Here is a 144,179-nt window from a genome sequence, read left to right on the forward strand (position 1 = left end):
GTCCGATCTAATGGTCTAGAGAAGCGTTATTTATAAACTCGCGTACAATCACTGCAAAATGTAGACCACCGTCATGTATGAGCCACATGCACTTTGTAATAATAAGATATATATCCTCCAAAAGAACTGGAAGTTTATTTTCTTGAAAATGACATGTCTGACTGGTCAACCTTGCAGAAGGAAAAGATTTTCCTATATAAGTTTCGATGATTCTAAGCCAAACATTGACAGAAAAGTAGTGTAGGAACCGTGCTACAACTGTTGCATGTCGATTTACATCTGCCCATATGTGGTCAATATGAAAATTCATAATAACATATCTTTAAAAGTTGGCTTCATATGTAAACAGAATAAAAATTAGAATTGTTTGAAATTTTATTCAAATTATTCCATTGGCAATATTGTTTACGGAGCGGATAGAGAGTAGGTCAATTGAGTTGAACGCGATATGGATGCAATAAATTATCTCTTAGAATATTCCATATAATTATGTTACCAACATTAGCTTCATCAGAAATTTTTCGGATATTCGTTTCTGAATGCGGGTCAATAATTTGAAAAATCTGGTTAGTCATTTGTGGAATTCTCACATGACTAGGTCATCTAATAATATTCTTCGATTTAGCATGATAAAGATTTATTGTTTTTACGTTAGTTCTTAGGTTTGAAACCGCATATGACAACATTATTTCAAATGCCACTTGGTGTATAGAATAACCATATCATTTCGTATTACTTCTAGTACCGTCACCTGGATAAATAAATTTCACTTACAGTCAGAGCTCATTTATTATAAACAATTCAGCACCCTTTATCGCATTAATGACAAAACTTATCTCATATATTTATAGTAAATTCTCGTCCTAAATTGAAGTGACGTTGCGCCTAGTACAATATTTTATATTACTTACGAAACACCCTGTATAGCTCAAAGTTTAAATAGCAACTGTTGAAAAAAAGTGTAAATAAGTTATTCAATTCAATATTTTGCTTAATCTGAAATTTATTTCTTCTTAGTCTAATTGATATGATAACGTGCGATTACAAATAAAATATAATAAAACATATCTTTGGTGTATCTTAGTCGCTAAAATATGATAAAATAAAATATACTATAGACAATAAAAACACATTAAAAATTATAGTGTAAATAAATAACATAGATTCTTCGTAGTATTCTGAGACCAATGTATATTTTACAATAAGTATTTTCATGATTTCAATTTATCTAAACACAAGTAATTTTACAAAAACAAATACTACAAATATCTTATCTACACGCGTTCATTATTCTTCCGTACCGATTCCACATTTATACTCATTCTTTCTTTTCTGATTATAGGACGTCATTTTATTTTTGATTAGATGTTGTTTCAGAAGAGCATCAGTATCGAAAGGTCATGTCAAGCATACAAATTGGAAACAGTAGTAAAATAAAAGTTGGAAAAATACCAAAAACTGCTAAATTTTTTAGATTCAAGTTGGTTTTTATCATTAAAATTTACTATGGTCAATTCTCAAACTAATAAGCAAGTTTATAACCATATCGTACTTTGTTCATACGGATTTTGTCGATTTTAGACTTGGAAACATTCTATTGGTATTATTATCATAAGTATAGATTCGATCATTTATCATGTGTTGGATCTATTTATTTTGAACATATAAAATCAGTGACCATTTTTATGTGACACTTAGGTAAAAGCAATCCTTAAATGATACTGTACTATTCATATAAAATATGTACATAAACTTTTTCGCAATCGACAGTCATGAATCTTATCAAATTGAAACCCTTGTATTTTTATATTCAATCCAACCGAAATAAAATAGACATCCCATTCTACATTCTAGTAACAGCTAGCGGCGAATAACCTAAGCTAAGTTTACATTGTGGTTAAAAATGTTCTCTGTTTTCAAACAGGCGCTTCCACTTTCAGTAGGAGAGTTTGCTGAAGCCAAAGAATTAGCTCTAGTCGCCGCTAGAGGACTCCGACTGCTTTGGTCTGTATTTGTATTTGAGTTTATGAAACCGAGCTGTGTTGGTTCATTATTGTTGATTCCGTTGGGGGTAATATCGTTGTTATAATAGTACGCGCTATCTGAAACAAAATGGATATCAGTATAATATAGATAAGTTATTCTGCTTTTATAAATAATTGATAAGTAATTGTAAATTATTGCTAAAGAAGTTAACAGAGTGGATTAGATTCAATTAGATTTTGTCTTAACATGAATGTATTTACTTTCAAATTAAGGTACAGTATAAAGCACAATCTAATTCTCAAATGTATAAGGTTCGTTCCAACCCATCAAAAAACCGTCCTGTGACAATTTTGCGCATTTAGAGATTACGTTTTCCAATCGGGCAGTTACCATTACACGAACGATTCTGTTTTGTGTTCCAACCGAGTTAGGTATCGTTTGTGAACAGTTTCTGGGACGGTCTTTCCATTACTTGGTTGATAGCAATTTAAAAGCTTGCAATATTCGTTCTAAGAACCGACCAGACTAGCAGGTTGGAGAAACCTATTAATTTCAAATTCCTGTGTGGCAGAATAAAATAGTGTAAGAACGGTCTCGATCACTGTCCTGCATGTTCTAAGTTAAATGCTTCGCATAATCGCATGTAATTGCGATATATAATAAATATAAATAAACAGAGGTCAGTTAAAACTGAAAAATTTGGCAGCCAATCCAAAGGTATTGTAAAATTGTCAAAACTGTGAGCTCACAAAGCTCTGAACGTCTTTCACTTTTCTACCCGTAATACTTACTATTCATATTATTGACTTGGTTTAATCGTTATCAAAACTATCTAGCCGTTGTAGTTGATAATAAACATGATGCCAAACTTTCAGATGAAGATGAAAATTCGCCTCCATGTTAGTGGAAGAATAGGGTTTATAGTCCATTTAGGAACAATCAGTATAAGAAATGATATGAGGATTGAATATATTGGGTTTATTAATTTAGAGTTCAATTAGATACTGATACAAAAAATTGTTGATGTGCTGTATTTATTCATCCTATTTTCAATGTATTAATGTATTTGCAGTAAAATGAATTATCACAGTTTTATCCGACCATAAACTTTCTTTTTTATGTACCTTAAATACCTAATTAATTGAATATAGATATTAGAAACTTTACAAGTTTTTCCAAAATGACTACAATACTCACTATTTACTTACTGAGTAACCCGCTAGACGCACTACCATATCCGTAAGTGCCGTATGCCGCGCCATACTGGCTGTAGGCTGTGCTGTAAGCGTAATCAGTTCCTGGTACCATCGTAGTCCCTGCTGAAACAAAATGTAAATTCAAAACTATTGAACTTTGATGAAAACGATGAAACTTCTTTGTTGTTTGAAGCTTTAATAAGAAACAGTAACACTCAATTAATAGAGAATTAAAATAATTAAAACCCTTATAAACAGTAAATATCATATTAATTTAAAAGTTTTTTACGTACGTTGATGAATGTGAAGTATATTTAGGAAACCATAAGTTGTAGAGATTTTGTATAAAAACATGTAGTAAAGTAAAGAAGACCGTGGATTTACATTTTAAAGTAATTTTGCACAGGTAAAGATAGTAAAAATAGATATAAGTTTTTTATTTTTTTTATTGTTCCATCAAACCTATCTTAGTGTGATATGTATAATTCTTGGTGTTAAAAAATTTAAAGAAAATACTTTGATATGAATTTCTTCATACTAATGTCGAGAAATTATGCCTTAATATGATAAGCGAAAACAAATTTAGTTATCTTGATCGCAACCTGAAATATCGAATAAGATAATTTAATTATCAGTTTTTAGAAAGACGCCATTGTAACTATTATTAATTTCCAAAAAATAGAACCAGTTCCAAGTACACTGGCCGAATAATCAATGTAATATGTAATATAACTAATAATCAATAATAATAAGATACATTGATTAAATAGTTCTGGAAGCAGTGGAAAGAATTTTTTGGTCCTCAGAGAGCATGAGTGTCATTCGAGAATTTGCTGATAAAATAAACCAAAGTTTGTATAATATTTTCAAATGTTATCATGTATGATACTATTAAAAAGCGAACAAGAAGAACAAAGGGCATAGTTTTAGTAATAACCAAAATTATCTCTAAGAGATTGTTTCTTATCGACGCTGCCAATGGCAACTAAGTGGTTAGTAGCATTTGGAAGAATATTTGAAATGTGAAGATTTGAACTTCTACCATAGTAACCTCAATTGGAGTTACTTCTAACTAACATTGAAAGGTAGGCTTGAGTAGTACCAAAAACGACTAGCGTCAAATCAGGAATGTCTATTATCTTCAGTGATGAAACCCAGGTCTGTATATGAATCAGTGATGGTTGAGTGAGAATGAGTACTTTGATGTTTTCTCTTTCAATTTGAAAATCATGTCAGTCGATTGTATTTTTTTGGAATTGTATTTGAAATTATTAGTAGAACATACAAAACATTGTATAGAATCGTTCGAATAATAGATATATAAATACAAGTTAATACATCCAAGAACTATTGAAACCTCATCACGGAACACTTCAGAATCCAGATTTTTAGCAAGAGAGATAGAGGTGGCATAGATTCATATGTCCCAGGAGAATATTGACCAACTAATTATGAGTAGGTCAATGATGCGTTAGAGAATGTAAACCTTTTATTGAAGTTGATGAAAAGAAACTTGGATAACGGATACGATTGGAGTGAATTTTGATTAATTTCGATATTACTAAATTCCTGTCAATACACATGGTAGAAGAGGATGCGGATAAGTAAGTACTGAATCCCAGAATTTTTTCAAATATTACTAAATGTTTAATATTTTATACCATACATATTATAACTTATAACTTTTGTTTCCGGTGTAATCAATAATTCATTCATCATCTGGATAGGAATTTTCTCAAATTTTTAAGATAATAATTTGTGAATATTTTTCGAGATGTAAATAAGTGAGGCGATTAATAAAATGAATAGTGGATTCCTTGAAGGAATGTTGATCATCTAATAATTTACTTAAACTACTTGTCTAGCAAAATAGATGCAAACCTAAGCATGGGCAGCAATTGGTTTGCTGTAATGGAAACTATGTAGCGATAAATACACAGCCACGACGCCGAGTATAATGTTATGTCGTGGAAGCTATGAAAGATGGCGGATGGCTCCATCGATTACTGGATAAACAAGAGCTATGGTGTAGATATTTCCGGAAAGAGAAGTTAACTGTAACTGAACACAAATTTCTAGTCCGAAGTTGTCTATTACTAGACATAAAGTTTGGGCAACGTTCTAGAATTACTGCAAGATTCTATATACAAGGCAGTAGCTCAGAGTTGAGCAGTTAATTTAATATTGAAGATACCCGGCGGACGATCCAAGCAATATGGGCATCGAAGAAATGATATCTCAAGTGAAGTATTAGTTAAAAAATGTTTGTTGTGATGAGTGTAAAAATGGTGTGATAAAGTGTAAAGTTAACTGGTGGAAATAAGACACGGGCTTACGTTTTGATATTATTACAGATATTACTCCAATATCTATATTGAACAAGGGAAGCAAAGTAAAGCCCTATAAAATGTATCAAGAATTTTCGGGTATTGTCTGTATGGTTAACATATTAATTAATATTAACATTTGGTAACATAGCATGAGTGAGTGTTATCTCTGATTAACGTTTACGTTCATGATAAAAATCTTGGATACATATTCAGGTATTCCAGATTGTTATTTAGAATTATTACTGGAGCAGGAACAATATTGATAGTTGAAGGCTGTGGACCCGTTGGGAAAGTTCGATGCAAAATACGGGTATCACGTGAATTAATCCAATTATTTTTTGATCGTCAGTAAATTAAATTTACCTGTGGTCGAGTAACCAAAATTGGGCAACATCGTCGTATAATGTTGAGATGCTCCATTGGAAGGCTGGAGCACTGTTAAAGCCGCTGGATCAGGTGATCCTGTATGAGACGCGGGTTGACTTCCTGGTTCTGCGGGTAACGCGAGCGGTAATCCAGGTGATGAACCATCCACAGCAGCACCCAGACCGACAACGCCACTGTATGGAGAACTAGTTTCAGCTACAGCATGCAATAACAAAAACCAAATTAGCAAAAAAAACAAAATTATAAATTAAATAAATAAAACAAAATCATGCTCAAAATTAAAATGTGAACTTGATAAATTGGATGTGAATAGATGCTAACAAACTTAACATAGCTTCAATGTGTACCTACAACCTATTTTTGTAGATGTAAATCGAGTTTAATTCTGTTCCAAGGTTCTAAAATTGTTTTGTTTTTCAAACTTAAAGCTCAATCAAATTGTAAAAGCTTTTAATTTCAAGCTTAATTGGCAGCTGCTTCGCTGTAAGAATATTTTGTTCTTTCCTTTTGTTATTTGAAAATCCTCTACTTTTTCTCCAGGTACATTGAGAATGGTTTCACTATCTCTTGATTGTATTTCTAGCTGATGAAAAAATTTTTTATTCAAGCACAGGATATCTAATAGCATTTCATTTCGTTTTTGTTGTTCAATTCAACAAACCGTTAATGTGAATAAGTTAATCATCTACTAGCATTTTAAACCAATAAACCCATTCTAGATAAATATAGGCAGACAGAAATCTAGCAGATGCCTGTCTTTTGAAAATAAACTCTTCAACTTCAAGGTAAACGCTTGAAAGACAATATGACAAATGAGGAATATAGAAAAATTATTTTTATCATGTGTTGTCTGAAAAATGTAATAATAATTACACCGCAACCAATCTATTGCTTGAATCAAATTTTAGTATATACTAACTGAGCTTACACACAACTAAAATTATTTTACATACCGATTTTAGAAAAATAAAATTCAGGAAATGTGTGAGAAAATTTGTGGTAGTATCTGAAATAATCTGACATGTTTGAATATACGTCCAAACAAAGAATAGATGTAGCAGTTACTTATAGCAAAAATGGTGAATTATAAACCATTTTGACTGAATATGAGGCTGAAATAATTATGTCGGCATTTGAATACCAATAACAAATTGGTACAATAATTCTGATTATATTAATCAAATGGATACAATTCAATCTAAGAACAAATATCCAAAAGCATTATATTATTAGTAGATATTTTTGCCATGGTAATATGAACAATGTAAGTAGATGTGTTAACTAGCAAATGAATTTAGTGGGCAATTGTTAATTACAATTACTAATAAGTTAGCATCTCGTTTGATTAGGGTGCCCAATGATAGATGATGTAAGCACAGTAAACAACATAATCACTACTCTAAATAAACGTAAATACATGCAAGTATAACATAAAAGACATGCAAATAGCAGGAGCGTGTCTAGTCCAGGTGCTGGCAGAAGTTCAATAATTGACAATTTCATTGTTTATTTCATGATGCAGCAATAATATAATTACACAAAAAGTAGAATTGTGACGCTGGTTAGATATGTAATCAATTCAGTAACAGTACAACAACAACAAATACAAAAGAAAATAACTTTAAAAATTGTTCACATACGAGAAAACGTTATTAAATGAAGAGAATGACGATACTACCAAAGAAGCGCGAATACGGCAGATCGCTGTTACAGTAAATATTTCTGGAATAAATGCGGTGCTTTTCGCTAATTGAAACAAATCAGTATAGCCGTAGCCTTAATTAACATCAAAACAAAAATATTATATATAACAGTAGAGACACGAATGTTAGCAGTAAGAGTTTTAAAGATAGTCGAGATGTTTTCAATTACCCGGGCGCTCGTCAAAAATGAATAACAAAAATAGTTGGTATTTATGTGATTGCCAAAACTGTAGACATTGATAAAGATGCGTATGCCAAAATCACATAAAGAATTTAACGAACAATAATTTTTATGCTCAATATTTTCTCCAAAATTATTTCAATTCAGTAACAACAAGCTTGCAAAAATATTTATAGTGATACTTGATGCCATTAAAAAAGACCCAAACTTATTGGAACGAAAGATATCACGTTACATATCGGATGTAATATTAAAAAACAAGATTTAGTTTGTTGAAGCTGCAGAAAAGGGAGTGGTACGCCTCTTGAAGAAGCTGCTGGAAGAAAACCTCCAACAATGTTTTAAATAATAAAAGATTTTCTTGGAGCGTTGATGGAATATAGGAAGAATGTGAATTTAGAATAAAACATTGTTATTTATTAGCTGTACCTTGTATAGAGGAATGGAAAAATCCATAATTTTAATGAAAAATGTGTATTGATGATTCACTTCTATTCTTATACTAAAATTCTCACAATTAAAGATAAAAAATGTTAGGTTGAAATACATTGTATTTTTTACTCGCAGTTTACCCACTTCTTGGATAAATTCTCGACGTACGTACAAAATAAATAATAGTTTAATAAACGAAAAAGTTGAAATAGCAAAGAATAAGGACTTTGGTGGTAAATTAGCATTAAATAAAATTATTATTGAAAAAATTGTTGCCTCTATCATAGTATTGTCCGATATTGACTAACGTAATATATGAATATTCTGAATATTCAAGACATGAATAATAATTTCTTGTTATTATTATTGGAATTTAAGAATCAATGAAGAATATTAAATAATTTGAATTTCTTTTATGAAGTCTCTAAATTGAAAATATAAATTTTATACAAGTTCTTGAGTTCTTTTATCATTTTTCTTCCGTCAACAAAACAATTGTGGGAATGCTCTTTTATTCGTATTTGATTTTGTTCCAAAAATTTGCTTACATTCTTAATGAAATGTAAAATTCCAACCTTAGTCATAAAGTACTATTAAATATGATCATCTTTATTATAATTTTTACGTTTACAAATAACACATAACACAATATTTATTTATAAAATACAAGAACGTTAATAAACAATGACAGAAAAAAACATAGTTTCAGTTATTATAATAATATAATAAAATACAAAAATAAATCAATTCTCACACTAGTGAAATCGTTAATTGAGTCTATTGTTAATGATTAATAACTACTGTTGACGTTATAGATGATAAATAGAATGTTTTAATCAATATTCTGCTTTTATTTATTATCTGATTCTCAGATGTAACTGGAATTGTATATAGTTCTTCTTATATATCGTGCAAGAATAAGTTTTCCACATTTAAATAGGATAGATATTGAGCATATTTTAGGTCGTACACATTTTGTTGTGGTACGAGGTTTACTACTCATGTTTTGAGAGAGACAAATATAAACAAATATTGAATATGCTTTTGTTGTTTTTCAATATAATCTCCATTAAAATCAATAAACTTTTCCATATGTTCGAACCTTATGTTGAAGCATTTTATGAGTTACCTCATAAACAGTGATTTCAACGCGTCTATCGCTTTTTCAGGTGTAGAAAAACGTTGACCTCGCAATTTATTTCTGATCTGCGGGAATAAAATTGAAATCATTTGGTGGCAAACAAGGACTGTAGAACGGATTACCCATAAATTATATGTATTGACTGCTCAAAAACCTTTCTGTATGAAATGATGTGTGAGACCAATACAGAATTGACTGGAATGGTGACGACATGTCCACTTATTCTGAAAAAACATGGCGACCATTTGCTCCGAAATGCTTTGTACGCGAACAATTTTTTTTGGATTTGGTTCTTCTTGAAAGACACATATAGTGGATTGTTGTTTAGTTTAGGGTTCGTATACATAGATCCATGATTGAACTGTAACGAAGTGCGACCTCCATTGACTTCAGGACACCAGAGGAACACACGGTGGCTAGAGATATGCGTCATCACCTAGTCGAAGTCGAAGCGAGTTGAACGGCACACTGCTGTTGGCCTAATCCACGTCGAAATTATTAGAAAGTCATTTCATGAAAACATTGAATAGAATATGAAAATAGAATTTTTTTACCAATATGAATGTTTCAAGTATTTATAAAGATCTTAATTTTCACTCGTATGATAACACGTTCTGATTACGTTCACCATTAAAATGTCATACTTCATGATGGCAATCTCAGATTTGACATGGTCACATCAGTGTTGCAATATCTCAAAACTAGAGTAACAGTCCTCTTATGTATCTTAGAGGTATGTAACCGGTGAGTTTGGAGTATCTGCTGGCTTAGCACGTGGAAAAATTGTTGAAATTATTAGTTACCCGCTTCCACATTTTGTTTGGAAAGTTCACAATTACTTAATTACTTGAAATATTAAAAAAATACGATGAAATGTTTTGTTAGTCGAGAAATGATCTATATTTTTTAGCTTTTATCTCATTCGGTGGTATTTGAATGGGTGGATTTGGGTTGGCAAAACGATGTTTGCTTTCTAAGTTTCTATAAAAAGTGAAACAGAAACAAACAAGTTCGAAGCTGAGTGTTTCATTGCTTTTCGAAATATTCGTCCTTTAGCTGTATACATTTTTGCATACGCTAACACTTATTTTGGAAACAGTTCTTCTACTCTGAAGCTGATATCATAGAATCGTGTTTTTGAAAGTCTTCTTGAGGTAATGATAATCGCTGTCCGCGCCTCTTCCGTTTGACAGTGAGGGACAAGGAAAAGTCATTAGACGATAATAATAAAATTAATTCGACGATTTTCTCCGTCAAATATTCAGTTGTTCGACGTACTTTATGGGAGCTGGTGAGCGGATTGCATCTTTTTCATACCTTAAAGTTCATGTTAAATCACTTGTATTGCATTCTGCGATATCCTAAGAGACGCATCTATCTGTCTGTATGTCACTAGCCGATCTTCTTTAATCGCGTTGTGTACAGCGTCGATGTTCTTCGGAATGACAATCGTTTTTGTCTGACCTTTTTGACATTCATCACTAACGAAGACTATGACGCCGTTCTGCAAACCAATTATAAACAGTCTTCTTCTGATAGTGCTTCATTACCAAAAGATGACAAATGTAATTCTATGTATTGTTGTTGACTAAGACCTTTTTTAAAATCAAGAAAAATCATCCAACGTAAGCCTTCACGTGTGATTTCCATTTTTGCATAAACTTGCTTCCTTTAAACCTTCACCATCAACAACTAACTCAGTCAATTTCTAAATTGCCACCGGCTTCTAATAACAAACTTCTATGTTCACAAATTTGAAATTTGAAAATAGTTTGGGCGTTCAGTTCAGAGCAAATGCTTCACGCTGTTCAGGTAAACAGAGAGTAACTTCATTAAGTTACACATTATTTTTGTTTAACTAAGATGGATTCTAAATTTTTTTATATTCGCCATATTAGTTGAATCAGTCCTGACGAAAACCATGTATTAGTCATCAAGCTGAACTCAATTGAATAATTAATGTGATAGTAGTAAACATAATATGAATTAGATAAATCGCTCTTACATAACCCAATTTTTATTGGTCTCTAAATTGAATGGACATGCATTTATGCTGACAATTGAGAGAGAATGAGAAATAACTAATAGAGAATTGGATATGAAACTGCAAATAGATAGAGGGCAGACCAAGAAAGAGATGGTATGCACTATTATGACTCAAAAAATAATAACACTCAAAAGTGGAAAAAAAACTGCGTACAGGAAAGAATTAAGTAACGAGGTCAGTTCATGGGTGATACTTGATCAACAGAATCGAATGAACTTATCTTTGTTGGTTAATGACCAACTTTTTTAATATATTTAAACTCAACTAAAATAAACTGGAAAGGTCTATGAAGTATTTTATTGTTGTTTCAACTTTTGAGTTGTATCATGTTCTCAAGATATGAGATGAATTTTCTTCACATTCAGCAAATTTCACAAACTGGAAATACTTGAAATAAAAAGTCGAATAATAATTGTTTTGTTTAAGCTATTGTATCCTTAGTATTAATTGGAATGATATTCAGAAAGTTGATTCAAATACTTGATATGTACTATTTCAGTTAATGAAAAAATCATTCAAGCTTTGTATTTGATTTACGGATAATTCAGTTTTCAAAGTGTTTTTGTCATCTGGACAAAAAAGGACTTGAAAGAGGTAACAAGAATTTAACCACCAAAAGAAAGTAAAACTTCATAATTAGAAAGCAATGATAAGTTATAGCTCATTATTTACCCTCAAGTACAAATTCTCTTACAACAAAGAATACTAGAAAGAACTACATATTTTCGATGTTATTAACACGAGACGAGATTAGGCAAAGTCTCCAAATCGTTAAATTGAAAACATATGTCTCTTCTCGAGTGTGAAGACGAAACTATATAAATTAAACAGTTCTGGAAGCTTTACTTTTAAAGACTCAGAAAATGAGACTGGATGGATCTCGCCGTATTTGGTCTCGGTACTGTTTTTAAAAATGCTTTGTTTTGTATCAACGTGAAGATATGACATATGAGCTTTTGTGAAGACCTAAATATGGGTTCTACCTACTTAGTTAATTACAGTCGGAAATATGTGTCACCAAACTGAAGAAATAAAACCTCAACCAAAGGAATAGTTCTAACACCAGGGAATAGTGTACCTGATGTCCTTATCAGTACTTACCGGAATGATAAGGAGACATTGATGGATCCAGTATCCTCGAGGTTTCTATTTTCATTTCGTGCATTGTTATTGGAGCCAGAGGTGTTAATGAATTGGAACCTAATATCATATTGCATTAATTACAACAAATAAAAGATACGATATTATACCACCACCAGTGAATATAGTATTTTTTGTGAAAGTTTCATTTCGGATTCTATAAAGGAAATATATTTTCAATAAACTTATAATTTTCGATTGGAAATCGAAATTTTTATGGCATATAACGATCATTCGTAAAAATGCTACTTTTTGAAAGTATGCGTAGTTTGACATTTTTATCTCTATATTCTATTTAGTTTTTGTATATTTGGTTCAGTGAGTTGTTAAAAATCTAGATATTCTGATTAAATTATATTTAGTTTAGATGTTAGAATCTAATGTCTGTCTTCACCAAGATTACATAAAATGTATGACATATAACAAAAATAAAAGCTCTTTCTAGAAAATTTGATTGTAAATTCGAATATGCTTTTAATACGGCTGTAGCTCAGTAATTTTTAGAAAAATCTACTATACGGCTTCATAGAACTTGATGGCTATTGATTCTCAAGTAATTTGGAATTATTAGCTAACGTTTTTCTTATATTTCTACAGAATATGTAGTTTCTTGTGAATGTTTTAATGAGAATTTATTTAGAAGAGAAGTGCAATAGACAAATTACCATATTTATATGTATGTTACTGTTAAACTATAACATATCATAGTTGTTAATAGTTGGTGTTCAATAAAAATTTTTCTTTCCCCAGCTAACTACTTTATAATTAAATATATGGTGAAACTAACCTACACTATAGTTATGTTAAAAGAGTTCTTACCCAATGAACCAGCCAAAGGAGGCGTATACAGATTCTGCGACGACGCTTGGCTCATTGTGTTTATGGTCTCGTAGATATCTGACGCAGAACTTACGTTATTAACACCGCCAAAACCTCCATGGGTATCGTAGTATCCTGTTTGTCCTGTAGTGGTGCCCGCTCCTCCTAATTCAGACAGTAATTTGTGCTCGTCTTTTATGTTCCATTTTCCCGGTGTCCACAGCTATAAAATGTTCAGAGTTGAACTTTATTTTTGCTTTAGATTAGAAGAGATAATGTAATTTGCATTTGGAGTTGCAAAAAAGCGATTTAATTAATTTTTCTTGCTCGCTAAACCAACAATATAAAGATTCAGAGAAATTAACGTTTGTGGTTTGGTCTCTCAAGTAGAAAAAGTGAACATATTAATTCAGTAGTGACCGTAGTGGATGATATAAAATGAAATCTGATAGTTGAATGTATAGGTTAACAAACTCAGGCTTGAGACAAACAATAAGACTCATACTTAGGTAGGCGCAATTATATCAACGAGGGCTTAAATTAAAAAAAGTAATCCTATGTCGATTTCTGTTCTGTTCTGTAAAATTTTGAGTATTGAAGTTTTGACAAAAATTTTATGGTTCGACCGATACCTGGAAGCATAGTGGATAGGCAAGGAAGACTTATCCAAACTAAGACCGACTGATATTCTAAAATGTATTAAATTATCTCAAATGAAAGAACTACCAGTTGCTGGCAGAAGCTGACTCAATAGTCTTTTCAGGTTTCAATAAATTGTACTTCTATAAAACAAACATACGAGGTGTGGCTATCAAGTTCCAGGGATATATCAACAAAAAAGAACCAAATTAATTTCCATGACAAATTGTATTATTGACCTCATATTTGTTTCTATACAATTCTACCCAACGATTCCAACGTTGTAGCTATGATCAAAACATCTTCTTCTTCTTAATCGTCAGAATTAAACTAGTTCAACATTGCCATCGGACCTGTCTCGGACACTTTAGCCTCTGTTAGACATTTCCTATCTATTTTCACTGTTGAGTCAGTTTACGTATCCCGGGGTCATACTCTAGGTCTCATTTCCAGTGATTACCTGGCTCAACCAGATTCCTTGCAGAGCGCTTATTAAGTTTTTTTTTATGAGTAAAAACGTTTGAAACTGTTTGAAACTAATAATTTGCAAATATTTTGCATTTATAATTCCTGATGTTATATCTTGCAGACAATTTGTTAACTGTCAACGCATTAGGCAGCGCACGAATGGTTATACACCGGCACCGATCAAATGTGATCTGCGTGCGCAAATGTTCGACATTTGGTCAGTACGAGTTCCTTCAACTGATTCATGCCTCTCTTAAAACGATTCGACCATTCAGACACGTGTATTTTTCAGATACATTTTTTAGCGTCCACCAAATTCAATTTGCGAAGGATTCCAGAGAGTTCCTTATCAAATTTATCTAAAATTGAATCATTCTACTTATTATGTGAGTCACTCATTTTCCCGATCCCACTAGAGCAGTTTCTTTAGAAAAATATGCACAAGTACGACTACAACGTGCTATAGATTTCAGATTTTGAGTGAAAGTGAAAGGGTGAGAGAAAAATAAAAAAAAAGTATATCCATTTGAAAGACGTTCAACGAATCTCATCTACCTATATATTATGATACCAGATTGGATTTTAGGTTTCTCTCATGAAAGTTTTCATTAGTCACCAAGTCTTAATAAACCAAAGTTCTGAAATCTAATTGTTCGCAAACCACATCTCATGTTTGTTGGAACTTTGATTATAAACGTTCTATTTACTTATATTATGGTTGAATTACCCTCTATTCAGTTTCATTAACATTGTAAATCATTAATCTACATACGATTTTGAATACTTTTGTCTCTTCTTTGAGTCACATCTCTTTTAATCAATTGCCGCATGTGTCCTACATGAAATTTAATTAAACATGTATAGTAAGTACAAAGTATCTCTTTCTTATTCACTATCAAACTAAAATTTATTGGAAGAACACAAACATACTACCAGTAAATTAGATTTCATCAAAGATACATCGAAGTAATCAACTGAAATTTATGAAAGTTGGTGTAATTGTGAAACCCACATCGTTAACATCGGATAGTAAATAAACTCTTTCCGTAAACAGAATATTCGATTAAATGTTACAACTAGAGTAATTAACTTACATTTGAATAAAGTTGGTCGCCATTATACTGTGATCTCTGCCTCTTGAAGTCATCTTCCGGGTGTCCATTTAAGTCCTTGTTTTCATCTGTGAAATATACAAATTGAAATACAAAACCATATGGTTGGATTATAAAGAATAACTATTTTAATATTTCTTTAAATATTATTTTGGAAAATATCTGATAAAAGTAGTCTGATTCAGTGAATAGAACTAAATAAAATAAAATTTAATTTTATGTATCACGAATCTTGAAAAGTTTTTTTACGACTATCATTTGGAACAAATTAGTTATTTTCAAAACTTGAGGTATGTATTTTATAAAATTAACGGAACGTATGATCAACTTTGCAACTGTTTGTTTTCATTTTTTGTAGCAAATTTTGATTGTTTTACTTTTGATCTTGATACTTGTTTAAAATGTGTATTGAGGCTCCGAGATTTTATTGAGAGTGGAGATTATTATTGAGAGATTTACTGTCTCTTGGCGAGGTTCCTAACACTAGCATCGCCGTGAAAGATATAAGATTCATTTCCGAAACTCATTTCGCCTCAGATTCGTGAAAATCAATTAACTTGGACTCTCACTCATTGGTAGATTTATCAAGCTTTCTCGCAAAAAAATACAGCGGCCTAATTCGCCTTGAAAAACAAATCGCTATACTAATGCGCATGTGTTTTGGGCGTCACTACAGCAACCTTCTCGATAATAAACTTTACAAGATTACAGTCAATTCTCGATCTGAATTTGAATGAAATATATTAATATATTATCAACATTACTCAACGATTCTAGCATAGGTAATAAAAAAATTGATCAATACTCCACTTTTCTATTTTTGTATCTGTACTAATCAAATATGTATTTCCAATTTCCAGTTATCTATAAATAAATATCACGGAATCATTATAATTTTTGTATTTCCGCATTTCTGCAAATATTAAAATGATAAATAAAAGGTAAACCCTCCACAGATCAAGTATCCCAGTGGAAAACATATTCACCTAGGAATACGAACAACTTTATAAAAGATTTAACTAGAGTGGACAGCGCTCTTTTCATTATCTCAACACAACCTATTTAATTGTGTTCAACATTTTCTCTTGTTCACTTCACTTTAGCAAAATGGACATCGAAATGGTAAAGGGTCGAGAGCATTGGCGTAACGGAAATATTATTCAACAAGTATTTTATATCTTCATGGATATAATTTTTATTGTCGAAATGATATTCTTTATTAGTGAGTGCACACGATAAAAATTAAAAATGAAGAAATGGTTCTAGGAATTAACATGTTTTATGGTTGGTTTAAGAACCACAATTTAATTTAATAAAGTTTGTATGCGGAAATGTTACATGTGTATATGAAAATTAGAACATGAACAGTTCCAATTTATTGGAAAGGGATCGGATCCTGGTAAAATTTGTTTTTTGTGGAAATGATACCATTTTTTAGCGATTATCGTTGTTTTTTGCACTCTGTAGAAAGATGACATATTTGTGGAGAGACTTGAATTTAACGACTAACACTATATATCGAGATCACTATTGTCAACCATTTTCTATCAAAAGTTCAACAAAATGAACCAACATTTACTTAATATTTGGTTTTGTAACACATTTTCCATTTCAAACACTGGAAATTTTTATCCAATCATACAGTTTCATTTGATCCAAAACGGAATTCGTGGCCAGAAAGTAAGTTGAATTGTTCCAGTAAAATGAATTACCAAGAAGTGAAACTTCGATCTTAGATTCCATTGGAAAGAACCATATATGCAGATATTTAGTTAAAATAGAGATATGTGTATGTCATTATTATGTTGTAAGAAGACAGTAGAGATTATGAGGTACCAAATGAACAAGAGGTATAATATATGTTGAGTAGTACTATGACAACTAGACAGAATACAATCGACGACTATAACTTCAAGAGTCGGAGAGCTTAGATTCCTTGGAATTCCAATAAGTGCATGAAATAATGAATAACCATAAACCATAAACTGTAGTAAACGGTGGAAACAAATATCTAGACGCCAGGAAGATGTTAGGTATAAATTTGAAACTGGATGAATAAATAATATAAGACAGTAAAACAAAAGCCGAACCTCAACAACAACGATGGCAACCTAGATGGAAAATTATACTAGTTTGTTATTATAAAATAAGACTTACTCGGGTATGTAAATATAGTAAAAAATATGAGGTCCATGTATATATATTGTGTGTGTGGAGAAGACGACAAGACAACAGTACTCGTATGGAGAGACACACCTGTAAAACACTTCTACGACCTCGACTTTGGAAGAAAGGCAATATAGTAGAAGATCTGGAAGCTATGGGCATCAAAGGATGTAGATCACGAGAGATAGAAAAATAATAAATGAAAACATGAATTCAAATATCCAAATACAGTATTGAAGTATACTAACTGCATTAACATACAAACTCGCCATGGGAATGGAAGTATGATACTGGACAATAATGTTCAGTAAAAGTTTAAACAAATTATTAGTACAACCTTTACACGATAAACATCTTATGATTCTATACTTCTTAACACCTATACAACTGTTGAACCTCAGTTCTACTTGTTTCCTCTTTCACTTCTGCTAAAGTTTTTTTCATTATAATTCTGATTTCCCATAATTTTTTATTTGTTTTTTTTATATCTCTGTATACTCCTCTGTTCGACTCTTATATGACAAAGTAAAAACTTCATCATTTTCTCTAATTATAATGGATAAATCTCATAATACATATTTCATCAAACTGCCGTTGATTAAATTCTTCCAATCCTGTTATAATTCTCTAACTGCGCCATTGGAATGATGGGGAGAGAGATAGAGAGAAAAGGAGAGAGAAGAGAACAACGTGGGTGAATTAAAATTGTATCGTGGCTGAAATGTTATTTACTTGGTATTTTAGATTCAAGCCACAATGCGTATTGTTTCAATAACAAGAATTTGAATGGCCTGGCCTAGCTAAAATTAATAGAGAATTCTCTATTAATTTTGTTGCACGACAAAAGTGTTTATTGGAGTTGTAAATTGAATATTCAATTATATTTTTAATTTATTTGGACTTTATAATCATGTCATTGTTTCACTTACAATCTAATTTAATTAGCTCAATATTCGATTTATGATTGAGTCCGGAGAAATATGGTGTTATTCGTGAATTGTCCATTGAAGCGATCATGAATAGCTTTGTTTAATCTTTATGGATATAAATAGATCAATATTATTTTTATGTTCATTGTATTTTAACTTGACTAACTCTGTCGTAAAGTTGCTTATTCATATTGAAAATAAATTAAAATGATCGAAGAGTCTGATTTCAACACTTCAGCTCCTATTCATACATTATTTACTATTTAGTATATTTAAGTAAAAACAAGATTACATCATGATCAAATAATAAATATTGTGTGTATATTTCTTGATATTGTTTTTCATATTTTTTGTTGACTAGACGACATAAAATAGTACAAATAGAAAGCATGTTAATTTATTTTGTTGTAATTATAACTATAATATTAATAGTTGAGATAATACAAAAGATATTATTGATAAAGAGTACAAAAACATGGCTCCATCCAAAGAGAAAGTTTTCATCATTATTCACAACTTTTGCGCTAGAAACCTTACGATAAGATCAATACAGAGAATAAAAATCTGTTTGAATTGAAAAATATCTCAAAAATCAAATAAATAAAAATAATTGTTGCCAATTTATGGGCTCAGCGACATAGTGACTTTCTTTTTATTTTCAGAGAATATGGCATGATATATCAGTGGTCAAGATTTTTAACAAAGAAACAAATTGTTACAAGGAATTCAATTATTGCCTTATAAGTAAAGCTATTAGAAAATTGTATCTTATTCATCATGGATTGTCTCATTCACCTCATTTTTTTATCTATAGCTGGTACCTCACGTATTTTTCGCAAGGAGCTTTGTTTTGGGCCAGTATATTATTTACCACAAAGTAAGTAAGTATTTGAGATAGCGCAAAATACTATTAGTTGATATTGAGTTTTTGAATAGAAAGACTATATTGTTCCTAGTGAAGCACTTGGATGAATTGGCTTCAATGTTTTCTAGTAGTCACCTACCCCATTGTTTGGGAGCGCAAATTTGTTTTGTTAATATGGAGACATTTCAAACATATTCAGATTTAGTTTTCTTTTAGATGGAATTCCTCGAACGATACTAAAGTTAATAGAAAAATTGTGACTATGGTAACAGATAATTCTATCAAATTAAGTACATACTGAATATAAGAAGTAATCAAAAAATAATGTTTTTCTCGTTCCCATTTTGTGAAAAACGCATTTTGACACTGTTTTGAAGCACGTGAGTTACTAAAAAATCTCGATTGCCCTTGATAACTGGTTAAAGTCAACTCACCACAATTGGGTTTCATGAAAAACCTTATTTACTCCAGAAAACACCCTAAAGTAAGTTTTCAATACAACAATAGTAAACAACTTTAATTTTTTATTTCCTCAACCATTATTTACAAAATTTTGATAAATATTTTCTTGTTTTATCTTAAATTGAAGCAGCTGTCTTTGTTTGGCACAATTTCTTGAAGTATTGATAGGTTGCTCCATACCTCTTCTTCGATTTTTCTGGCACAATCTGTCAGTTTGACATTGTTGATAAAATAACAGTGGTTATGATGCTATAGAAAATGAGAGGTGTTCATAATTTCATGTAAAAAGTATTGAATTAAATTAATGATAATCCAATAATAAATTCTGCTGAAAAGAATGAGTATCTAATATACTTCAGGAGATGTATATTTACTAGTATCAAACTTTATTTCCAATCCTCGCAATTTTTCGGGCGCAAAATCATTGTCGATAAGTAAATGGTACTTACATACATCTATTATAGTATAAATAACTGTTTTATATATCTTAAACAGTATTTAAGATACTTGTAAAGTATCTATAATGTATCTTGACAGATCTACTTCATGTTATTGTTGCAACCACTGTAGTGAATCTTTTAATTCCGTTTAAGTTATGTGTACTCCGTTATCAAAGAGTATTTCCATTTCAATCACTAGTAATGAATATAATAATATATTTATTCACGATTAAAATAACTCACTTTCTAGCTGTACGAGTATGTTCAATATTCTTGCTACAACCCTGTACCCTACAGTAGTTCTAATTGAATAAAGATGACCGAACTTCTGGAAACCAAAGGTTTACACAATCCCTCCTGTATCATAGCCAGTGGACCGTAATGTTGTTACAATAGTTCCTGCGATGGTGATTAACCATCAGTCATCTCGTGACATTATTGTTTGGTGATTAATTGATTCACAGATTATGAAGTACCAACACATGAATTGGTCTATAGATATTACACGCCATCTGAACCTAGACCTAGATTGTTCACTCTTGACATTAATTACCCTAGTAAAACTTTATCGATACTCGAAATAGATGATATTTTCTTATTCACTCAGTATGCCACTTAGAAAATATTATTTCTTATTCATATTTTACTTTAATCATTATTTGTCTATTTACAAATCATATATTATTTTTGTTCCAAGTTTCTTATTTGAAGTGGCAGTTGTTTAAACTATATCTATTTTATCAATATTCATAAATTTATTCAACTTTACGAAATGAGTTATAAATTCAAATACAATCTAAACAATTAGTTATATTGACCCTAGTTGATAGCGTAGGTTTCCGTTTACTATTAATGGGAAAATTATCTATGTGGTTTTCTCCCAGGATGGTTGGAATAAATTCTCTACATAGCTTAATTTTTGTGTAGAGGATGGTCACTTTAGCCGATTCGTCTTGGAAAACTAGATTTTCCACCCCCCAAAAAAAGTTAATTGGTCTTCGCGGAAAGCTTCAGAAAATGGTGTGAATTTTTCTCACCAAAAGCTTGATGTAGAAAATAACGTTTTATTAAAAAAAAACTTATGATGTTTTGGGCTGGTAATTCTCAGAATGAAATTCTATAAATGCACGAGAAGAGAAGAAAATCTATTAAACTATCATTATTTTCCACATTTATTGACAATAAATTTCACGGAACGTGAAACTGCGTTTGCTTTCATATCAAGGTAGTAAATAAATATCTCTAAATTCGATAAATGATGTGAAAGGTATCTACGAGTGGCATTCGTACTTCTAATTTCAAAGGAAATGCTTACGCTATTAACTCTCATTTCATATGACAGTTGCGCTTGAACTGATTTTGTAAATACAACAAATATCTTAGACATCAATGGAATATTTCTTCTCTATGAAACTGTAAACTGTTTTTATGAAATAATCTACAAAGAATATGCATTGGTACCTGAAATGTATCATCATATTTTCGTGTAATGAAACAATGAAGAACGGACGTTGTCGAAAATTGAAGTCGTAAATTATGGCCAATGACGAACATTAAGAATAAATATAATTCGAATAAACTATTCTTTAAACGAAATTGAATATGAATCAGAGGGACCAGAAACAGAAAATGTTCATCGGTAGCATAACAATACGTGACTTTACTACAACACTAGTCGATTTATTTCAAATGTACCCTTCAAGTTCCCCATGGACCAGTCAATATAATAGCAATAACATCGCCCCTGTCAAATGCAGTCGCCCTTCGGAATACTGGTCGATATTATTGTGCAGAAAATATGTGTATTCTATCTTTTATTCCAAATATCTAAAAAATTGATAAACTTAATCAATAAAGTGATTTCTGAGTCCCCGACGGCATAATGAAACTCCATTTCTAGATAGAATTACAGATGAAAACATGACTTAATTCTGCTGTAGATGAAAGATTTTCAAATATATTTGACATAGTACTAACACCAATTATTATAATTCTGCAGATTATAAATCTTTCAACGGGTGACAATGGTAATAAATATTATATTTCTCAGTTAAAATCTTGAATTATTACTATTCGAAGAATATTTTCTTATGTTGAATATTAGAATATGCAACGGTAGATGAACATTTTCATCGAAGAATACGACATCTTAGTAGTTCTAATGGGATTATTTTCAGTTTTTACCAATAGATCTCATTATTTTAAAAATCAAAAGTAGAGCTAATATCGGGAGAAAAATAAATCAATGTTAATTCTATAAAACAATATAACGTTATAGTATGAAAAAAGTCAAACTAACCTTTTTGTTTTATGACAAAATACGAGGTTGTTTCAAGAGTATCCAACAAGTCTCCGCGTTAAATTTTCTTACCAACAACTGTAAGACATGAACGTTAACAGTTATGACTTGTTAGCTCGTGAACGACGTCCGTTACAGTGTCTTTTTCATGTTCATCTTATTTTGTTAATACACAAAATGACGAAAAAGTGTGCTCAACGAATATGAATCAAGTTTTGAATAAATCTTGGATAAAAATTGCTAACTTACTATTAGGGATAAATTATGAGTTTGCGGCCAGGCATAAAGCCACTTCCTTCACAATGGAGACATTTCAAATCACCAAGACGGAACCGTGCACAACAAAGTGAGAGTTCAGGCAATGTTGATTGTCAAACGATCACTGAAGAATGCTACTTTTACCTGACAGCCAGAAGATATCAGCCATAGCTTTGGGTATATCCGGTAAAGCAATATTTAATAGAGCGCCAAGTCTTCAGGAAGCTAGAAATATCGCTAGATACGTGCTCATGAATTAAATATGGATTAATTTGAAGGATAAAATGCCTTTATAATAATAAATAATAAAATTTACCATTGAAGCAATATTAGAAAGATGATGTAGAGCTAAATATTAAGATATAGTTAGAAAAGAAAACATATACTAGAAGGAAAATGAACAACTACAAAAGCGGTAGTAGAAGATAAGTGTTTGGTCATAATTTTTCAGATACCTGGGGACGTCCAAAAATCAGCTCCTTGTAATAAATATTGTCAGTCCAAGTCAATAGCTGAAAATTCTAAAACGTTTGTCTTACCTTTCAATTAACATATTCAAAATGACACATACTGAATGTTCGTTCTTCATTATGAATATTGTTACTATAAATTTTTTTTGATTCCAAATATAATATGTTTTATAATGTTCGGTATCTAGATAAATGAGCTAACATTAATTAGAACTACCTCACAATACTCCGGAAGTTAAGAAGGTTATATACAAAGAAAATTCGCCACAATACGTATAATTCGTTGTAGCAAAACATTAAACGAATGATTTCTGACCGGAAGATAGTTAGCTAGTTGCGATTGTAACTCAACGAGGACTCCTCCATCTTAAGCGTCTTTGACCAAGAATATATAAATGCAGATTTGTCTTGCGAGTTTATAGTCGGTAATTATAATGGTTGTGAGCTTATTAGGAAATTTTGGAGTGATTTGTTATGGTACTTCCGACCTTTAATAAATTTATGATGACTTTGGTTCTATAATCAACTTATAGATTTTATGGTAGCTGGTTAAGGAAAATTTTCAATTACAAACAGGAAAGTGCTTCATTGTACGTTACGTTTATTAGTTACTTTTATTTCAAAATTATTCAGAATATATATAGTATTAGTAATAAATCAAATGATCCGAGGTAACTAATGATGTTGTTATTTACCTAAACTATTATACTTAAATTTAAATTTTCAAAGTGATAATCAGTGAAATCATCCAATTTACAATTTGTTTATTGTTAATTAGTTACCTAATTGGCAATAACAAAAAAATATTGATTGAAGATTGAAATATGATGAATACAAGTACAGGTACGTAATTTGATTAATTTACGACTCTGATAATGTTCCAAGAGGAAGCTGCCAGCGTCACGCGATTGCAAGAAAATAGTGACATACTGTTCAAAAATACAAACAGTGCTACCAAATTAACACTCCAGACGTTATTAGTGAGACAAATATTAATGAAGCGTTTTATCTAAATATTAACAAGAAACGAGAACGAAAGTGTATGGTTTCTTTAAGGATGTGTGATACTTATTATGGTATAAAATTAATCAAGGAAGCAGGTTTGTGAAATGCAGCACTTAAGATTCCTAGAATAAACTAGATATTTCGTAGGAGCTAATAAGGTTAGAAATGTTTCAGACACTTGATCACTTTATGTAACGGGAAATTAATTACAAACATTAATAAACAAAAAATACTGTTAGGTGAATATAATATTTCAAATTATTCTGTTTGAATATAGTATATGCAATTTGGAATTAAATTTAACCAATCAATGCTCTAACAAGTCGTATAGTACCTACTTCCAATTACCATTGTTTTGCATGCAATAATAATGTATATAATAAGCTTCAATTTTAGATTTGATTTTGTTGAATGGCACTCCTTACCAATCACAAGATACCAAAAGAAGTAATGTAAAATTCTAAGCATCTCTGAGAACTTGGAGCACAATTGATATGTATTCCCTTCAAGCTTTCAATTCCTTGAAATTAGCTGCTTTGGTCTTAATACTTTGCACTCAAATAGAAATTCAGAAGATTGAAATCTTGGAATATCGGTTGCTATTCAACAGGCTCCCTCAATCAATCCACCTGAAACTATAGCACCGAAATACTCTTAAATTAATCTTTTAAAATAGGGATGCGCATCATCTCTATTCAGTATTTTAGCATGTACAATATTAGGAAGCAGCCAGTAAACCGAAATATGTAATCTTCTTGCAGATGAAGATGGTTCTTTAACTTTCTATAATCTCTGTTCAAACATTCACTTTTCTGGATCGATGAATATAGACATTTAGCATCAACGTCTATTCATCAGAAGACAGAAAATTCTCTACTAGAATATTGTCCGCTATCAGGATCATCTTTCAGTAATTCCTTTTATAAGGATGCAATTTATGAGTTCCAAGAATTCCTGATATAGCCAAGTGGCCAATTTTAATATAATTAGAAATCGGCCTAGCTGAAATATTTTTTATTTTGATACCTTTACTAATCATTTTGTCGTCAAGTTCAATCATTTTACAATTTTTTGCATTTTAATTAAATGAAAACATTGAATTATTTCCAAAAGATATTAATATTTTCAAAATGACAGCGTCGCCGATTACTGAATGTTGTATACTAGTCGCATTTTGAATAACTAAAACTTGGACACAAAAATTATAGAACTTTAGTAATTTTTTTGTAGGCGGTTAAATGAAATTATTATCAACATAACTGAACCATATTTATAGATAGTTACACATGATTCGAAGGAACTTTATAAGCCAATCCAATAGCCATTTATCCTGTAAAAAAGTTTGTTATGCTGCTAGTATGTTGATTCTTTATATTTAGCTTCCAACCTAAGTTATATTTTTTTCAGATAAATTAGATTGAGAGTATTCATGATTCTATATATTTTGTACTGATAGTATATTCTACAAGGGTTGTATGAAAAGATCCAAAACTAAAAAGAAGCAGCAAGTATTCGCATCAATCGACACGAACTTTATTTGAGCGACTGTCAAATTAAGCGGCATCCAACGCAAACATATCTTTTTGACAGTCAAATGTAAGGCACAAACATTATGTTACATTACGATCTTAGGATATCATTTGATGCATAGCATCGATGTTTTTTGGCACAACAGCTGATTTTGGAACACCTTCACGAAATTTATTCGGCACACTGCTGTGGGTTTAATTTAAGCCGAATGTCATAGAAAGTTATCGCGATTTAATTCCATTTTTTTACCAAGATTAATGCTTCGAGTATGTGTCAACTGTTTCCATATCTCAAAACTATGATCACGTTTGAATCTAGCAGACAAATCTCTCAACGAATGCGGAAATATATTTCCGACTTTTATTGATAAGTGTTGATATCTTCATGTTGAGGTCGGAAACTTATTAGACATCCCTCGTATCTTAAAATTGAGTACTCCTTGGATTGACATGTAATCAATATCACATATCAATCAATGAGCTATTTTGCTGTGATAAAAAAATATTTTGTTTTCTAACAACATTTCCTTTCGACTCTATAGAATTAATCCAGAGAATTTTTCCGCTAAAGACGCATCTATGTGCGTTCATGTCTTCATTTGTCTGAAATTGCTTCCCACGCAGCCATTTTTTTTTCGTTCGGCAACAGGAAGCTGTTGAAAGGTACTAGATAAAATAAAAATGGTAGAAAAAGCAAGAATGGACAGATTCATGTAAAATTTTGACAGATGACATAAGAAATACGTCGGACCCAACAATTACTTATTCGTCAAACAACCCCCGTTATTCCTTCTAAGACCCGACCTTGAAAGTTTGGGAGTCTGCGAGATATATTTAATAGTGATTACAAATTAGAGAACAAATTTTTGCAATTCGATAGAAATAGAAAATAGAAACACAAAATGTTTCCTAGTTTCTGTCAAACAGAAAAAATGCGCATTGTAATTTATCAAAATAGAGGATCTCATTTCCATTAAATATTGAAGAACTACAAGAAGAAAGTAACTCCATATTATTGGGAAAATATGAGTTTCAACTGAATATACCCAATTCAGACTTATCTTGGTTATTGAGGTAACTAAAAAACTATTCAATTAGAATTTGTTTTTACAATGAATTTGGAAACCTTGAAATAACCTTGAAATAGACTTCTAAGTAAATTATTTTATTTGGCCTCGTGTTTCTAATATTCTGAAGTATGTCTAATAATTGCGATATATAGTTTATTTAATTTTCCAATTCTTCACAATAACAGTGATTGACACTGATTTTGCGGAAGCGCACATCAGTTTGTTAATTTAAAATTGACCTTTTTATTCACTCGGACACTCCATATATCAAACGTATTACAGTTTGATACTTCTTGATATAATACAAGTCGTGAACACACATGCATTATTACGGCTCTTCACGGATGGTGAGCATCCATGGGTCCGACTTCATGGCTGCGCACAGACCGTGAGATTTATAAATTTATATTTTGACTATTTCATTCTGCAATTTAGGGGAATAATATATTGTTAAAAGCCCTCACCCAACTCATTTAGATCTTCCTTGAGTATCAGATTACTTTTGATTAAATTTTGTTTCTCTCTTTTTAATATATGTCACCTTTCGTTTTACATTTATGTTTTATCCTTCAATTGATATATTAATAGCTATAGCTCTGTAAGAAACTTTTCCGCACATCAGTCAAATTTGTCTATTGACATATATTCTAAACTAAAGATAAAAGTATAATATTTTGAGTACTTTATTATTACAAGCATTCATTCAAATGTCCTTTTGTGCATTCTAAAAAACATTATTCAACTGAGATAATCTTATTAAATGGCAATCACTATCATTGGTAAACTCAATTTCTTTCGATTTGATTCAACAGCAATTATTATAAATATTTCAACTCTTTTCTTCTTACTTACGAAACTTTCGGTTACTTGCCAAATTAATAATGTAGTTATTGATTAGTCAAATTGATAATAGCGTTTTTACGAATAATTTATGAAAAACAAGCTATTTATCCATCCAATTATGTTCTTAGCGTAGCTATATTATCGTCAGTGTTCATATTTTATTAGAAGATATATTTTGAGAATGTAAAAGGCATAAGTACAAAGTAGATAATTCAGTGTATCCAAATCAAAAGATATCCGACGAAAAATATCCAAAAATAGAATAATTATTTTTTTAAAAACTTTTGCCGCCACTAGAGCTTAACAAATTGTTTATGAACACACAAATATACATTAAGAAAAAACTATGAGAGAAATATTAAGACAATTTTAAATTGGTATATACCTGAATGTTAAATTAACATATAACACACCTAAAGTACCAAAAAAAATATAAAAGTTACAGTCTTCCGTAAAGTGCTGCAGTTTTTTTTCATAAATAGTTATTGATCCTATTACAAAATTATACAAACGACAGAATCATCCATTCCTATATTTTTATTACGAAATCAAACATTTATGTTGACCCGAAGGCGAATCTGTCTGATAGGATAAAGTGGAAAGCACAAATTCTGGTGATGGACTCTGTGAATATTCAAGAAATAGACTCTATAGATACGAGATGACTGGAGAGTAAGTGAAGCTTAGTCATCCATCGAACACGACAAATGAGAGAGCCAATAGTATCCAGTGAATATTAATTAGTGATATAGAGGTGTGTACATAGATAAGAAGTGAGTGAATATACCATGTGCTTAAATCTATCAAACGCATCAGGATAAATTGTGATTAAATAAGAAACATTACAACATATATCAAACGCTTATTAACTACTCAACATACTGTTCACTGCTACTACTAAACCAATATTCTTAAGTACACTTCCTGACGTCATCAGAGACTGAAGGTAAAAGTTTACCTTCGAAGAATATAACTTAAGTATTGAGTCACACGCCAGGCAGTGTACTTATGATTGTTTTAATAGCAGCAGTCACCACTGTGTTTATTTGAACTAAGTAGTTGTTCGATAAGTTTCTAACCTAACCATATTCATGATGATTTTGATGAGACGATGTGTTATCAAGAAGCCCAAACAAAAATTTATAATGGTACAAAGTTCGCCCAATGTGAAATTTGCTAGCAAATTTAATCAGCGCTATGGGCAAACTTGAGACAAGTCGTCTTCAAATTTTACCTACATAAGAATATAGAAGAAAATGTAGAGGTGGAAGAATTTTGACAATTTTTTTCAATGTAATACAATGAGTAGATTAAAGATTATAATTATCTCAAGAATTGCTAAATACTATGAAGAATTAATTGGAATCTCGTAGTATGTGTTAATATGAAAGTTCATCTTTGAGGCAGTGCAATATTATCAAGAGAATAATTAACAGAACAAAATAATATTAGATGATCTAGTATTTTATGTAATAACCAGAAGAGGCTAAATTAGAGTTGGCAGATTTGGAAATCTCATAAGTTTGCGATAAGTTTATTAACATACTGTTAAACACCATCCACCTACCTGCCCTCATACTCTACAATCTGTAATTATTGTAGTATAAGTGAAGAGGTATGCACATTACGTCTAATTCTTCGAAAAGTGTGTACTTGTCGAGTTTTTGAGATTTTAAATTTTTTATTTTGCCCTCTTTGTTGAACGTATCATTTCCGATTTTCTTTTATGAAGAGATTGTTTGTTTTTCTATGTCACATGAGATAATCAAGCTCAACATCAAAAATTTAGCTTGAACAAACTTGTTTGTGACCGGAACACAAACTATCATACCTAAAGATGTAGAGATTTGCAATTATACCAATAGGTATAACGAAGAATTCTGCTTTGTTTCTAAGATTTGAATGTATCTTTGAGTTTGAGCATTACACAGCTAATTAAGTTTTCTATTCTCAGACAAAAGTTTTTCAATAGTATAGTATTTAGAGATATATTCAAAGACGATATTTTACTTTCATCATGTCTTTAGTTTATACAGGAACTTTCTCTTAACCTCATACATATACTAGAATTATGTTTTATATGAATCAAATCACTTTGACACACTAGATGAAGTGACCTGGGTAATAATCGTCTGAAGCTAATTGTATTATTTTATAATTACTCCTTTACTCTGCAACAGTTAACTTTTATGGAATGATTATCATTTAATTTTGATACCATCTTCAGTTCTAAAGGGCACGTCCCTAATTAGCACTAATACTAGTTAGTAGTTAAATTTATTCAAATGATGAAGTAATTAACTACTTTTTCCTAGAAAACCTACTATATTCCCAGAATTATCTCTCAATCAAGTCGAAAGGTATCCAAAGAAGCACAAAGAAATTTTTAACAAAGCGGAAATCGAAACGATTCTGTTTTGTGATTAGGAAATCCACAACGCTATATTGCATTTAGTATAAATCGCATCAGCGTGAAACAAGTGAGTGCGGCCTTCCGCCTCCTCTCTGACCAATCAGCGCCGGTGTCGGATTATGAAGACATCACACGGGTTGCTACGCGACCGCGAAACCCCCACGGCCAACTACCCTGAATGAGCCGCGTCGCCAAACCCTCGAAAAACCTTTGAAATCCCGATCGTGCATATGTTTACGCAATATTTCGCCATAACACGGGAAAATGTGAGACCTTCACGGAAAAAGGATCTCCAGGGAAATTTAAATGTTTTTTGAAATTTTTATTCCCTTGCATATGAAAACCTCAAAACAATATTCGTTTTTATTCTGAACGGTAAGCAATATAAAATATTAAATATATAACAATTCATTCGAATTTTAAATTTCCTTGAATGACTGAAATTATGTGTAGTGTTTATATGAGCATCATATGGTAAGTTTTAAAAACTCCGTATCTTATTAATTGTTGATGAAAATAAAACTTACCATGATCGTCTATCCTTTTCCGTTTTATACTATTACCATTTGGATCATGTTGTAAACCTAAAATACCATTTATACTATAAGCACCCGATCTGGGTTCATTCAGTTGGGTTGCTGGCGCGTGCGCGATCACAGATACAGGTCCTCCACTAACTGATGAGGCAGCGTTACTTGTTGCTATTTGGTGCGCATGTTTTGCTTTCTCAGCAGCTTTGTTCCTTACAATCCTGGAAGGAAACATAAAAAGTCGTGAAAAAATTTAGCTCGGGAATTCAATTACAATTTACAATTCAATGCTTTTAGAAGAAATATCTGCGTGGTTATTGATGTTGTCGATGAAAATATTTTGAAATTACATTATAGTGGCGTTAATCATAGATTCCTTTTGGAATTAAAATATTTATTAATAACTCACATATAAAATATAGTGTTTAACAATAATTCTCAAATACTTGTGGTGCTAGAAATGTCGAAAATTGTTTATATAGTTTATTTAGTTTAGTATATTCCGTAGATAACAGTAGGTCGGCAAAATGTACACATTTCTATCAAATAACATTGTTTTTGTGATTGCCATATTATGAGTAATTGTATGCAAATTGCTATCTCCAGTTCTCCACCCTCTGTTGAATTGTGGTATTGTAAATGCGTTAAAGTCACAACTACCAATTTTGAGTATTCATACATAATGTATTCAAGCCATTAATGAAAGCAAAACGTCATCGTTGCAAACTTCACAGCACGTGACTGTTCACGTGTTTGGACGGGAAACACGAGTCCGCGGCCTAACACTTCATTCAAAAGTTATTTATCCTTAATCCTCAATATATTGGAGGGTTTTATTTTAATTGAATGAGTTTGTCTATACCTAACATTTTTTATGAATATAACTTTTTTAGGTAATGAAAGTAGAAATAAAAAGAAAAAGTATTTTATTGTTCCGATCAGTTTTCAGGTATTCATTACACATATTATATACAGCAAAGAGAGTTTAACAATTTTCCAAACATAGTGTCGAAAGAGTAGCTTTGTCTGTTTTAAACAATTAAAATCTACAAGTATCTAACTCATATGCTCTGAAGATGATTCATATTTTGAAATGAAGAATTGAAATTGTAGATCACAACTAGACTGTTTAATGCTACTTACCTCAGAAAAACTACTACAGAGTAGGAAAGGATAATTTTGATATATAATTTTTATACAATGTAAAACGTTATCCACAATGGGAAGTTAACGAAGAGACTATAGAAGAAGAATAACAACATTCTAGTTTTCAGTGCTGTGAGTATTTCTACGAGCACTGGTTTCAGAATTTTATAGAAATACTTGGTTGGAGTTTTGGGTGACCTTATATTTATATAAAATTTTTGAATTTATTATCTATAACTACACAGATAATTTTTGCAGCTACAAATAACAAGAACAGAAGAAAATGATAAATTGAAGCATTGTTTGCATTTCAAAAAGAAGAGGTAGACAATTCCATTTATGGTCATTAGATGGTAGATGGAGCTTAATTTTAGACTTACAGCTTGCATAACTGTTGCTAGACTTTTTATGATAACAAATAGAACCAGTAAACATGTAAAGAGATATTGAGGCTCAATTTTATTCTATGAAAACCAACAGAAGTCATTTAGAATGCATAATACAACTTATTACTATTATGCTATTCAGTTAACTTCTATATTATTCATGTCAGTAAATTGGAAATTCCTTAATCATTTACTTCTATTTTAAGCATAATACACATACACATTGTTTTCCTTTCGGATTTTAACACAGAACAAGGAAATGGGAGGATTCACTGTAGGAAAGAGGGAAATTTATAGCCAGTTCTTATCAACAAAAATAAGATTCCTTTTCCATTCATTTTTTTCCTTTTCATTCTAAAATTGGCACCTTCAGATTTTTATAGGGAGGATAGTTTCATTCGAATGGTGTACATTTAAATATAATTTTTCATGCAATCGATTAGCTGGAAACATATACATCACTTGAATGTTAATTCAAACAATGAATAGAATAGAAGGTTTCACAAATCAAAATGATGCAGCTTGTGGGGATTTAATTTTAAAGCGGTTTATACTGAGAATGCAATAATTCTAGTTGTCTAGCACCTATTCTAAATCACAATCAGTTCGAAACCAATCAGTTTTTCATACGAATGCGAATTATGCTAAACCTAAATCACTGGAATTAATAATTAACTTGATATGCTGACAGCGTGTGCTACGAGAGTCGCAAATTAGCTTTCAAATGATACAAATTTATTGTCAATTCGATTGTTGTATACGGTAGGTGTCACGTATATATTTTCAAAAATATTTAATATGAAAGGATTTATTGCAACTTACAAGGGGCAGGAGAAAAGTAAGGCCAAATATTTAATTAAAATCAAAGTTGGAAAACTAGCGAATTAAAATCGCCTTATAGCACGTTAAGTTGAAAAGATAAGAAAGAATGCAGCTGGCTTATTTTCAGTTCTTCATTTCGAAAGAAATCTAGAATCTTTATGTGAAGTATTGTTACAATCTGAGCGCATTAGGCCTTATGAATTTAGAAAAAAATGACCAACACCTTGATATTTGCTTAAGACATACTAGTTGAAATAGAAGCACCATCAATAATTGTTGTTATAGAAATTCATTCACCACATTTTTTGATAATATCTTGTAGTTAGAAGAAGCATTTATATGACTACAACGTATCTAAACACAACCACAAAATATGAGTATACTAGTATTGTAGCTAGAGAAATTATAGAAAAATCACCACTATATGTTTTGGTGCTATTTTTGTATGTAATATCTGAAGAGCGGTGTTTTATTAGTATTTACCACGGATTTATTATTATTAATTGTTGATGTCAATGGAGTCTACACTTTCATCATGAATATCAAAATAAAAATTAATTTTTCTTGTTAAAATAGATTATATTCTCATTTTTTTATTGATGATGTGGGTGATATTTTGATTAATATAAATATGCGAATTGTCAGTGTCAAATAATATTTTTATAAGGACTGAAAGTATTCTTATGTAGATGAAGATGACATCAAACCTCATTTAACTCGCGATTAAATGAGGTTTGATATTACTGATAAGCAGATGTTGCTAGACTAATTGCATGTATAAGCAAGTGATGTAGCACAAAGATCTAGGGATTGTGAGCGTCAAATTAGAGTTTCACTGAAAGGAATTGTCTTCTAAATTCTAAAAGGGCAACTGACCTGCCTGATGCCCCTCAAGAGTTTCTCTACCAATACCAAGTCAAGGAGCTTGTTTATTGAGCTAATACGCTATCCAGTTATCAATTGTGATTGGATTTTATCCAGACTCAAGACAAAGGTATTTGAAGGTAACCGAATTGTATAACTCGTTTGGACCTCACAGATGAGGTATTAATGCTTTGCAATAGCCAGCGCAGCCAGACCTCGATCGCCAGAAACACGTATGAGATAGACTCCAGTGAGAATACAATACAATACAATAGAACGATAGAAAATCACGGTATGTAATTAACCAATTTCCTCTTATACAAATTAGAAAAATAAAATCCGTACTTTCAATATTCTTCTCAAGTAACACTTTAATTCCTAATTTTCAAGTTATGTATTTTCTCTGTATTTCTGTCAGTGACTATCCATAGCAACTAATTTTTTCACTGTTGCTACTAAAGATAAACTTTGTTGATAACTATAATTTTGTTGTATTTATATTGAGAACAATAATAACGTAGGTTTAAAACATGATCCGGAGAAAAACGAGAGACCGAAACGTTAAAGTCCTCAAGCTCACATTTCAATTAATTTGTAATTAGTCTTAACAAACAACAAGATAGAGGAAACAACTCAATGCCTCACTTACACTTTTAATCCTGGAAATTACATTTAAAAGACGAGGGTATCCAACCCACTGAGTCGGCTTTTTCCAACAAATCTAACGACAATACAATAGGAAGCAGACAATAGTTGACACTTTCAATACAGCAAATATTTGCTCGAAAAACCCGAGATGCTGTCTTCATCTGTTCTATACAGAAGTCAGTAATGCCGTCTTTTTTCAAAGTAGCAGCTGCTGTGTCAACGTCGAGAGCTGTTATGTTACATCTATTAAAATAGAGTTTGATATTGTACCTGAAGTGGCATAGTTCATTAAAATGTTTATGTGATACTGTAGGGGATATTTTCGAGTGGGATTTTGAGTTAAAGGAAGTCTATTTATATAAGGGAGTATATTAATATTAATCACAGTTTCACACCAAAAGAAAGGGTGGTTATCGGTAGAACATTTTTAATGATTTGAAATAAAAATTTACTACAAACGAGACAGTTATCACAATCGAAATAATAAAATATATAATAGAGTAACACATAGTTGCTTCTGACTTATCTATTATCTTATGAATAATGTTTGAATTGGTCTGTTTTTGGCTATTTTTAGTACACCAGAGATTTTGGTGCCTAAACATTTGATTATATAATATAACTTAAAATTGGAAACTACATTATTATAAAAATTCATGAAGAAAATTCTTATCTGCAAATTTGAAGTTATATATATATAAAATGTGGCGATTGCCAATCTGAACTAAATTGAATAAGGAAATAAAATTATTGCAAACTCTTGATGCAAACTGATATTCAATTATCAGATCGAAATATTGCATTGAAAATGTTGAGCCAATAAGATACATTAATATATACGACGTGTCTATTTATTTCAAATAGGATGTTTCAAGCTTAACAAGAGTACTGAAAAAGTGAAATATAAAAATTTCTCGATTATAGATTATAGAGAGTAGAGGTGAGGAGGAGTATATCATATGTAAGAAAAGTTGACAAAATATCCAGCTATATACGACAAACAACTATTAAAAACTTTCCAGAAAGACGCTGATGTAGACAAAGGGAATCATATGAACCTAGAATTTGTAGATGAATCGAAGTATCCCATAGCAACTTAAAAATTTTATATTTATTGATTATTATTGAAAATACAGATGGTTCTCTTTATCTCCACCCATAATGATGATAAAGTATTAAGTTTGAAGACCTGAAATCTACGACAGAGTAGCTGAAAGACATTTGAAATGAAGCTATACCGAAATGCTTATATTCATAGTCTAGATAGGTGTAGTGCTAGCCAAGTGCAGTATTATAAGTCTTTTAATATCAAAATATCAACTATTTTACTTGTATTTCCATAGGATAGTAAAATATCTTGATAATTTATCTCGCACCAAACTATCATCCATCTTTTGATATAAAACATAATTTCATTGGTCAATTAGCACAAAGTGAGTTGAGCGCATTCGAGTTTTCTTTATAATTTAGGCAGATGTCCAAGAGGGGAAGTTCAGAGAATCCTCCTTTTTTCTGTGGGTCGAAAATAGATAATTACAATCGACTAAGCAGCAACAATAGTGCGTTCTGTGAAGAAATGTGATTCAATATTGCTCAGTACTTGTGTTTCTCTAGAAAAACTGATAGAGTAGCAGGTGGGAATTTCTTTCTCCATAATTGATCAAAGTCGTATCATCGTCATTTATAGTACGTAATTCATGTTTTTATATATTTATTTTATCGCATAAATTAAACAATATATCTATTCTTCGTGTATGCATTAGTATGTGTATAACTTTATTGTATGTAATTTGTTAGTGTATGTACAACGTTCTCGGAATTTAACTACCACTAATTTGCATACTCGGGTTGTTAAAATTTTTTGCAGTTTTTGCAAACGATATTGTTGATTAATGTCTCTCAAATATATCATCGAAATTATAATGAGTAAAGATGTGTTCTTTACAATCCCCTTTTTTTTGCCTTTATCGATTATCGATATCAAAATAACAGAGTGAAAAATCTTAGTTGTGTGAGATCTTCATTACCAAAATTTAGAAATATTTCTGGAGCAAAAATACTACTTAGATTAGATAACCATGACAAAATTGTATGGAATTATTACCTGTTACACAACTCAAGTGCAATAATATTTAACCAATGTCAATTTAATGTTGAGTATACTAATGTAAAGGAAGTAAAAGCAAATGGATAACACAAGTTCATTGATTTTTATTCCATTTGAAGCCTTTTAGCTGAAGAATTACTTATAAAGAACTATAAAGTAAAAAATTGCCTGGTTCATTCTTGATAAAAGTGATTACTTACTGGCTGGGGGAGATCATTTTATGTTTTAGCGTTGACACGTGCTCATGAGTGATGTTGCGAATTTACTAGCACGTGACCCCATATTTTGATATTTTTCATATTATACATGGTACATTTGTCTATGTAAAAAAATATGGGAAATATCTTAGTATGCACAATGCAGTATATCTTAGGTTAATTGCACACACACCAACTTTGGACGACCGCCATAATACCGGTCGTCCAAATTCCATTGGTGAACCACATGTGGGACGGCTGATAGGCGCTGGTAAAATACCGGTGACTACCGGGTAGTGCCACTGTAGCTTTGGAATTACCGGAAAATATAGACGTACGTAACTAAATGCACACTTGCACCCACACCAGTTTTTTACCGACCGAATGTTTCAGTCGAATGCTTGATTAAATGAGCTAGTTTTGATAGTGGGTGCTAATTACAATTAGATTTTACCAAGAAGCTGAAAAACTTACTATCACTACGCCTTAGTTCCTCAAAAAGAGTGTAGGATGTTCATGTGTTTCCTGCTTTGATTGATAAAATGAATCTAGCACTTGCGCTTAAAACGGCGATACAATAACCACATACCAAAGACTCGATTAGGATTCATTATTATTTAATAATCTCTTATCACGACCACTAAGCAACTAATTGTTTGACCTATGGACGCTGATCTTAGTGTCGAGGGTAGTGGAAAAGTAGCACAATAAAAAAATTCGATAACTTACTAAAAAACATCAACAAAACAATATAAAATGGAATATTAAACAATCAGCTTCACAGATATCTCAGAGTTCGAGATCTGATCGCTCGTTGTCTCGAGACAGAATGAATTTCTCCTCGATTCCAGGAGCCCTACCTGGGTTCGTGTAAGTAAGAGCAGGTAGGAGTTATTGGTTTTTCACAAAAACTGTATGAGGTATATCAGAGAGGATTAATTTGATTGTATGCTATCAGAACGTTAAGAAGGTTACTCGGAACTTCCTGGGTCAAGTATCGGTAAGTCAGGTATAAACGGATTATTGTTTTATTGAGGAAGTTTGTTCGGAGAAATATTTTCCTGTGTTGAGTATTTTTAAGTGCTAGGGCACGTGGCGTAGTTTCTGATTTTATACTGGCCTTCCAAAATCGGTATGTCTGTCCAAATAACTTCATAGTTTACTTAATATACATCAAAACTAAAAGAAATAATTTACCGACCTTGATTTTATGATAAAATAATATCCATAATAACAAAATCAACGTCTTATCATTGACCCCTTCGACAAAAACAATTTTTTCTTATAATATTTTTATGACGAAACCTGTTTACAAAAGTTGAATACTATTAATATTGCAGCTCGAATACTTAAATGATTAATATTTGAAGAATGAACAAACTCTACATAGGTATAATGATGACAGAATAGGAATATGAAAGATAATGAAAGCATACAGTCTTTGCAAAAACTAATTGTCTAACAAAAATCGAAACTTAGAAACTGTAGAGGTAGGAATGAAAAAAGTCCAAAGAAATGAATTGACGAAGAATCTGTAACTGCCATATGGAATGGAGTATTTTTTTATGAGAATATCGCTTATGGTAGTCGATTACCAAGTATTTCTTGAAATCAGTATGAATTGAAACAAACTTTAAATCAAGAAGCTGGCGTATATATTTTCACGTGGTCATAATTCATGTATAGAGTATAATAGGAAGAAGATTGACCAATTCTAACTACAGACTTCGGAGGAATTATTCATAAGATAAGAATGATGCTTGCTTAAACGTATGCTAAAGGAGAATTTGAAATTATGAGTGTATTTTATTACGATTGATTCAGAATAATATCAAAATAAGCAAAAGATGTTCAGGAAAATTTCCACATAATTTATACCAGAATAACATGAAAAAATATTTTTAGTGTGCTATATAATTCAAATTTTTTTAATGTGGAGAAGCCAAATACCTTCAAAGTTCCAAGTATGATCTTATGATATAAAGCAGCTAGGTAAGCTAAAAACTGGGTAACTTGACATTCTGAACAAATATAAAAAGTTCATAAATGTGGTCACAGATAACCATAGTTCAGACTCGCAATCAAACTAATACGACAACAACAACGATAGCTCGAAAACTGAAGATGGATGGACGGAGCCAATTAGCACAGTCCCCCTCATAGCTAGCACTACCAAGTTACTTCTGCTTATCAGTATTACAAGCGGTAATCTCTTCAGTATTGTCAAAGTTAGTATGGAAACGCATTACGTCACTGGGCACACACTGAATAATCAGGTCAACCTTGTCTACCTAAGAGGAAGGTAGGTAGCCCACTTCATTGAAACAGAGGTATTTTACAGATCCCAGTCTGCCACCAAACGAGAGTTGTTAAGAAATGTAAATAAAGCGGAATAATAGGTTGTGCCCAATATTCATGTTTCTTAAACTGGTACTGGATGTAACACCCAGGAAAATCTTTATTTAGGTTATGGTGAGTATTTTGAAAATACATACTACATTGGAATTTATAGTTCTTTGTTCTATAAATTATGATAAACCGAGTTATACATTTTTGATTTTGACTATTTTGTAATCAATTTGGGTCCGTACCTTATTTTTCTTATGTATTCTCAACCACTTAAAAACTAACACTAAAAACTTTTCAAATGATATTTTACGTACTTCTCAAATCTGGATTGAGTTAAGTCTATTAGTGTTTTCCACGCTGTATATTTATCTAACTTTGTGGAATCTCAATATTTTTTTCTGTTTTCCCATATGGAAACAGATTGAAATTATTTTTCCTTGATTACGAACTTAGTAGACACATGTGTCAAGAGGTGGCCAAATACAAAATTAGTTCTGTGATAAAAATAAACCGAATCTGTTTATAATCGAACAGTTGTTGTGTGGTTATTACACGGTTCACTAAGTGATGAGCAAACATACACAGTAGTTGTGATCACAATTATATTGCAATATTTGTAATACCACACCATATTCCGTTGATATCTTTGTAATTTGAGATACATGGAAAAACAATATACTTTGTTTTGTAGCTGGTACCCGACAAATTTCTTTCTGTTGGCGATGAAATGTTAATTCAGAAAATTTGTTGATTAAGTATATTAAGTATATTTATCTCAACAAAAGATACATATCAGATTGACATTAAGTTTTTACATAGTAGGGGTTAGGCCTATATATTTATTGCCATCATATTTCTCCAAAACTTTACCGTAATATGAATTACAATCACATTATTGTTCTTATTGAACACACTACTCAGTTCTACCACTACACTTGTTACTGTGGGTGTAGTGGTAGTAGTGAATAGTGTGTTTAGTGTAAATATCACCATTGTTATCAAAAATTCCACAAATATTTTTATTTCTTTGAATATTTTCAACTTTATGTGGATGTTATTTAGTGCGGCGATAAAAAATTGGTGTAATCTTGATACCTCATCCCACATTATCATTCTATACCATAGTGTTCCAACATACATTTTTTTTTCTTTCCAGTCTCAAACGATTTCTATATCTTGCTATATCCATTAATAGAATAATCTAACTTTATTCAAGTTTATAATTCGAATACTCACAGATAAATACGTCTTGTAGGTGTCTAACTACTATGTGTTTTTCAATGCAATGAGAAAACTTTTCTATTTTACAATTGTGCTTTGGCCTCACATATATGTAGTTACTGAATTGAGGATTCAAATTAATTATATGTTTTATATACTTTAATTACTTTCCTATTATTTCTTACACGCGTCCACATGCAGTTGTCGCCTAATTTTTCGTTAATAATGACAAAACATTTGTAGTTACTTCTTATATTTTTAACTTTGGCAACGCTGACTTTTTCTGACTCAATAACACTTGATTCGACTGGTGTATTTAAATGAAGTTGCTATAGGTATAACAAAGGTTGTATGTATATTTATATAAACTGCATAGTTGACGAACATAGATCAACGAATAAAATTTCCGAAACAAAACGGTATACAACTGTATGGTTCTTTGAAGACGAATCGAATTTAGCAAAAGTTGAACACGTAAAAAGTAAATAGTTGCCTGTTTCTTTGACATCAACGATCATGTAGCTACAGTGGTGTCAGAGTAACGTGAGACGTATCTTTGTAATTCGTAACGTATTTAAAGTAATGTCCGAATGATACACAACCTTGTGTTTGCCCGAAAAGTTAGCAAAACGTTTAAGATAAGGTGAAATATTCCTTGTAATTATCCTAACTTTCAGATTTCCATCATCTAAGAGTTCGAGCCATACACCAAACAGCTAATTAGACAACAAATGCCTCCTTTTTCTCTTCGTACACCAATAACGAATTGCGTGGTCAACTTTTACCAAAGGAAAAAGAATAAAATTGGTTCAAATTCAGAAATATAAATAGGAATCCTTGTATCAGCCATAAATTGTTTAGAATGTTCAGTATAAAATGCTAAGTTTCTAAATGGTAGTCTTCTGCCTTTTAAGATTCAAATGTTCTGATACATCCTTTTCTCGCTTAATATCGTTGTGTCAAATTAAAATTATTCTAATTTTTCACGCTATTTCTTGCTGTTAAATGAAGAAGCCAGGTGATTAATTTGCTTCACAAATAAACAGTTTGAGCTCTAGATAACTGTTGCTCTATTTTGATAATATTCCAAGTAATTATGGAGTACTATACTTTATTCACATTATTCTGCAGGTAGTTTATCATAAGAAAATGTGATAATGGTATAACTCCCAGCCTTTTGCAGAAAGTGAAAATAATTTCATTACTATTTGGAAAAATAACTCTCTAACCATGCAACAGAAACATATTTCCTTAGCATATTATAAAAAATGTAATAATTTCAAGTTATATAAGTATTAAAGCTCGAGATAAAAAACTGACTTATTTTCATCAATATATGAATACTGTATGAATGGTAGTTTAATTTATAAATAATGCGTCATTGTATATATTATTAGTAGGAACAAAATCAAGTGCTCCCTAAAACAGTATAGAAACTTGTAGGTTTAATCGCGTAGAAACAAAGCGGTCAAAACATAAACAACTGAAAGAACAATTTCGAGTTATTATCACAAAAGCTGTTGCGGTGCCACAAAAGCTTTTATTCGGGTGTGCCTGAAAGCTTAGCGCAGTAAAGCGGGTGGCAGCATTAAAGCTCCTTCATTGAGCTTTAGATTATAGCTCCTTGTCCTATGGCAGTTCGTGGCCAACATTGATGCACTTTTATACTTCCTTTACGAGCGGCCATCTTACGCTAGTGCTTTTATTGAGCCGATGCGGTGGTTTGATTATATTTTTTCGAGTTCTACTTTCTGGGATATATCTAAATCCAATGGTAGGAGTTAGCGTAATTGATACTTTGTTTTTATTCGTCGCAATACTTCTCGATTAAAACACAAATATTTGATGTTATGCTGATATAAAACTGAAATGAATTAGATGTTTGTACTAGATCAGCTCTGGAGAGGTCGATTATTTGTTAAGAGATTGACAGATATCGAATAAATAATAACATAAATCAGGATATTCAGAGACATTACTAGATTGTTCGTATTTTACTGAATGAAACAATTAACGGAAAAAACCTTGAAAATTAACATAGAAATAGATAATGAAAAATATGAAATATAGTCACTGAAAAAACGATCTATCTAACATTATTTAAAATTAAATTATTTCGTGAAACTGTTATCCTGTCTATTCTTTCTTTTCATTGTATCTATAATTTTTGTTGCGGACCAAGCATATGAAGATCAATATTTGGTTTTATATAAATATATGTATATGTGTTCTTCCCATCATCAGCGAAAATTCAATTTGAATATGAATTCCTGGGTGTTATCATAACGGAGAAGGTCGTAGTAAAAGTTAATTATGATCCACATTGATTATGTGTGTTGTAATAGCTGAAACAAGCTCAAGACCAGCAGTGAGTGAGTTATTGTTGTTGATTGAGGCCTTGGAATCAACCAAGAAAAGGAGTGATTGGTGGCGTGTAGTAGGCAGATTGAGACCGTGGAATCGGATCACTTCTTACTAATGAACGAATAACCACCCTATCCCCACCCTTCTCTTGATAATGGCTCGAAAGTAGGAGCCGAAACGTCGAGAATTTTCAAAAATCCAATGCGGTCCAATCAGTGAATCTAGCTCTTTTTTTCTGTTAACCCGTAATAAAATTTGGTTCTCTAAACAACAACAACTGTGGGAGATAATAGTGTGCGGATTCGTCGACAGGCACATTGTCATATCGTCAATCAACCAAAATTATGCAATAGAATGCGTTTGGTGATCATTGAATTTTAAGGATTAACGAACAGTTACAATACCAATTATTTGGATGTTTGTAGTTTTCTAATGGTTAATTGTGAGTAGAATTTTCAGGCATCGGCAAAGAATTTGCTTTAATTTTTGTCGCGAATACGATAACGTGTAAAAGGTGCTTTAATGAAGATAATTATATCCAGAGCAGCCGTGTAACGCAGTATATAAAATAATTGAATAAAGCCTTACTCAAATGTTATAGGAGTACTTTTATGATATTTTATTTTTTTTTATTTATTATTTTGATAAACTGGGAAGCTTGATAATTTTTTCTGTATTCATAATGCTATGCTTATCAAATACTGCTTGACTGTACGAAGTATCAAGTTTTTAATACAAAAATAAAAACGACATCCTGTGAGCAATAGTCTAAAAAACCTATAATGTTCAAAATTACGGCAATAATAAAATAATTAGAATTTATATTTTCGGGTCCAAAATTCTTTATTTTGTTAATTATAGTGTATGATGTTATAGCAGAAGTAATAATAGTTAATTATTCAATAAAAATGGATAATAAACAACTTTTTTTGCCTATTTTCCATAAATCAAATTATCAAATTTGAAGCATTTTAATAATATACAATATTTTCGCTTACGTTCCCGATGTTTATCCAATGTCTTCAAAAACAGTAAACATTATTGTAATTACATTTTTGTAAATAATAAAATACAGCTTTATTTATGAGAAAGGGAAATTTAGCGAAAATATAGTAAAAAGCCCATAATTATAATAAATTTCTAGTTAAATACATTTCTACTGGTCTCACAAATATTTATACATGTTGTTTGTATTATGGAAAATGGAATCAGAATGATTTGGCGCAAGCAATACTGAGTCGAATAATTTATCATATTATTTTTATTTTGTAGATTAGTGATTAATTTTAGAATGAATTTCATAAATATTCAATAGTAATTCAAAAAACTAGACAAAAAATTATTTAAACTCAAATGAATACTAATGTCATTCCAACTAATTTATTATACGGTTCCTAAATGTTTTCATTTCTATGTTGTAATTTGTTCACACAACTACATTTTATAATAATAAGTTATTGGATGAATAACAAACTGAGAAAGGATGCAGCTCCAAAGAAAAGTTTATTCGATGAATTTGGAAATACGCCAATTGTTATGTCCACTTTATATAATGTTATTCTGATGATAAAAAGCGGAGAAATACAACACTGGATAACTAAAATCTAAGAAAAAAGAAACATATTTTGAGATATTGAAAAGATATACCAACATGATTATGATTAAAATGTTATTCATTTTGTTCTGTGGTATCAGTGAAACCAAACATTGGATTGACAGTGACAATTCTAATATTGTTGAAAATTTGGCTCATGAATTGCATTGTTGATAATTACATAAATTCATGTAAACATCAAGTCCAGAAGAATTGAAAAAACATGAAATGAGCGTTTCAAATCGTGATGTTAATTGCTAAAATTATGTTGTTATATATTTTATTCCAATGATGATAAAGTGTTATTAGTTTTTGCCAATGGTACTCTTTTTTTAATATTTATTTTTACTTAATTCGTGGTGATAATGACAAGAAGAATAATGAATATTGATATCAATTATCTATTAGGTATTATTATATGATTTTTCCTACTTATATGTCTTGATTTATTGAAATCGTTCGATCTGTATGCTAATTTCAACCACAAAGCAAAGCGATAGATTGTTTTATTGTATTCACATTCATTTTAAAAGTATTCTGGAAGAAACTTGCGAAACATGTAATAAAAAAGCGAAAGTGTAACAACCTAAAAATGAAGTACCGTGCAAGCGGCGCGGCGCAGCGCAGCGCAGATATCGCAAAAACAGAGAAATAGATGGGTTTGAGTTTTTAATTTCGACCATGATTTGTTGAAATATCAAAGAAATATGGAAAACCAATATATTTTCTTCTTGGATTATAATGATAAAGACCAAAATCAAATAAAGGTGGAAGTGACGTTAAAAACTCATTGTATGTTGAGCAATTATGATTTTAATCCATATAGTGTGCTGTTTGAATATTCAAAAACGTTTCATAGGCGACATTTGTATACACCAACAAGAACATTATGGTAAGGTTCAAATAGACCAAACACATTTAAGAGGATGAGAATGTATCAAGTTTAATGAGATGATTAGACGATAATTTTTGAATTAAGAGAAAATATATGTTCCAATCGAAGACAATATAACGTAATCCCCAAATGAGTCGTGAAACTTTCCACAAATACAACCATCACATCTGCTAAGCATAACCGCAGGACAATTTCAAAAAGTCATAAGGCAGTTCCCGAGGATTTATCAACAAGCACTAATAGGCAATAACTCGTATAAAAAGAGATGGATGGTGGATTTTTTGACGGAATTATGATTATCATCACATTTAAATCTTAGGAAAATAAGGACTGTCAAGAGTACATTGTCGAAAATTAGTTTAATGAATGAGAATTTCTAGCATAATCGCTGGACAGAATATATTTCCACTACAAAGAAACTAAAATTTGAGATGGAATAAGGCCTATGTGGAAAGGGGATTAGATAATACTGCAAAAAAAACAGAGTTAAATGTATCTATGAATCTAGATCTAACAAATTATATCCAATACTATTTTAAGACTACAATCATATTGCGAGCTCAAACTTCTGGAACAGTCATATCAAAGATACGGCCCGCGATCGCGATCGAAATGTGCCACAGACAGAAGAACCATGTTTTTTAGTGCTTTTAGACTTCATTCGATTCCTCCACGGATGTTTTAAATACTAGCACTCTCAAGTCTACGGATGTTTATAAGTAATTTCAAGGACAGCGCGTGCCTAGACAAGTGAGAGAGAAAGACAGTATCGCCATCTCTTAGCAGCAAGCATGTTATAATAATTCAGATAATTTTTAACTTATTTTCAATCTGGCCCACCTATGAATTTAAAATTTAATATATGGTCCTCTGCAAAATTGAGTTTATCACCTCTGTTTTAGAACGTAGGTACATACAAAAGTTACGCGCCACAATGTGAAACAGATTAATAATGTATGTATGAAGAGTTCAATATGTACCACAATAGAAGAAATTACCTTATTACGTTCGAAAATAGAAATCCCGCATACGAGAATGAGTAACTTCTAATGAGTACGGCCACTGAACTTAAGCATACTGGAACCAATAATAGTTGCAACGATGGCGATAGTTCATTGCCAATTGAAGCGGACTTAATGGTTTCAATGAGGTACAATACAAATTTTGTTTTTGTCAAATGTTGCACAAAACATAATTAAAGAAAACCAATATATGTTGGATTTTGTGGTTGAAAAATTTTGTAGTATAATAAAATTATGCCACCCTAATAAGTATGATACAATCCCAATCGAAAAATTCAAATCGTTTTATTGTGTTGGGCAGTTTTAAAATTATTGAAATCCAATAATAGAAGTTTTTTTCGCAATTTAACGGTTTTGTAATATTTGGCCTCCTTGTTCATTAAAACGAATTAGAAACAGCTCGATTGCCACTTATTTTCCCATGCACTGAAAACTTTTTAGGGGAACCTTGACATCGAAATTCATTCAAAACTGCACTGATACATTCGCATTTTGTCCTATATCTTCGTTGCACTAAATTTCACATGAGAGGGAATCTCTGTGTATCCTCTCCTTTTGGTTTGTCTTTAAATTGTTTTTCTTTTGTTCCTTTTACTCATGGTCTGCTTACTAATTCAAAAGTATCTTAAAGTGTCAGATAGTTTCTTGAAATTTCAAGAACTGTATGACATAAGATAATCTTCTATATAATTTGAAAACTCTACTGTAATTTGTTACCCGCATCTTGGATTCTATGTTTGTCAGTTCTGCAACTTTATATGTGAGATAAACTCAACCATAAATAGTTTTGCATTTAGTATTCTAGTTTTTACATAAATGTGAATGTTCTCAATTTCACAATGAATAACCAAATCATTTGCTTTTAAACGAGTCTATAGTGATAATTTTAGAATATTATTACTAATAATCAACTTTTATCACACCCATCATTTCAGAATTTATTCAATAATTCTAAGTAATAAGAACACCCTCCGAATTTTACACGAATATACAAAATGGCTTCATGGAATATCCCTAAATATACATGTCGAGCTATCAAACGAACTCAAAATATATGTAAATGTGAATTTGCATGACAGACAAAAACAAAAAATTCTCTTTGTGGCAGCATTAATCATAACATCAATGAGCTACTTTATAAACAAACGCGAAGCCCACAAACTAATAAGTCTCATTGCAAATTAGATTACGAGATCCAGAGCTTTGTGCTTTGGTAATACGGTAGCAGAAAGCTTTGCGGAACAGCTGAACATTCATCACGTTCCCTTTAATCCCGGCGATTTCAGCGTCGTCTAATCGACTGGGCCAATAGACGGTACGGCCACTTAACTGCGGCTTCCTGTGTTCCTGTAATTGTTCCGCAAATTATATTTGTGGATAGAACTATAAGCACTCGCTGAGGAAAATATGGTTATTTGGTGGTGTTCAGGCTGTGCTTTTGATGGAGATATATTTCGGTCCCGACGGGAAGCATCTCAAACTTTGTCGCTGATTATTACTAGAATAGAAAGGGATTTCGTTTGGCTTCTGATATTACGGTTAACGGGATATACTTGCATAATTAGTTTCAATAAGGATATAGGGAAAGTCAGAGCAGTATCATTATAATATCACATAGTTTTTTATCTCTCGGGATTTTTAACTGAGATAGTTTTAGTATTTCAGTTTCAGTCGATTGATTTAGATTAAAAGTTATAGCTATAATGTTGGGTTCGAGGGGTTAGTTTAATAAATACGATTTCACAAGAGCTTGGAGCTTTTCTCGTCTCGTCTCGATCTCGTTTCGGTTTTCCTAGACGAGACATCCTTGTTAACACCACACCGAGACCACATATGGTGAGTAACAACAGTGTCGACTTCAGTCTCATTCAACTTGTTTTTCACACTATACGAGGTTTGCTACTTAAGTTTTCAGATATGGAAACACTTGTGAATATGTCAAATATGATATTGCCATCAACTTACTTGGAACACGTTGTCATACGAGTTCTATTTGAGTTATTCACAGATACTTGAAACATTCAATTTGGCCAAAAAAATGGAATTGAATCGCGCACATTTTCGTGCGAGGATTTCTTCGAATTTCGACGTATTTTAAAACAAAGGTAGTGTGCTGATCAACTCGTTTTGACTTTTGGTGATGAAGCACCATCTCGAGCCATCGTATTTCGCTGGTTTTCCGAATTCAATCGTGGTCGCACTTAGCGAAGGCATGAGTTTCATGAAGGTCGTCCAAAATCGGCTGTAGTGCCATAAAACATCGATGCTGTGCGTAAACTGATCGTCGCAAGATCGTCATGTGACATACCGTGAGAATGAACCATATCTGAACATTAGTTCCACTTGTATACATTCGATATAGCATGAATATCTGTTAAAATTTGTTCGCCTTGGATATCGCATAATTTGATAATTGCTCTTGTCGATTTGTGCAAAGAAATGCTGAAAAAATTCAATCGCGGTGCTTCAAAGGACGTCTATAAGATCGTGGTAGCAAAACATTGATATATGCATATGTGCCCTAGCCTAGACCAATCGACTGAATGGATCTCTCAAGAGGAGCTAAATCCAACAAAAGCTGTTCACGTACTTCGATGCAAATGGTCGCCTGTTTTCTCTGAATAATTAAATATGCCGCCCCTGTTTCATTAGAACATCGAGGACCAGTTAATTCTATATGGTACACCAGCATTTATTTGCCAGAAGTGTTTAAAAAAATCAGGAAAACCAATTGTTCAAGACGCATCTAGTCCATCACGACAATATTTTTTTATATAATGTCTTGAGAAATAATTTATGCTCGTAAAAATCATTTTCATTCTCTTAAAATTTTCACGTAGTTATCAGACTGTACTTCGTAAAAAAAAATCCATTTCAATTATTTTAGCAGTACCCAAGTTCACATAATTCAAAATAATTTGTAATATACAAACATGGTTGAACCGATAATTGTTGAAACCATTAAAAGGCCTTATTCTAATGCTAATGATATTTAACGGAACAATTCAAAAAAACTACTCTGGAGATGAGGTGAAACGTGACCCACCCTATCTTCGGTGAAACCTTACTAGTAAATACCAGCAGTTTAGTACCTTGGGCATCTATGGGAGTTCTTTTATAACAAAAGTTTTCAGATTTTCACTATCAGTTCCACCCGTAAAAAATTATTAAGAAAACATTTGTAGATTAGCTTGAATTACAAATTTTTAAACGTTCCGTGGCTCGTTTATATTGATCAATTTTAGTAACATATCACTCATTCGAATCAGAGTCTTATGAATACATTAATTTGATCTCAATGTCTTGGTATATTCAAAATAACTTCCATTTCAAAGTAATTTGAATCGAAGATTTCCTACTGTTGGAACTGTCGGAACATTGGATTGCTTTTTAAATATCTGAATATTGCTATTTCGCTTCTGAATGCCCAATCAGAACTATACGTATAATGAATAGCAATTTTAGTGACCTATGTTACGATCAAGACAAGATAGCAGTTTTATTGATTACATTGGTTTTTTTCCATCACTTCAATAAATTCATTTTACGCGAAGAAGATTCATTATCAATGATATTCTCATTCATTAAAATATCATCAAAAAATTCCTCTTTGTATTTTGTTCTAGATCACTGAAATATTAGGACAATTCATTGTATCTCTTAGTAATCATTCTAAGTTTCTAGTTTTCAGAATTGTTTAGAAAGTTCTTGTACAGAAGGTAATGCGAGGGGTGCTACATTTTAATGCTTGATATAATATTTATTTTGTTTAAGAACTATTATTCACACTTCATGCAATTTTTGCTTTTTCAATAGCTGTATTTAATCTAAATTCAGGATCTGACAGCTGTATGGATCTATCAGCTAAACTAATTACTAAGTTTGTTTGTGAAATGAGTTCCCAAGATATATAGTTGTTTTTTCCTGTCCCATTTATCAATATATTCCATTTTTTCCAATTTCTCACTCTGACTTTAATATTAAAACTACCCATTCAACTATTATTACGTAATAATTTACTTTCAGCTTGTTAAAACTATTCCCCTGGGATAAGGTCATAAGAACAATCTATTCTATTGAAAGTCCCTTAGGGCGAAGTGGATGCTGTATGGTTGTGCTTTTGTAGTTTGTCCCCTCTTCAAGCGACACTATTATATACTTAGTGTTATTATACCCACTTTATGTGAATGTTGTACACTGAGATTTGGAAATTCTATTAGAATTCAATTTGAAGAGGGTGTGCATTTTTATAATCTTTAAAATCGTACTTTTCATATACACATATGTGAAACTGGCAAATTCATTATATAAAATAGGACTTCAAAAATAAGCTGGAAAAAAATCTACTTCCTAGCTTTGTTGAATTCTATATAACATTAGTATTAAAAAATATAATCGTTACCAAAAATTTATTCTCATTCAAATTTCAACAATATTATCTAAATTTTTATTTTACCAGTTTGTTCAGAGTAGGACTCAGAATAAGGGTTTCTGTGCAGCTTACCATTTTGTAGAATTAATGGTATTTGAAATAGATATATCAGATATTAAGAAAAAATAAAAAAATATATAAACAATTCCATAACTATACTTTCATTTTCATTATATCATAAAATATTTTTATGGAAAGAAATAGTTCATTTATTGAATAAAAAAATGGTCTTTGTTGAAACATTATCTTCCATTTTTCCCTAGGGGAAAACCAAAAACAGACGACGGAATAGCAGGAATAGAGCAATGGCATGTAAGTAATTGGACACAATGCAAGGCATCTGGCAATAGGGGTTACGTTTGGTACTCAGTCGGTGGGATAATGCGCTTAAAGATACCGCTACACCCCCCACATACAGATACACTTAGGGTTGGCACTTCTGCTCCTATTAGTCTTTAAAGCTGATAAGATCATATAGTTGTCTGAGTTTATCGTGGGCGTGAAGTTAGGAACAACGAAATGGAAACTTGTAAGGATTGTTTGTAAATTGTTGTACACTGAAAAAAATAGTTTCAATGAAAATAAGTTAATAGAAGTATTAGTTGCTTTGTGATTTAATTAACAGAGATATAAAAAAGGATGACCAATTATCGAATAAAGGAATTCATACAACTTTGTTCATTATTATATCTATATTATCGAAATCAGAACCGAACCTAGTTTTGAAGTTGTATTTTCACTAGGTGGAATCTAGTACTTTTCGATAATTCATTTGAAAAAGTTCTATCAGACATGTCAATAAAACTGTTAATTCGTTTTAAGTGCTTAATTTTATTCTCATTTTATCTAATTAGGAATCTCTAAGGAATCTAATTCAAGAAATATATTTGAAGTAACATGGTAACACTGTAGCTACTTCAGCTAATATTCCAGCTACCTTCGCTGAAGGCAAATGTGAAGTGATCTGGGAAAATACAGGAGAACAATAAGATATCAAATATGAAAAAGTATTGGTTATTGGGAATAATATCAAAAAAGAATGTTTCTCCCTCACAAGAGAATTTTATAACAGCTCTGGAAGATGAGCAGTATGTAAATGTACCCAAGTACATTCCTAAGGATCTATGTTGTAAGTAAAAATAAGCATCATTGGATATCAAAAGTACGTATAACGTAATCGATATAAGAAAGTGCATGGAAAGAGAGGATTACTCTTAATAAATAAGAAACAGAGAGAATCATAAGTCCTCGGACTATGATAATTATAGGAACATATCTTTTCTTGATAAAGGCAGAAAACTTTTTTCTAATACATTGAAAATCTCGAGAAACGAGTTACAAAATGAGAGCAGGTGCTAAAACGAATTAGATCAGCAAATATAAATAAAGTTAAAAAATAAGCAATACTACATGTACAATAAGCAAGTACATGTTAAATACGAAATATATTATAAAACAGAGATGTGTCCAGTGGTTTGTCAGATTCTTACGGAATTATGAATTAATTTAAAATATCGCCAGGAGAAATAAGGCGAGGATATAGTCCTTATTACCTCCTTTCTCAACTTTTTAATGTTTGTTGTAATAAAGTTGTTCAATGAATAAATTATACTCAATTGATTTAGCTTTACATGGACGATAGGATGGGGTAATTATGTGGAAACGGAACTAGCTAGAAGAAGACCACTTGGAAGACGTATCGAACCGATAATGATATAGGAAATGGAGACAAGTAAAAAAAATATATATCAACAGATAAGGCAATAGCGATGGATCTCTAAAAAAGTGAAGTAATTGATTTCTACAGAGTTGTCTTTAAGAGTACCTATAAAGTGTAGGACAATAAAAGAGAAAGATTGATTATGAGGCTGCTCTGTAATATATTTAATGAGAGCCGCTGATTTAAACTTGAAAATTTTTCTTAAGAACGAGGTAAAACCAATAGCCAATTATTAGATATTAATAAAATACCTCGTACAAAATTCAATAGTATTTTCTTCGATGCGTTAACAGCTGCTCAAGTGTACTTCTCCTTTTTCTTCTAATAGGACCTTATCCTGTTACATTCTGATTATTCAGCCTCCCCCTGAGCGTTTCTCAAGATCCTGATCTTTAGCTTTTGTAACATTTTTGTTTTTTTTGCTCATCGGTTTATTGGTAGTATAGCGAGTGAATTTGTTCATACTAAGCCAAAAGAAAGCAGGAAGGGTTAAAGAATAATCCCGTATTATTTATAATATATGTAAATACACCGCTTATAGAATTAATACGAATGCCTCGGAATTAAAACAAATATACTCAGCTGCTTAAGATTGTGAAATTATAACTTTGGCGCTGAAAATTTCAATACGTCTGTGCAACAACTAGAATCAGTAAGAATACAACTTTGTTAAAGCAGTTTATGTATAATTTGGAATATTGAATAAATCCTTAAATTGATGAATTCCATATCAAATGTTACTTAAGTGAAAATCTTAATTTCTCTGGAAAATATTTGCCAGCAAACTTTTAAATTGATTGCTACAATGAAAGATCCCTCTTTTGAATACCAAATGAAAAAAGCTGGGGAAGTACTTAACGATATCTGTACATCTCAATACACATGTTACAATATGTGCATCAACACGAATAACAGTGCCGTATGTCATTAAGAGGACAGAAAAAGGCATCGAACTGAAAATAATCGCACTGTCTGAAGTAAGGGGCACTATTCAATTGTTGAATTGATGAAGTAATTTAAGATTTAATTCCCATCTTTTACAGAAGGTTTTTAGGGCTAATGTATCCAAACATATGTGCAATTTTGTATTGAGTATTATCACATTCGAATTTAAAAAGCTACGCAATAAGAAGAGACAAAATATATTAATTTATTCGGATTTTCTAGAAATACCCGCTAAGGAAAGTGTGGTAAAACACTGTCAAATTATCATTCAAAGTACCACAATAAGATTAACGAACTATAAAAATCCCAGCTATGATAAGAGTAGAACACATTGAATTCAATATAAAATTTACGACCCATATGAATATGTTGGAAAAATGGGAAAATTAATTGAAAAATAACTATGGATATGAATTTATACTTTTAAACTCGATAAAAATCTTACGAGGATACCAATAGCAGAAAATCATTCAGTAGTGGCAATTTGAAACGACCTTTAACTTTTGACAGGGGAAAACTTAAGGTAAAAGTAAAGAAAAGAGTGAAAAGAGGACGTTCGAACGGTGGCAGGGGACTTTGACAACGAGAGCGACTAGGGTTGAGAACGAACAGGAGAAAATCAATAAGAGAAGAAAGCCGGTTCCGGAACGCTCGGCTGATTCTCAGATTCGTGAAATCGAGCTCAAACCAATATCCGCTTCGCTTGGCGATGCTGCAAAATGGTAAGAAACTCCTACACTTGGGTACACTGGCTGATTTGCACAGACAAAAACTGTCAATAATGAATGCGATGTGAATTTTGCTTTGTTTAATCGCAGCGCAAATAAAATTAATAAAATTTCATTATGAATCTGTACAGAACTGTTGAATTTGAATGAAATCAAATATTTGGGTTAATCGTAATTGATTTTTTAAAAATAGGAAATTAATATGAAAATATATTTCTAAACAAGGATAGATATAATTCATTTTCAAGAATGGAAATAATAAAACTGTTTTGGTTGAGTGAATGAATTCAGTTGATGACGTTAAATTTGTATTTGAGAAATAACAGGTTATGTATAAATTATATTTTACTACGAGTTCGTAGATAAGCAATCAACCTAAATGAAAAGCCGCATTATTGTATTAAAGAATTTTTATAAAAAAATAGTTTGGGTATACGAAATCACTGTTTAGAGCAATAAAAAATGACCATCATTGATCACATGGTTTTAATCACAGTCTTCTCCATTCCTCAATACTTTATGGATGAAAACGAGTAGCTAGCTAATTCTATAATTATTTAGAATGTATTATATATTCTAAGCAATTCAGCAATTCACGCAAATTTTTAACGTACTTTTACTTTGTAAAATTGGCAAGAGACAATTAATGTGTACTATTGATCCGAAAACTATTATTAACGCTACACAACTAAAGCTTGAATCCTATAAGAAACCATAAGTTTTTGCAAAATATTGAAAACAAACACAAAAAGAATCATTTTCATCCAAAATTCATACCAAAAATGGCAGGTACCTGCAGTCTCGCATCAACCCCCATTTTTTTTTAATTCAAATATAGTTGAGTACTAATATAAAAAAATCATAATATTACTTTTTTTAAGGTATAAAATATCTTTCAAGCTATTTTGGATTTGGCTGATTTATTTGTTGAATAACAGTAATAAAACAAAAAACTGAAAATTGTTCACATGACCTCCATGCACAATATAATCAACCTACTAATAATTATCACCTAGCTATGAATTGGAAATAAATAAATAACACTTTTTGTACAACAATCTAAAAAACTTCTACATTTCCGCATCTCTATTAATGTGTGAATGTTTTTTTTTGAAAAATTTTCAACAGAAAATATGATAAGTGACTATCCGTCATAAAACAATTTCATTTATTGGAATAGTAATTGAGATTAAACTTTGAACAATTACTTCCAGCATAAATTCCCGAGAATGTTCCATGCTGCTGCTGATCAGAAACGTTAAATATTTCTTGAAGAGTTGATTTCACAACAAGGGTCAATTTAATATTTCGTTAAAAATCTCAATTTTGTTATTCAAACTATATATAAAAGTATCTTCTACGAAGGCAGATTTGCAGCCATCTTATGTACTTATCTTTTTCAAAACAATAGTCGTTTAAAAGCGATTACTGATCGGGACAAAATAATATATTTCAAACAATGGAAATTCACAGCTATAGATGTACAAAAAGTGTTGTTTGTACTTCGTGTATAAAGTGTGCCACATTCGAGAGAATTTTTAGCATCGACCTGCTGCTGATACTCTCATGTACCATGAAAATAACATTACCCATATAATTCATACAAAAATAACTATTTGCTTTGATTTTATATAGAAATAATAATCAATGAATCCTAGTCAGCTTTTTAATAGCTAGCTAATATCAAGTTACCTTTCAGTATATACTGATAAATTTAGAGTCACTTGTGACGTTAAAAGTAATAACCACGAAATATAACGTCCAATGCGAAATGGATGTATGGAAGTAGTGGTATAGGATCCTTCATAAATAAACCATACAGTCAGATAACTACCTTGAGCATTTTGTATATCAGCAACTAGTGTTTATTAAATTGTAAAATCCCATAAATTCCACCAACTTAAAAGAACATTAGTGGAAGAGTAAACCGAAGATGACCCTGATTGTCGGCTTAAAAATTGTGAAGAATTTAATGACTGATTTAATGTGTCAGGAACTCTGAATGTATATGAATTTGAATAATATATCTCGTTAATTCAAAAGTATTCAAATCTAACAAAACTTCCAAATTTCTTCAAAATTTAATAGAAACTATAATAGTCTAAATATCATAAATAATATAGTCATTGCTACAGGTAATAAATTATACTGTAGGTATATAAAAATTTGCTCAAAAAGCCTTGTAGATCTTGAGTTGAACGTCAGATCTTCATTCTCTTATTTCTGGATACCATGTTCTATTTTCCTTTGTTTTTTGTAATTTCTTTTAGTGAAATTCATGGCAGTTTAGTTTTATTACAATCAAGTTTCTATATTTTGTGTTGACCACACCGTAAATTGTTGTCAGAGTTTTTCCTTCTACAAATAGAGTTTACCGCGAATTTAAATACTGTTAGAAATAAAGTTGCATTTGTTTTTGTCTTGATATTTTTGTTAACGTTTCAAATATTCCATATTCTAGTCCTCAATACTATACTATATTTAAACCTCATCTTGAAAGTTACTTTTATACTCTCCTATCTGAAATCTATGACTAGTTTTGTTGTAAACATAGGGCTTGTAACCTTCGATATTATCGTTAAGGTCATACATCTAGTTTTATATATGGATATTATTATATTTAGTAATTTAGCTGCCTGATTAAATAGTTTTACAAGCCTATGTTGGTCTTCTCGTTTTTCTGCAATCATATTCAATTATATTTTTATGAGTTATTTGTTCAAAAATTGCAATATTTTTCTAACCTTCTCGTTGTCCCGTTTTGCCATCGGGTTTCTGCTGTCAGTGCTCCACTTTACCTTTGAATTCTTGGAGCACTAGTACTACAGGCACAAGGTCGCATCGAATATTATTAACAATTAAACTACGATTTTTCCATGAAAAGTCCTAATACAAAAGTAGAAACAAGGGTTGCAGCCAGAAGGTTATAGAAAGAAATTATGCCATTGAAGAAAAATTGGAGAAAACGATAATGGTGATCGTTGAACAACCATTCTTGAATGAAGAGTATTTCTCTGAATATTCCCAAAATAATTAAGCTCGACCTTCTACCACAGTGTTAATAATATTTATAAGCACTCCCTGTAGTTATCCAATTTTCCACATCGCAATAATTTTTTGGTGGCGTATTACATTAGATTGCGGCATAATAATACACTCCGTCTCGAATTTTAACTGCCGGGGCTCCTCGGGATTGGGAAAAGTTAGAAGTCAGCACTTGATCAAAGCCCCCTAAGATTTCGCCACACCCTCGATCGTTACTCGAGCGGAACGTTTGCCATCTAAGTAAGCGGCTTTTTTACTGTACCCTTTGAAGACCGTTTCCCCAGAGTAAGTTATTATCCTTCAGACAATGATGATGTTATTCATGCTGTACAAATTTATCCGGACAAACATATTTTCGGGTACATAACAAAAATTGCATTTTTCGTACTCAGTGGAAGTTTACTTCACGTTCTAGTCAAAAGAAAATATGGAATTTAATTTTGACGTAGAATGGATGTACAACGAAGAGACAATTCAACATCATTTTTTTAGATTACAAATGGTACTTTCAAATATTTTTTTGGAAATAAGTTTTATGAAATAGAAATCTTTTCCATAGAATCAATAAATTCAGAGAATGAAAAAATATCTACAACATATTAAATAATAAACTACGTATGTAGAGTGACTTTTATTCATTGGTGAATTTCTTTTGACTAAAAAATCTTCTAATTTGCGGAAAAGAAATATTAAACACTAGTCTCTAACAAATCATTCGTAATGTAAATCTATTTGCTCTTAACAGTATATTATTACTGTATATATCATTATTAACTACTCAACGCCAACAAAACAATAAAAATTCGCAATTATATCTCCTAGAGAATTGGGTAACATCTACCCCGCTTGGGAGAAATTGTTTTCTTGCTGTTATCTTAATTTTTCATTTCTCACACATTGCATATTTTTCCATTCAATTTAATTGGATTCAAGTTTTCATTATGGTTAATTTGAGATAAAACAAAGATGTTTTCACGAGATTCTCATAAATTTTTCTTCAGTTTATTTTACTCAGTGATATTTCTGTTTTCGAAGAAAAATTGAAATATGATGATTCCTAAAATAATAAAGTCATTAGTGAATTGTCAAATGCAATAAAAACTGAATGGAAGGAAAGCGGAAAAAGAAGTAATTTTCTCTCCATAATAACCAAAACTTAAGAAAATGATATTTGCCGTGCAGATATATTCACAAAAAGAGAACAGTTGATCTCAACATAAACTTGGAAAAACAATTTCTGAATCTCTGCCGTTCTAATTGCGATGACATAAAAACACCGCGCGCCAACCTATTGTTTGGAGTAGTCTTCCGCTGTTTCTACTCAGCATGGCGTCATGTCCGTTTCCGGTAGGACCCCGCGCCTCCCGCTGCTTTGGACCAGAATTTATCATTTGTTTCATCGTACAAGCCAAGATGACATTAACCATTAAGAGTTTAGTTAAAAAAAAGACCGATAAATTGTGATTCATGTATAAGGTTAAGTGGTCGCCAATTTATATATGTAGGTCTATTGTCTCCTTTCCTATAAGTTTTTTTGTGAAAATTATAGCCGTGGATTTATTATTAAAGATGAATGAAAAAAGAAAAGTAACGTTTGAGGAGTTAGTAAGATCATTTTCGTGAAAAATATCTGAAAAAAGATTCATTTATTGTGATATCTTCATCACCGAGATTTACTAGACTTTTTCAGATAGAATTATCAAATAGACGAGCCTTCGGTTTTTTTGTATGTACCCGATAATATTATGTCACTGATTGTAATTTTTTCTGATAATGCTGAAATTCTGTTTATCAGTCTCTTGAGTTATGATATACGGGGTTATAATAAAGTTAATATCAGTTAAGTTACGGGAACGTTTCTGGCAAGTATAATGTCTAAAAAATGATCTGATATCAAATTGTCTGCTAGTGAAATCATTAAATTTGAAAGGGATACAATGAAGATTTTGCAAATTTCAGATTATCTTGTCCCGCATATTAGGTATCTGTTGCCAACATAAATGAGAGAAATAAATTATCTGATTAAGAATGGTGTATCCAGCTGAGAATCTTATTGAAATATTAGCGATCATCAGTTAAAGTGATCGTGTCAGAGCTCCTGAATGATGTCTGAAATTTTTGAAGATTCGTATCTTCGAACAAATTCCTTATCAGGTTCAACGGTTAATAAAACATTACAATTTAATGAATCTAGGATCATCAAAAATGAGCGAAAAAGAGAAAAGCGAGTTAATTATATATAGAACAGAAAATATTGAAAATTGGACAATTACTCTTGTAAGATTCGAGGATGGTACTTGGCCTGAGCTAGAGATGGCTTGAAAAATACCACTGTATTAAAAATTACACAATATATACAGCATATCTTCCAAGTTTGAAGACGTTATGTTGTTTAGTATTTGTTTGGCAGCTATCAATAGTGAACGTTTTCGTTAACATGGAAAAAATTGGTCATCGTTATGTGATACTATACTTTTATTTGAAGGACCTTAGCCCAACCAATATAAAAGCTGAACTAGATTCTATTCTGGTTGAGACTGCTCCTCCGTTAGCAACGATAAAATATTGGGTAGCAGAGTTTAAACGAGGCCGTACGACCTGCGAAGACTAGCATTACTGAAATGCTGAAGAATATCCACAAAGCGGCACTAGATGATTGTCTACTGACAGAGCGCGAGTTAGCAGACATAGTAGGCATTTCAAAAAGTGCAGTAAATCGCATATATAACGTACTTTTTGTTTTGAACGTAATCATTTAGTCCATACATTTTTTCAACCCTGTCTGATCTTTTGGAATAATTTTCATACAATTTTCCAAACGGTACATAACATAAAATTTTCCATGTTGATCTCAAGAATTATTTCTTCATTATTCAGAATATTTGAAAACTTCACTTTTACAATAAGGACCAGAAACATGATCCAAATTTGAATTACTTCACCGTTTATTAGTTCATAATATATTGTTTGCTAAATTTTTATACAAATACACTTCCGAAATTACTACTGATATAAATAGGAGTGGCTTTTAGGGCAGCAATGGTACTCATATTAGTGATATCTTTGAACTTACAACACGTAGTTTCTAAACAAAATCTTTTTATTATCTAATGATTTATTATTACATTTCGATTTTATTTTCATCCAATTCTATTTATTCATTTCAATAATTAGATTCACTCTAGTTTTTAAAACCAAATACTTATTCCAAAATTATCATTGTATTAAGATTATTAGTATAATATACACTAATGTAATCTGTTGAAAGTGAACATGATCTTTAGCCAATTCATTACATTATCACATTGTACCCAACGGAGAATAAACAGAATCCCATCTGTTATTTTATTAATCAGAAGACTACTGCTGTGATATGTTATAATGGACAACCCCGATGGGACGACCGGTCAAATTAAATGTGTCAAATCAGCCCCTTGCACGCCTGGCCTACGCGATGTTATCTACGCGCATACATATAGGGGGTGGGTATGATTTCTGCGCGATTGTTTCAAATGGATTGTGTTGAGTGGCTCTTTATGTTCACTTCGATTATCAGACTGGATTGGGAGAACGCTATTTTATAAATTAACCCTTAATATTTATTGCTCAAATTGGGAAAATATTTTTAACGTACATTGTTTGTATAATTATGAGAGTAGAAGAAAATTATTTTATTTGTTTTGGATATTCTAGAAAACTAGAACAAATTTTTCTATTAATTTCACATCCACCCAACTATAATTAGATTAAGTTTTGATTAACTAGTGAAAATACGAGGGTTGCTAATAAAGTCTTGAGGTATAGCTTTGATATGAATATGTCAAATCTGACAATCCCGTCATGAAGTTTGACATTTTCAATGGTGAACTCAACACTTCGCTACAGGATGAATTTCATGAAGATCGTCCACTGATATGCGTTAACTGATATTATAAGATGTTCATGTGACATTCCGTGAGATTGAGGCATACTTGGGCATTAGTTCCACTCGCATATATTTGATATAATATGATCATTTGGCTTCCAAAAAGATTTGTTTGCAATTGTTATCGCTCAAAAAAAGCTCGTGTCGATTGGTGCAAAGAAATGCTGAGAAAATCAATCGCGGTGCTTCAAAAGACATCTATAAGATCGTGACAGGCAACAGATGAATCAATGCATATAAACCTGAAATTAAACATCAATCGATTGTATGGGTTTTTCAAGAATAGCCAAATCCAGCAAAATTTGTTCGCGCACGAAGCACTTTTAAGCAAATGATCGCTTGATTTTTCGGTATATCTGGACATGTCGCCACCGTTCGATTAGGGCCTTCCGTAGAACTGTCGATTCTGGTACACTAGCATTTGTTTGCCAGAAAAAATCAAGGGAAACTAATCCCAGGAGACGAACCATTCTCTTCCACGACAATACAAGCTCTAACATATCAGTTAAACAAAAATTTGGAACAGTCAAATAATTCGTCATCCGCCATACAGCCCATGTTTGACTTCCAATGATAATTTCTTTTTATTATATAATGCAAGCAAAAATGTATTGATCTCAATGGAGAATGTTTTGGAAAACATTAAAGTCATATCTATTTCTAAATATTTGTTTCTATTTATCTATCTCAAAACATGAGTTGCAACCCTCGTATTGAGTGTTCTATCAATTGCATCATTTAGAAAAGTGTTTTCTGTTTCGCAGAATCTTAAAAATTTCATATATTTTCAAGCATCTACAGTGTTGCCCCTAAATTTCCATTTTGTACAATTATTAATACATTGGTTAAAATTTCCCTTAATGCTATCTTAAGTAAAATTGATGATAATTTATAATATGTGTATAAATAGTCACATCCGATATTTATATTAAAGGGAGATAATTCAGCTTATACAAGAATGTAATAAGTACATTTTGGCAATGTATCTCATGGTGAGTTGATGGAAATACTAATTTATCTATTACTGATAGAAATGTCAAGTACACTTACCTATTAATTGAAGATACACTAGGTACATTGTCTTGGGAACAAATTCCTTCTGCAAGGAGCCTATCACGAATTTCCCAGGCAAACATAGTAGGGTTTTCCCTTTTGTAATTTGCTATAGCATCTACCACTGGAGGAGTTGCAACTTTTGGTTTTGAACCGCCGATTACACCGGCCTTAAAACTACCCGTTTCATAATACCTGCAAGAAAACACAAAAATTATTGAAAAGTTGGTATCAGAGAATATAAAGTATCAGATCATAGTAGCAATACATGATTACAAGAACAGTCATGTTTTCACTAATTTGCATAACAAATATCTTCAATATCAGCTTCGATAAACGTACGTGCGATTTGGATACGTTATGTAATGTGCTTCAAAATAAATTGAGCCATCTCTCGAGAGATTACTAACAGGCGGTGAGGAAAGGAAAGGAAGTCTCAATTCATCCTCGGTGTAGCCCGGATATTGCAAGGTGTAACTCTAATTGCTTTTGGTGTCCACAAATATTCTTTGATGGAAAACATATCAGAATTTTAAGAGAGATGTAAAAAATCATTTCGCCAAATTTGCTGCAACTCAATTACAGAAGAATTATGAAACTTACCAAGAAAAGAGCACAAGGTCAAGTTAAGTAATGCTTAAATGACAATTCTAGTTTTTATCAAAGCTGAATAAGTATTGGAAAATACTATATTTATGACCCAATATATATTGTACAATTTTCAATTGATGAACTCACATATAGTGAGGTAACAAATGAAAAATACTTAAGTAAACCAATTTTCGTATATTATCTATTTTTCCTTTAAAGGGTTTAACCATTTATCAATCAATTTTTAAATGAAAAGAAGTACCGTGTGAACCGGGACTAGAAAGATTTTCATATCTCTAATCACCATTACAGTACATTTAAATATGAATATAAAGAACTAGTGACTTTATTTCATGCAACCTAGTAGCCCTCGAATCAAATAACTGTTACAATAGACTAGCCCATTGATTTTATGTTCAAAAATGTAAAGTACTTAGTTTTGATTTTATGATAAATAAGAAAGCTTCACTTATGAATCGAGTTTAGAAAACTCTCGTATCTAACGTATTTCAACTAAACATTTGTATCGCTTCGTATAGCTGGCAATTTGTAAAGCATATTTGTATAAATTGTGAAACTTGAACGGTAATGAGATACAGTCCTATTCATGAATTTATGACTCAATTCGGTCAGGCCCTTCCAATCTCATTCTGTATAATCTTTGTTTGCAAACATATTGTAATGTTTTTCTTTCTATGCGTGAGGTTACAGAGACACTGTCTCTTACGTTCTCATTTTACTTAAATACTTTACACAACACTTATAATATGAGTCACTTATCACTATCACTTAACTAACTTAAATAATCTATTTAAATTCTTCAATTATTTTCTATTTCGATCTGTTTACTACGACTATTCATTTTAAACTGAATTAAACTGCGCTACAGAAGCTCTGGAAAACGAAGAAATAAAGCAAATTAATAAATAGACCTTCCTAGAAATTATTCAAAATAAACAATGTAAATAAACCACTTGCTATAATAAAAAGTTATATAAAAAAAATTAGCATCAGAGTTGGCGTGTCCCCCGAATTTTAGAATTCCACTAAATCCAAACAGGGCCGAAAATGGAATGGATATATCTTTAAATACACAGAAAGTACAAGGATAAGTAGCTGGTAGTTAGGTACGTAAAACATATGTAATGAGGATCCTGATCCTTGATTAGAAATTTGTGTAATATATTATATGTTATGAATACATGCCAATGGAATCCCATTTCTGCAGTTAGGCTACGTTTACTTCACCTGCAAATTTGCCCTCGCACTCAGTGTCCTAAAGTGAAAGTTTGGCATGGTATAATTGTACCATTTTTTGAGTCGAAACTAACTGAGTATGGACTTTTCATAAAAAGTGTATACCCGATTAAAGACATATTTTCTTGATAATTTTAACACAGCAGATATTGGTACTAATATCTGATTTCAACAAGATTACACTTGCACCAACGGTACGGGCTTATCTCAAAAGTTTTCCGCATCGATGAATGTGGCGAATTTGAATAGCTACATCGTTCTCGCAATTTTCCACCGCTGGATTTCTTATACGGCTATTATATACCAGAGTAAATCGACTATTATTGATAATTCAAAACACCGAATAACGCAAGAAATTAATCAAACAATCGTAGTGATGTTGCGAAACGTTATTAAAGGATTTCAACATCGTGTATTTTTTTTGACAAGAAATAAACAATTCCAAGTTTAGTTATAGGATTTAGAATTTTATTATTGTAGTAAATATTATTGTATTCGATGAACTTTACCACCCTTTTTATACAAACTCAATAATAAACAATTGATTTCTCATTATTACCAGTGCAAAAACCAAAACCTGCTATTTTTATGAATAGTTAATTACAAATTAGATACAAATCCTTTTGGCTATCTATTTTCATTGAAAGATTCATATGGGTAGTTGCTACTTTTAGTAGTTTAAGGCGCAGGTGAGTTTTCTATGCAAAATTTGAAGTTTTAATAAATAAATATTCCGAATAATCAATTATTTGAATAAATGAATTTATCTTTCACATAAGAACCTGATTTAAAAATGTCTGTTAAGTATAATAAGGGTTATACACATTCATCAAACCAAGTGAATGTCTAAAATTATTTAAGAAATGATAAAATAAGGGAGTTTATTGCCACAATGAACTGAAAATCCTACGTTACAAAGAAATATGAGCAACCAAAGTGAAATAGTTCGGCCATTGTGAAGTGTTGGAGGACGGTAGCTTAATGCAGTTGTCATGTAATTTTTTGACGACACGTGTCAGTACACTCCGTTGTCCCATACACTTTCCAAAGTACTAATCTAATAAATTTACGGTTTTAATTTATTAAAACGCTTTCGGGCTTCAGTAAATGTTTGTAATTCTGTCAAACAACTAAATAAGTTAATCTGTGTAATGTACATCGAGCGTAGACAATTGCAGCTAAATAAAAAAGAACAATAAATAAATACGTTTTATGTTTCGTATCAAGGCATTAAAGTAATATGGTGGTTAGCTTCTAACTGCTTTTTTTCTCCTGTGTGTTGTTATTCATTCAACCACGAAGATTCAATATTTTGTTGATCAATATTGAATATAAGAAAAATTGTAAAATTTGATGTTTGTGTTGTAAGAATAATGGATAGAATGGTGAATATATTAATGAATTATATTATAATGAATAATAAAGCACTTTCCAGTTAGCTCCGCAATTATATTGCGGTGAGATAGAAGACATTGTTTAGTTTCTATATATATATATATATATATATATATATATATATATATATATATATATATATATATATATATATATATTCGAATAATGTAAAAGAAAAGATCTTAATACCTGAATATGGATAGGAAAATAGTTGTATTGAAATAATATCCTAATCTATTGATTGTTGAATAAAACAATACCATTATCATCAAACAAACCAAAATATATATAAAAGTGGTTGGAATGAGATTCTATTGATACAAAATAAATGATTTGATGAATTATATTATCATAAAACACACAGAAATATGATTAATAACTGATACAATTGAATTATGGGTAATTTTTGTTGCGGGGTGGTTAATGCTAAAATAGATTACCATCATGGTGAACCCACACATAACTCAATCCAATTTCGGTTGTAATTCAGTTATTCTATATTAACTGAAATGATGTCATAAAGGGGTCTGTATAGTCTCTGGGGATTATATCATATTTTGTATAGGGTTGCTATGAAAAGATAATATTTCTGCTGACATTTTACAGATTTTTATCAACGTCTGAATTTCACTCTGTGAAATTTAAATGTATAATAACAATTTGAAGCAACTCTAACCACTTAAATTATCAAAAAAACCGAGGAAAATTTACCTGAATATTATCTTGGAACTGTTCCCATAAAATGATTCCCTGTCTTTGAAAATGACCTAATAACCACGGATATTGCTTACTGTTTGTTTTAGGAGAGTTTGGAAAGATTTCTGTTATATGAGATAACTTAATGCTGATCAAGGAGGTTCATAGTATATGGATACTGAACACACTGTTTATACATCCCGTACATCAAAAGTCACTGATTAACTATCTGACTGAAGGACAGTTTCTGAAGACGATATCTTGGTTATAGAATCGCGAGTCAGACAGTGTAGTGTTGGTGTAGTAGTAGTGTAAACAATGTGTTCATTATATCACGAACTGCTCCAGGAATTCACTTAATAGTGAATAGTGAATAGTACATAAAACTTAGGTACCGTATTATATCTCAGAAATCAAAATACAATTGAACTTATTCGAGTAAAGTACTCCCACGGAAGCAAAACTATTTTTTTTTTGTTGGAAAATCAATAAGGTCATGACGACAGTGTTTCAAGTTTCCAATGTTGTGATTAGTTTTATTGATTATTTAGCAGTGAACTGTAAATGTGACACGACAATATTATATTGCCTCATGTGCCATATGCACCCAATTTGATTCCCTGGATTTTTTCTCTTCCCATATTCGACAAATGATGGAAAACGCATATTTTGATGAACTTCTGGAATATAAATTTTTATATGGCTTGAATAAAAACGGAAAATCAGCACATTGATTATAGTGAGGAGACTATGATGAAAAATAAAAGATTTTTTACATTAAAGTAGCTTTCTAATTGAAAAGGCGTTCTTTCTTAAAACTACAGTAAACAGAAATATGTTAAACTAGTTTTGAGACAAAATACATAGTTAATTCATAACTTGAATAATTTTAATACTCAATAAAAACATTGCTTATAGCTTTCAGAATAACACAATAATACATATTGTTTGCAGCTAAATTAAAATCACAATTTCAGTTGAGTTGTGAAGTGATGAAACTTTTGTGTTGGGAATAAAGTTCATGTGCGTTTGCTAGTATGAGTTCAACACAGATCACAAATTATGATTTGTGAACCATTATTTGAAATGTAGTGAATATTCAAAGTGAATCAGTTTGAAAATTATGAAGTTTTCATCAAAAAGTGTGATCAATTGAATGGACTGAGTAAACTGTACTACAATTCATTCGAAATAAATAGAAAATGAATCCATTCAAAGGAATTTGATCAAAGCTGGTATATTATTCATATACATTATTTGAGCCAACACTCAAATTTAGTATTTTCAGAGATAAATTTGCACTACAATAAATTCAATTCTAAATACAGAATTAATCGTCGATAAATAAGTCTATAGTCAAAAGAGATTATTGACAAAGTTTCCATTTATCGGTCGCACAATCATTCCAATGTTTCGCGCCTTTTTTTACAAATAGTTCATTCTGTTTTTTTTTCTTTCTTTATCCACTTGTGACATCATGTAAAATAGGTGTAAACACTTCCTAATCTTATCTATGTTAAGTCTATAATTTACTTCAATTCAATTTTCTGTTTTCTGGTATAATCTGGTATAATTTTTGGACACCCATGCATCCATCCAAAGTCCTTGAAAAATTCAACTCATACTCCAGAACGTTTGTTACATTTCAACAAAAGCTTTGGTGATATACGTACAACGATTTCATAAGGGGTAAGAACATAGAATATAATAACCTCGTCAATGTATCTGATTCAGTTTTCGTTTTGTAGAACTCGGATTATTGGTATTCAACTATCTTCAGTAGCTTTTACATAATAAAAACTAAAGAATTGATTACTGATCATTTTCCAGACGTAATAGTACACTTCCTATGGAAAAGGTACATATCACTAGCTTTGCTGTAGTTAATGCGATCTCTATCTTGCCTCAAAGACCTTAAAACGCTTAATAAGACCATCCAAATGTACAGTAGTAATGTTCAGTTCAAAAACTGGTACCATTAGAGTTTATCGAAAATCAAATTCTCTCTACTACAATATACTTTATTGCTTAACAGAAAAATATTGATCAATGTTAAGAATAAAAAACCATATTGGAGATTGACGTTAGTTATGAGATTCATTCAATTCACTATCACAAAACACAGTAAACGGACAAAATGATAGATGGTGCTCAAACTCAACGTGATTAAAAAGTTGTCCTAAGCTAACTTAGCTTTTAAATGGGATTTTTTGGATATAGGTACATATAATATTCAGTTTCAACATTATTAGACAGAGTACTTTGTAAAAATCGTGATGATTTTTACAAGAGGTTGATGATGAAATGAATGGGCATTATGAGTAGTTCGTAACCATTTAAAACCACAGTGAAAAACGTTTATCAAATTGTTCAATGTCGAATATCAACCTTGATTTATATTCAATATAATTATTATTTAACAATCAAAGTTATTTGGCAAGAGCAATAAAAAACAATACTGATTTAGAAATATTGGCAAAATGTAATGATCTGTTCGGTTTTTAAATTTGTTTCAATGTTCTAAGTGAATTTCACAGCTACTCAAATTTATTTCACGCCAATTATTTAACTTTCTAATTTTTTTGCGGTTTCAAACTGCTTATCGAGAAAATGAAAAAAAATAGTCAAGTGTTTTTCAGGAACTTTAATTATTAGAATAATTAAACTATGATATATTCGAATGAATGGTTAAAATTTCACTAGAAGAGTTTTGAGGTAAATTTCATAAGATCTATTTCTTTGATTCTTAATTTACATTCATATGATAATACTTATGAAGTTATTACAAATTAACAAAACAAATATTGTTTTTTTAAAGATACGTTTTTTCTGTAATGATTCAAAAAAGTAGTAGTTTACTTGAAATACATATGGAAATATATAGGAAAGTGGTGTCAATAGTGCAGTTTTTATCACTTCTGAGTAATTTAATTTCACTTAAATATGAGGAGATTCTGAATATTTCCATCAATTTCTTACTATATATAAAATATTTTTTGTTTGTGTCATATTGATAATTGGGGATAAATATATAACATAATCTGTAGCATTAGTATTATTCTACTGTTGTTGAGTTATTTAATAAACTATTCGATATAACTTTTTCTGTACAGTTACTCACCTCAAGTATTTTGTGATATTTAAATGAAGTAATTCCTATAAACCACGTTCACAACAAATATTAAAACGTATATTTATTCCCGGATTCTCATCTACAGTATCTACCGTCCCATAAAACATCTCAAACAATAGTGGACATACGTTCATTTTTTGCCGAAGAGCCGCGTAACAACTACAGATGATAAATGCGAGGTCCCCATGTGGTCCTTGGTCATATAAAATAATAAAGTTCATCTTTTTTGGAAACGAGCACTAAAAAACGGGAAAACATTACCAGCAGGTCGCATGATCGCGTTAGCCATTCCTGCTGAGTGGGGCCGGATAGAGAAAACCGGCAACAAGGGTGGTAAAGTTGGTTTCTGTGACTCGAAATGAAATCATAGCAATAAAAAGGAAGCGGGTAGATTTAGAGGAAGTTCCTTAGGATTCTTAGATACGAAAAATATGTATCAAAGTTTGTTGATATGTGACAAATATAGATATTAGAATTATATTTTTCACTTTGTTGAAAGAAGTGGAAAGAGCTATGTAACAAGCACGTGTATCATTATTTTAATGAAACCAACACTTTACGTGACTATTAATCAAGATTGAATATGATTAGAAATTATGAAGTTGTTAAAGTCATTTTGAGTTACGAGAATAATAGCCAGAATAAATCATTCAAAGTAATAAGAAAACCAACATAAATATATGAGATTGTTTATATAGTTATTCAATAAATTTTGTCTTGCCCTATATTCTTCTATCAGATATACTCAAATTGGAAGTCGTACAATAAAGCCTACTATTAACTACCAATTAAGATCAATACGATTTTGCATACGTTTGAACCAATTGTCGAAGCATTATTTCCATTCCCAATGAGGTTCCTCCAAACATGTGAACGCATTAATCGCTTCTTGAGTTGTAGAAAAATATTAACCTAGCTATTCATCGTTGATCTGCAGAAATAAGAAGAAATCATTGGACACCAAACAAGGATTGTACGTCGGATAACCTATTAATTTTTTATTAACTGATAAGTCAGAGTTTGCATTGTCGTGGTGGAAAATGATTCGTCTTCGGCGATTGGTTTGCCTGATTTCTTCGCACACTTCCGGCAAACAAATGCTGGTGTACCATTCGGAATTAACCGTTCTACGTTGCTCTAATGGAAGGTATTGACATGTGCAGATATTCCGAACAAAACAGGTGACCATTTGCTTCAAAGTGTTTCTTGTGTGATCAACATTTCTTTGCACCAACCGTCTCGTATCGTTTTATTGAAATTCCGAGGTAAATACATTGATTCTAATACTATGTTTTTAATAATGTTTTCAAGTTATCTACTAATATGTTTCTACATATTTTACAAATATTTTAATCATCATATATTAATTTTTCTTTCTAAAATGCTCCCAAGGAGGATATATATATATATATATTATATATGAAACAGTATACTACGGGGGCTCCAAATCTTCCATTGCCATCATAAAGTTTGAAATTTTAATGGTTAACGTACTTAGAAGTTTTATATATATATATATATATATATATATATATATCATATATTGAATGTATCTCTGAAACTGCTGAAATTGAGGATTTGCTGGCATATAATATGTAGGGAAAATCTCAGAAATCAATGGAATGAATGAAATTGAACTGAACTAAAAGCATTTTTGTGGTTCTCTTGTAGTTTTCTTGTATCTTAAAGAATATATCATTATTTATGTACTACATTTCAATCAAAATGGTCCAAAACACCTGGATTATTAGTTGGTGTAATACTAACAAATTCACATAACAGAGAAAATGCTATAAAGCTATTTCATTTATGTATATATATGTAATATGACATCAGTATACCCTTTGTTGTTATGTGAAGTAAGAAACGAAAAATCATTATACAATTTTAACTCAAAATTAATTCTTGTAATTATATAAACTAATTGTTCTATTTCTATATTTCTCTCTAAAATTAGTAATAATTTATCACTTACATAGTAAAGCAGAATCGCGGTAAACATCGTAAAAATCGCCATACGCTTATAAAAGAAAATTACAAATTATTGAATCGATTAAAGAGCAATATATTACAAGTAAAGACGTGATAAGTTACTCATTCTTGTCAAATTAATCATTAAACCTTTCCCGGTTGTTCGTGTTGCCATGGAAATTTTAAACAGCGCCTATTTAGCAAGTTGGATAAACAAACAATGCAGCATATTTAAACTAACTAAAATAAAGAATTTAAATATATATATTCCATGGAAAGATGGTTTAAGAATAAATTCACACTTTTTTGTGATGTTTTCTTAAATGATTTTGATTAAATTTGTTCAGATGTTTTGTGGTCGAATCAAAAACTTAATAATTCAATCACATACCTCATACTTTCGACTATTGGAATTAGATCAAATTTTAACACAATATTTTCCTTGGCTTTGTTAGTTGAATATTTCACATTATCTCTTTAATATCTTTGATAAGATAATGTCTGATATATAACAGAAAAACTAATCGGCACCTTTATCAAATAACTAAATGTCAATTTTATTTTATACACTACAGACCATTCACTGTTTGTATAAGATCATATTACATTTAGTTCTTTGTTTACCTTCAATGTCTGATGTCGAAACGCGCATCAGACAGTGTAATTGTAAGACTAGGAGTAGTAGTGATTTGATTTAATTTCCTACCATCAACTTCTTGAAAGTTAGAACATACTATTACAAATGTAGCAAAACCGACAACAATTGTGTGAAAAAAAATTATTACCAAACTCCTTTATACTAAGTAAATTTGTGCATTTGTAAATGCTTAGATTTATAAGTTTTTAACTTTGGTTATAAAATTTTTGTTTTTTAAAAAAAATTTCCGGAAACCGAACCCATGTTCTTATATATCAACTATAACAACATTATGATTGTTTTATGGAATTAGGTTTACGTTGGCGCAAAGAATCTTTTCTAATATATCCCAATTAAGGAATTGTATAATTATGATATTTTTACCCACACACACTGTATGAAACCAATGTAAGGTACATAAATCATTACCGATATTAATTACCACTTTTGTCGTACAACCAAAAACATCGTCGTAACACCAACATTACAAACATTCGTAAGCAATTCATCCATCTGTAACGGCGACTAATTATTGTATGTTCTAAGAAATAGTAAGAACTTAAACGAGCCTAAAGATAATTACAATTCGCGAGCATTATACAACTGCCATTTTAACAGGGTCTTCATCACATGTGTCACATCAAGGCGGCATTGTAAATTTTCTTTTACATCGTCATATGTAAAGAACTAACACATGGAATAAGTATAATGCCAGACATTGAGGTGTATTTTTGGTGACTCCGTGGAATCTTTTCGGATACATTTTTCATTAGACGTGATAATTTATGGCTTTTTTATTTTGTCTCTCGGCACTTTGACGTTATGCGTAATATTTTAAGTAGCATCATGATGTTAATTATTCTTAAGTTTTGAGTCTGAATATAGTTATAGGTAAAAACTCGCTATAAGTTGTATTACCAAATATTATCTGATATAAGATTTTCACTGTTCGATCCACCAGTTTCATAACAAAATGAAAATAAGTCCTTTGAAAATATTATGGATTTTATATATCGATTTTTAAAACTGTATTTTCATCAGTAAATCGTTATTGTATTAATTAAGAAATTAAAATGAACCAAAATATTTTGATGCTTGGTAAAATTATGGTGAGGATTATATTAACTCTAGATTACTTGCCTTTTCAATTCCGGACAATGCTTTTAGTTTTCTACGAGAATGCTGAAAATGTATTTTTATATAAATTTAATGTTTTTTGTTGTTACCTGTGAACAAAGGAAAGAAATGGAAAGTTCACACAAAATTTGAGTGAAAAGTTACGCATGAAAGTAAAGAGAAGTTGGATTATTGCATTCAAGCTTTATGACTGAAATTAAATATACCGAACTATCACTAAATGATGTTCCAAAAATAGGTGTATTTACGTTTAATATTCCATGACCTGTGTTCCTGTCTTATTGTTCCATCCAGAATGCTTCAAGGTTTCGAGCCCAGAGATTTTATAGTATCGTGTATCCATCATGTGGATAGATGTTTCCTCTGGGAAGCCGCAGTATCAGCAGACGTTTTTCTCTACCAGTTTTTTTGAAGTAGTATACATTCAGAGAAGATCTCCAAAAGCACTTGGTTTCAAGATTGAAAATTCATTACCTCAGATTTTGTTTCAATTTGTTTCATTACGTATGTCGAAAATACTTAAAAATCAAGCAACAGATTTAAATATTAATGTTATTTATTCAGATTAAAGCATTTTCGATATTTCTACGCAGTATTTTCCATTCGGCAACCAGAGAATTTTCTGAAAGAATAATCTTGAATGCGAAATTTAATTTATTCATACTAAATAAAGCTGAAGAAATCATCACGTACAATCCAATTTTTTTATTACCTTCAAATTTTTTTGGGTCATAAGGCATAAACTATTCAACATACAAATTTCAGCTTGTTCTCTTGTAGCATGTAGAAAGTATAGGTGTTAATGGTGAAATAGTTATTTACGTTATAAATCTGGAAAGTGATTTAGTACGGTACTAGATAGATGTTTATGGACGAGGCGACGAAGGAGCCGAGTCAAGAATATCTAATCGACTACCATAATAATAACTTCACGCACGTATATCGTAATATGTTTTTTTTTTCATATTGTTTCCGATTTTAAATAAAAACCAAAATTATATTAAAATATGGAATCTCATATTTGACAATTTCACTGAAAAATAGCTCCTTTGATTATTTTGATAAAAAATGAAAATTCACTTAGATAATATTGTAAACAAAAGAGGATACCGTAAATGGCGATTTTTCGGACTGAAATTAGTACTGTAAAGTCAACTTTACGATACAGTATGGAAAAAAATTGTTATTAAATCACATAGGTCAAGTATCATCCGTTTTACTGAAAACTACACGATTTTTCTAATAATATTATTTGCGTTTGTTTGAAAGTCTCGCGAAAATAGAAAATTCCATTAAGATGAGCATTAATGTTCAGAAAAGTTGTTGTAATTAGGTACGTACCTTGACAAAATTTTGGATACACAACCATGTGACACCCTCAACTGTCTGGAAATATCACAGGGTCGCACTCCATTGTGAGCTAATTCAACTATCCTTTGCCTTACTACGTCCGGTAAAGGCCTACCGTTAACGAAGACTCCACCCAGCTGGTTAACGCCCCCATGACCTAGAATCAAACATATACAATTGAAATAATTCCATAAACAAAATCGCATTACAGTTTATAATATTATGTCCGAATATGCTACCAGAACAGTGGTATTGTCGCCAATAGTTGAAAATTAGTTAATAATGTTCTCTGTTTATAGAGTTATGTGCTGATCCTGCTTTCTAAAATTAAAATTTATGAAAAAATTTATTAATACTATTATTGCCTGATTAGAAAATTACTATTACCTGTAAAATTGTACACGACAAAAATTCTATCTTCTGGGTTAATTATGAATTTTCCAATTTCCAAACTTATTAATAGCTCTTTTAATGTGAAACTACAATATTGAACTCAATATATGAGTTCTTCGCTTTCTTCAACTAATTAGACCACCTTGGCTTCATTACTTTAATGATATCACCTATAATATTATACTTCAAAGTTCAAGATAATTGTGTTATATTTGAGCTTCAGAGACCGTTTGGTCCGTCCAAAGTTTTGTTTATAATGATTCGAGCAGAAAGTATGTCTTCAGAAGCAAATGTAGTACTAAAAATTTTATACGTTCACATAAGAAGTTTGAGTAGAATCTAACAAAAGTACTTTTACATGAATAAAAAAGTGGCTTCGAATGTGGTAAGATATTAACCAAACTCAAAATTTCATAATATGCTTAAATAATCAGAAATTTACACACAGATGGAAATTGATACTGCATCCATTTTTGTTTAACCACACTTATGCCGCGTATTTTAAAAGACAATCAATTACGAAGATGTTTTTAAGATATACAAGATGTTAATTGGAAAAATCTTGATAAACTTAAATTTAGTCAGTTTTTTCAAACAAAAGTCCGATCCTTAAAATAAAAAAATCAAAAATCAATTTTTTTATAAAGTAACAACAAAAATAGTATTTGTAGTTAATATAACAAATTGTAATAACTTTGGAATAAATTTTAATCGTAAAATCCGATTATATAATATAATTTTTTGACTAAAATATTTTTAGATTGGAAAATTCAGTAGTTCAATGGAATTATCATTATTTAATTCATCATATTATTTTGACACTAGAAATGAGAATATAAACAACATACACATTTGCATTTGTCATTTATTATTCTATTAATTTGGTCTAGACATTTCTGGATGTGAATCCAATATTTGGTAGATAATGATATCGACATGCAGGTATTCTATCGGGCAAACTCATTCAGGCACAATTCTACTTATATTGAATTGAGGCAAACCTGAGATCATAACTGCTTGGTGCTATTTGTACCCGGCCTAACGTAGAGATAGCATTTAAGTAAATATTGTATAGTTCAGCCCAGTGGTCTACCAAAGGAGGTATCGATTCTAGAAATGATGGAAAATATACACAAAGTAGTGCTGGATAATCATAGTGGGAAAATGAGCAAACTAGTAGATACAGTAAGATTTACAAAAAATTCATTACATATATTATCGGGAAATTGCCCAAACGAGCTGTGTGAAAAATCGGGCTTCCCCTTTGCTCATAACCGTTTTATTATTCCTATGTTTTTGAATTGTATATAAGTTAATTTTCAATTACTATCTTTCTTAAAGAAAAAACTCATTGTCATTGACTCGTATTTTCCTGAAAAAGAAAATGTTGTATGATCATTAAAATTGACAAATGACAATTATCATTGAAATGGATAAAATTGATCAAATTAGGTAAAGCTATCTAAAGCACTCTCTCTGCCGGATTCAGCACCATCGTAAAATTTTTTGTAGACAAACTTGGATTAATGGCGTACAAATTACTAAATTCTGTTTATTGGGTCTTTATTGGGTAGATTAATTTTTGAACTCTCCTTGTACCCATTGTATTTTTAAATACCGCAGTAACCGCGTAACCGATTGTATTTTCGAATACCAATATAGAAATTGGAATGCTTTTAACTAAAGATTTACTCCACCATATGATTTATTTATATTACAAAATCCGGATTGTGAAATAGTATCAAGTATATAGTAGCGAAATAATTGCATATATGTTTCATATCAGCAAATAATGTACTTCACTGAGGAATATTATCACTAAAGATTATTAACAATGATAAGATCTATTAATCGAATGAAAAGTCACGTCTTTACGGTTTGAATCTGAAAATGATATGCAATATTCTTAACGTAGATAGATATGAATTAGCACTTAACCAAAGTGACTGTGTGATATAGTTTTATATATGATAGAACGAACCAATTAAACTAGTCAACTCTTATTATTTTTTGTATTTACGTTCCGTTTTGCTATCAACATGACAGTTTATGACTTATTGCTTCATAGATTCTAGGTGATACAATTATCCGATCCTTGAATTATCAATAGATTATATGAAGGATTTTGATTATTTTTATTTATTATAGAGTTTTGAATATTTGTTATGTATATTGCAAAATATACGATAAAATTTATTGTGTGAATTCTCAGTACTAGAAGCTTAAATATTATTCTCTATGCACTTGAGAAGTTAATGTCGAAAACATTTGCGAATTTTGAGAATTGAGTAAAGCAATTCTATATTGAGAAAAAAATGTGTTTCAATATAATTTCTTTATACAATATATGTTTCATGTTTTCTGCTTCTATCACAATATTAGATAATTGGTTTATAATAAAATATAGAAAGACTTTTATTTTATTCTACAATAGTAAACACATTATGAAATCTTCCATTCTTTCATAGATATAAAAGAATATTCATGTAAACGTTAAAATATTCGATGGTGATTTGAGGAAATTTTTTATTTTATGGTAACGGAGTTAATAAGAATTTGGAATATACAAAGTATAAGGTTCGATTCGCATATTGGAGAAAAGTTACAAAGCAAGAATATTTCCTAAATACAGTTTTTTGTGCGCATAATATGAGCTCGAGACGATACAGATACCTTGGAAACCAAATGATACATTTTCTAACCATCGCATTTTTTAACAAAGAAATGGAATTAGCACTACTACAAACTTCTAGTTTTCTTCTATGCATCTATTTCATAAAATATGAACTATATTTTGAAAATTTGTGATATAAAAAGAAAACAGTGGATGTTCACTAAAAGTATTGAACGGTATTTCATGTTTTTTCAATAAATCTGTAATTTGAAATTTAGTTTCTAGGTTAAACCGAGAATTCTTCACGGGCTGTTTAGGATTATGGGATAATGTAAAAGTACCAGCCGTGATTCGATTTTCTTAAGCGAAAATTTCTCTGCAACTGACATTCACATTTTAGTGTCATTTTTCTCAAGACTAGTCATGTCGACCGCTCAAACCAACAAGCAGCTATATACGGATACTTTCCGTTTGAAAAATAAAAAAGAAATTTTACCTTTCCACTGAAGTTAGGGCAATGAAGCCCGGAAATTCGTATTATATTTCCCTTGGTGATTAACTAGTTGAAAGCTAGAAAAACTACAGCTGGAACTTATAATTTATTGAAACAAGTGCATGGCAATGAATGTTTGTCGTTTCCACGCGTCTTTGAGTGGTTCAAGTGTTTTCAATATAGCCAAGAAAGTGTTGAAGATTATTAATGTTAGGGTCGCCTTTCGCCTGAAAAGTGAATAAACAAACTGGTGCCTAATATCCTCACATTTGAATAATAAGAAGCTCACAGTGCTAGACCTTCCACTTTATTCGCCGGATCTTGCATCTCTTTCCTAAGGTCAAATTTGCATTAAAAAGAACAAGATTAGCATAGAGCCATGTAGGGATAGGGAAAAGGTATATATTGAAGGTGATAATGAATAAATATACATAATATTCCAATTAAATATTCTATGACACCAGTCTCGTTATTTAGTAACAACACCTCGTATTTACAATTATAACACTATTTTTGTTTGTATCACTTATTCTCTCTATATAAAACACTGGTCAGAAACAATACAAAAATCAGATAGTCATCAGCCTCATTCTGTAGCTTCCGTTAGTTGTGACTTGTATTTCTGTTCTTCACAAAACGTGTTGTGGTGGCGATTCTATTGTTCCTTTCATAACATTTTAATTATATTTTGTACGACAGTCACAGTATATAATATTGCTAAGTTCTAAATATCTACCGTTGTGTTTGTTTTTATTATATCCACAATTATACAACTTCAAATACTGGATACTAGGATAATTCAATGTAAAGATATATTACAGGACTGTTGCAATATATTTTGAATAAATAATTCTGCAATCCCATGTTCGATACGTTTTTTGAAACTTTTCTTATTAAGTAACAATATTGAGTCAAAGGATATTCCAATATGATGTTAGTGAGTACTAAATTTGTTGCGCAATTCTTTACTGATAGGAGAAAAATCGTGTTTAGATTTATATAAAATATAAATATGAAAGAGTTCGTCATCATGCAGATCCAGATTTCATTTCCAAAGTTCTTATTGGTTACTGGAGATAAAAATGTTTGACGAATTTGCGACAGAAATTTAGTGTTATTGAAGGAGAAACAGTGACTAATTAAGCTCTAAAAGTGCCTGTTACTATTATTTTCGATAGCGAGACTAGAGTTTGATCGAGGAACAACTTGAAACTGGAAGAGACCTGAAAATTGGTCAACGGTTGTCTTTTTATGCATACATTCATGGATTCGAGCGCATTGCTAGCTAAGAGTACTTCTTTGGAGCAGTAGTGGAGAAGTACTCTTAACTTCTTTGGAGCAGTTCAATTCAAAGTTTATGTTATCTCCTCATTTTCGAAATAATCCTATCGAAATATGTATTATTATAAAAGTTTTAATTCATTAAAGTAAAACTATGTTATTTACCATCAATTTCTAGTAATTTTCTTGACTTGTGATTGATTGTGTTGAAAAGTTCGTAAGTGGTAATATATTTTGCATATCAACAGAAATTTCTTCAATGAGATATATTGAATAAGGACCGATAATTTTTTCTTATATCTAAGATTCCTTACTTATTTTTTTTAAGAAGTTCTTTTATCATGATCCTAGCCTTTCATAATGTTTTGTGACGATCCATACTAGTACCATCTCAATAATTATGTGACTTAAGAACTCCATTATTTTGCCTATTGTGGTTAATACCTCAGCATTTATTATTCTCCTGGACCATATTAGTAGCTTCCACTCTCTTGGTTAATTAAACATGCAACGTTCATAATGCTACTCAGATCACAGATAATACGTGTGTATTATAATAGTTGAATTAATAATATGAATTTTGTGTGACTAAATTTATCAAACTACATTTTAATGCCAATGTTCCAAATTTGATGATTTCCCATTTTTATTGCATTTATTATTTCTCCCCACACTATTAACGTCAAGTTTAATAAGCAATATTAGGGTAATTGCTAAATAAGTGTTGAAGTTCTACGTCGAAGGGTTTTCATCTAATTCATCGTTATCAGTGTCAGCGGATACGCCCTAAAACACTCGACAGACACATGTTATGATACTTATCTGCTTATCCGATTACCTATTCACTTGGGGGTGCTGATCTATATCAAAACACTTGTCGGAAGCTTGTTTGAATCATTTTATGTAGGGATTTTTTGTATTAGTGGTGGTAATTTGTAAAATTGTTTAAGAAACTGAAAATATTATTTTTAAAATTGTTAGGTTTATATAAATCATATTACAAAATTTTTTTAACGTCTATGAATTACATCAAATCCAGCATCCGAAACAGATGCAACAAAACGTATATATTCTGTGGTAAATCTGGATGGCGTATTAATGAAGATAAACCAAAATACGGTTTGCTAATGATAGTCAGTCTTTCGGTTTAGTAGCAAATCTGTGTATAGGGTAAAGTTAAGAGAAAGGGTCAAACCATTTATCACAGCGGCCTAACATTCTGCAACGTCATGTTGGAAGTTTGTTACTTGCAGTATGAAATTTTATCCACTCAAGATAATTTGTTACGTAATCTTTTGTTATTTTTATAATTAATTTGAGTATTTGTGCTAATTTCTAATAAAATGAGGTGATCGAAAATAATGTCACATCATTTTATTCTCTTTCTTATGTTTCCTTATAATTGGAGAGTATAATATATAAGAAATTGTGTACAAATAAAAGAAAAAGAAAATAAAATAAATTGAGAGTGCAATTTGAGAAAAGAGTCGACTTATTGATACTTTTGAAGGAGAATCAATCAATATTCGTAACGGAATATAGCCATAGCATAACGGTTATGATTTTGTTTTTAAAACATTAAGCATAAAATTGAAGAAACATTTACATTTTTTTATTCGTCTCCTAATTAACTAACTAATTAAATAGTGTAAAATTCCCTATATCAGTGCAATCCTTTTCCATGCCTTCTCTTTCAAATTTGTCTTGAAAACGGTGTAGATGATGTTGAATAGCCCCACATTCAACAACTCGTTTATCATGAGAAGGCATTTCACACTTTGTATTGTTATATTATGAATTTAATTATAAAGAATAACCACACCTACAATATACATGGTGCTGCACAAAACAACTGATTTCCAAAAAACGTTTTCACAGTATTTTCTAAAAATAAATCATTTAAATTTATTTGTCATAGGTAACTGTCGAGCTTTTCATTTTTGAAGGATAATCACAAATTTCTATAGAGTGGATAAAACAATCCAAAAAAAAGTTCAGACCTAAACATAAATCCCAGCTCATGATCACAACCCCAACACAATGAACTCAGTGTCATAACTGTGATGGGATTATTTTAAAATAGGACGATTTTGAATTATGGAGCACGTGGCAGTCACGCGACTGGATCATTCGTGGTTGACAATGCGGATGTAAGGAAATAAATGAACTTCCGATGCATGCGAAACTCAAAAATCGTACATCGGTCATATTAATATGGATGAATTTCTTATTCCCTATTATTTCACGAGCCTTTCACATCATTTGAAGAAGAAAATACATTATTAATAAATATAGAGGGCGTCTAATGAAGAATATTCGTTTCCAATATTCAATTTGTTGAATAAATAATAATACAAAAAGACACTTTTATTATTTGAGATATAGCCCATTGTAAGGTTTTAAGCGTTCAACAAGCTATTTGATATATTGATAATACCATTCTTTGGTCTTAGTTGCACAGAATTTTCAACTTCTCCTCTGGGTTTAAATTTATTCCGACTAATTATCCCAGTATGTGGTTTAGCATTTTATTGGTGTGAACTAACTTTCGGTTAACTAAACCTGGATATTTTTCCGATAAAGCCTCATACATTCGTATATATCTCGACATTGATAATTCGACATCTGGAATGATTTTGATGTACACTAAACCTCTGTAATTTCACCAGACTACAACAAGACTTTTCGCTCGAATTGATCTCTCTTTGCTGTCTTTTGTCTGACAACCAATTTTCCATATTCGAGCTATTTAGATAAATCTATTTTCACGACCTGTTTATACACATTTATTCGACGTTTTGCTTGAATCCCAGCGGTTTTTTCGTGTTGCAATATTCGAAAAATTTCATAACTCTTATCTGATTATGTCAAATGGCGAGTCCGGTTATCGACAAGCGCTGGTACTAGGCTGGTTTTCTACTGCTTCCCTTGTAACCTCGACATTCCTCTATCTGAACGAAAACGATTTTCAATCATCAATTCTCCAATATAGAAATGATTGAACCAACACTGTGCCGTTCGCTCATTAACTGTTTCTTTCCCTTCAATTTCATTCATATTTTCCCCTCTATGGCTGCTTTAAACTTCAATAATGTCTCAACAATACACGAATCATATTAATCACCCTTCTTCATACTATTTATTATGCTGTACTTGCTCCGTCAATAAACAAAAAAAAAATAATTCAAAATAAAGAGAAGCAATTATATACATATTTCTAACCTATCTAATCTGCGATACTGTTTCGAGAGCAATAATTACTTCAAGTAAAATTTTGGTGTTGGCAAAATAATATATTAGTGGCAACATATTAAGAATAATTTTCCATCTACAAATTCTCATTAAGTCTCACTCCATAACTTATAATAAAATAGTGTATTCCTCCCTTGATTGGAACAAATATAAAAGCAAATAATCTGAAATTATTTCATGTTTTATACAAGAGAAATACGTCTGTTTCTTAAATCATATTTGTGTGGTAAGCTTCTGCAGGAAAAAGCTATATATTACATGTAAGAATCACTATATCACTATCACATTAAGCTAACATTCAAATGTAACTTTAACTATACGAATTTCGCTAATTGTGTTCTATATCAAAGGAAAGCTTTTAGTTCAGTTTTTTGTTCTTAACTGACCTTTGGTTTATGGTAACTTGATTAGCACTATAAATATCACCGGAAATCACAACAGAACTAATAATATAAAGACAAATATAAATCCTTCTCCATCTCTAAACTTTTTGAATTGCATTATATATCTCTTAATTTACCGTTACATCTTCAGTACTCCCGCACTTCTGTCAATTCATTGTAAAAATACAAAAAGTGCGATTAACTCAATACATAGAGTATTATAAATACAATGAGAAATAATGCCCAACCTCCTTGTGAGTATAGACAGCCAGTATAGACATGTTCTAGCTTTTTAAGTCTTTCAGTAAGGTTTATCTGCATTGCGCGGCATAACTAAATGACTGCACATCAGTCAAATTGAATTTTTGCTTATCTCTTCTAGTTAAATTCCGTCCCTTGTATCAATGACCTATGTAGATAATGCCATACAGTTCGGATGTATGATAATAATAACTTGGAACAAATTACTAATGATAAATATTCATATTATAAGGATTGTATTGACATGCATTTGTCAACAGTTACACATCAGTAATTTGGAAAATGCATTGTAAAATGATTTGCCTCAGAAATTAGAAAATTAATTACTGGAAAATTGTCTTGAAAGTCAAAAGTTTATACTAAAAAAAGTTCATCGAGAAAGTTAATGCCACAAGGAAAATATCGAGAATCGTGCAAAAAATATTAATAGCGGAGCAGAAGAAACCGATAATTAACAGATAATTATTTATCTAAATGATCCAACAATTCCATCTATCACAAATTTAACAAATACTAATGATATAATATTCAACCATAAAATTTATCATTTACAAGAATAATGTTTTGAACAAATTTCTGACTATAACTGAGAATTCATTTTAAAAATGGCCTAACTTGAATTAAAAAAACAACCATTATGAATGACAAATTTATAGCTAATGTTGATGGAGAAGCACTTTGCTGTCTAAAAGTATAAATTTGAAGCTAAGGTATCCTAAATTTTATGCAAAATTGCTTACAGATCATAGAAGCAAGCAAATGGAGGCTTTTTTGACATCTGGATGCCTAGATAGAAATTTCACAATTTCATGTTGATGCTGATTGTATTTCAGATGTCATTCTAGTCTAATTTGTGACCTGCATGGACTTCAACTGGTGATTAGATGTGGGTGCGATACGACGATTGTAGGAAAAAATTACAGTTTATTGAGTGAGGCATATAAACTTACAAACTAAGAAAATCCTGGTCAAAAAAGATAATGATGTTTGCTCTTTGGGATAAGGAAGGTGGGTGTCTCATTAAGTTTGGGGAGACAATAAATTTTGAGAAACACTTTTTGCAATATCATAAGATACGCAATTGAGCTGTGTCAAGGAAGACGTTGAGAAGCAGTGGATGCATGTCAATAAGTAACAGAGATCCAAAGCCAAGAATTCTAAGGCTTATCCACTGCTATAATAAGGACCCTAATTTGGTGACTATAGAGAAAAATAGAATACATCTTTTATCAATTGCTTTATTCCAAAACTCCCAACTCTAATAATAGCACTCTTATATCTACATATTATGTCAAATTTCTATCAAGTGGGTGTGGATTTCAAATTTGGAGAAACTGTATATTATAATATTCCTTAATCTATGGCATAGACGTGTATAAGTTTTTTAAAATTGAGGAATTCATTACTATTTAATAAATGACATTACTAAATCAGTGGGAAAAATATTTTTTATATGTTCATAAATAATTTTCACCTTGATTTATTTACAAAATATTCTACATTTTAATTTCATAGGAATATGGTACAATGTTTAAATTAACGATTAACCAAAAGGAGCAGAGTATTTGAAATTAATTAAAATAAAATATTGAGCTACAAACGCATAACGATTTTTGACATCCTTTGAATTTAACTGATCTATAGGTCAACAGTCCGAAGCTTTGAATTTCACACAAAAGTCTTCATGGAACAATAGATGAATCATTGACTTCGATTCGTTAACAATGAGGGTTTCACTACATCATTCGAGAGTTCGATTCTTTCAAAAGATTTACGAGCAGGTGGTACATTTTTCAGACAAAAATGTTAAATTTGATGTAAAGTTGAAGTAAATCTATTCAAGATGATTTAACAGTAGGAAGTTTGCGTTAAAAGAATATTTTATTCTCTGGAGGAAACTTATAGAGTTTTTAACATATTTTTTTATTCAGGTGTTTCATGTTCTCATTATTTGTTTTCGGAAAAAAGGAAAGACCTTTGAATTAAAATTATCATTCACATTAATTCTAACTCTTGTAAAAAATAATCACTTTCTACAAATTACACAGCTAATGATGTTTCAGAAAAATTATCTACCTCAATAGAGTAATTTTCAGTTAATTTCAGTGATTATTCAATCAATCATATTAGAAATATCAATTGAAGCATTGCATATATCTTTTATTTCACTATAACTCGTTTGAGAAATCAATCGATTACTTACACGCCTATTAAAGAATGATATGAACTGACAGAAAATGGAATCAAATAGTTAATTCTCATTGAAATTAATCCGCAACTAGTGCTAAAGCGCTGGGTGGATTATATGCACAGCAATTTATTAGATTTATTTATTATATATGATAGAATGTTTGAAAATTGAATATAAATAGTGAAGGTGATATGCCGAATATTTATATGATGAAATAAATGCAAGTCTATTTAATGCATGTTTTAACAATTTTACATAAAATGCAAATGAACAAAATGGACTAGAAAATACTGAATAGATTATGTTTGATTGAATATGGAATTAAATGAACCGTTGAATTTGTTGTTATTATTATAACGTCAAATACAATTATTGAATGAACTTTATAAATCGTGAATAAGATGATTTCGAGTTTATGCCTACAAACACAATTAAAAAAACTCAGAACTGTTTTCTATATTAGAGCTACTACACATGAACTCATTTGAAAAAACTATGCAGTTAACTGACATTAGTTTCTAAATGGATTATGTTAAGTGCCTACTCTTCTTTTAGTTAATATCATGAAAAAGACATTAAGAAAATTTATCAATATCGATAAATATGAAATTTTGATGGTTAAAATGAATTCCCATATAGCTTTAGCATGCAAAGATCCCTGAACCCAAATCTTTTACAGTATCCAGAGAATCGAAAAGATGTAAACTTGCAATATACGAGTGTAGAACAAGTGATGTTATTCAAATATTTAGGAGCGAACATAACAAGTGATAAAAATCTAAAGAATGAAGTTAAATTTCAAACAACAAAGGCGTCATTAATATCAGGGTACCTGAGAGATGCAATTTGGCGGAATAAATATATGACTACCAGGAGCAATGTCGGAATATACAAGACCAGTAATGATATACTTGATTGAGACCAGAGCAGAGAACACTATAACTAAACGGCTTTTAAGAACTACTGAAATGCAAACGCTGATATCAATATAGGGAGATATGTAACATCCAGGATGTAGTGAGATGGCCGAGAAATCGGCGAAGGGAATAGAGAGACCACGTGGACAGAATTTCAGATGACAGGTTGGCTAAGATTGCAAAGGAAGATGGTATGAAAGCTGGTCTTCATCATTCCAGCTGCAGCTAGGCAACCATTGATGAAAACAAAAGACTAAGTCCTAGCATACGATAAAGAAGAAGAAGTTTTAACACAGGATCACCTCGATAGACAATAGTTTACGGTAGAAGGGCTCCAATATCAAGCAGATATCTACAGAAAGACAACAACAAGATATCGTCCAATCAGCCCGCAGAAATCCATTTACGGCCTATTCGGCACTAGGGTAAATATCATAGAACTTACCATCAGGTTATTCCTAGTGCTATATAGTGTAGAAACTTAATTTCGGCATTTCCATTTAGTTTGTCTTTGAAAGTTCGAATATTTATCTAAGAACTTCGCCGGCGGGTGTCAGCTCAGAAGAAGTATCTACTGACTCAATGGAAAGTATGGAGTTTTGAGAGAGCCAGGACGAAAGCGTAAACTAGAAGATTCTTTTAATGCCGTATATCTAAGATGAAATAGAATTGATCTGGGGAGATATAATGTATAATCAAGGATCAGAATTCATACATATAACACAGACGCTAGCAGATCAATTTGCGTGACTAAATAGAAGAATATTTTGCTTTTACGGATGGCAAAACAGAGCCGAATGACACTGCAGCAGTACGGGGGTATTGGGAACGAAAATGTCACAATATTGATCTGACCGACAATGTAACCCGGTATGAATCCCATTGAACACATAGCAATTTGTAAACAGCCCATATCTAAAAGGTTGTGACTGTAGCCAGTGCAGAATCGAGAAATATGTCTCAAATTTTATCAGTTCTTGATTGATTCGATTGATTTATTCCATGTACTACTGCCTTGTATATTTTACAAGTTTTTCCTTATACCTTTCTTAAAAGCCTTTATACTTCAAGGATTGAAGTATAAAGCTATATTTTATTCCGTTGAAGATGAAAGGAGGGTATCATACTTTTGATGACCAGTCTATAAACATTTTTTTTTATTTTGTACCAATAATGCAATAAAGCTGAGAATCGTCGATAGAACATAGTATATTTGTATCAACTCTCTCAATGCTTTCAATTTTGAATGGAATATTCTCATTCAGAAAAAGGTCTTCAGTTCTTTGTTATCTATAAGGAGATATATAGTAGAAAACAATGTCAGGAAACTAGGATAACAAGAAATGCATAATTTTGGAATCACTAGCTTTTCCTCTTATTATTGCGTAAAAGCTGGTTATTAGTTGAAGTGAATTGAATGTAATATGAAGTTATATCTAGGAATATTCAATATATAGACTTAGAGTATCAGATGAGTATGATCATTTCAGTGAACTCACTCAGCTATTGAATGAAGTGAAGGTGTATAATTTTATTTTATGTAATATCATGCTAGAATGCAAAGATCGCCTAACAAAATATTCATGTCATTTAAATCTATACTTTTGTACTTATTCCTTCATTTGAAATAAAGAGGAGACTTAGTGGCAAAATTTTAATGAAAATTTTTGTATTCGGTTAGTATACACCCCTCAATACAGCATCATAATTTATGACAATAGTATATTTTCACTATTTTCTTCATAACTCTTCTATTAAAATTATTGGGAATCATGACACTATGAAACTAAAAACTTTAGGAACCCATGCATATCCTTCGTTATCTGCAATGTCGGTGGTTTCATCAATTATTCGGAACAAACAGAAGCAAATAATATTGGTCGGTGGTTTGGTATTTGTGATGCAAAAATGCACAAATAATAATTTACGACACAATCGGCGTTGTATTCAATTGTAAATGCATAAATCAATTTTATAGCCGCTGGTAATTAGTGCGAAGTCTGTTATTGATTGTTCGAAACTTAATTCCGATTTATTTGTGAATAATAGTGAACAATATCCCATATACTGAAATGGAAAGGGAATTACTGTAATTACGTATCAAGCAACTAGTCTTTCGAAATCTGCTTAGGTTGTAGAAAACTTACCAGAAGATGAGATATTATCAATAATTATAGAATCGTTACAGATTAGTTATAATGCAACGAAACGTTACTACGTCCGCAATCTAACTCCGATTATTAGTCTTCTAAGCAAGTGATGTTTCATTGTAATAATATTTTCCCTTGGACAGCATAAAGGTTTCAATATTCCGTTCTTCTTCTTCTATTCCCTTGTCAGCTTTTTAGTTTTTGGACTACGATTCCCCTTCTGGTTTCTTCCGCATCCAATGTTAGTATTCTTTCCTGTTTCCTGATAATTTCATTCTTGCTAAAGCTTCTCCAGTACTATCCCTTATCTCCTACATTTGATTTATCTACTCCTTTACTGGTCTATATCATCTTCTCTTTAAGAATTCTGGTTGTTAATACTGGAGAAGATTCAAATGCATGTTATCGCTCATCCTAGTGAGTGAAACAATGCCAGCCCAGACATTGAGTCGAAACTTATATTGAAAATTGCGTGGTCTGATGGAATGCATATGAATAAAATCTTTCTTCGTTAAAATGACTCATACCACTTTATATGAAATAACTTTTATCGGTGAAAAAAACTATGATTTAAAATTTATCTCCAGCGTGTCTTTTTATACTAAATACTGGCCAATTCGGCGTCTGCTGATAGGCGTTATTGGGCACTTCCAATATGATAGTAAGATGATCTTCAATAACGTTATAGACTGCATCAAGCTCTCTAGAATGTTCTTTCTCTACCATGTGTTAATTACAAGCTGCGCAAAGGAGTGCACAATTAATATTGTATCATGTGTAACATCTTGATTTGACACCGGACATTTGGTATACTCAAGCGCTTCTATAACAACTTCTTCCTTTACATCATCTGACTTTCAGTTGCTATGAAACTTAACAATATACAAAAATACTTGAGATATGAAAAGACATTATCCGGTACTAAAATTCTGTCAACATTAATAGAAATATCGGTTATTTTCAAAAGGGTATTTCAACTGATCCGATGAAATTATTTATATCAATAATGCACAACATACAACAGATCAGAAAATATTTTTTAATTGGACCTTAAGTGTTATCGAACATTAAATCGATACAAAAATAATTCCAAAGAAAATATGTTTTAAAAATAAAAGCTTCCAGTTTAGAGTCTGAAACTTTATCATAAAGGTTTTGCCCAAATGTAGATGTTTGAAATGATCACAAATAATTAGTAATGTTCAAAACCATCTTGAAACGTGACTTCGATGCTAAGTACGATAATCTATTATATCACGTACAATTTCAGATTCACGTGAATTGAAACAACGGATTTCCATTCAGCAAATCCACAATTAACTCATGTCCCAACCTTTAAAAGACGTGCAAAGTAGTCTCAGTCTCATTGAAAATAAATAATTGAAATGATACGAGCAGGAAAAATTGTTAGGACCATCATGAGAATCTAATTTTTCTTATATCCACTACACACATGGCAACTATTAAGGATACATTCTATTACATTTCTTTTTTTTAAAATATTTTTTGAGCAAGTCATAAAATTAGTTTCAATAAACGATAGATATTTATAAAAAGTTCTATCCAGCCAGTTTTTTGTCATTGTCGGGTCTGTTACTTTTATGAATAAAAATAATCTGGCTATCATTTTTTTGAAAAATTCTTAGTTCTCCTTCATCAAATTATAATACTTATAAATTTCTTTAATCACTTATTTTTAAGACCTTTTATATATTTAAATGTTCTTGATTTTAGGTCTAATAATTTTTTAAAAGAAAGATAAAAATTGACGTTTCCACTATTTTGAAAAATTATTAAAAAACTAATTCTAAAACATTTCTCTCGTGTTATTAGATAATTATAATTTGAAAAAGGAGAACCAAGGAGTTGTACTTAAATTTATTTCGACTATGCGAGTGACAAAAATTAAAAGCTTCTAGTTTATTTATTCGTAATCATACGATGCGGATAATTTAATTATATCAAGATGAAAACTTCGTAAGAATCGCAATATAACAATATAAAATGGTATGATAAGCATTATGTTAAGAACTGAACTATGACTATCATTCTAATGAATACAAATACAATCAAGTGAGTGTCACTAATAAGTGAATTTTATTCAAATAAGGAGTTCCGTTATTCCACGCGCATGAAAGGCGATAATGAATTGATTACAGATGATAATGTCCTAGGTCCCTTAAAAACGATTGGTTACTTAAGTTCAGAAGATACTGAACTGCGATTTCCAGCAATTTGCCGAAAAATGGAACAATGTTTATAATATCAGGTAGCAGTATGATCGTGCAAATTTTCTATTTTTTTATAGTTAGAACCCAATCATGGTGAAGGTATGAATATAAAGATTTTAATAATAACAATCTTTGGATATAGTAATATCTAAATTGAAAACACAAGATTCAATATATAGCATATGCCAATGTATCAATATATTGAAGGTTTTAATAGCATGAACTGGAACCGAATCTGCAGTTCAAATATACTGCAAAAAAATTAGAAAATTGAATTAATGATCAAATCAGGATTGACATTATCAAAGAAATGATACGAAATATTGTGAGCATTCAAAAATAAATAGAATTCGTTTATATTGTTATTGACATAGCAGTCAAGGCTAAAGTCAATATAGAGTATGTTGATATATAAGTGAAATGGTGGATAAGAATAATGATTTTTTCCAGTAGGTACCCCTCTTACTTAATTCATGAACATATTATAGTTGCAAACCCTAGAAGTACATTCTATATTTCCTGTTTAGTATTGAAATAACTTCAATCATGATACGATCATAATTATTTTCAATTATTTAAATCGGTTAGCGACGGATTAGTTTAGAATAATCCAGGTCTTCAATCATCACAATATTGATCAGATTGTTTAACCGAACCAAAATAGAAATGTTCTCTATTTGTGATCAAATATGTGAAGAAAAATGAATTTAGGGTGCAAACCTGGAAGCACAATTTTTTATTGAGATTATTTGGAGAAAAAATTATATACTTTTATCATCCAAACCTGTTGAAAGATTGTAGATACTTAACATTTAAAACGTTTTTACTTTTGTTTGAGCTGTAAACGATTCAGCATCAATCACTTTCACTATTTTATTCAAAAATGCTTCAAATTCTTCTATACAAATAAGTATTCTCCATAATTATGTTATGGTCTTTGCGAACCTGATAATTATTTCGAAATGCTGTTTATTCTAACATCAGCAGAAATTGATTTATTAAAAATTTAGTTCACGTATCATGAAAAAACGAAAACATCACATATATTTCAAAACAACTCTTACAGGTATAATATTCCATCATGTTTTGATTGTATCTATAAGCCGTGGTCAAATCCATGGCCGTCCCGGATGCTCTAAGGGACAGAAGTGATGTCAAGCTTGACGTATCCAGTTTGAAGAACTAAATCCCAAAATACACTTATAATATTGTCACTATCGAAATCATATTTCAAGAATCGTCATTTTCATTCCGTTCATAAAACCACCGAACTCTCGCTGTTCTTATCTATACGTTACCTTTTTCTATAATTATCAGAAACAATAATCGTAAACATTGAAAAAACGCGGGGTATATGACTAGATTATCCGTATCCGTCGGATGAGGGCAGCTTCTGCAGCCTCGAGCACGTTGTAAACAGGACTAGTGAGTCAGATAAGCGGGTCCTGTCAGATAGGAGGCGGGGCTAGGATTGTCACAGCGGTTTGGAAGCTAACTTTGGATGTGATGGACTACTAGGATATACCTATGGGGTGGGTAAATGTGAAAGGTGTTTCGCTTACCCCATATAGGGTGAGTAAAAGAGACAAGCTGTCTTGACATATATTTTCTGGATCATAATCGTTGTCATTGTTTAGCGACTGGGTGAGCATAAAATTGAATCAAAATATGCCGTTATGCTGGCAAAAAAAGTATAATTGCGATAGGCATCGATAGTTTTTTATTGAATGAACGAAAGCACAACTAAGTATCCGTTAATTCTTATAATATTTATCACTTGGAGAATTATGATAATAGGGTACCGTCGTAAATATATTTAGTGAGAGAAATAAGCGAACGTAACAACAACAAAAACGACTAATTATTTATTATACTTACAGAATAATGTTTTATGCATGTGTAATAATGTCGCGGTATTAATTTTTATAGTTTTAATTGGAAAATTAATTTCTTGCCTGGAAGTATCTCATTTTCAAAGGTAAAAGGTAGGAAATATTGTTCCCTGATTACTTCGTTTGAATTTGACAAATGCTGATCATTCTGATGAACAATTTCTAATACATAGTCACACAAAAGAATATTATTTGTTGTGAGCGTATAAATCATCGTAATTTTGTTTCTAGCCTAAATAAAGATGAAAATAACTATGTACTGAGATTACAAGCGAAATAAATATGGAATATTAAAAATGGTGTGGCTTCATTTTGACTCTTTTCAAAAACGTTTGCCAAGAAATTTTCATAGTTATTCTCATAACGTGTTACACATTATTTTTGTGTGTGTGTGCAATGGAATAATGGCATGAACACCATAATTTAAAAAATTCATGTTCTTTTTGTTAATTGATATAACAATGGAATTATTCTAGGGTAATTTTGGGTGATTTCTTGATTTTAAGTATAGCGATCACGTCATGTGCCCTCCTATTTAAAAATACATAATACAGATACACATTTCACCGAACAACAATAAAACAATAATATTTCTGATTGATACCTGACCCAAGGCATTCCATGTTACCTTTTTTGCGAATTTCAAGTAAACTTTTTTCAATAACCTCCCTAATATCCTTATAGCATGCGATTAACTTAATCCTCTCCAATACACCTAGTGCACGTTTTAGGAAAAACCAATATATCCAGGCGAGACGTTTTGTTTTGAATAAAAATTTATGATCTCTCGGGAGAGGGTAGCTTCGCAGACACCTAGGCATTCGAGAACATACACATACAGCTATCACATATCTCAAAAAAGTATTTGTGTATAAAAATATATAATAATATATATTTATATAGAATTCAGACGAATATTAAACAATATATTCGTTTTAAAAATGTAAACCGAAAAATTGAGTCCATTAAAAAATAACTATTGGGCATAGGCATTTCACTTTTTTCATTATTAGAATTTATTTTAAATAATTTGTTTATAATATATTGTAATTATCATTTCCTTACACAATTGTGTAAGTTTTTTGTAATTTCAATTTTTCATTGATCTTTCGTCGTCCTATTCCTACCAAGTAAAATTTTTTATTTTTCCTTTATATTTTTTATCGTTTTTCTCGATTAAATTTTATGGAAATAAACTTTGTATATCTCTGGCAAGAGAGGCAATATTGGAAAAACAATAATCGATCATTTTTTTATAAAATCATATTTTTCTTTGTATCTTGTATCTACTGTAGTTGTGGCTTACTTTTTCTAAAAGATTCATATTTTCCTAAATGTAAGTTATAATCTGCTACATGCAAAAGTTTAATGAGCCATTGAATGATATTCCTGTCTCAAATTATATGAAACTGCAGATTTAAGCAACAAAATATTAGATATAAATACCAAACGAGGACATGGTTTCTTAAGAGGAATTCAATAATAATTTTGCCCCCATATTTTGACAAAAATATTTGTTTAGATGATTTTAACCATAACTAGTTTGCAAATACTTCAAAGATTTTATTTTTATGTAAATATATGTTATTGTCTATAATATTTTGAGTAATTATGTTATTTAGATACATATCATCTCATTTCAAATAGTGATATATCCTTAATTCGTTTCTTATCATGAAATCTGCTATCCACCCTGTAGAATCTTGTACTTTCTCTTTGAGATTCCTTCAATATCACTCTTCTCATGGCTAATGTGAGCTCCTTGTAAACCGAGTCGAAAGCGTGGATTTTTTCCGGCGGCGTTGCTTTGGCTAACCTAATCTGAGGTCTACATTAGGGTCGGCCGGACGCATTAAGGGTGGGAGGGCAGGCGCCTGCGTTTACTGGCCCACCCCTCACCCATCATTGGTAGCTTGGATGTTAATAATTGACGCTTGCGCTACGTTGAAATTTAATTTTAGTCAAGATTGCCGTGATCTCCGGCTCATTACGTCGCCGTCGTTGTTGGCGCTAGTTATTCAGAATATGAGGTAAGCGGAATGTGCAGAGCTACGAATACGATATATTGGTGAATGCGAATATTTATCGCCAAAATGAATCATTGAAATAATTTCCTTTAGAAGCGGATTTTTTTTTCGAACACATGACACAATATTTTATATCAGTTTTAATAGATAAATTGATATGTTCGAGAAATTCGAGAATGATTGGTAGATGTTATAAACTAGTGGTAATACTAGTAAATAAAATTAATCCATACATAGAAATTGGAATTGTACAAAATAAATTCATATGTTGCCTCCATTGCGTAAGCAAATACATCTTAGAATAAGATCTGTGTCATATGGATATCAGAAATATACTTTGCAAATCGTACACGTACCAAATAATATGTTTTGTTTACAGATTTAATTTTAGATTCTCTGTACTCGCAAATATGTTATTATGATTATTATTCAGTTAAAAGTTTGTCTTTTAGTAAGCTTTTTAAGCTAAAATAAAACTTTTGTAATTGAAGTGAAGGTATTTTTTCAGATTTTCAATCCGTACATAATAAGCTTTATATTTTTCTCACTCATTATCAAACCATTGAGATAAATTTATACCAAAAAGTTAAATGAGCCTCTTATAATATTAGAAAAAATAATATAATATCTTGAAGTGAACTTTCGAATACGATGGAGTAATAAACTAAAAATTGTAACTTACCAGTATAATTTTGTATGGGGTGTATTAGAACATTAGGAAATTGTAACATCGGTAAGCACTGAATAATCACTATTCAAATCAATTATCTAATGTCTATGATTTATAATGTATCTTTATATTTTTGACACTATTAGGTTCAATCACGATAGTCCGTTGGAGCAGTAGTGGAGAAAAGGATGCACAAAAATATCCCATAATCACATTACTTCATAAAAGTTTCTTTAAGTCTTTATCGATACGTCAAAATTTCAAAAGTTTTCCTCAAATATTCTATTATTTGAATAGAATACATGGAAAAAAAGTTGATACATTAGTTAAAATAAGAGTCTAAATTCGAAACTTCAGAAGCGTTACTAGTATTATGAAATTTCCAACTAATCAATAATTTTATATATTAAACTTAAGATATAGGTAATTCCACTTTTTCCAATTTTTTGTACTATTTGATTTTGAAAAATCACTCTGATTTATACCCAAAAAATGATCAACCCACATGAGTTCTGAAGTGATAACGCGAGGGGTATTTTGTAAGAACTGTTTTGTATACAAGTAGGAGAAAGCAGCTATTTATGAACAAATTGGACAGAAAGATTTTTGGAGACTTTGTATAAACATTTATCGTTTCCTAGAACTCAATGCCTATAATAGTGGAGATAATTTCATTCATCTGCTAAGAATTCTGAAAAAAAGTTAAACGATACTTTTGGGTATGTGGTACTGGTATCACCAAAATCATTTCAAGAAATGTGTCATCACGGAAAACTGAGACTATATCGGAATGAAAGAAGAAAAAATCTTGTTTTCATGTGAAGCCCTACTTCTTTGTACATCTCATGAAGGAAAAGTTCACACACATATAAAAATTTTTATGAAAAAACTATCAAAATTGGAAATAATTTTGACGCCAATGAAAGTTTTTCAAAAACTATATATTTACCGATAGTAATTTCTAATACACGATGTTTGTTTTAGTTTTCAAAATTAAACTATTTTAAACTTATATCATTAACTGAAAATATTGTCCACCACGTTTTGGTTAAATGAAAAGGCACATTCACCATTAAACAAACTCTCAATGAATGTAGAAATCTCGTTAACAAGTCGGTGTGTTCCTACCCATTCATGAATGCAGGGCTTCGTTCTCATACATTGATTCATATTATCAAATTTCTTGTTGTGATATCGGTTACTCCAACTTGTCTCAAATTATTAACAGAAAGCAATACGTCGATCGGATGGTATGAGACATATTCCGTAATATAAGCTTTTGCACCTTGTACCTGGTTCCATTATTATTTATAAAAAAAAAATTTTTTCATGTCAGTTTAACGTGCTACAAACTATAACACTAAATAATTGTATTTTGTGATAGAGATTTGTAGTTTTGAGAAACTGTAAAGCATCTGTTGGAGAGTTAAGTGTTTTCTTAAGGCTAGGCTCCATATCAAATTGTTGATATATAGTAGAATATATAAATAAAGATTATAGTATTATAGTAGCAAAAATTATGACCAACAAAACGACTTCCAAAATACATCAGATATTCGTGTATTGTTTTGATGTGATTAATCGGTTGATTTTAAGTCTTATTGTCTTTGTTACTTCACTCCTACTTGAAAAGTTGTCATAATGTATGAAATTTATGGTTTCTTACATGAAATTTTGGAAGGTTCCTTTGGTATAACACTTTAGTATTTATTTCAGTGTGAAATGGAGGCCAGACGAGATAAACTACTACATTATGAGTAACGACTATTAGGTGGTCCGTGAAAATAGTTTTAGCTGACTGAATTGGACAGTGAAGAATTAGTACATTTGGCGAAATGTTTGTGGAGGTGCAAAATATATAAGTATATTTGCAACCTTAAAAGAATTTGTTCACCAGTGAAAGCATTACATGTCAGTACAATATAAACAAGATAAGCGGGGGGATTTAGATCAATTTTTTTTTCCATGGAACTGAACATCGGAATATTTTTTTCAAGGACAAGAAGTTGGAATCAGCTGAAAGGTCAGAAAGAGAGAGGGATTAGTAATTGGGGTAAAGCTGCGCGCAGTTGAGGAGTATAATTCATAGTTATGTAGGAGGTTGGTTAGAGGTATTGAAATGTGTATACTATTTGTTAATGTCATTATATGTAATGAGAGAAAAGGAAATAATGTCATTTCTAAGCATATCAAACTCGTTGATAATTTATGAATGTGCTCCAAAATTATAAATAATTCACAATTGTTGGTAGAATGGTTAGACAAGTATCAAAGAAGTGAATATTTGTGAAGTTAACTTCAATATAGTTGATAAAGCAAATAGAAATTTCTTTATATCAGATGTACATATTTCCTACTAAAAATAGAGGATAGTCAATCTGAAACATTGTTAATGTATAATGAAAATATTAGATTAAAGAATTAACAGAAGTTTTTAAATTAGAACATTTGTGAATAACTCTTATTGTTGTAATACGTGTCGCTGGTCAAATGATAGAACAAACCAGCTATTCTCAATTAAGTTTCTCATTTCCCGAAGATTGAATTAGTTTTTGCTGAATTTATAATATTGGGTATTTCCTCATAAACGGAAATTACATAACATTCCACATAAACATCGTTATCATAACAATTATAGATGTGTAAGTCGATACGTATTAACATAATAAATGTTGACGTTATATAATACTACAATATTATGAGAATTAACATTATATGTATTTTTATTTGAAAAATAATGCGTGTATTTATGACTGCTCAACTTCTCCCAGCTGAAACTGATACTAACTGTATCAAATTGACTGACCAGTATCAAATAATGAGAATTTCTCGAATTCTTACAATGAGACAATCTTTTAGGTCAAATTTCAACTAAACCTCACATCACAATCCTAGTTAATAACTTACGAGTTTCGACAAAAATTTTACAAACTTTTGCACCAAGTACGACGACTTAACCTTAAACACCTTTTACCAAAATTGATAGTGATATCATGAAAAATGTTCTCGAATAATCTTAGCCCATTATTTTATCCTCAAATATTTTTTGCTTAGACTTGGTAACATTTTGAAAATATTTGTTGATAAATAGCTTCCATATACTACCAGAGACGTTCAGTAGGGATAGATACTTCCTTTCTCTCAGATTCTACGCACTGTTGTGTCATCATAATCATTTCAGCACTTTGTTTGACGTACACCTCTTACAAATGTGTAAAAAAAGTATTCAACAGTTCTAAATGGCCAAAAAACTATATTCAAACTTGTCTCAACTTGATCCAACATTGAATTAAATTGAACCAAACGATTTATATCTAATGAAAGCCAGATAATGGCGTTATTTTGGCATGTGCGTAGGATAAGTCTTATTGAATGTATTAAAAAATTATCTGCTAGTATCTTGAATATTTTGTCTAAGATCACAAATGTAATATTTTAATGATCAAAATTAAATAAATAAAGTATGATTGGAGACCTCTATCTATTCATTACATCTAGTTTCTTAGAATTATTTTCCATTCCTAAAATCAGTGGCTAACGATTCTCCATCCATGAAGCTCTATCGACTGTTGATGGCTATCTTTAGAAGCTAGACAGTTCTTATTATAATAATGGAAAATAATATTATTGAACGTCGTTGGGATGGGCAGTTACTCTCAATCGGTGAAATAATATAATAGTTGTTTTTAAATAATATTAGTGCATTAAAACCGATCCCCTATTATCGAAATTAGAAGTATTATCTTTTCTGAGTAGGACATATTCGAGAAGAAGAAACTAAACACCAGAATATGTTTATTTCTAAGGTCATAACAAGTCTACCGTAGAGGTCAAATGAGATGGAACTCTAATTCAGTATGAAAACCAAGAGCAGTATACCAGGAGCTAGTTAATGACATTGTCGAATTTTAACGAAGTAAATGATTGTGAAGAGTGAAAGTTCATGTATAATTTATCTGAAATTATATGGATTCTCTGATTTGTTGTTCAAATTAACTTGAATACAACTTAATTATACAAAGACATGGAAATATAGCTCTATACACCTCATTGAATATGCTCAAAAAATTTTTTTATGTAATCAATATCTTTTTTATTATATTTATCTGGAAACAGCCTGTTTTTATTTTTTTTACAAAGAGGTAAAGGTGGAATTTTCAAAACAGAGCACGGAAAATTTTTCTTCTTTCTTTCCGTGAACTAAAGAAAAAAATACAATTGAAATTAATTATAAAAACAAACAATTATTTATTTAAAACGCTTTAATGTAGCAACAATATATTTAGAAATCATTGATATTAATAGTAACATTTATTACATAAATCGGATTATTGCATAAGTTTACTCCTTTTAGTATTTCATTCTTTAGAACTAAAGATGCTGAAACAGCCTGTTCGCAGATGTTTTGACTTCTTTGTAATGGTATTTTGCAAATAAGAAGGATTAAACAATGTTAGTGATACTTCTGTTTTCCTTTATATGGATTCTTTTATGTTTCTTTCTGCTACCTTAAATAAACGCCATCCTCCGTCTCTTTTCAGATAGAGCAAATCAGCTCCGCATTCCACCAACATTCTTCGGGATTTCTCATTTTCAGGTATTTGGTCACAAGTTTTGGGAACATTGCTAATGGTGTGGCATCCAACATGTTGGGCATAACACCTACGATTTAGGTATGCAACAGATAATCTCCTGATGGCCTGAGCTTGAATGTACATCTTTCATTGGTAATGGTAAAACTTTTTGAATATTATGATCTCGCAAAAACACAACTATGAAGTACCTATTAATTTCCAAATTATCTAAACTCAAACTTATTAAATCATGACGTGCGCCAAAGATCCCAAACACTGAAATCACTTTTTCCAATAGGTAGATATTGTTCATATGAAGCATCCAGTAAAAATGTGGTGACTTGTTATGCTGTTAGTATCCTGGACTTTTTTGTTATACAAGCCAATAGCCTGACACTTGGCCTGATATGGATTTTTCTGGTAATAAATTAGCACTGGCTTATGCTGCTAGCTCTAATATAGTTTTAGGTATATCTGGATTTTATTCCAAACACATTTCTTAAAATTAACATTAACATGAATTAAACTGACGGAAAATAAAACAATACCGATAATAAATGAATCGTTGCTATGGCAATGTTAATCATGTGATTACTGTGAAAATAAAATGTTCTAAATTTAATTATCATCCTTTTTTGCGTTATTTATGAGTATAATAAAGAGGATCGTTCATTACACATCCAAAAATGGATTTTTTCAGACCGCTGTTTTTAGGAATATCTGGATTTTCTCCCGAGTACACGTTTAATACTAACTCCAAGTAAACTCATAAATAATTACCAATAATAAATATATCATCGCTATGGAAATTTCAATCATATTTGGTACTATTACGATGTATTATGATTCTTATCTTTTTGTGTTGTTTTGAGATAAGTATAATAAAAAGTATCGTTCATTACAAGTGTAGAAATGGATTTTTCATTGCTCGTATTCCCACGCGCCCAGACACCAAATGAAATATACTTAAACTAAGTTTTTCCATTTTCCATATTTTTGAAATGAAATTCCATAGATTCTTCTTATTATCCAATCAGTCTATTTTCTCTAAATCTATTCTATTATAAGAAAATAGTTTCTATTCTATGATCATATTCTATGTAAGTATGCCATAAAAATTCATTTCACCAGCTAACTAATCGAAATTGACGTACCTTCGCTGTATTGAGATACTATTGAGATACTACAGTATCTAATTCTAACTAAAGGTAGTTTTGAAATTCTGTTAGTGCCATTTCAAGAAATCAGTTACCAAGACTAAGTCAATATTTTTAGAGTTTCATATTATGAGTTAATAATTTTATAGCACTCTGTACATAAACGGAATCATTTTTCTAACTTCCACAACATTTCAATTTATTTGATGAACCTTTCTATTATGGTAATTGCTTAGTTAAAAGACTAGTCCGCCGAATGGCAAAAAGCGGTGATTAATGAGTTTGTCACAAAACATTTTGAAAGGAATTTGTCCCGTGATCACTCACATCTCCTGTGGGAATTGCTCGCATATTCTAATTTTGATTACGCGCCCTATTTGAATCAGAGCTGTCGCCAGTATCTAATAATGATTGATTTCTTAATTTCATGAAATATAGAGTTGAAAAACTATGCAATTTCGAAAACATCCTCAAATTATCACGTGAATGTGAAATTCATATATAATGTATAAAATTAGGGTGAATAAGTTACTTGAAATTATTTTTGCTTAGTTTTGGGTTATTTATTCCTTTGTATGACAAAAAAGGAGCTTTCGGCTTAATTTCGAAAAACCATTATAAGCCTATTATTGTTCCTGTAGCTATGTCTCCTTCAAAATACTTATTCAGTACAATGTAGTGTTGTCATTACAAGTGATCATGTTGTGGGTGCCCACATTTTGGTGGTTATTAAAGATGGCAAAGTACACTGCTAAACTGCAAAAACTATCAGCCCATCTATTCTGAAACAAATATTTCAGCAGAATATGATCACGTTACTTGAAGATCTGCTTCATTTACAAGAAGTGGTATAAAAGGTAGAGACCACCAATTTTCCTTTCCTAGGCTTGGAGAAAACGAACGGAATTTTCTCTTAGAAATCACCTTCAAAATTAGAAATGTTAGTGGAAGGCAAGAGAGAAGGCAATTTCATCTAGATCATCTGTTAGAACTAGAATTACTGAACCGCCGCATTCTCGTGAACGCAGCGCCCATTTGTAAGAAGGAATTTGGACGAGAAGACTTGCTTTGGACAACATTGGAATGGATTTGCGTATTATTTTCTGGTAGATTGTTATAAGCTGGAATACAAGTGTCTTTGTGTGGTGAGCGACATTTAGTGTCTTTTGAATCACTCATAATTTAAATTGTAACAACAGACAGTTTTTTTTTATTCTTACATAGACATTATTCATTATTTTTTATTTTTGTAATATTTGAACTTAATGATAAATAAGAAGTGACATAGAAAAATGAATTGATTACAGTTTTGACAACAATATTTGTTTTTTATACTTTTTTGCAAACAACTTTTGTGCTTAGACGCCAGTAAAGATAGTAGATACCTGTGATATTACCGTAATATAATATATTCTGTTACTGAAACAGTAGATAATCTGACAGTCAACATTTCCAAATATCACAATGGGTCACTTCTTATGATCATAGCAACATTATAGTTAGCTTGTGTTACCAAAATTATCTCTATAAACTTCAGTTCAGTTATTATAAGCTCTAATTTGCAGAAGTTAGTGGTCGACTAAAAATTAAAATGAAATTACAATACTGTTAGTGTGAATATGTAACCAGAACTGTTCTTTTGGAAATCAAATATTGAAAATAGCTTTATATATAGTTGTCGAACTTCCATAGCAACTTGTTTTATTTTTGTTAATGAAGCCAACATACCCAAATGGTAATAATAAACAGAATATTGCTCGAAAAATATAAAATACCAATATTAGAGACTGTTCGCGAGATAAATGATAAGTTACAGAATCTATAGCCGAGTAATAAAGGTACTTGAACCTACTTATCTTATTTTGTCGAAAAATGTCAAAATGTTTTAACGCTCAGGGTCCATAGGCAAGGCGCTTGACTTTATGACATGAGCTTCACGATGATGATTAGATTCTTATTGTTGTCTTCATATGAAAAATCTTAGAATAAAAATCAAATTCATGATTACAACGTATTGTGCTTCATAATCGTAAGTACTATATTGAAATTTTCTTATATCGTTTCGCTGTTTTTAACTCTACCTTTGTGGGAAATTATTCGTATAAAAATGATCAATTCATAATATATCAGAATAAAAATACCACGTTAAACATTTCCTGGACAGATGGGAATCAGAGTTGACATTTAGTTTGAAAGGGCAACTAGTGAATTATGAGCAGAATGCTCTTTCAGCCGTGGAAAAGATTTTCATATAGGGTTTGTCAAAAACTAACAGTGCATTGCTAAATGAAGTTAGTAGTTAATAAGTCGTTGGTTTAGAAAAGTTTCTTCCATTGTAAAATTAATCTATGAATGAAGGTCATTAATCTATGAGTAGGAGGTGTTTTTGAGGTATATCTAATTTTGTCACATATAAAAATAAAATAACATTCATAACATGTGTAGAAAGATATTTCTGATCATACGAAGTCACATGCAGAAAATTCGATAGTAAGTAGATGACGTGAAAATAATGCTGAGTTAGAGGTTTTTAAACTTGTGAAATCATAACTTTTACTTTACACTACTATGTGAAGGTCAAGCGTGGCTCATGCCCAATGGTTAACAATCCGTTAATTTTACCGTTCTCCATAACATTCTGAAGAAAATTATCATGCGTTGTAATTATTTATTAAAAATTCTTACGGGAGGTATTAAAACACAGTCATATATATGACTATCGAACATAGTGTTACTTACATGAGGAAAACAATTGATATGTAGAAAAATTTTGTTGATTAGCCGACAACTTATCAAATAAAAAGAAAAAGAAAACTAAAATAAATGTTTGAAATGAGCACCTAAATGATGTAAGAAGTAATCTTAATAACATTCCTCCTAGTAGGTGGGGGTCCATGTGCATGGTCACCACGTTCCTTTCAATTAAATATAATGGTCTTATTTTCTGGCAGATATCTATATACAACACCGATAAACACAAGGAACGAAATGATCGACAGAATCTTGGAATGCTCTTGCAAGTTCACAGAAATATCCTCGGTAGACTCCGGAAGTGTCCAGAAGTATAGAGTGTAGAAGAACATTCACGTTTTATGTCTCAATACTTAATAGTCACACCTCGTCACACCGAAAAAATGACATAAATTAAATACATCTTACAATGTAAGCAAAATTACATGTTAATTTATTGAGAAGAAGAGTTTCACCTCGATGTGTATTAATGAAGCTGATAACTTTAATAGCGGAGATTTTATTTTGATTTACTAAATTTTAGAAAGCTAGACAGCAAAAAATATATTGGACCCACCCGCGGATAAATCTGTTTCACTGAACTAAACCATAATCATAGAATTTCGAATGGGGCAAATTTAATTATAAAAGAAAATAATTGAAACACAGAATATATTTCAGTTAATTGGAAAATAAGAATAATAATAAGAACAAAGTTCATCTTTGTTTAGTATAGAAACAATATTTAGTATAAAAAACCAAAATCTCGCATCATATGCGATCAAAATATTATCATTAGATTAAGCTTATATCACGAATTATATCGAAAATTTATTGTATTGTACTTACAAAAGCTATTATAAACGGTAATGAGGAAAACAAAAAATTTAATTGAAGTTTATTCCATCAAGTTTTAAATCATTTGCTTTCATAAACTAATAAATCTAGAGGGAATCGGAAGCAAAAAAGACAAGTGATGTAAAAAAGCAGGTAATAAATCATGTAGTAATGATCACTTATACGTGAGAAAAAACAGAAATATGATTTAAATTTAAACAATATATTGTGAGTTGATGATACTGATAAACGTTTCCAAGGTTATGTGTAAACTGTATGATGATAATGATCCTATATTCTCACAGTGCGATAAGAATCAATGTAAAGGCGATTTTGAGAATAAAAGTGATCATTTGAATAATGGTTGAACACTTATGTTTAAACAAGTTTTTATAGTTGATTGTTCTGAGCGAGTCTCATTGTAACATTAATAACAGTGGACAATGGTAATTTCAATTTAGACAATAGATATTTTATTTTCCTGTGAAATACTATAACTAGAGATGAGTGCTATCGTTAGTTCTTTTGAGTATAGGAATATAGCTTTACTATAATCCAGTGCTTACACATATTATAAATTATATATTTGCTATACATATAGTCATTTGGAATGTTGAAGCGTTTTTTTTGTAGCTAATAGTGGAGGTCGACAGGTAGGAAAATTTTGGTATTGCTTTAGATTTAAATTTTTTTATCTTAATTTTGGTCATGTTCAATCCGACTTTGTCTTATCAGTGTAAATAGGATATTGATGTTGCTTCTGTTCAAGAGAATGAACTAAATTTTGATTCGACATTTTGAATAATCAATTTATATGTGGTAGTATTCATTTAAAAATCTGTAATTCATTCATACTTATAATCAGTTTATGAGCAAATAGTTTGGGCCGTAGTTTTATTTCCAGTGTATCTTCTTGTATATTTATTATTCGAAAAATATATAGATATATTATGTTTCATGATCCTATGATATTTTTCCAAAATAGATAGGATATTGCAACTCGAGACGAAGTGAATAATGAAAAAAGTGAAAAATATACAAGTACTTGCAACGGTACATTTGTGGTCACACATGTGGAAAATAGTCGTATTTTATTGCATACATTGTGACAGTTACATCTAAAAAATTTACGAGGGCCTAAATCATGAAATTATTTCACAGAAAACAAATGAAATTTCTTCCTAGGACATAATTTATGTTTAAACGGATATATTTTTAGAATATTTATATACAAAGTAATGAGCATTCGAAATATGTTCCATGATTGAAAATTGGTTCAATTTTCTTGGTTGACAAAATCAGTTTCTTTAGAAGTTTATCTTATTCTGCAACAACTTTCTCGATTCTTGGGCCTTGTACAATTTTTACCATATTTCAAATTATGCGCTGCATTCTATCATTCTTCGCAGAAAAATTATTATGAATGAGTCGTTGAATATAATAAAATTAATTATTCAATCTCCTGAAATTTCGCATCCAATGAGGATTATCTATAAGACGATAAACCCAATCGGTAGTAAATATAGTATTAACTGTGAATATAAATTCTTTTACAATCAATCTATCACTCAAAAAATTACGTTGTGACCAGTAACCTTCCTCCATTGTTATCACTTTCGTTTAATTGTTTATAGAGCTCAATCTTATGATGAACCAGTATCTTTTAATTTCATTTTAGTTAGTAGTTCAGATCATAATTGCGAAAGTTCATGCATGAATTATCTCGTTGCGCCTATATATCATTGTTATCTAGATGTGGGTGTATTCGATGAGGTTGACCATTTTGAAAGATTGCCTTAATAATACCAATTTCATTAGAAAGATCATTCACAGCAACTGTTCTTCCGAGGGTACTGTCATACGGTCATATGCTTGCTTTTTAGAATTTCTTCTCATTGGAGATCCAAATCTAAGGTAACTAACTCAAAATCTAAAACGAAGAAGACTTATAATTGGCTGTGATTCTACACCACTATCAAAAACTGATTATCAAAGTAAAGAAAAAGAATGAAATAATTTTTTTTTGTCCAACTTAATTAAAAAATAAATATTGACATCTAAATCAGTTTATAGGCATAACATAATTTTCTGAACATTTTTTCAGTTTAAGCAAAGTATTTGTTAACTCATCTTTGAAAACGAGGCCAATTATACTAAATTAATCTGTAACAAAATAGATTTGGGCTCTTCGAATAACGAAAATATATTTAATACGAAACACTGTATAATAGCAGTTATGATACATTTTAACAATATAACGACGCTTTAATTGAATTCTCTACATAGATCATCACGGGTGGCACTGCTCTTGCAGATAACTCTAAACTACAATTATGCTGTGTATTATTCTATTAGGTAAATGAAATTTGTCTACCGAGCCCGGTCCTTAAACATTTCTAAATGATCATCAGATCTGAGTAATGATACTAATCTCAGCGTTAGTAGTAGAAACAAAGCCCCATTGTAAAAACAAGAACATTGTCGTCTTTCGCCGCATCTCCCTCATCATCAAAAGATCCTCGAAATTGATCACCTGTGCCACCGTAACATTCCTTTGACTTAAACTCTGTGTTCAGTCGAATTTTAGTTTCTAACAGTTCTCAATACTTAGTATTAATAATGGCAATCATCAAAAATTGTTAAGATATTTCAAAGTAGCATTTCAAGATATACATAATTATGGTAAATGTAGGAAGAGCAGCTGTTTACTGTGAATATTTGAAGCTAGTAAAAACCAAAGAGGAAAAGTAGTCGAAAAATGATACATCTGAAAATCGTTTTCATGGTATTGATCTATTGTGTATCCCGGACTATTAACCTGTCAGGTAGCAACGATTTTGCATAGTGAATTACCTGTCTGATGCGATTCACTTTTTCTGGCTTTGAGAAGCTCAAAGTAGCATAGCCACATAGGAGGTGTTCATAAGTTTCCTTTGGTTCATTGAACAAACTTCAAAAATTGTCGGTAATTTTTCCGATGTTTTTCAGATGTAAATTCACCGAATAGTGTCCATACACACAAGTAACTTTCTTAGCTCAACTTCGCTTAATGATAGAGTCTTTTGGAGCCAGTTAGTAGAATAAGAAACAAGTCTCTTCAATTGTTTGAGAATAAAATTCTATGTTACTGATTTCCTCCCACATTTTATGATCATGATTTGATGGCTTTTTGGGAAACCTATAGTTCTACTAAAAAATACAAAATTCTGACTCTCCCCGCTATTTTCATTTGACAATTACTTTAGAGAGATCCATTCATACATTTACTCAATCATACCTATCTCTGATCTGGTAAAAAATTCCATCATCTTCAATGGAATTATTTATTCAGCTACCTTCAGAATTAAAAGTAGCGATAGATTTAATAAGTTTCGGAGATTGACAAAGGCATTTCTTCTGAAAGAACTTATTCCGTGGCAGAATTCTACAAGTTTTCTTGATTTTAGGTCTCTTAAATCAGTTTCTTTTATAATTTTTTAAAGACTGCTATGATAATAAAAAACAATATAAATAAAAACATTTAGAAACATATCAAAAAGGTACTAGAAATTGAAGATATTTATTTATATAAATATTTTGTTGCATGTGAGTTCAAAGATTGTGTGCTTGGAAGAATGCAGTGCTATCTATCTAGAAAATAGAAGGTTCTCTGGTCATTCGTATAACGAGATGATTTTTGGTTTCCTAGTTTTCTATTTTTAAGCATTAGTTCAGAGTACCAATGAACCTTGTGGGAAAGTAATTTCTGTAGTGCTGACGTAGATGACGACATACGTGTCATAATATATATATATATATATATATATATATATATATATATATATATATATATATATATATATATATATATATATATTTATATTTTAGCATGCCCTGTTAGATCGCTCGGGATTCATGTTACGATTCCTATATGCCTTGTATCCCACTTGACTGCTTCACTTTCTATAAAGGTCTTCAAATAGGGCAAGTATAAAATGACTTTCACTGCTGTTGTAGGACATGCTTGTGATGAAAAGCAGTTAGGGGTTCGAATTTTTTGACAAGATGATTATAATTAAATTGTGATGTATGCAGAAATTCATCGTATCTAAGTTCCTGAAAATTTTTATACTGAGCAATGTCATTCCGACGCAAGTTGATTCAATATAAAACGACAAAATGAAAAAAGTGCATCCCTTTCATTACTGTACTTCTGTTAATTTTATTCGACGCTCTTTCACATTTCTCCAATATTATATGAAAAACAAAATATGTATGTTTTGGAAAAGTTCACTTGTGAAATTTACTACTACAATAATTAATTGTTTTCGTAAATGAAGTTAGCATTGAAAAAAAGTATAGTATTCTACCTGCCAATGAGTTTCAAACAGTTACCAACCTAATAAAGTGCAATGAATCAGTAAAACATCCGCCGAATCAAAGCCAACAGTGTTAAATATGTTCATTGAGCACGAGCGCGCCAACTACAGGTCACACGCTGTTGCCTCTTACCAGTTGGCACCGCACCGCTAGGGTCCTTCTACTGAGATCTATCGGCGCGGTGCTGTGGCGTGGAAAGACCACACACACTGACTCCTGCTATTCCCGAAAAATTGTAGGGTATTTATCAAAATGCGCCAGGAGTGGTGCGAAATTAGACTTGAAATTTTTATGTTGATTTATTGGTACGTTTTCTTAAATTAATAGCCGATATGGTAAATTAACCTGCCAGTACCATTTCCTATGCCTATTTATTATTTACCAAATATCTATCCTCCACCTTAAATTTTATACAAAAATTCGAAAAAAATATGACAGATTTCTGATAAAATCATATTGATGAACGCTTTTCACTGGACAGTATCTATAAGTCTATATCAATATGTATAAGTCTATCTGTAAGTCTGAAAATTTCTTGTTTGTTATGAGCTCAGCCAAATCACTGGTATCATGTTAAAATTGTAATAATGATATCAATAAATTATTTTTGCTAAAACTTATTCTTTTTTTATATCGACCAATAATGTTATGGTATAATTAATAAATTTGAATGCGGTATTATGAGAATTGCATAATTACATAAACGTCCATGACAAGGGCCGTGAAGCGGGTTCTGTTCGGTTATAATTTAAGTTAAAAATTTAATGAAACCTCCGGTTTGCAGAATTCGTTTGATGTTAGCTTTTATACATGAGTTTATCATAGCGGCGATATGTTTATATTGTCTTTTTTGAATCAGTTTCTAGGAAGTCCTTTTCATTTATCTGTTGACTTTCTAGAATTCTAGAAATTCCTTTCTGATATAAATTCGTGCTTGTTTAGCATCGAGAGTTTATAATAAGAAGGTACAGTGAACGGAATGAAAAGTAAACAGGAACCAGTGAATTCAAATAAATTATAAAGTATGAATATTTATTTATATATGTAGTCATGAGTTAATTATTATATAAGTTAGTTAAATCCGTTGAAAAACAGTTTAAATAAATTGGAAAATAGAAAAACCATCACAAACCTATGCACACTTTGTAAATATGAATCCAGATAATATCAGAATGATCCAATATTTATACTTTATACAATACTGGCATGGTCCTGCGAAATTTTACAAGGCTGATTAAAAATTTAAGGCACTGTTAGTGATAATACATAAAACATTTTGATTACAATTTAGATTTGATAAATTGGGAGATATCAGTTTCATTCACGATGTCGACCTTTAGATTTAACAATTCTTGCTAAATTGAAAAAATAAATGCAGTTTTGGCGACACTGACTAATAAATTGAAATATGGATATATACAGAACAAAATTTCATCGCTGTTCTATTAAATCCATATAATCTTCGAAAAAAAAAATAATAATGGAAAGTTTTTTAAATAAATATATGGGCGCTAGTTTTCGTGTCTAGAATGGTGAAGAGGTAGCAGAATAGAGTTTGATATCTACTTAAAATTACTATATATTCATCAACAAAACAATATACACAATAAATATATACAGAACATATAACTAAACTTAGTGGCGCGTGTCGAAACTCCAGGAGCAGCTTAGCTCCACAGATATATAGGCGTTCGAGAGCTGCTCGAGAAGGTATTGGAATTCCCGGGGTCAAAGGATTATAATTTTATTGAAGAAGCTGTTCAGAGAAGTGTGGTCGCCACAAATATGATGCTATTGTAAATAGTCCTACATAAGAGGGAATAAAATATTTGTGAAATAGGTTAATAAATTTGATAGAGAATGAAATTAATATCTATGAATTAGTTGACTTTTTTATTGATTCCTCTTCGTAAAAATGTCATAGACCAAAGCTATTGTCGTCTTCATATATTATGTGTCAACAAGTAAGCAAGTAAGCGTTCAATTTCTAAAAAAGTAATGAAACAAAGACATTGACTTTACGACATTATTTTCTTTGAGTAATTTGAATTTTATAGGAGATTTATTATAATTGTTAAAAGATGCGTGGCAATTTACTTAAGCTAGATAGCTCCAACAGCACTCAAAATCTTGAAATTCTTTAACAGAACTACTTGCCTCTTGCATAATTTTGAAAATATCTGTGGATATCATATATCCCTTACATCATTTCCCTCAACAAAATGACTTGGATATTTGCGGGCGTAGCATCCTTAGTTGGGTGACCTGGATGTGGAGTTTAATATTATCAAAATACAAAAGTCGTATTAATCCTTTTATGTTTATATGAGTGACGCAGTTTACTATATTTATTCAATATAAAGTGTCCTAGTCTCAATATTGAGTATAACAATTGAAATATTTCGATTATGTATTATCTGTTTCTAACATCTCATCTTCAAGTATACAAAATTCTTAACTAAATATTCCAACGTTGTGACAATATCCGGACAAAAAGGCAGTAAACACAATTTATGCATCATCCTTAATTTCCAGGAAGAGTAGGCAGAAAAAGAGGAAAAGAGCCCTCCCTTTTCTTAGCATGAGAAGTTTATCCCTGAAGATGGGACAATCTACAGGATTCTCGGGAAAGAGATTGATATTGTAATCTGCTTAGTAAAAATTGCCTGCCCCAGAGTATGTACATATTATCATACTATTACGATACGTCAGCGGATGATATATGGTGCAACTACCGAGCAGTCGACCAGAAAAATAATGATAGACATTGGCGTATCCTTTGTTTATTTAATATAATTTAATTTATTCGACTAACTCCTAATCATAGAGTTCATATATTTTAATGTTTTATATTGATTTTTCTGAAACAAAATATGTATACGGTAGACATGACATCATTTCCATCAGTATGTAGAGAGCAGAGGGATAGATGATTTTTGTATTTAAACTGCATTTTATCTGTTTAAATATTTTTGTTTTAACAAATTTTATACATCTCTTCTAATTAGTTACTTAATATATTTTGTTAAAATTTGTATGTTGATAATACTTAACAGAGTGATATTGGTAATTGTGATAATACTCTTTTTAAATAGAACTTTCTACATATCGAATTCTTTCTTCAATGACCTTCCTACTTTGCAATAATAATAAACAGTCAGTACCAAGATACTCTTAGAATATCTAAAATTCATTGATAGACTCTCTACTTCCAGTTATGAATAAACTGAATGAGTGTACTTTGGTTCATTGGTTTTAAATATGGAAACTTTACTTCCGCTGCTCGTTGTGACATTGGCTGAACGGTGATTCCTTGTAGGCTTACATTGTAACCGTTAGTTTACAGATGAACAAACGATTATTTACTATTCTGTTTAATAAACTTTTTTATGTTGATATTTTTTTAAATTTAAATTCGTTAGATTATTCGTTTACTTCTTTTGAAAATTACAACCAACTCCATATATATAGTTTGTTGAAATATACCTCAAAAAATATGACTTTCTTTAAAAATAATTGAATACTTACAAAAGTGATATGTAACAGGTGTTATTGAGTTTGAATATGAGCGTAGATAAGTTTTACTTTAGAGAATGAAGTAGAGGGCGTAGAGAGCAGTTCATAGAACTTACTAAGATTATACGTATCTACTGGCTTATTACTGTAATTGCAATTTATTACCAAGAAACATTGGTAAAAACATAAAGGTGGTGATGAGTGCAAACTTCCACTAAACAGCTTAGAAGTGCAGCGAAGCTTAGGTGACTACAGATAACAACAAGTTGTATTTATGATATTGTCGCTGCAGCTTGGAAACTGAAGAAAACTGAAGACTTTTTTACCTTAAGATAGAGTAAAGAGGTTATGATATAAAATCCACAATGTACCTTTCTAAATATTTTAGAAAAACTGAGTATATTTTTCAATTTTTTATCAATTTTCGCATACATTTTTTTACATTTATCTTGTTGTAGATACCTATTTTCAATATTCTCACAAATCCATGGTGATTTGAAACAACTTTGAATCTATATATTTTATACTGCTAATTCAACCTCCACCACTGTAACAGTATACTTGTGTATACTTCCAAGATAATAGTTAATTTTTTTGTAGCTTTGACACTTGAAAATGGCATTTGTTGTTTATTAACAATGCGCGCATTGTTTTGATGTCTTTTCAGTAATGATGCAATACATTTTAGATACGTAACTATAACTGATTTATATAACATTCATTAGGTTGATTCTAGCTGTTTATAAAAGTTCTGGAATATTGTGTAATATTGAAGTGTATCTATGTGCAAAACAGACAGTCCACTCGATAATTTTGAAACAAATCAAAAATTGCTATAAATAATTGAACAGGAGGGAAATGTGACAATTGTATGTATAACTTCCATCATTTTATGATGTGTCTTGGATCCCATTTATTCTCGTTGTGTTTTGCCACGTTACTTATATCCAGTTATTCATATATTCGTCTCATTTTTCTTTGTTTTCCTTTTTTTTTATTCCAACTTGAGAACAACTGTGTAATTTTTGAATCGTTATCTTCTTAGAATATGATCTATCCAGTCTTTGTGCTTTCATATTTTCGCTACATATATATATATTCATTACTTTTTCGTATACTGTTTCATCTCCTATAGAGCCTAGTTTCAGAATTAATCTCACTATCTTCCCTCTAATATTTTAATATCATTCAAGTGCCCTTGATTGATGATGATAAAATTACTTCATTAGGATCTATGGAATTCGTACGTAGCTATAGTCGTTATACTGGAACTATATTATAGTAAAGAACTAAGCGGTTAAAGCAAAAAATTTCAATAAGGAACTACAAGTTTTTTATTTTGATTATTTGTTCATTCATTGTTTCATCGTTAATAGACTGTAAGTTGAACTTGAATCATTAAGTGAACTTATGCACATAAAAATTTCTATTGTTTCCCTTGAATGTGATATGAAAAAAATTCAAATGATAGGATAACTTCCCTCTGTCATTTCATGTGATACTGTAATACTGTTTTAAAGTATTGTTCCATTTCATTTATTTGAACCATGTATGAATTTGCTTCCATTATAATTTGCAAACACAAAATTAGGCGTTCATTCGCTTGTGGAAACTTGTGTCGCCATCTCGTTGCATGTATACAGACGGCTATATGTGTCGTTTATCAGATTCCTCCTATTTACAGAGCTTGGATGAGACACTACCCGGACAGAAATGAGGGAATCTTCTTTTGCAGTCATTGATGCTTTATTGAACTACCAAAAAAATGTGTAAAATTTTTGATCTGTCTGCATTTTTTTGGTTCTACTGATTATAGAATTTCTATATAACATAATACTGTACAGTACATTTGATCAATATTATTTTATGAATCTAAAATTGAAGACCACTACTTTTTCTAATATATTTACTGAAAACTTACTATTTATATCTACCAGACCATTTTCATTATCGCCAACTGCAGAACCATCCTTGGACTTACCTAAAAATAATAGTAATCAATTAATAAGTAATTCAAATAATATTGAATTATTCAAACAAAGATAATGAATGGCTTGATATTGATGATATATTGTCGCATGTTGAGGTTACGATATTTAAATATTGAACAATTACAATCATATAATACGGTAAGTTTTTCTCAATTAGATGTACCTGCTGGGCAGATCAAAATACAAAGTACTGTATATCGAGAACGATTTGTCGTATAGGTTTAGGGTAAAACTGGCCAACAGATTGATACTCGACAGATATTAGATTTTTAATTTTTTTCTCCTATTGAAATCTTAAAATAGACCTAATGCTAAACTAAGCATTCTTACTATATTTTAGAACTCTCAATCGCCCATGAAGATCCAATTAAGTGGGATGTCGCAATTGAAATTGAAAATCATACCAATGTATTAATTTATTTTGTAAATAGAAGCGATTCTTGGATGCTTCATGCAATTGAAATTGATGCAAAAAAATCGCCAGTATTTCTGATGACTGAATTATATTATATGATATTAGTCTAATTTTAAATGACGATTCTAAATATGTGACTAATATTATAGAAAAGAGAAGAGTGTAATTCATTCAAATTAAAGACCAAAAAACTTTCTGTGTATAACTTTCTTGCTGAAGCTGGAGGAAAAGAGTAATTAATAATGCTCCAAAAAAAGGTCAGCTATTAAGTGTACGTTTCAGTCGCTTTCCTCCATCGTACTATCTTATGATGTAATTTCTCACCCTGTTCTTCACTTATATTAGCAGGAAAATAGAAAATAGAGAAAAAGAGGAGTACAAAGAGAATGCAATCTGATTTTTATATTATAGTCGATCCTATCAAACCAGGTACATCCTCACACAATACGAAGTCATTTTTTCCCGTAATATAATTGTTGAGTTCTCGTTCTCTTGTGCGGAAAATTCCTGATGTTACTTTAGCCTGGAAGTTAAAATTCCTCAAGCAAACTCAGATATAGTTGTTCAAATGATCTTACTCAGATAATTTGGGCACATTGAAGTAGTCAGTGCATAGCCTTCTCCGGAGATGAACGAGATCAAGACTCGCGTCATATTTTAGGGTTCAAAATACGTCAAACTGACGGTTTTGTACGATATTCGTATTTTACTGGATGAATGCCATACTGATTCACGGGTTCATTTTAGATCTTCGCGTTTTTGTACCAAAATTAATTTCTTTTTGTTTTTGTTCACAAAATTAGAAACTCAAGACATTTTCCCTGCCTCTTGTGGAGTCTAAGGCTTGTTTTCCATTTCCAGCGCGTGTGCAAAGTAATTATTGTGAGCCCAATTTGAAACGATTTTCTTCAAGCAAATACTCTTCGTAAATATAAAAGAAATGATTTGGATAATTGGCAGAAATTCTTCCGCGGTGCTATATAAAATTATATAGACACATTTAAAGTCATAAATTATCAGCAAATTAACAAGGTAGAACGTTGATTTTTGTGTGAATACTCTTAGCTAGAAGTCTCTAACTATAACGCCTGTCATAAAAAAATCTAGATTCAACGACACCAAATAAGTGATAGTAGAATACCAATAATGAAAGTCATTCATCCAGCAATTTTGTTGTACAGTTTTATTATTTATTATATGTATAACATCTTCATGGGCAATTATTGTGTAGTATATAAATTTTATATTTCCTCTACATTGACTTTGTATGTGTTGAATTTGACCAGTTTGACTTAATTAAAAGTTAATTAAGTTTTAGATTTTAATGTTTTTCAGTTATCGCATAACCTGAATTGATTTCAATTGATTTCTGAGTAAATTCACATATAGCCAGTTCCTTTTAATTATATCACTTTTTTGTATATTTCATGAATCACAAATGCTGAAGTAAAATAATTACTGTATCAAATAATAATCTAGAAAGTTTGGTAGCAAAAAATCTACGAATTGCGGAAGAGTAATTACTGCTAACCAAACCGTAAATATTATATAAATTGTTTAACATGTTCAAACAATAATAATTCAACATTGTTTTTACTTCGGAGTTTCTCTTTGTTCCAATTATTTGAAAATTCAATTTTTTTACTTCACACTTTCAAGAATATAGTAATTGGCAGAAAATGGTGGCAAAGTTGTTATATATTTTAATAATTAACTATTAATTGGTGAATCTTATTAAATATTTGCAGAAACAGAAACAACGGTATCAACAATAATATTCTAATTATTCGAGAACTAATCTTGGATAAAAGATATACGTTGATCTTTTTGAATAAACAATTTATTTTATAATATAATAACTTTTATTTGCTAAACAATTTTATTTTTCAATCTAGTTCAACCAAAATATACGAGAAATTAGAAAGATTTATATGAAAATATAAATTCCCATGGAACTGTAGTTACAAATAAAGGTTGCTTTAACGATCTAATCAGTTTTTAGCTGCTCTTTTCACTTATCACTTGGAAGCATGGTAACGACCTTTATCTTTCTTTACAATCCAATCTATTAATCAAAATTTGCCAGCTTCAAAGAATTTGTTGGAAAACGTGAGATTATGAATGTTATAGAACTGCCATGTAGAATATCAACAAATCGAAAAAAAAAGTCCACCAATAAAGCCTTTCAATAGGGGTAGGGGGGCACATAGGACCATTTAAGGTTTCAAATTAAATAACAAAGTATATTTAAAGAAAAGTTTGTCAAATTTGGCAAACAAATATACCTCAAAGGTCTTTGTATACACAGACAAATATTTAGTTTGAAAACTCTACAAATTTGTATTCTTTGAATAAAATATAATGGAAAAAATTATAGTCCTATTTACCCCGTATTTGGAGCACAGGGAACTTTGTCCGGTTCCATGTGTTCCAATGAAATTTCATACAATTTAAAATGAATTCAATTGGAAGACAACCTATTTATAAGAAAAGTTACATAAAAAAGTAAATTTTAAAGTAATTTTGTAATTGAAAAAAATATTCTTTTGATTAGAGAAATGTAATTTTGTAATTTAATAAATTTTAATAATCGAAAATTTAATAAAGCTAAAGCTAAACTGAATTCATCATTCTTTAGATTTAGATTTGATGAATTCTTCTGCACAGTAAATGCAATGAGGATTATTGTCTGTAATGATTCCAGAATCACTGCTATCATAAGTCGGCTCAATGTGTACTCTTTTGTTTTCAATTTTGTTCTTGCCCCGTTTTTCTAAATTTTTTTTTTTCAATTTTTTCATTTTCAGTTAAATTCTTGCATAATTTTTTGGAGGCTACTAGTGATTCTTTATGTCCTTTTTGCTCTTCTACATCTGTCCTCAAAGCTTTGGAAGGTGAGTACGTTAATTCTTCTAAATGTCAAGTTTTTGATTTTCGCTTAGTGATTTTTTGAGAACCTTTGTAGGTTATGGAAAAATTTAATTTGAAGCGTTTGCCATAATTTTATTTTCATTAGTCATCTCTTGGGCACTTGTTGAAAGTTGAGGGTCATCGAATGAAAAATCTGTTGTTGTGATTGTATTTGACTGTGAATTTATTATTGTAGTCTCTATATTCTTTTATTCAAAATTTTCACCTATCAAATTATTTATAATTGGAGGGTTCCGTCGTAGACAATGGTGGGTTTGCCAAAGGCTCAGCTACTTCAGTGACTTGAGAAGGCATATAGTCTTTTTCAGATAAAATATCTGGATTAACTGAGCTAATCCCAGTAAGTTTAAGCACTTAATAGCCTTCTCTAGAGTAGCAATCCTTGTGAAGGCTTCAATAAATATTTCCAAAATATCATAGATTGTAATTCTTTGTTGTTGTTGATGGTTTGTTGGCTATAAACCAAACTCTTTTTTTAATGAACTCTAAATACAATCCAACGGTTTTAAGCGGCAACTGTTGTGTGGGAGCAACGAAACCATGATTATGTTGTTTTCGTGAGCAAAAGTAATGGCTTCTAGAGTTCTATGACTTGTAAGGTTATCCAAAATTAAAAGAGCTCTCCTCTTTTCCATAAGCTATTTGATGTTCTAAGTCCATCCATCCACTTCCATTTGAGTATCCAACCTGGATTATATTTCATTAGTGTGGATGGCATACGTTGTCTAGGGAAATAGAAAGAAGGAGGAATATATTGTCTAGCTTCTAATATTGCGCAAGTAACAGTTATGTTAAATCCACGTTCCGCACTTACCATTCGGCCAAAATCTTTGCGGCCTTTCTTTGCGATAATAAACAGAGATTTTTACGTGTACGAGCTCTGTTTGCTTCAATTTAACATCATTAATCACTTCCAATTATCGGAACGGATTTATATTATCGAATAATCAATATATAATTTGTGAATTAAAATTATACCGTCATCACAAGTTTGGCAAGATAAAAACATGAATTATTCTTGTCAAGTATTTTATTATGATAAGTCTGAACTATTGTAACAAATGCATAATTATTATTGCAGAAAATTTGATACAAATATAGGAGGTATGAACAGAAGTTCGTTAAAATAAAAGCTAAAAACAATATGGAAAATGATTCAATTTATATTTTGGACTCATAAATTGATTCTTCACTGCAATAAATTTTCTATATGCTTAATTACAAACCATAAACGTCTACATCGATGAAAAATACCCAATGGCATGAACATATATCCGAAGAACATATCCGACCCGTGGAAATTAAGTAGATACCGCGAGGTGTTAGGTGGAGGTAGAGCAGCGTGTTCACTTTCTTGCGATTAGTATGACCTGTGACCTTAGTTTTAACGCCCTCGGTACGACTGCATCTGACACGCGATCACCAGCTATATACAGAGCTCGATTCTATTCCTTTTACACCTTGTTCTTCGATTGTGGTTTTTGATTGCTCCTCGCGAGAGAATAATACTTCAAGGAAATGTTATTGAGTGGCGATACACCGCTGCTTTTGAACTTCATAAGAACAATTTGTTCATGATTCCAGCGTATAAAGTACAACCTCAGTGGCATTACATTAAGGGTGACTTAAACGTACTTTATACAAAGACATAATAGCTACTCGTTTTACCACCGGCAGTTTGAAAGTTATTCATTAATGAAACTCAATGGAATCTCCAATAAGTTTTTTTGGAATATTTCTAGCTTCTTACAATCCATTCTAAGTGGTGCTTCTAATCGAGATTAATGATGTATTTTGGAAATACGACAGTTCAATACATTTTTGCATGCATTTGAACCAGTTATCGGAGAATTTCTTCTATTCCGATTGAGATACTCCCAAAACATTTGATTTCCACGCATCAACCACTTTTTCAGATGTGGGAAAACGTTGACTTTGCAATATATTTTTGATTTGTAAGAATAAGAAGAAATCATCATTTGAGATATCGCATTCTCATCGTGGAAAATCATTCGGCTTCTGCGATTGGTTACCCTAATTTTTTTGAACATTTCTGGTAAATAAATGCTGGTTTATCATTCAGTACTGACGTTTTACGTTTCTGGATCGGTGGCGACATATCCAGTTATTCAGGCGACCATTTACATCGTGCGCAAACTACTTTTTTTGAATTTTGCTCATCTTGAGTTTTTTTATGAGTGATTGTGAAATTATCAGACGGTATCAGACGCGAAAAAATGTATAATGAAGAATATGTGATTTACTCAAATAGCACTCTTATGAAAACACGTTTTGAGTACGTTCACATTAGAAATGTAAAACTTTATGTTCTCATCAGTGTTGCCATACCTCAAAATTAAAGTAGCCAACTTTTATAAGTGAAACTTCGTAACATATTACAATATTCAAATTTCAACATCCAAGGAAATTAATGTGCATATTTTTCTCAAGTTTTGAGTGGAAATTCCTTTTGTCTAGTTATGTCCTTCCCACAAAATAATATGTATTCATTTCAAATAGACGAGATTTTAATTAATACAATATACCTATCTCAAAGAACGATTTATATCGTATGTTCCGAAACGAAAAAATGAAATTTTTAGACTGAAAAAAGCTTCTTTTCCTTTTCTTAAGATAAGAAGTTTTTCAAATTAGTCAGGTGCAGGTGAAAAGTTTCCAATATAATTAATAAATAATAACACTAATATGTGGTTAGTAGAAAAAAGTCAACACAATATTATCATATATAAACGAACTTGATACCGTGAGTGAAAGAGGAATTGATTTTCGATCTTTTTATTTAGATTCCAGTAGATCAAGGAGACATATTGAATAGAGAATATTTCATTATGGACTCAATAAGTGTCCTGCATGACAAGTAGAAATGAAATATTTTGTTTTACTAGAATGTAGGAAAGAAAAAATTGAAAGTTCATAATGGAATTTTCATTTTATGGTGTGTATTCCTTAACAAGTTTTTCCAACTACTTAATCAAACAGAAATAAGATTGCCTACTTCTACTTTATAAAACATAAAACATATAAGAAATTACTTTTATGAGTCTAACATTTCTACTAAGAGTCAATTCAATGGGAATAGCATTTCATATGTCTCGTGAGGCGGTAATAGTAGTAGATCCATATTAACACAATTCGGTTCATTTTCTGGGGAAATTATTAAGAACTTGTTTTGAATTGTGTTTGGAAAATACTCATTTTGACAAGAGCAAAGATATAAGTGGAAATAAAAACTTCAAATTAGATTACATTTTTTGTAGGTTCCGCTTACATAAGTTATCTCAGCAATCATAGTTACGATTCTGGATTAAATAGTAGTCGTCAAGACATCTTATATTATTTATAATAATATAATATATATAATAAAATGATTCTGTCTATTATTCTTCGTAGGTGGTTTCTTTTGAATGATTAGTCGTAATAGCACTGGATGTGTACTGTTTGATAAGATTTTTGTTAATATTCTGATTGCTAATGGTAAAAAATGCGCTTAGTCTCTCGCGGCAAGAGTGCGACGACTTTTTACTTGTTCCCACATATCTACAAAATATTCCTTACCTTTTCACATAATCTATTCAAGTTCTTACACTTTACAAAAAGTTGCTTGTATTGTCAGTACGAGGATGGTCCCAGAAGTACCAGGCCTCACCTAGAGGGCGGTAGTTACTTGGAAAATTTCACTGCTTTAGGAAGTACACAATCTATAGTGCATAGTGCAGTACATCGCATATTAACTGAAAATTTTGACATGAGAAAGCTGTACGCAAGATGGGTCTCGAGAACCGGCTCGAAAGAAGGCAAAGACCGTTCCATCTGCAGGCAAGGTCATAGCGTCGGTTTTTTGGGATATTCAAGGAATACTATCAGTGACCAGCTCGAAAAAGGAAAATCTATCAACAGCGGGTATTATGGGAACTTATTTCAGCGAAGAAATCAAGCAAAAACGGCCGCACTTGGTCAAGAAGAGTTGTTTCATCAAGACAATGCAGCAGCTCACACATCCTTGATGTCAGCAGTTAATTTCATTTTGAGGAGCTTGACGATTCTTATTGTAAAAAGGGTATCGAATTTATTGAACATCGCTGAGAAAAGTGTGAGGAGCTAAAAGGAGATTACGATTTTTTTCCAAAATGTTTGTGTTTTCTTTGTTGGGCCAGTTACTTCTGGAACATTCCTCGATTGAGGAGAGAAATATTTCAGACAATCTCTTCAATTAATAATATGAACCAGTTGATAATTAATCTCCCGATCCTCCATATTCAGAAGAAATGCTGAATTTCTATGAAAATGAATTTTCCATAGAAAATCAGGAAAAATCCATACGTTAGGATTCTTGAAGAACAAGTGGGAACAAGGGCACAAGCTTGCATGTAATCTTCTTCTTGGTCGTTGAAGAATCGATGTGTGTTTTATCGATTATTCATAATCTAACTATACGGAGTTCTTCGTATATTTTTTAACCACTATATTTTCCCGTTTCGTGTTCGGCTTACAATTATCCTTATATAACATATTATCTACTTTTTTTCTGGCAGAGAGAGTATATCCTTCATTTGAACTCAGCTCTAGTTTATTTCGCGGTATATCATGACAGTTTTTATTAATTATTCTGTTGAATATTATGCTTGTATAACAATTCTCTCTTTATGGTTATGCTTGTTACATTCGACCCTAGATACGAGTATTTGATTGACATCACTACAATATGATCTCTAGTTTGTATCTTCTATATTCACTAGGAACTGCGAGGGATTTCTTCTCCTCTAATTTATTTTTTTTTTTCATTTCACAATATACAATGAATCCAAGAGATATCGTTCATTCTAAAATTTTTGATATAATTTGCTCTTATGTATATGAATCCAGTAATAGTATTGTATGATACCGTCATGTTTTCTTAATTATGATCTGTTTCAAATTCATTTACACACTCACTTGTGACATGTGGAATGAATTTAGAATACACGAGATTTTTCATTACCAATGTTATATAGAAAACTAATTCACTAAAATTCACTTTTCATTAGGTCTCCGTTTCGACTCTTTATTCCTATTGGGATCGTAATTCCAATATTATACCGTATGTTCTTCTATGCGTCAGCCAAAATTTGAACAATCGATGTTCCTTAAGGCATACATGAGTAAGCATTTTTTTGACAATATTGGATTTCCTACATTTTTTATATAATTATAACCGTTCTTGTAATAGACCAATAAAATAGAGGATCGAATATAGATATGGTTTTCGACGTAATTGTCCCTTCACAGAATAAACTAATCAACCGCCACTGGAGTGATATGTATCTCCTCATGTGTTTGCCACCATCTTGGATAAAAATTGTAGTAAATAATTACTGGCTATATGCAGGTTTTTATCGGTAAGTAGATTCACTATAGGGCAAACCTTCACGTAATGGCTTTTGCAATAAATTTTTATCGTGAAATATCAGTGTGAGATAGTTTGCTTCTTTTTGTATTGAGTTAAAAAAAGATGATAAATGTGTTGAATTGCGTGGATGAATTTGATTGCCATTATCTGCCCTTTCACGATGAAACTATCAAAAGTTCAAATTGGTTAAGCGTTGTATGAAAATTTCAGAGCATTATATGTATATGGTTTATTGCTAATTATCAGTGATCTATTTATTTTAACGTGATAATTGTTGGTACTGGTTTATAAAAATGTTTTTCATCGTCACAAGAGAAAGTGACGAAATAAAAAAATATTAATTAATGTCGCCATTTAGAGATAGTTATTCGTTCAAAAAGGAGAATATTTGTTATAGCTATGTCAAAACCGACTAAATGTGTTATTTACATTCTCCATTAATTTATGGGATCCACTTTAGTTGTAGCAGTTTCAAATTGCTATGTATGTATTTATGTGCTATTCATTATTCGCATTCAATTTAAATTATCTACAATTATATCGTAATAAATCACGCACTTACTTGCAGATATACACCAGTCTTTTAACTTAATATTGAAAAAAAAATAAAAAATTACTTCAATGTAAAAATTTCCAGTACTTTTAACCAATGTTTGCATGAAATCATTACAGGTACTCGAGATATGCAAAGAGTTTTAATACCATATCTCAGTGTCAGTACTGGTCGTTTGTCTTCAATCGTTGTTTTATGTAGATTTTGATGATTATGTTGTAGATTCATGCAACAATTCAATGTTTGACAGTAAAAATATTTTTTGTTTATTCTTGCTTGGTAATTGTAAAAATTTTGTACAAAATTCTTATTTCATGATTCAAGAATAAACTACTGGTGAAATATATGAAAATAAGTTGAAACTAGATCCGTATCTGATATAACCGCCATCCAAATACATCCAAAATAAATCCATATTTCTAAAAGGGCGGCATTGATTTGAAATGATAAATTTCCTTGATAAGATTAGTCCCTAAATACTTTATCTCCAGTTTAGATTACAACTAGTTCTTGTTAGTTCTGTATTTTACATGAGATGGATGGAGAAACATCGTTGGGAGTGACAGGTCAGAATATTTTTCTCTCAATAGATTCGTTAGTCACATTGTTTTCTTGATCTATATTCAAGATTCAAATCGTGAAGATTCCATTTTGTTTTCTCGTTTTTTCAAAAGATAATAATTTATATTATTAATTAGTTACTACCAAAACATGACATTTTTCCAATTTGATTTCCATTGTGATTGGCTAAGAATAAAAATAAAAAATTGTTGCTACAAAATCAACGATGACATTATATAACGGAATTGAGACATTGCGTACATTTCATCATTATAATCTGAAAAATTGCGATTGGAAATACTTATCAAGAAAGAAGAACATTTTTCAGTAAACTATAAGATATTCCCAATTACAAGTTTTTATAGTATTGAAGAACGTTGTTGAACAGGTTGTGGCCAACAAAAAGTAAACGGCTTTACTTGCTTCGAAGGGAACAATGTTAGTAATTAATTTGCAAAAAATATTTGCTATCAGTCGATGGATCTATTTTCACTAATCTCTTTCCCAATTGATTTCATTTTATTACAAATTTATTGCAAATTTCAGTGAATCACTTATTTGTAAAATGGTTTTATTACCACTTTTGTTGGAACGTAGATAAAATCTAATCTTTCTACATGTTAAAAATACAGCTTTTGAATGTCGTTAAAGTATCACTACCGTAATTTATTTCACCACATTTTCTGAACTATTTCATTACGACTGACCTGAAGTAGAGATAAGACTTACTTGTTGCAGTTGTTTCTTGATTATACGAGGTGAATATTACCGTTGGCGAACTTGCTATGTATTCATTTATTTACTTTGAGTTCTATTATTGCTGCATTGTCAAACAAAGCTTAGGTATGTATAATGACTATTGAGATTTAGTATTTTGCGGCATAAACTTAATCTGGTAGTTTTTAAAATAATGAAACCGGCAGAAAAATGACTATATCTTGCAAACAGTGGCTCAAAATTCCTAACGATTTATATTTGTTCAGTTCGATGATTATTATTTGTTGCATAACCACCAAAAATTGAGTATAGTTGTATTTATTATTCCTAACAGTGGAGAAACCCCAGGTGCATACCTCATAGATGAATTAAAAAATTAAATTTAACATGAAATAAGTCGATATATTTCACGTAGATGGCTTGTAACCTAATTCTATATCACATTCTTATTCTTGTTTTTGTAATGACGCCTTCCTATCAACTATAAGATTGAATATTACATGGAGCTTCAGTGACTTTTTTAGTCGTTATGCTGTGACCCATCGTTTCACCATCGGTCGCAATAAGGTAGAGTACAAACTTAGTCTTTCACCAGCTTTCAGTTCTATGATCGTCGTTAAAATTTATGGTGAATGGACCTACGCCTCTTGACGTCTTCAAGCTGTCTGTATACCACATAGCTTACGTATTGGTACATTTCTCTTCTAGTGTTCCCTACCTAGAATAGTTCCTTCCTGAAATTTCAGTTGACGCTAGTTAACGCCGATGGATTTTGACACAAGAGTAGTTCATAAACCACCTTGACACATAATCCTTATTGTCTTACTTGATAATCTGGGAGTCGTTAGTTGCTATATTTGCTATTCTGGTTTGGAATCAATTCCTAAGTTTTAATAGAAAAAGAACGGTTGCATAAATCTTTAATTAAATTTCAGTTGTTTGGAAACTGTTGATCTCAGTTTTGCAGATCACAAGTTTTTACATTTATGACTGCTACTAGAAGTAGGTATTAGTAGAAATAATATTTCATTAATTTACATTTCTGGTACGCAAAAAAATAGCTAAGTTAGGTATAAGGATCGTTAACATATAAATTGCCCCCCGTATTTCATTACAAGTGACCCAAAAGTCCGATAAGGTCTTACTTGTATTGCTCTAGTAGTATCATTAACTACTCTACACCCACACTGTCAAACTAGCACGTGCATTGCTGACTAAGTAGTAGGTTGAAGGTGCATTGTGGAACATTTAAGGCACGATTCTGTAGATGTAACTGTAAAGTAATTACTGCAAACCGCCGGCTGTTGACAAAAATTACATATTTTGTAAAGTTTTGCCACTGGCTAATCGACATGATGGAATGTAGGAAGTCTTTGATATAGAGAACAGATTCGGACTGAGCTTTCGTATTACAAAGTATTACTAATATAAACAATGATGATGTCACTGAATAAATGAGATTGTGTGCAAATTTGAATTCGGTCACTCATTCGTGAAATTTCTCGAAATTTTCACTACTAATTTTTCTTACAATAGGATAATAGGATAATAGATTAATATCATCATTACGAATCGCAGAAAATTGCTTGTGGTTTTCAATTAACAGTTTAAATAGATATGAAGACAAGGTTCTGATTAACTGACTTCGAAATAGGAAGGAAGCATTTCAATTTCATAATACGAGGGCTGCTACTTAAGTTTTGATCTGCAGGAATAAGAAAAAATCATTAGGTGCCAAACAAGGACTTTACGGCATCAATTTTTACTGCTGCGATGTCGCGTAGTTTGGTATTCTCTCTCCTGTCACCTATTGGTCTTTCGTTTTGTATGTCTGTCAGGTCCTCTTACTGAAGTAGAGATTGCTAGTCGATAGTTGATCGTGAAGTCTTTTTCAGCTTTGTGTCAGTGGAACGGAGAATTCTCCAGTGATTAACCGGGAAGTTTTTTTCGATACTATTTCCTTTGTTCTGTGGGCAGACTGTTCGGAAAAACGTCCGTGACTATAAAAAGGCTAGGAATGTCTTTTTCATCCACGACGATGGTCGGTGTATTGGAGAATTGTAGATTCTTTGCTTGCAATTTGACACGATCGGCAATCTAATTGCTGTAATTGATAACCAATTTGCCCCGGTCTGAAGCTGACTCCTCGAAACACAGTGCCAATTTTCCCCTTTCAGGACAGAATGTGGACGATTTTTTGTCGCGACATATCAATTCAATGTTGCGACTGTTCAAGAGGTGTGAGAGCTCACATTTATCTGGTGATGGAGAAAGATCGTATTCTGCGATTGGTTTCCCTGAACACTTCTTGCAAACACATGCTGGTGTACCATTTAGAATTGGCTGTTTTAGGTTTGTCTAAGGAAATAGTGGCGACATGTTATTCTGAAAAAACAGGCCACCATTTACTTCGAAGTGATTCGTGGCTCGTCTTGAAAGACCCATACAAACGATTTTTGTTTATTTTCGGGTTCATATGCATAGATCCATGATTAGTCGCCTGTCGTGATCTTATAAACGTCCTTCGAAGTACTGTGATTGAATTTTTTTAAGTTTTTTCTTGCCACCGATACGAGCTTTTTAAGATCCAAATGTTTATGTAATATTGAATATATGAAAGTGTAACCAAAGCCCAAGTATGCCTCAATCTCACGAAATGTCACATGGTGATCTTGCAATGTCATTTTACGCACAGCATCGATATATTCTGTCACAATAGCTTATTTTTAACGACCTTTATGCAAAAGTCGAAGCGAGTTGATCGATACACTGCTGTTGGTTTAATCCACGTCGAAAGTCATAGAAAATCATCATCATTTTTGACCTAGATGAATGTTAAATGTTAAACTTTATGTTGGCATTGTCAGATTTGACATATTCACATCAGTGCTGCCATATCTCAAAGCTTAAGTAGGAACCCTCGTATACAACATATACAAAAAGAATTAACCTGAATTAGAAATGTTATTGTAGACTGATTACCAGCTATTATTGAAATTGATCTCATTCATTCTAGTTTCTCTTTATTTTTTTCTCTTTTTCTTCAGTTTTTTGTCCCCATAATTTCAATTTTTTCAACTACCATGCTAAACTGGAAAAATTTTGAAAATATTCAAATAGGTTTTATTCTGAGTTGAATTATACGTGTATATCGTCCACTGCCATTATAATTGTAACAAAAATACAGTCATGCCAAATTTGTTATCAGAAAGAAGAAATATGAATAATATAGTAGGAAAGGTGAATGACTTACGAAAAAAATTTAAAGAACAAACAGCTTGAAGCATTTGTCACAATAGAGCTTAGGAATCAACTTAATGATGAGATGAAAAATTTTGATAAAACTTGTTCATGTCTTTATCGAGAGAAAGAAAGTTAATATAGTCAATGAAAATTCAATACAAAACAATCACATTTTAAAACAAAATATAATCAATTCTAGTTCGGATCTGTAAAAATATAATTACATATTTTTTTCTTTTTCAAATATTTTGTGAAGTTGATGAAAATTGGAACATTTTTTGTTAACATTAGAAACGTAACTATTATCATTTCAATTAAATTTGAAAGTAGCGCCAGATAGATAGATGCATGACCAATACGTTTTTTGACAATAAATTAATTCTTCGCCTGTTCAAGAATACTTTCACCTTGATGGTCACTGTTTGCTTTTGGTTCAGTCTTCCCTATATAAATTTGCTATTAAAGAAAATTTAAAGCGTGTGGCCGATGAACATTATTAAAATTTTTCATATGAATAACACTAGGACACAAGGACAACTTCTTTTTTTTATATCGTGGGCGAATTTTTTTATACGTAGGAAAAGCTCACAGAAACCAGAGAAAGTACTATAATATACTTAATAAATGAGGTGATAGTGGCAAAGGTGGAAAACATGTTCCACAAAATGAAAACAAAAATAAGTATGAAGTACATATTTGTTTTCCTGTGATAAATGTAATGACAATGGTTTAGTAGAAAAAGATGCGACTTAGAGAGAACGAGAAATTAGAATTGTGAGCGAACAAAATAATGAGTGAAGCAATGAAATATTCTACATCCAAAAAACACATCTAAACGATAGTGATTCGAATAACTAAAGCGATGAAAGTTAATAAGGTAATTATCTAAAAATCATCCCCACTCCTCGCTAACCTAACTTAAAAACACTGACCGACGTCTAATTCCACCTTCCTTTCATTGTAATTACTTCCCTCTAGCACCCCCACTACCCCAAGTCAATAGGGGGTGGGGGATGATTTTTAGATAATTACCGTGAATAATATGGGTCCACTATCCCGATATTTTAGGAGATATGAATGAATAATTGATTAAAATTCTGTACAAACCTAATCTCTTCAAATACCCAAGTGCATTCACATTGTTTGTTACTGTCAATGTAAAAGTTGAATGGAAGTAACAAAATTATGTCCGAATTATTTCTAACCTTTATAATTGTAAACAAGAACTTGTAAATAACTCCAAAACAAACACACAAATAAATCTAAATATAAAGGAAAAAAAATAAACAACGATATTACTTTCTAAAATTTACACTGTCATAATTTTTATATATAATATACATTACATGTATCTATTGTCAAAACAAAAAAAAATTAATGATGTGATTATAAGAGAAAATAAAATTGAATATACGGCAATCCTGAAATATGTAAAAATTTGAATTTGAAATCAATAGTAGCATCAAACCAGTGTATAGAATGTTCAGAATTCAAAATTAGTATTAGAGTACAAGTCATTTACAAGTATTTATTGTTCTTACGAAATGCGGGAAAATATGTAGATTTGATTTCAATTAGGAAATAAAACTTCAGGGTAACAGAATGGCTGCTCATCAGTGTACTGAGAGAATAAATCTAACACCAAATCAATTTTCCAAAATCAGATATTTATTTGTATATGAAAGACATGCCACTGTCGTCGCGTATATTATGTCGTCAAATCATTATCAAAACTAATATACTCTACATAATGATACTTTGCTTAGAAATGCTAACAGGAACCTGAAGTTTAGTACATGTCTTTCCAAAAGAGAAAAAAGTTTATTAGATCACAAAAGTTTCCAGTAGATAAAATAATTATAAAAAAGATATGACACCAGTATTGCTGTCCATCATTGAATATGATTACGTTTTCACAGTATTACATTCGTTCAAACAAAGAGTCTCTAATAATTGGAACAATTGTGGGATCCCTAAGAGTCATTATTAAGTGTAGTTATTCAAGATATGAACACAATTTCAGAAAGTTAATTATGCCACACGTATGAATGTACTGTTGCTATCAAAATGCAATGGATTGGCATTGATACTACTGACTTGCTACCTCTGAAGTTGTCATTTTAAATAGAACTTCCTTCAAACATTTTAAAAAACTCTTTCCGTTTCAAATGGAAGTAATTCACTAACTTTAAGTCAGAAAGTTTCAGTATTATACTTTTGATATCAATTACGATGATAAATTAATACATTACAAATTCAGAAAAAGAAAACCCAAATGAAAAATAAAAACATTATAACTTCTGTTTGGAATCACATTAAATTTTATAAAAATGGAACTTGAATCAGATATACAAAACCCACGATTTTTGGAAACCTACGTCAAATGTTGAGGTCAATTTCCAATCAATTTAGTTATCACAAGCATCTTCAAGTTGCCATATTACAAGGCAGCAGTGCCTGGTTATCACGATCCACTCGTAGTTCGTGTTGTCATTTGCATTTGAATCTGTAACTGAATAAATACCGGGCATTGAGTTATCAGAATATCGTTTGTTTTTGCTAATTTATATCGTTGTTATGTCGACATATTTTACAAGTTCTATTTTCTCGGTCCTAGCAAGTACGGATTTATAGATTACAAACCCCGCATAAAGTCGATTGGAAAATTTATGGTTTATTATAAGCCTTTCAAATTTAATGTCTTTTCATTGGCATATCTCAATGATTTTTATTTAAGAAGTAGGGAAATTTAACCTAGATACATCTCATGTCGGCAGATAACGTTGACTAGATGACGCTAGAGATACAACTAAGCGACATGACTTTGCAAAGGATTGTTTGATTTAAATGGCTTAGAAGATCGCGTACATTGATCTGCAGAAAAGTACATGGACACGATAAAAGTACAGAAGAATACACATGTCGATTTTTTGTATTGGATTATTATGTTATCAGGTAAATCGTTAGTATTCAATTGTTATCTTCAAAAGCATCGCATTTCAATGCCAAAAAACTTTTATTGTTCGATCATTTCGTATTCCTAACAATGAATTGAATATCTTTTTCAAATTACTAATGCTGATTCACTTTATATTGAAATAATTTTGCGAAATAAGAAGTAATTTGAAATTCATTTACGGTCCCATAACGAGGTAAGAGAAATTATTTTCTATCACACAATATTTCTCGTTCTCACTGTAGTTCTGTAAATTATTATGACAATATTCATACAGTAAAAACTAATATCGATATAACAATAATACTACACAAATTTTCAAGAATAAATGATTTTTTGCGATGTGTTAGAAATTTCACAAATCTACACATATAATCATGTTGAATTAATTATGTTTCTAAATCTTCTTGATTTCAGGTCTCTTCTGTTTCTAAATTAGTTTTTTTAAATATTTTTTTTTTAATTCAAAAAGATTTAGAAATTATATCAAAAGGTTTGAGAAATAAGAAATTAAAGAAATTGAATTAATTTATACCACACTTTTGTTTCAAAGCAAAAGCCTACTCATCTAGTTAGAAATACTCTCAACAAAGTGATGGGTTTATATATTTATAATAATTATCATTAACAAGTAGTGTGTGCGTAATTACTTCCACAAAAAAATTTTCCATGAAAACTAGAAAAAAAATGGAATAATAATGGAGTGTTGCATAATAATTTTATTGTGATAATTTTTTTGAATAACAATAATCTGTGTCTACTTAAAATCCAGAATTAATCACAGTGTTTTACCTAGATATTCAACTATATACAGAATTTTTTTAAGCTATTTTTTCTAATCCATTGAAGACCACTAGGAGTAGATACCAAAGACAAAACAAAACAACGAAGACACTATTTGGTTACCAAATTGTTTTATAAATATCATATAACTGCTGTGTGAAACACATTAAGGGTTTTTAAGGGTTATTTGGAGTATATATTAACTTATTGCGATTTTCGATAGTCGATGTATGTTTTATAAACCGTTATTCTACGTGATTCTCAAGCTTTCATGAAACAGCTTTATTGTTGATTTTTAGCCTACAACTTATCAAATAAAAACCAATAAACTATAATGAATGTTCGAAGAGGACACTTCGCACTACTACAAACTTCCGTAGTCGACGGAGGATATTTCTTTGCACTTGAAAGAGAAGAAGTTTTCTACATTTCAATTTTTTCCTTATGTAATACGATGTTCGACAGTATGCAGTTCAATTAGAAATGTTTGATTGTATTTTGAAACCTCCTGTACATATTTATGATAATTTTCTTAAGAATCTTTTTATGACGAACGGTTCCCTTGGCATGTACAACGATAGAACGAACCTCATTTTCACTATTTTTAGATTGTAGATTTTGACTGTGAAAGCTCTAGATAGGATTAGTTTTTCCTTCGAACACCCTAAATGGACATAAGTGATCATCGATTAAAAATTTATAGTGTTCGAATGTATAATTTAGAAAATATACTTATATACAAGCTCTGATTTCGCATATTTGAAAACCATAACTCAGAAACGAGGGGTCGTGTTAGAAAATTCTCTTTATGCCACAGCATTATTTTCACATCATCTACAAACTTTTTTGCATCAAGTCCTGTATAAGAAGTTTTCAAATTAGTTGATAGATTTATAATACGACATACGGCATTAAAATGAGCAGAATATAATTTCATTGTAAAATTGGCATTCATATTCATTATAGAACGATCGTATCTCAAAAAAAGTTAGTGTAGATAGTGTGATTTGAGTCTCTTTATCGAACTAATTAAAAAAATTACTAAAAATAACATAATAATGAGTTCGCTTAGATCGTTCACGTTCGTCTAAGGATTATTTAGATGTAGAGAAAAAAACTTATACGTAGCCACATTCTTTCAATGTAAAGTAATTGTGAATTATAGCAGAAGTGACAATTTTGGATGATTATCATAGTATTTTCACGATAATATTTTTTTACTTGCTCAGAACTAGTACATTGTCAGTGGTAGTGGAAATTGAGTAATCGCGCTATCATATAGTGGACATCTGATCTGAACAATTTAGAGTATTCCCGGTCAGCCAACTTTTCTAAAATAAGCTTGTTGAAATTGGGGTCATAACTTCATGAATATAGCGCTAGATATACGTTATGATTTTCAGACAAACAAAACATAGTAGAATTAGTAAAATCCGTGATATACAATTAGAAGTGTATATCACAAGTATTGTGAGAACGAACTGCATGCAATTACAGAAGATCTTCAACTTTCGAGGAAAACAGTACCAAATGAAACAGATCGTCAAAAAATGACGATAAAAGTTGGTGCTGGAATATTCTGAAATGGCGCTAAATGACAACTTCCGCCATGAAGCTGAGCGAGTGCTTTTCAGGCAAAAATATTTGTCGTTGGACTTAATCTCGAAATAAACTATTAGAAACACGACATAAAGGTTCTATTGACAAAATAGCTGCTCTCAAAGTATTTATTTTCCAGGTTATTGATTCAAAACTCTTCTGGATATGTGTTAGGTAACATAATGATCATTTGAGAATAAAGGGAAACTAAGAGGCCAATTACTAGGTTACTACCAATACAAAAATTTCTGTGTGAAGTGAGTACTGGAAAATATAAAAATCCTTGTGAAAATATAGTACCTTTTCTCACTAGCTTACTTATAGAACATTGCTGTCTCAGGAAGCACATAGGTTTAACAGAAAATGACGAATCCAGGTTCTGTAGAGAGGACGAACTTCTGTATCATTCAAGAAATGCTTTTACATTACATCCTAATCCGTATCCTCGAAGGTATACTCGAATCAATAAGCTTACTTCATATATAGTTACTTTTTGATGACGAAATGATTTACAGGTATTGTTCCGTACAAACAAAGCTTCAGAACTAGTTACAATATCATAATCAATTTGGATTGGGGGATAAACAACACACATACCTACCTTGAAAAATTAATTTCATCGACAAGCACTGTCTTCAAATTTAAATTTGATTATAATAAAAAATTAAGGGCAACGTGAATGAAATAAAAACTCAATAAAATGTAAAATCGCCAACGTAACTTTCAATAATAAATAATCACAACATCGCCTCCACAAACGTTTTTGAATGGATGAAACGTTATTGATTGATTATCTGCATAATGTATAAATAGCAATATATAACGTACATAATTTAATTGGAAATATGTTTACAAATATTAAATTGATATATTTATCGGAATAAATAATGTTTTCTGAAATACATCGTCCAATTTGATTAGTAATGTGGAATTTTAAAATTTTCTTTTTCACTGACACTCAGACAATTAGAATACTTATTATTTAATATTATGAAAGAATAAGAACTGACTTCCAATACAACTGTACAATGAATAGTTGCTACAAAAGATGAATTATTGCTGAAATCAAATTCCAATCTTATAAATTTATAATCCGTTTAAATATCAAAGCTTTTGAATAACTTCTCTATTTTTCCCTGCACTGCAGATTCCAACAATTTATATTTAATTTGCAGTGCACATAACTTTTGCTCCGATGAGTCCAAACTTTAGCTTCGTAACAAACTAACTTATCTTATATTTTCCATTATAAAAATTAACCTTATACATTTTAAATCTTAATCATGAATAAATTAGTATGATAATTGCCAGTTTTGTGTAATTGTGTAGGAATTTTTTGAGATCATTAAATAATACTGAATTTATTATAATTCCCAACGGTCACGGTCAATGTAAAACAATATTTTGTTGATTTTTTTTTGTGACTGAACTATTATGAACCAATCCTGCTCCGCCTTCTTACATTACCTATTAATTGAATAGCTACGTCACTGAATAAAATTTTTCTAGAAAATCGGTAAACCTTCAACCAGTGATATTAATATGACAAATGAATGAGGAAGGTGACGTATCAACAAAAAAGAAAAATTATTAATGTCAATTTCGATTTTTTTCGAGAGCAACCATATTCAATAAAGAATAATATCTCTCTTGAAAAATTATTTATGAGCTCAACTTCATCTTTACTTCACAGATTATATTTTGGTTTCAAATACATCTTTTCAGTTGCATGGGCCTATAAATGTGCATTCACCACGATTGAAGACTAGATATTGATTTAATAGTGTTTGATTCCTTCTAAAATATCATGTTTTTATATTAAGATCGAAAACACACTTCAGCGTAAAAGACATCTTATGATTATGGCTTCTTATAATTGATGAGTGCAGCCTCATGCACGCAATATTTTTCTCTTAATTTAATATAGATTAATGGTTCACAATGACGGATGAACAACCTGAAGACGGATCCTATTTTTTAAGTCGTTTTCATTACACAATTTCAAATTTATCGTTTTTATATACATTTGTCAAGAAATGTTATAATTATTTAGCACTTAAAGTATGAAAGGAATTTCAATCTCATGCATAATGTTATCATGGTAATATTAAGAATATAAATCAAATATAAAGAACTTCTCAAAGAATTGGGACATATCCATAATATATTTGTTTTAATTATAGGTGCTCAAAAACAGGAATACAAAGTCTAATTGTAATAAATTCTGTAATTCAATCAAAGGAAAAGGAAGAACATCAATTCATGTTTTCCATGAAAAGTAATACTAAGATGTTAATAATTAATTTTTGTTATCTGGAATGTTATAGTAATCTTCGAATTCTTTTTGTATAATGGTAGATAGGTTATTTTTTCATATTGGAGCCTTTTCAAGCACGTATTTTGTCACTATTAGCAATGTATGATAAAAAATAAAATAGAGGAATATGTATGATCTATCCAGACTGTATTACACATTATTAGTGAGAATACGATAAAACGAATACATCCAACATTTTGTGATTATTTTGATGTGAGTACATCAAAATATAATTTTCATACATCTAACTTGCTACATAGAATTCCCAGTAATAAGGTGTACATAACATATACCATGTTAGTCGAAGACATGATAAGGTTTCTCCGAGGTACTTCCAAAATTGCTCCCAATTACTTTGGAAATTTGGAAAGTTTTCATTTTCGGCCGATTCGATGACTTCAAGATAAGCACCGATATTGTACAATGAATCTTGTTTGAAGTTGCTGCATGAGAAGCAACATTGGACCAGTATAAAGATAGACAAAAGCTGCTTAGTCCGTATCCAAATCAAAGTAATAGAACAATTTCTGCGGAAGGTGTAGTTTGGTAACTTAAAGGTTAAGAATAACAACAAAAACTGTCCTTAGATTAGATTCAAAATATTGGACAGAATCCTGATGAATGTATTGTTAGGTCACATAGAGGTTAATAACTCAAACTATTTACTTCTATTCCGAGAGTTTCATCTAATATTGTTTGAAAACTGAAGAACAATAACTGAAATGACTATTTTGAACATATTCTACCTTTCATGTTGAGACGGCTTAGAATGAATATCTTTGATAATGGTCCCAATGAACATTCGACGACATGATGCTTCGAAATGGGTGCTGTTTCTTGTGAAAGCTACTAAAATTCTTAGTAGATTCGATTTCCATTCTCAAAAACTGTTTCCGATTTGTAATTATTGGGAATTGCGTATTGGGTCCATTACCAGAGAAACATTCCATCTATACTCGAACATGAACTGATTGATTCGTTGAAAAGTGGAATATATTGTCGACGTGAGGGGTTTTGGCATATATTTCGTTACTTCATTTTCACAATATATTTCTTTCAAGAGAAAAGAACAAATTGCGTAGTTTATTTGCAATTATAAAGTTTTTAAATGATCACTGTAGGAACATAGAACAATGAGACATGAACAACTCTGGGTTGCGGTTACTACACTTATACTATAATTAAATAAATTTGTATTGAATTGTTATTGTCAACATATAGCGATAAAATAATTACCCAACTGTTGGGTGGACATAACAACGAAATTAATGTAGATAATCCAATTGAAAACATATCTGAATGGGCATTTATCTTAAGTATTGTCAGACATCTCAACTATAATAATAAAATTAATGTAATTAGGCCAGTCTGTGATCGTATGTGAAATAGTTTGCAACTGTGTGATCAACAGTTAATATCCCATTGAGTTTATCAAAATTATATCATAAGTATCTACAGAAACTATGGATAGATCGTGTGATAGCTCACATGCCATGCCAATGAAAAATATAACTAAAATTTCTTAGTTGCGACACTGACAATATTAATTACATATGATAAGAGGGGAACATATACGATTCAAAGTTGTGTCATCTGATTCTTGTCTATTATTTTAACAAAATGATATATTTATATCAATATCAAACTAAAGTTTGATTTATTCTAATTTTCACCTATATCTATATACTGGTCTAAAGTACAACAAGTAAACACATAAATGCTGCAGCCGTTTATACTCAAATGTTGTGAATGTTTATTTATAATGAAATTGTATCGATGAAGTTATATAGGATTTTAAACTAAATTGCACCATTCACTTCAATGACTACAGGTTAATCGTATTGCAAGCCATAAATGTAATATATTTTTACTTAGCTTCTAAATAGTTAATATCCATGTTTTGTACTAACATTTATGTTTGTATTATTTCAGAATCAACTTCATTGAACATAAGAGGGTTAAAACACAAAAACACAAAATAAAAATCACCATCTCACAATATTTTTAAACAAAAGGAAAACAAGGTTGGCACACTTAAAAAATGTGTCAAATGAAATGAAAAACTAAATTATCAGGTTTGGGGTCAAGTTAAGGTTGAAATGCGGACAATAGACATCGTGGGATAAATTGAGTAATAGAGTGAGGGAATGACCTTGACAGCGTCAACGTGTGAACCAACTATGCTAATATCTTATTGTTGTCTTCTTTTTCTTATATAAGGCTGAAGGAAAATGATTTTGTTCTCAGATTGTACTATTATATTCAAAACAATTATAAGACAGTGAGAGTAATTAGTGACTAAGAAACACGGATAATTATTACAAGGTCAAAATAAAAATATATTTAAATATCAAATTAAACGAAGCAAATCAATACAATTGGTAACAAGTTGAGACAAGTAGAAACATTTTTATGTGTTTTCATTATAGGTGAAATTACATATTGCCAGGCATGGTGTTCTGTCTGGTGTATTCTATTCAGAAATATTCCAAATACAGACTAAATAACCCAATACTATATCTGACCTTTTTTAGAGTATGTACGGTACTACACAATTCGACAACGTTTTTGCCAACATTCGCGTTTCAGCGTACGACCGAATAATGAAAAGAAGGGTGGAATCTTACCTAAAGAAATGAAAACATGTGAAAAAAGTGATAAACAGTATACAAAAGATAAAAATTTTTTTAAAATAAATTGGGTGATACTGTCAACTTTGATTTTTCATACAAAACACGTAGCATTCACGCGTGGAGGATAAGAAGTGTGTGTAGTTGTACTACAAGTGTTGGTTCCAGCTTCGTTCCAATGCTAGGTACTCCTTTGACGCGGGTCAAAAAACAGACTTTCCATAGCCAACATTCCAATGTCAACGCTGGAAGCAAAACATTCGTCGAATTATATGACCACACGATGTGTCCACTCATACCAGCGTCCAACGTGAGAAGCATTGGATGCACCGTGTGGTACCGGCTTACACCTATGTGTGTGTTGTTTTTGATATAGACATTTAAAATATTGAAAATAAGTTAAGAAGTCCTCTTGTTTTTTGATGTGTTTATATTATTCATATTTTTTTCGAAATGATTATTTGGTGTAAATTCAGTTTTTGCTTTTCTAATAGACATACAATTTAAATTACTATAGCAAGACCAATACACCGATTTTCCTTTAGACATAGGATGGCATCAATGGAAGATCAATAATGGAATGATCTACAAAATATGAAAGTCAAGAAATAAATATGTTAAGTTTGACTAGCATAGTTTCTTCAATATCTTCCTTCATCGATTGTACTATCATATATAATATTAATTACCATCAATTTGTGTAGACATTTCATATAAAAGTACGATGAAGTATATGTTAGTGGTAAAGTAAAAATATAAATAGATTAAGCAATTCTTCTTCTTCTATGAATTGGAATGAAACTATAAATATAATTTGAATCGATAAAAGCTTTTTATAATATTGAAAATTTTAACTTTGGCTATTAAAAAGAGACTATAGCTTAACAGATTATAAATAGGTCAGCGGCAAAGTAACGTGGTTGGTCTTCGTATATGAAAATCTACTCTCCGAAGCATTAGGGCACAGCTGCCATTGATTCGTAATTTTTATTTTATATTTCTGGAGATGTGCTCTTTTTATATACCAATCGCATTCCCCACAAACTGTAAATTATTCAAGAAAATCAGCTGTAATATACAGAAATACTTATTTTTATTTACATATCATTACATTTACATTGACCATTGAGAAGTATTTTGATAAGATATTTTTATATTTTTGAATAAGCACAAGTGTTATTAGCAAATGAATCTAGTTTAGCAACAGCAAAATTTATGCTGAGATCTATAATGTTCGAGTAGTCAAAATAACGAAATTACTTAAACCATTTTTTCATTATGTTTTTCCATTTCGTTAGTTGTTAATTGATTTTTTGTGACAATCTATTACAATTCTATCACTGCATCATCTATTTCCTCCATGGAACTTATTTTGCTGATCATTTTGTACCAGTTATATATGGTTCCAAATATATTTTTCCATGAGTTTCAGTTTCCTTATACATATAATTTTTCACAAACATGATGGAAATCTAAGTTAACGACGTTAAGATCAATAATGTCAAGAAACTCTTGGGAAGACTCAATAAATAATTAAGCGACAGGTTTATTGCTCTTGAACCAGCAGTAATTAACTAGTTGATATATGTCAGTCGGATGTCCTTTATAATTTTTTTGGCATACATTAATCTAATATTATCAATTGCTTGAAGTAATAAAATGTAACACTTCACAAGTCGTTATCTTCATTATTTATTACTGACACTGAAATCAGCTACTGCATTTCTAATGATTTTGTATTATTTGATGAATATTTTCCTGCGGTAAATAATATTATTTACTATACGAAATGCCAAACATTCCATTACTTAATTACATACTAAGAGCTCATAATAATAGTAAATTGTGTTGATTCCCATTAAACTCAAGCTTTGGTACGTTTTCCAAAACTCTAGTTAATAGGCTTCACCACTTGTTTGTCCATTTAAATTGGTATTTAACGGAATTTGGAGCCGTTTATTGTTGTAGAATTTATTTATTCCTCAAATTCCAGCAAACTATGAAATTTATTGAACTATTTACCAATTCAAAAGATTGATTTTCATTTAACCTGTTGAGACCAATAGTTAAAGTAAAACTGATTAAATGTAAGTAGAATAAGGTAAAAACTTGCTCCACACTATAGGTCCTTACATCATATGGGTAGTACACGTAAACAGTGACGTTTCGACCTACTCAGGTCTTCATTATATTCAAATCATTATTCTATGCTATTTTCATAGGAAATAATATTATTATTATCTTGACTTCAGGTCACCTTTAATTGAAATTTCGTTTCAAAACAGATAAAATTTTGAAGTTTCGACATATTGAGGTTTATAACAAAATACAATTTGACATTGACATTTTTCATAATTATATAAATCAATGGATCACCTAAAACATAAATATAAAAATAAAAATTTCAGCTATACTGAAGTTTTTATTCCATATTTTTAATCTCACTCCTCACTCACTCCTTTCGCCCAGAAAACCTACAAATTTGTTATAAAACTACCACTATTACTTCTAAAAGAATAATATACTATTTGCGAATATCATAGTTTGGTAACTAGTAATTATTATAAATTTGTGTTTGGTTCCAATTTCCGTTAATTAAGAAATAAACATACATAGTACATTACGCATTACCTTTCTAGGTGCGTATACTATTTTTTCTTTCGACGGGATGAAAAGTTTGTTTTGGCGTATTCTAATTCACTATAACTAGAATCGTCTAAATTCATTATTTAATTGCAATTCTATATTTTCACCCGATTATAAATACTAAATGTAGTGTGAAGCAAACTGTCATCGAAAATAAACATTTCGACAAAGTCGTTACTACGATACAATATTTAGACACAGCTTGGTTGAGTGAGGATAATTTTTTCTCCAAAGATTGAAAGACAAGAACCTAAAATTTCTTTCAAGTATTTATGAATGGTTCATATTAATTTTAAATTTTCTTGTGGAAAATTAGATTGTTTTGAGTGCAAAAAAATGAATTGGAGAGTATCATGGAAAAATGAATCTGACAGTTTTTGAAGGATTTTTCAAAATAAACAAAAGGTTTTGAAAAACTAGAAGATAATATTGATTGTAAGAAATGTGTCTAAAAATATTTTTACAAACTATTGACGCTAAATGTGAAAGACGCAATTAAATAAGTAGCAAATGGATTTTTCAATCGATATATATATATATGAATTCTATCGACAACCATATTGAACGATAAATAAGACTATCTTTAATCTTACCATTCAGTAAATATTCAGTAAATTCCTTCCACCTTTGCTTATGTATGCAATATGTTGATAAGAATAAAAAATAAATTATCGTTCAGGTCGATCTATGATAAAATTTTATTAGTTGCTCCATATATATATATATATATATATATATATATATATATATATATATATATATATATATATATATATGACATTTTTCTTTTTTTCACAAACTTTTCCAAAAGTGTTTTCATTTGATCCTCGTATACCGTTTGTAATGATGAATCAGGATTTATTTTTTCTTAAATTGCATTAAATTTTGTTAACTTATAGTTTCTTCGTAATATGAAGTACTGTTGCTCAGAATATTTTATTCAATTATATGTTTTATCAACAACGCCTGCTACAATTCCACCAACGCCGCCTACTATAAAATTATATTCCATCAGTTTTTTCAATGATATGAATCTAAATATAACAACGAAGCGCAAAATGTTGCATCCGACTATTTGAAAGCGTCTTCAATATGAGTAAATTGGTAGTTGCAAGAAATAATGCACCATAAGCCTTTTTTATATCTCTTCATCGCTCCATAATATTCACCCATTATTGCATAAAGATGGTACAAATATATTTGTTCCGACCATTAACACATCGTTAAAGTAGAAGCATACAACATGAATTTGAAGTATTAATAATGATCACAACATAACCGTTTTTGATCAATCTACTTGCGGATCATAGTAGTAGGTCGCAATTGCTGTTCGGAGGGAAAAATGATCGAAATTATTGTATGTGAATATGGTAAGTAATATAGCTGATTTTCATTACTTACTTCTCTTAGTGCCTTTTACCATAGGTGAATCATGGACAACATTTGTTTTTGGATCGAAATAAATGTTAAAAGCAATCATTACCCTTTACACAATCATATTTCACGATAAGTAAAAAGTTTTAGAATTATACAGAAACAGAGAAAAATGTCGAGGCATGGAAATCTTTAATTATAAGATAGGTAATATCATTTCAATATTTACAGTGCTCAGCTCTAGTATACTATATACTAGAATCCAAGTTAGTTTAGGCCTATAAGTAATATCAGCCAAGATTAGGTTAATTCCATACAAATTATACATGTACTGTAATGTTCGTGGAGCCCATGTATGAGAAAATTCTCAAAAACACAAAGCTCAAAACACAGTTTAGTCCAGATTGTAATCTCTTCGATTTCAAAAGTTTATATCAGATTATGCTAAATATCCAATTCTGCAACTTACAAAGCAGACTATCAACATATACTTTTATAAATACAAATAATTTATTCTGCTATAAATATTTAATTGAAGAATATATGTGAGGTGAGGGTTGAGATAAAATATGTGTGCCCCACTGATGTAACTACACGCCAATGTAGATTCTATAAGGCTCAATTCGAAAGTTATTATTAGGTATCGGATATTGCACGCTTTTATTTCTCCACACCATATTTTTGTACTATTTGCAATTATTTATCTAGTAAGAAATCTAATTTGAATGCCTCTAACTAAACCAACGGCATGGATGTTGAATAATTACCTACGTTTGGTTTGGTTTTTACAAAACCTTATTCACTAACCTAATTATTTTAGCCGAAGGCAATACGAATGAGAAAAACTCCAATCGATACTCAAAGTATCAATCAATTGTATACTCAAATAAATAGCTCATTCGTAATAGATTCGGTAATATAAAAGTACACAACCATATCTGAAAAGAAATGGATAATTTTATCATTGATTGAATGAAAAAGTCACCCATATACATATATACAGGGTATTTTAGTTAAAATGTATGCTCTTTATATTATAAACATGTCTAAACAGTTTAATTTTAACTTTGAGTTGGTTCAATTTTTGAGGCTGCCCCCTATATCTCCGTTCTGAGGAAACTGTTTGGATTATGGTCAAATAAAAAAAGAATAGATCTTATATAAAATTCATTCATTCAAGGTCAATCAATTTTTTTCACAACTAAATGCCACCAGTTAAATTCCCATCAAATGAAAATTGGTTGGGAATGTAGTAATCCAGAATGCCTGTCCAAATACTTTACTTATATCGAAAAAACAAATGCCAAACTGTAAAATACGATCCAGATCATCTTTATTGAATTCTTGATTCATTATCTTCTTGATTCAATAAAATTTTCGATTTTTGAAAATCCACTGAAAACTCTTATACGATACACCAGATCATGAGCGATATATCTTAGTCCATTATAATATCCATTTCAAAATAACAAAGCATAGCCTATTTTACAGCCTTATTTCTGCAGTGGTGTCATGATCTTTTTTATGGTTTCCAAATATTTTGATGAAATTCCAACCAGACTCACTTTCTGTTCTAAATGACAATGATCCCAAGAGAATTCCGTATTTACCATACGAAATTCATTCAAAATGGAAGCA

At 30.8% G+C, this 144,179-nt stretch overlaps 1 protein-coding gene across 1 annotated transcript; it reads right to left on the reverse strand.

Annotated features, from left to right (window-relative positions):
- Positions 1-437: 437 nt before the first annotated feature.
- Positions 438-99,963, reverse strand: LOC130440642 (paired box protein Pax-5). Its single transcript, XM_056773900.1, has 11 exons — positions 99,754-99,963; positions 91,721-91,838; positions 74,482-74,647; positions 62,321-62,518; positions 30,858-31,081; positions 15,564-15,649; positions 13,363-13,585; positions 12,505-12,603; positions 5,876-6,094; positions 3,195-3,302; positions 438-2,102 (listed from the first exon to the last, which is right to left on the reverse strand). Exons 1-11 carry the CDS (start codon positions 99,961-99,963, stop codon positions 1,876-1,878), a joined length of 1,878 nt encoding a protein of 625 aa, XP_056629878.1. The 3' UTR covers positions 438-1,875.
- Between the last annotated feature and the right edge of the window lie 44,216 nt (positions 99,964-144,179).

This window comes from Diorhabda sublineata, chromosome 2 (assembly GCF_026230105.1).
Source record: "Diorhabda sublineata isolate icDioSubl1.1 chromosome 2, icDioSubl1.1, whole genome shotgun sequence".
In the NCBI taxonomy this organism is placed as follows: domain Eukaryota; kingdom Metazoa; phylum Arthropoda; class Insecta; order Coleoptera; family Chrysomelidae; genus Diorhabda; species Diorhabda sublineata.

Bases quoted from the DNA above. Each gene is read 5' to 3' on its own strand.
- LOC130440642 (XM_056773900.1), bottom strand. From the start codon at position 99,963: ATGTACATTCAAGCTCAGGCCATCAGGAGATTATCTGTTGCATACCTA. The intron at 31,082-62,320 runs GTAAGTGTACTT...GTTTCCTTCCAG, and splicing joins AGTGTATCTTCAATTAATAG to GATTGTAAGGAACAAAGCTG. The intron at 12,604-13,362 runs GTAAGAACTCTT...ATATGATATTAG, and splicing joins TCCTTTGGCTGGTTCATTGG to GTTCCAATTCATTAACACCT.